The sequence below is a fragment of the Lichenostomus cassidix genome, chromosome 1, assembly GCF_008360975.1.
Source record: "Lichenostomus cassidix isolate B80296 chromosome 1, HeHo_3.0, whole genome shotgun sequence".
NCBI classification, from domain to species: Eukaryota; Metazoa; Chordata; class Aves; order Passeriformes; family Meliphagidae; genus Lichenostomus; species Lichenostomus cassidix.
In genome coordinates this window covers 90,479,375-90,605,803 of record NC_139479.1, presented here as the reverse complement: position 1 = coordinate 90,605,803, position 126,429 = coordinate 90,479,375, and the positions used below count along the sequence as shown (strand labels likewise).

The following is a 126,429-nucleotide window of genomic DNA, read 5'->3' as shown; positions in this document are numbered from 1 at the left end:
AGGCCTACAGAAATTAAACAACTTGCTTAAAACTACCTTGTGACTCTATAGCTCTGCAAAAAGCCAAATAAACCACATCTATGAACATGGAGAATGTCTTAACCATAAGCCCATTTCTTCTCACGCCTTACCAGTCTGTGAACACAAGTGATAAACAGAGTTCTCAAGCACAGACAGAAATTTCTCTAGGAGCTGAGAAAATTCAATCAGGGAAGAAAATCCTGAGGAGATCTATCTCTATGCCTTCAGACACCCCTTGCTTCGTCACTATATCACTATGTGGCAGCTTTACTACCACAGCCTGAGAGATAGAAGAGTTTCAAGTATCAATCTCTTCCTCCACATTTGCAACCCACTGGTTTTGTTGCAGTTTCCACTGCCCTTTAGCCTATAAACACTGTTCTAACAGTAATGAAAAATCTGGTGAGCCAGAGGCCTATAATACAAAAAAAAAAAAAAAAGAAAAAAAAGGAACTATTTAGTCTCTCCTGTCCTCAGTTTTGCCAAACACCAGCATTGATAGCATCCTGTAAAAGACCCTAGATGTATAATTTCTGACTCACCCAGGTCACCACCACTCAGAGGACATTGACACCAGCACCCACCTCACTGCCTGTATTTCCATTTTCATATGTGCCTCTCTTATCATCCATGCTGCTAATCATGTTGCCGTGGGAGAAGGAAGTTGTGGGTTAACTTGACTGCATAAAAACAGCAGTCTTGCGTTATTTTAATGGTAATTCAAGGCTAAGGTCTGAGGATTAATCTCTATAATAAGGACTAAGGTGGAAGGAAGAAAAGAAATGGGTTTAGAGGTTCACTCCAGCAATCATCCATTTTGGTCACTTTCTAGATGATAAGAGCTGTTTCATAATAATCTTTTTTTGTTGTTGTTGGAAATAAAAAGCCCAACAAATAGCTCAGGGGATGCTTACTATTTTAAGGATAAAAGCTAGCTTGTTACAAGCTATTTTTAAAAGTCACTTAAAACCTGACTTCTTTCATTCTGAGGTCTTCTCTAGATTATTTGCAAGAATCATCTTTTGTATAAGAGACTTATATCTTGTTTTAACACAAGCTTTCAACTAAGATTCCTTTTACTGTGCCTGAACATCCAGCGCAAGGATGAGTTCCTATGAAGGATCACCAGCTATGATGGTGGTCTTCAGCTAGGACAGTCTGGTGCTACACTCCTTCTCTCTGTCCCTAACAGGACAAAGCATGGTTTGGTGTCAGGAAGGGGGGAGAGAGGAAGTTTGCAAAAGTTTGCAAAATCCACACGTCCTCTTTGCAAACACCTCTGACAGGAGGGCTGGCAGCTGTGAGGGGTGGAGAGTGCTGGCAGCTGCATCAGGCAAGGCCAGGTGTTCCTGCAAGTGGCAGGCTCTGGCACATTTGTTGTTTCTTATTTCTGCTCACTGAGCTAAATCCCTGAAGGAAATACACTGGTGGGTCTGCACAAATGATCTCCCATTGTCTTCTCTGCAAAGCTGATCATATCCCCTCTTCCTTCTAGGCTTTTTCTCTTCCTGCCTCACACCACATCTCCCTTCATGGTTAGGTGTGCCCCTAGGTTAAGTGGAAAAACAACTCGCTTTTCTACTGTGCTCTCCAATGCTGAAGGAACTGAGCAGGAAAATCAGCTCTGTGGGGAGATTCCTTCTGCCTGGGATTTGAGTGTCCCCTTATTCAGGATGTGTGAAATTAGAGCTCTCCATATACTCCCTCAGGAAAAGCCACGTTTCTCCTTTAACATTTGCTTACCTGTGCCCTGGCTGTTCTAGCGGGATGTGTTTTCTGTGGGGATATGCCAAGTTGTGGAGGATGTTTTTAAACTTCTTTAGCACACTTGTTTTTTCTTTTCCTCTGCTTTCAGAAATGTCACCAGCTCTGCAGTACTGTCAGCAAATTTATTTAGTTTGAATCCTAGTGAGTCTGAACACCTCCAAGGCAAAGGTGGCACGAAGTTATCTTTTTTTCATCACAGGTCGAAAGGGCTTGGCTTGCCTTCATTCTGACACCTCACTGTATAGATCTGTAGTTCAGATTATTTCCTGACTCATGCTGAAGTTATACTGGGTGTAAATTATAGCAGAAAGTACTCAGAAGACTTCAGGCTGGAACCAGTAATATTCTCTCTGTGCTTTACAATTATTTACTCAGCTTAACAGGCTGCTTTCAACATTTCTGGCTAGTGCAGCATCGTTGTAGCTGGCCAACAGGACAGGGACATCTAGAGAGCCCTCTCCTGTGTATCTGGGGTGCCTGCAGCAGAACTGGTGTCTTTTCTGTCAACTAGCAGAGTGAGTTTGTCATCTTTAGAGTAAGCTTTGGCTAAGAAGCCTGGCTCCCTAATCCTGCCCTGCTATATTTAGAGCCTCTTCTGGTGTGCCCACCCAGTGCTGTTCCCCTTGTTTGTTTCCTACCAAACAATGAGACCTGAAAGAATTGCTTGGAAAGGAGCCAAAGCTCTTGCAAACGAAACTGTCAGGCGGCCAAGCTTTGCAAGGGCCCCTTGTAACATACTGTACTGGGAAATGGGAAGTGATTGTGCCTCTTCGCTTCAGCCTTCACCATGGGCTTTTTCCCTGTGCTAGGAGCTCTGTGGTGCAGCCCTGCCCCAGGGACTGTCTTTGAGGAGGTGTCAGAAGACACGGGGGGAATGCCAAGAGGCAACAAATCAGGATGGCAGGGAGCAGAGTAAGATCTGCACTGTGTTCTCCCTCACCCCTAATCCTGTATTCCTGCCAGAGCACATTTTAGCAACAGGTTGTTCCTGGAAAGCTTTTGCTATCTGCCCTGATTGTAGTAGAAGCTGCTCACATGCATATAGGGTTACAGGTGTGGTCAGATGCCCTTCTCCCTCACCCCATTGTTCTTTTCTGTGCTCTTGTGGTGTTTGGCCACCATTCTCTGCAACAGCAGCTCTGTAAGGGGAGAGGAAAAGCAGCCTACTGGTGTGCAGAGCAAGGACCGCATTAAGGTTACTTTTGCTTGTTTTAAATAAATGGAGCCAAAGTAAAACACAACTTGGTAACAAACAAACAAACAAACAAACAAACAAAAAAGCCATACAGGGAGAAGAGAGAATGAAAAGTGGGTTGTTTTAAGCCTGATCCACAGCAGCCTAAATGATGAGAGCCTGGAAATCACAGATTTGCATCCAAAATGGATTTGTTCCATTACCTTAAGTTCCAACTTTGCTGCTTCTTTTGGCCCTCTGAGCCAAAATATCTCTAGCCAGAAAAGGACATGTGTATCCCTGAGGGAGATTCCAGGAACATCTTTCAGTTGGATCAGGTTTGGGTTTTTCTTCAGACCCATAAGAACTAGAGAGGGTTTTTCACAAAAATATTTAAAAAAAAAAAAAAAAAAAAAAAATATGCCAGTCCAGCTGGGTAAGAAAGGTGCTGAGTACCAGAATGATAGTAAAATTTAGGGAAAGAGAAAGATCAGCTAGAAAAGTATCTGCCTAAACCACACAGGCATCTATCTCCTAATCCTGCCTGAGAAGATGTGTATGGATCTCTTGTGAGGAGCAGGGCAGGAGTGCATGCAACCCCAGTGCCAGTGTCATACTCTCCCTCCACTGATCCCCACATACACACAGTTCTCTGGCAAATTGAAGAGATCCTGGGACAAATCCAAGGGTTTGAGTTATAGTTATTTGGCATCTTTTTGTAACAATACCAAGTATTTCCAACTTGAAAATGGAACCAACTTTTAAGAATAGCTTATGAGAATGCATGCTGGCAGGGAAAATGCAGCTGGGGCAAAAATAAGTAGATAATAATATTTTGAGACCATGGGCACACAACACTGATTAATGGCCTTTGTAGAACTGCAGTCTCAGGGAGAAACTGTAGATGAATGGAGGGTACAGGGAACAACTCAAATGCTACAATTCAAATTTTACAGGTCAATCAGTAAAAGGGAGAAATTAATGCAGCAAGGAGAGGCTGCATTTCAGACTGACCCCAAGCAGACAGGGTCTATAGGATACAGCAAGCAAGACCCTACACTGTTGCACTTCAACATATCACAGAAGACAACTTGAGTAACTCAAAGGTCCCTACTAAAACTGAGTCAATTGGGAATGGCCTTTGTCATAGGAGATAAGAGAGTTATTAGAAAACCCAATATATGTTGGGTTTTCTGGGTTTAATGTTACTGTCATACATAGCAATTGTCTTAAAGTCCCAGCTCCTGGTGTCAGGGGGTTTCTTGTAAGACTCAGATTTCAGTATAAACCACTACAAAAAAAGCTACTGCCATCATTAGTGTACAGAGAAATTTTAAAGATGCAAGCCCTAAAAGCTTGGAAAATTTTGGATGTCAAGCTGAGAAACAAAGGCCTGTCTCTATAGCAGCTTGTGATTTAGTGCACACAGGCTGGACAAGAAATCTGTGATCTTGGTTTGTGTTGCAATAGAGAAGGAGGTTATTTCATACTTGCTGTTTACTGTAGAACACAGATCCACTGTGCTCAGTGACTAAAGATCATTTATGGAGCCTTAACAGTCAACAGGAAATTATGTTTGCATTTTGCCAAATCACTTTATCATGATGCCATCTTGAAAAGACTGTTCATCTATTTCAGTGGTTGCTTAGGAGATGTGAGAGGGATTGGTCTGCAGCCACATCCTTTTCTGACTTTCCAAGATAGTCCTGCAGCCCCTTACCCCTAAGAAAGCCCCTGGGCAACTGCTTGAATGGCCAAGGAGATTTTTCCCTTGGGGTCCTTTAGTGACCTGTTTGGCAGCACAATCAGGTGGAGGAAGTCCTGAGCTCCAGCTGAACATGAATCAGAAAAGGTTGCCAGCAGGGTGAATCGGGAGAAGGTGGATAAATGACATCCTCAGAAGCTCAGGGATGGCAATGAAATGGCTGCTGAGGTGGTGCTAATTGTTTGAGGAACCTGCAACAAAAACCTGGGTTTGGTGATTGCAGAATGGGTCCTGTACTGGGAGGAGCCTCTTGCAGAAGCTTCTGTTTAGATGTGAAATGAGTAGAAGCAATGGGAGGACTGCTGGGGGTGGAATCATAGCTGGTTGGGGGGGTTTATTGTGTTTTTAGCTTTTAAATTAAATGGATCTTCCTTTTAGAAAATGAAGCTGTGTGAAAAATTGATGTGACATTTTGACACAGTGCATTAAAGGCCTAATCTCACACTAGTGAAGTGAGGTAAGTCACCAGTGAAAAGACCAAAAGAAATTTGCTGTAGTCCAAAAGCTCCTTTCCCTACAATTTGCTTCCTTTTCTCTGGAAGTTCTGGGAGGTTTTTGTTAAATTTATTCATTATTTATTATTATTTTGATTCAATAACTACTGCTCTTGTCAGCACTACAAAGTTCATAGCAAGTTGGAAAACCGAGGAAGACTAGATTTTCTTCTTTGGTCTCACTGTAAGTGAGGCTTGAAAGGCTGACATCTATTAGCTCTAAATCCTTATAAGACATATGAACCAAAAGGAAACAATTCAATTCACTACCTACAGATACTATGTCCTTTCCTTGCTGAAGCAGTTTTGATCAGCTTCTTTGTGCTGCACAACTACTGGGTAGTTCCATTATCAAATAAAATGTAGAATTAAAATGCTGTCTTTCTGCATCTTAATTGAATTCCAATTCTTATCCAAAAATAGCTTGACAGAAATTTTTAAAAAATAATTATCATGTAAATAAGCAAAGCCATTTGCTATTTTCTAACATAAGTAAATGCAAATTATGGATTTGAATAAATGTGAGCAATTAGATTGTTCTATTTACATGTGAAGAGAGACCAGTCTAGCAAAAAGTTACCAAATTTAGAGGAAGGGCTATATTTAGTTTTAAATCAGGATGTTTTAATTACCAGCTAACAGGAAGCAACCTTTTTAGTTCAGTTTAGTTTTGTTTTCTGGTAATTTTCCTGGAGTTTTAGAATTAACTACAAATATGAAGCATAATTTAAAAAGATTACACCAATCATTCTTTTTTTTACTGATAATTTTAAAGCACACCATCTCAAACAGACATAGTCATGTATCAGTCGTGTGGAAACTACAAATGCTTTTCTAAGATACCCCAGTTTGTGCCAACACACAGTTGTCTCTCTCTTAAACTACCTAGGCTACCCACAAATGAGTTTGAGCTAGATCATCTCTTTTCAGGTTAACCTTTGCAATAAGTAACACAATTTCTCATGGTTTTGCTGGTTTTGTTGATTCTTGATGGCCAGGGAAGAAGTAGATAGCAGTGGAGACCCCCAACACTTAGTATGTGCTTAGCAGCCTCCAAACAAAAGAAAAGAAATTACAAAACATCGCTTTTTCTGTTCACTCTAGGCTAACACTAACTCCTGCTTATTACAGGCATGTGAAACCACACTCAGTACCTGAGGGTTATAAACACCTTTTGAACTCACTTTGAAATGCCACTGCACCTGAGTACAGCTCTTACATCAGGGGTAGTCAGGCGCCGCATTTCCAGAAGACCTTGGAGTGTCTGTCACCCTTTCAGTCCTCCTGCTCTGCCCTTTCCGGGTACAGTGCTTCCCGTACTTCAGCTTCTCGTGCTGTCCTTGGGTTCCCAAAGCCCGTTTGGAGACTGCAGAACAATAGCAATTGCTGAAAATATGAAACGAGAGAAAAGAAAACATCTTGGTAAAACACTCACACACTGGGAGTAGGATATAAAAATAAGATGTGACAGCTCAGCTCTGGGGCCCCGGGATCTATAGGTTGTGGATAAAAAGGGATTTTTTTTCTTCTAGAGTCTTAGCTCTTGTTGTGCTTCTGAAAAATGCCAATAAGGAGACAGATCCTCTTTGTCATCTCTCCAAGGAAGCACATTCCTCCTGTGCCAATACCATCATACCTTCTATTACCGTAAAACTTTCTGGATCGTTCTGCCTCCATTTATTTGGCTCCTAAAGCTCAGTGAATGATTTTGCAATGAGTTGTTTATTCAGCAGATTTCACTTATTTTTCTACTTTTGGGGCATCCCAGAGCAGATTGAAATTTCCTCAGGTTCTTTATTATCTTATGCTCTCTGGCAAGTTTTCTGCAGTTTCTTCCTCTGGTCCGTGGATTGACTGTGAACTTTGGCTAGTTGTGGTTTCAGGAATTTGGGCTAGCTGTAAGGAGTGAGACTGCACAGCCTGAGAAAAAAAAGAGAGCATAGTCACATGCCAATGTTTGATTGCAAAAAGATCATCATTATTACTTTCAGGGGCTGTTAACTTTTACACCTGTATCTTTCACTTAAGGAGGATACTGAAGAGAGAATAATTTAAGTATAGGAGTGCATGCCATCGAAGGGGAATAATTTTTTCATTATATTCAGAGCAGGATATAGATTCAGATATAAAAATTCAGAGAAAGAAATGATGACTGAGAAATTGTATTGTCAAGCTGCCAAAAGTTGGTTCATTTCATTGCTATCCTGGGGCACCCTGGTGTTTTCCATGCCCCATCTCTGCCCATGATAATTTGTTGTTAGGTTGCTGGAGGCAATTCTTTAGGCAAGTGGAGCAGGTAGTGACACAGGGACAAACCCAAAATGATCCTGTTTTTAAATACCATGTGGATATGGGTTGCCATAGCAAGGAAATCCCGTAAAAGGGTGTCCCAGTGTTGGTGTAGTAGGAAGGAGGGCCTTTTGAAGGGAAGTGCTTGTCTTGGCTGGCCTCTGCTGTGGTGTGCTGGCCACACCTTGTTCTAATGAGAGCTTTGGTGTAAAGTGAAGGCATGCTGTGTGCTCCCATCATACTTGAGTTCCTTCCTTTACCTTCCCAAGCAACATGGTTCCTTTGAACAGTCACTGTTCAAGGGCCAGAGCACTTCACAGAAAAAGAAGAAAACAAGGGAGCTCCACCCTTTTACCACAGAAACGTCTCAACCACATCCCAAACCTCTGCTAGCTAGAGATTCCTTCCTTGCATTGAGAAACAGAAAGGGAGCCAGGAGAAGTGGGATGTACAGGGACCCAAAGATATTTTTAAACATGCTGGAGGTCTGATTGCATAGTTTTGGCCTGGTTTTGTTGGCACCAGGCCCTTTCTTTACTGGTTTGGATAGAGCACACTTGCTGAGGAGGCCCTCCTCATGTGTCAAGATGAAATTTTCTGGCTGGAGAGACAGCTTTGGGGACGAGTAACCAGACCCAGCAGCTTTCCTAACCATGCTTGTTCTGCAGCCTGTTTTGTTAAGGAGACTCTCCTCCCAGACCTGCTGCTCTGTGCACTAAAGCAGGACTGCCAAAGAGGACCTGGACACAACATCTTCAGATGTCTTTAGGACAAGACAGCCTTTCCTTCCCACACTTCTTTGGCTCTCCTCAGCCAGAGCCTCCATTCCCCGTGTGGGAAGCAGACAGCCACCATGCAGTGTTGGACAGACCCTCTGTCATTACAGAGCTGTGTCTTGGGGCCTCTTACCAACTTGCCAGCCACAACAGAGGACCACAGGAGGAGGGAATTGAGGAGAAACCGATTAGGGACATGAGCCATGACTAAACTCTGCACACTGAGTGTAAGTGGAAAATGGACAGGGAAAGAATTGTGGCTGTACTGAGGGAGGAAACTTGGGTGCCTTACGCCTTTCAGAGGTGTAAGGCACTTCTGCTAAATGAGGTCAAAACCAGGCAATGAAATCCTCCTGAGTAGGCTGTGGAGGGAGGCTCTGCACCTGGCATTCTTGGTCCCTCTTAATCAGTGGGAGATGATGACAAGGAACTGGAGGCAAGAAAGGCCCAGATACTTCCCCACACACGGCTGATGTCAGCCTGTGTCATGCTGTGGTGATGTGGTATGTTGTGGTGATGTGGGACATCCTCTGACACAACTTGTAGCAAAGCCAAGAAAGTTAAATGCTAAAGAAGAAAAGGCCCGGTGTGTTTATTTTTGGTAGAAACAGGAAGGATGCTGGTGAGGCTAAAAAGAGCCCCAGCCATGTCCTTTCAGAAGCAGACACCTCACAAACTGTATTTCCCAACACATGGTAAAGGCAAGATCTCATCCTTTACATAACAGCTTTCATAGAGAAAGCATGCAGTTAGATGGGAATTTCTTCACCTCCTGCTGAGAAACAACCCTATCTGGGTGGTAAAGAGCTGTCATTTAAACCTGAAGGTGACAAGAAGAAGCACACATCTGAGAAATCAAACCCATGGTAGGTAGGAGTTCAAAGCTGTCCAGAGTAACAGTGCCATAGGCCTTTCCTGAGGAAGGAAACACAGGACTTGTAGTTAACACCCTTCATTAGGAGCTTTGGTGTGCAGCTCATCTGCAAGGGAGCACCTCCATCCTTCCAAATTAAGGAATGGAGGGAATTAGCCAGTTGAAGGAATTACCCCACTCCTGTGGGTTTTTGTTGCATGCTGATCACGACTTTTGTGCTTCTTGTACACGTGCTGCTAGAGCTGCAGTCCTAAGCTAAGGGCTCCTCAGTTTCCTTACTGATTTTGGTTTTAAAGCAACTAAAACTTGGCAAGAGGGAACAAAGGAATAATAAAGCCTCACTTGCTGATAAGTTAACTTATTCCCCCATGGACCTATATTAATTTTTTCTTTCATTAATGGTGCGAGCAGCTAGATTTAATTTTTGAACAAAATCATAGTTAGTAGCCCTTAGTAACACCTGAGCCTGCCTCTCTGGGCAAAGTACCTCTTTAGAAATCCCTGTGTCTGCAGTAACTAAAGCCCCTTAATTCAATCATGTGCCAGCCATTTTCCTGTGAAATAAAATTAAAATCTGCTCTGAGACTGTTGCTGAGAAGGCTGCAGCAGGAGCAGCATGTAGGGCCCTCCATCGCTTGGCACTGGAGGCATTTGTAGGATTGGGGACACAGTTTGACATCTAGTGGCAATGTGTGGTATAATCCTAGAGCTCACACAGGGCGTGCAAGTGTCACAACCCCGCATCAGGCAAGGTAAGGGAGGATCCCCCTTCATCCCAGCGCTGGCTTGTGTGCTGCATGTACAGCCACACACATCAGTGCTCTGCATCTCCTTATCCCGCACTGACTTTTGACTAAGGCAGAAAAACAGCTAAGAGGTAGAGCCAGGTTGTATTTCATCCAGAAAAGAAATGTCTTTTAAGATTTGTGTTTTGATCTCTTTGTTTACAATCCCATAGGTCATTATGCTATAGCAGGAGGGTCTTAACACAAGTAAGGCAACAGAAGATGTGCAAACAGTTAATTCTGAAGTCTGGCAGGAGGCTGAGTTTAAATAAATTTGGGGTATTTCAGCGTCAGGTTTGATTGGTGCCATTAATGATTGCAACCAGGAGAGTCTTGTGAAGCTGCTCTGCTGCTAGGAACTGAATAATGAATGCACTGATAGAACTGTCTCTATTTAAGAAAATGTAGGGAAAAGCAAAATGATTCAGGTGATTTGAGCAGAAGCCCAAAGTAACACTTCTGGGGGGTTACAAAAAGACTGAAATGTTCTTTTTTTTTTTTTTTTCACTTCTCCACATTTCCTACAATCAGAATGGGAAAGTATAATTATCCCTTCAAAAACATGACTTTAACCTAAACTACACTCAAAATCTCATGGGGAAATTGCATGCTGTCAAAAAGTTGGCCAGTTTCTCAGCTTGGACTGCAGGGGTGAGCAGGTCCTTTGAACCTGCAAGATCTGCTTCTTCCCACTGAAAGCAACCTGTGCAGATGAAGGGTGGCCAGGCAGTTTCTCTGTCTGCCTGGAAACATTAGATTAATATGTATACAGGGATTAGTAACAATTTACCAGGGATTAATTTGGCCTGCTGTGTACAGCTGCTGAAACAAAAAGAATAAATGTTAATTAGAAATATATTAAGAGTTCTGAAGCATCTCCTCTCCTCTCCTCTCCTCTCCTCTCCTCTCCTCTCCTCTCCTCTCCTCTCCTCTCCTCTCCTCTCCTCTCCTCTCCTCTCCTCTCCTCTCCTCTCCTCTCCTCTCCTCTCCTCTCCTCTCCTCTCCTCTCCTCTCCTCTCCTCTCCTCTCCTCTCCTCTCCTCTCGTCAAGAGCTCCTCAGGTCAGGAATTATCTCCACCTGCCAGGAGGGTGCCACAAACATTTGTGGCACAAGGCAAACAGGGTAATGTTTCTCCTAGAAACCAGGTACAACTACAGAAAGAGGAGAAAATCTAGCAGCAACAGGAGCTTGGCCAGTGGCACCTCTAGTGTTTTCTAGTTGGTGGTGATCTTGAAAGAAAATTTCGTGGTCAATGATACACTTGTGAATATGTAATGTAATAGAGGTTTAAAGGAAGAGTATCAAACAAGAACAGTGAAAGATTATTCATAATCAAGATAATATTATCAAGGTGAAAGTATAGAGAGTTCTTTTGAAGGGAGGGGTTGAAGAACAGGGAAGAAATGGCCATTACCTTGTAAAAGACCTTGTAGCCTTCTCCTACATGTCCCATCTTTGCAGTCAGTCTGTGTAGCTGCATGTCCTTCTCCAAGCCTGGGAACAGCCAGTGAAATCCCCACTGAGGACTACTGCACATGAGAATAAATGCAGAATAACTCTAAAAATTTTAAGCATTATTTAGAAAGTGTATAAATCTATGGTAAATCATTATGACTACTCCTAAGTTTCCATAAATACAATTTTTTTTTTAAATAACACATTAATATTTTGGAGTGTGGCAACTCAGAAGAACATGGAAAAGCCTGCATAGGAGAAAGCTGAAAAGGTAATGGCCATGTCTTTGGTCTTCCAACACATAACTACTAAATCTTATCATGTTAGTGTGTTCTTGATAATGATATTGATAACCAGTGCTGTTCTTGCTTTGAACAGTATTGTTCCCTTAAACATCTGTTGCATTTTGCTGTGACTGTACATTTTGTTAAAATGGCAGGGCAAGTCTTTTGTGAAATGTATAAAATACTAGTGGGGATGGATGCTGCTGTCCCCAAGGTAAGAATTGTTCTGGTCTTCAAAGCAGGAGGAAGAAATAGGATTTTTGTCTCTCTTTATGGGAGTTCTCCCTTCCCCTTTCTCCTTCGTCATGTCTCCTCTAACAGCTCTACAGTTCCTTCATGTGGGAAGGTGAAATCCTGAATACTCAGGTGAGTGCTGGCTTCTGCTGTCCAGAGAGGGGATCCTGGTCCTGCTGTTTTACACCGCAAATCTCTCAGCCTTAAGGTCATGCTGTATCCCCTACACAATATCAGCTCTGTATTCTCTTGTTCCTCAGCACCTTGCTGTCTATGCTCCTGTTCCTGCACATTAAAACAAACTCCAGTTCATTTGCTGTGGAGAAATGGCTGAAAGAAATCCCATATCTCAGTGTATCAGCGGCTCTGATGCCCTTTTGCAGACGCAACAGAGCAAGGACTTCTGCAATCTGTTTCTGGGTACTGCTCCTATTTATCAGGAATGACTCTTCAGCTCAAAGCTTCCTGTTACTGTCTCAGGTCCCTCTGAGCCCACAGAGGCCACGCAAGGCACAGAGCCAGGGTGGCAGAGTGCACAGCAGCCAGTGACCAGTGCCCACTGTGCTTACAGCAACCAGCAAGAGCCCCAGCATCACCACAACTCAATCCAGGCAGCCAGGACAGACCTGTCTGTGTATTCCTGGGCAACAGTTTCCTTCACAACCCAGCTCTCAGACACATTCTCTGCAGCAGTGCAGCTCAGAAGCAGAGCCCACGCAGAGGTACTGGAGGAGCAGAGCTTTCCCTGCCCTCTGGCAGGTGCCCTCCTTATGCAATGCCTTTGCAGAGCAAGTGCCATTCTTGCACTAGTGGGACCTGTGCCCACCACGTGCCTGGCCATCCTTCCCCTGAGGTACCATCCTGCATCATCTTTAAAGAACTAAACTGCAGCAGCTCCAGGGCTGGAGCTCAAAATATTTTTCCTGACAGATTTTCAAAGGAGATGTCAGGGGAGGATTCTTCTCCCCCAGCTGTGCAATGCCTACGTCAGACCTTGACATCTACAATATCTCTTTTTATGATCAGCCACAGCAAACAGGCACTTGAAGGGCATGGTTCATTTCTTTTTGCTGACTATAAAGGAGGTCCACAATGATGAGCCTAGATGCAAACGTCTGCATTCAATCAAGGGAGGGAGATGAATTCCATCCCAGTGCCCAAAATTTTTGGAAGCTCTAAACATTTAACCCCATTGCTTAACATTCAGAAATTATTCCACATTTTTTAGGCTGAAAGCATTTCTCTCTTTTTTCTGGCAAGCTCAGTCTTTCCCTTCTTGCACACTTCAAAAAAAAAGAAAATCTTGGCATCATCTCAGACTAAAACGGTGGATGCTAGTTAATTGTCTAACAAAATTGATTGATTAATTTTTTATCTATCTATTTATAAAACTCTCTTAACGCTATGAAGGGCTATAGAAATGCCACATTGTCCTCAATAATTAATGAAGTAACATCTGGTGGGCACAAAGATGGATCACTGTCCCACAAATTAAGGTACACTGTGTTAACTTGAATGCTATTTTTAGGTGAGTGCAGCTCATTACAAGCCTTCACAGAACAGTTTTGCCTAAAGAACAGTCCTTACCTCACAGCTTTTATTGTTGCTCTTGCTGCAGCTCAAACAAAATAGTAGCCCAACACTCTGTTCTCATCAGGATTATTATAAATATTCTTCTTCTTTCTCCATTCTGCTCAATTCCTGGAGCCACCCCACCAACTGAGATACCTGGTCTCCTGCCAGTGCTCCATCAAGCAGCTGTCCTGTGAGCCTCTCCAGTATCCTCCCCAAGAGGTAACTTCTGTGAGTGTGTGTGTGTGATGCTAATGAGATGCATGTGGCTTCGTTTGATAAGTTCAGAGAAATGTGTTGTGCATTTGGGTTCCAACCAATCCCTCCTTTTCAAGGCTGCAGGAAGTAAATCAGTCATGTTTTAAATGATCCCACGCTCCAGCTGCTGCAGATTTGGAAATTGTTAATGAATGCTGCTCACAGCGTTATCTGCTTGTGGCCATATGTCTCTGTGGGGAGAAACTTCCATCCTACAGTATTCTGTGCACCTTTCTGCCATACTGGCAGCACTACTGGAAGGCAACCATCACCAGGCTGGAGGGTGACAAACAAATCTTGTTCAGTAGCCAGTGCATTGCAACTGGGCATGAGGGAGAATTTTCTTTTTATGGTTTTGACACAGGCTGCTGGGGCAAATTTTATTTTCCATGCCAGTGTAGAGCAGACCTTAAAAGCCTTGACTCCTAATGATGTGTGGACAGCGTCCTGCTTGGCATTCTAATGCACAAAATTAATCCTTTTTGATGCTGTATTCTGACTTGGAAACTCTCTGATTCCCTTTTCAAGGCTCAGCAACCTTTGTAACAAATGTCCATTACTTCTCCCTGCATTCCAGTGCCAGAACCCTATCCCCCTGTATGTAACTAGTGGGAGGCTTTATCATATTGAATGTAGACTAGTAAAAAAAAAATGGGCTAAAAGGGACCTCAGACATTCATTTTACCCATCTTCTGCCCAAAAGAGAATTACCTACATCTGGGCCATTCCTAGCAGATATATATCTAATGTTACCATGATGGAAACTCACCCATCCAAGACAATCTACTTCAGTGCATCTGTAGCCTTAAATCCCTCTTGCTGCAGTTCATTACATTCCCTTTCCCCAGCACAGATATGGAATAAAAAATCCCATATGTGTTGAAGACTGTGCATCACATCCTCCTCCTCAACCAATGTCATCTTCTCTAGCTTAGGCAGTACTCTCTGTCTTTTCTCACACATCTTGTTTTCTCGGCCACTGACCTTTGTTGGCACCCTCCTCCCAGACTCTGCCCAGTTGATCCACAAACATTTTGAAGTGTGATGCCAGTTGTCAAAATGAGATCATACCAATCACTAGTGCTGAAGGATTACTCCCCAGGCTCTTCGCAGGAGTCTAGCCGTACATCTTAGTATGGTCTTACACATTTTCACAACAGTGTGACATTGATGATTCACAGTCTTTTTTTGATCTGGTGGAAACCCTTCCCACCCACCCTTTTCTCAAACCCCTCTGTACAGGACTGTTACATAGATAGCAACAAACAGTCGCTTTTCAGTATCTAAGGGACTTACTTCTCTTTGAATGTTGCTAATTTTCCCCTGGGAGATACAAAAAATCCATTGTACCTCCCAGATATACCTTAGAGGACGAATCTCCAAATCCTTAAAATTATTACACCAATTTGCAATGCTATTCAAAAATAGGCTTTTCCCCATGTGAGGTCCTTTTAACCTCTACATGAAGCTTTCACCCCATTTTGGTTGGCACCAGCTGAGCCTTGGCCCTCCCTGGCAGCAGGATGGAGCTCACTCCAGCAATGGGAAGGTCAGGAAGGGCTTGGCTGGAACTGCAGCACCCCAAGAGGATGAAAGAGAGTTTTGTCACCTGTCCTGCTGTAGGATGTACTCTTATAGTTTAGAGGGAGGACATTTAGGAGAGCCCTTTGTTAGAAAACCAAGGGCATGGTTAGCATGCATTGCTTCCTCATGCAATGTAGCTGCAACAGTCCCTTTGATATGTCACTGCGAGGAAATTCCAAGGAAAGACCCCTTTAAGTATTGTTCCAAGGGCTTCAGAGCACGTCAACAAAAACAGACAGGGATGATTAAACTACAGACCAGCAGAGGTGAACTTGACACAACCGCTGATGTTTGGGTCAGCCAGTGCCTGTTTTCTGTCCAGAGGATTTTCCTTTCGACAGAGGAGCATCAAGTCACACAGCTTGCTAGGCTGAAACAGAGCTCAAGAGGAGCTCCTCACTGGCCTAGGGGAGGCAGATAACTTCCAAAGGGGCTGCTCCACCATTTTCATGCTGTTAGTGTGCACATGAGCCTGAAGACAAGTGCTGAGGGCAAAGCTGGTAGGAAAAGCTGGCTTGTGGCTCTGTGAGGGTGATGGGACAATGCTCTGCACAAAGCAATGGGTGGGTTGCTCCTCACAGTATCCTGACACCACCAAGAGCTTCCTACCTGCCTGTGGCCCCTTTCCCCTCCTCCTGTGGCTCAGCCAAGCTCTCTGACCTCCACGCTCCCCACCCGGCAGAGAAGGGAACAGCCCTGCAGCAAAGCCGAGGACAAGGCAGAATTGTCAGCCTCTCCTGCCGGTGTCAGGGTCAGGCCAGCTGACAGACAAGCAACCATTTGAGCTCAGGGCTTTGGCAAGTGAAACGAGCAGTGCTGGGATCGATCACACACAGGCCTGTGGGTATTCACCATGGGTTAGAGGTGCTGTCCCCAGAGGATGGTGCTTCACACAGGGGGCATCTCTATCTCAGCCTCTGTAAGAGCTGGAGTTGAGAAGAAGACCTGAACTATCAGGAGAAACTTACGAAAAAGTTAATGCCCTACTATGTTTTTTTTAAAAATCCTCTTTTTTCTTGATAGAAAATCTCTAACTCTTTTAAAATGAAGCTGGTTGCTGATCTAATTCCAAATGCTCTCTGCTTGACTTGAAAGTGATTTCAGCAATGCTTTGATCTACACCCAAAAGCCACTGGGAATAGTACCAACTGCTCAAATAGGCCAAAGCCAAGAAAGGAAAGGATCCCTACACTTCAAAAAAAAAAAAAAAAGCATCCTGGTTCTTAGGGCCTCTACCAGATCCACTCTGCACCCAGGCAAGCTCACAGGCTCTTAGGAATGCTTCTGTTCAAAAACAGCAATACCCTCTGGAAGGTCATGTGCTGTTGGGAGTGATTTCCATCTCTTTCTAGATCACTCTATCCAGCCTTCTAATTACAGCTGCCTGGATTATTTTTACAAATAAATTATCCAACTAATTCAACCCTTTATCCCGCTCATGAATCATTAGCAAACAGACTTCGCTTTTTGTTGCTCTTGGTAATTATTTCATGAGTGGTTCATGCAAATAGACTTCATTCTGTGGGAGGTGTCTGCAGTTTGCTCCCTTTTCCTCTTCAGGCCGTGTAAGTGGCTCCCTTGCTGATGTGCTGTGCTTTACAGCTCTTGAACTACATGTCAGAATGCTTTTAATTGCAAGATTTCTCCTTCCTAATGCAGAAACCCCCCGCCACAGCTGTGTCCCAAACGTACATGTCAGACAGAACCCCACTCAGACCCATCCTCATGAATAAGAAACAAAAGACAGTGGGGGAGGAGTGGAGATGAGCAGCTGTGCAGAATCTGAATAAATATTCACTGATTCGCTTTTCTGCAGCATCTGCTGTCTAAGTCTCCTCCTCATGTGCAAATAAGACATGAAGTGTGTGGAGGGAGAGCTCAGAGACTGTGGTATGCCACATTTTTCTATGGACTGACCCAAAGAAGTTAACGAGTCCCAACCACATTTCTAGACAAAAATAAAAGTCTTTCTGATTATTATAATCCCCACTGCTGCCTCACCTTCACACCTTGTGCTTCAGGCTCCCACAGCCCACCTCCTGGGGGCATGCAGCTTGGCAAATCCAGAGGAGCCAGGGGAATAGCAGGAGTTTCCATGCTAGAGCAGCTCTGTTCATCATCTACCATAGCACGCTCTCCTAAAAAATGATCAGACAGATGTGTTCTAAGATGGAGTAAAATAGCTGATGATATGCCTCATGTTTTCATGTATATTTTGGAAAGAAATGCCTTCCTGGCTGTGATCCACTTAGGCCTTGACAGACGACAATTGACAGCGGTGGTTGTTTTCACCTACTGGGTTGTTGTGAAAATTCTGTTGTTTTGCACGAGCTAAACTTTCCCCCACCCTTGATTTCTGCCTAATATCCCTTGCTGTACTGTGTTGAATCCACAGGTGTTCTGCTGACTGATGTGTATCCTTCGTGCCTGTGTATTACTGCCTGTATCCCAATGCAAAAAGAAAATACTTTCTACTCTTAACCAAAAAAAAAAAAAACACAAAAAACTTGGAATAATGAGTTCACACTTAGCCCTAAGGCAGTTGTTCACAAGATGCTATGAGCCAGCTCCCTGTGGTTCAGTGTTCACGTATTCTGTTTAATGGTGCTCCCCTTCATTTACAACTTTTTATCTGCCGTACCTTGAGGGCACTAACAGACCTGAACTGCCCTGGCTGGCTTACCTCTGCCCATTAGCCCAGAGCTGAGCTTCAATAAATCTCCTGGGTTATGTTGCCTGTGTACCTGTGCTCAGTGCTGTCCTGACTTAATTAATTCTTTTTCTGGAGATATACTGGGTCCACCTTGTAGAAAGCCTTGTTCCCTGGTGGGAACCTGGACTTTACTCATCCCCTTGCCTTGTTTGAGGCTGTCAGTGGACTCTGCCTCAATCTGCACCCTGCCTGGTGATGTGGCACTCTGCCTGATCAATGAGGGCACCACCTGGGCTGGGATCACCTCTGTGATAATAATTTCCCAGGGCTGCTTTATGCCATGAACATTATACTCCAAGGAGTTGTCGTTTATTCACAGTGTTGCACCAGGAGTTCACAGAGTGGAAAAGATGCATACACATCAAAATGCATACACATAAAAATGTGGGAAGCTTCTGACTTTGAAATAATATGACTACCTCAAATCTCTGCCACTCAAGAGTAGCCATAAGTGGTTGCCATTGGCTACCAATGGCTGCCTCTTGTGGACAATCCTGTCCTGCTGCTCTGGAGGAACAATCAAGGTTAAAGCTGTCACCATGGTTGTCCCCCTTATACCCAATCTCATCAGAAGGGGTGAAAAGTTGCTGGAGCCTGTCGTCCCTTTGGAGTATATTCCACTCTCCTGCAGAAGATGGGGGATTTCAGACTCAGCAGTTGTCAGGGTGACATCTTTCAGCAACGATAAACTTGACAAAGAGAGTGAAGGGCACTATTATAGACAATTAACCTGATTTCAGACTATATATAGCCCCTGTATGCATTGCAGACATTCACAAAGAGATTCCTGACATGGTGTAGGGATTTCTATAGCACAGTAGCCTTAAGCTGGAGGTGGGAAAGTGTCTTGAGGAAGCAAGGCAGGAGCATGCTGTGCCAAGTTCATCAGTCCATAAAAAGCTATCACAGGCAGTTATCTGTTTTAAGAGGCTATTTGGCTCTTTCTGCTTTGAGAGAGTTTCGTTTATTATCCTGGTTAGAATGAACTGCTAATATGTTCATCAAAGCCTTGCTTTGCTTTTCTTTTTGTCTGAACAAAAACTGAGTTTTCAAAGGAACAAATGCTCATGAGAAATGCTTGTTCCCTTAGAGATTTTAATTCTTCAGAATAAAAGAATTTGATTGATTCATCTCCAATTTTTTGTTTGTTTAGGCTGAGGAAGGAGTATTAAAACAAACAAACATTTTTGTATTAGAAATTAAATAGGATGAAATTGCTTAATGTGACTGATGAAAGATGGTCCACATGAAATGAAACAGAAATTATGATTCAGTGATCATATCTAAATGAAGCAAAGTTGGGGGTGTGGGAAACTTTGATAAAAATTGAAAGCTATATATTTGTGAGGAGATGTCATGAGTGGAAAACGGGCACCATATTTTGCTAATCCTAATGAAATGTAAATGTGTTTGGGGAAAAAACTGATGGGAGTTTATAGTTACTGTTCATCAATTTTACTCAGAGCTCTGGCTGTGAATTTCACAGCAATGGATTCCCTGTTGATATTCTTTTTCTAGACCTTTGGCTTCACTGAATGCAGAATGTTTTCAAAGTGTTCATTGTGAGGAGTGAAACTAATAGCAAGATTGGAGTCAGCTAAGAAAGCATGACAGACTGAAGAAGCTGTGGCATCAGAGCCCTGATTTGGGACCTTGGAAACAGGATCACAGAGGAATTTAATTCAGATTGAAAGGCAGGACTTCAGGATATCATCTGGTCCAATCCCCTGCTCTAAGCAGGGCCAGCCATGAGATCAGACTGAGTTGCTCAGGGGTTTGTCCATTCTGATCTTGGAAACATACAAGGATGGGGACTGCACTTGACCCATCAAACTAATGGTTAGTGACCTGAACCTTATCATCCTGAGCCATTTAATCTATTTTATGCATCTGTTCATCTGCTCATGTTCCTACCACAGCAGTATCTCTGGTCACAGCAGCAGAGCGTGATGCTGGAAGTGCTGTTCAGAGAGGAGCTGTCTCTTGCCCTGCTGGCTGACCACCACTTCCCTGCTGCCTCACTTCAGGATTTGTGTGCATTCATGATTCAGATAAACATGAGCAAGATCAAATAACAGACTAAGAAGCTCTCCGTGACACTTTAAAATGTGTTCTAGCAAACTCTTAATCCAAATACATTTGCATGGAGCCCTAACTTCCTTAGACATTATTTTTTACATCCCTGTCTGTGAAGCACCTGTGCTGCCTGCTGATAGGTAGGCTGACATCAAACATATTTTGGCTAAAATTCAGAGGCACAACTGTTCTTAATCCCTGAGATACACTCAGAGTTAAAAATTCACTCTTGATACTTGCAAGTCCTACTAATGGCTCAGTGCTGGTTATAAGCACCCAGGAAAGATATTTATGTATAAGAGACCTGCTGGCAAATGTGGTGTCACGAGTAAATAACAAAGTTCTGCAAATTTCTGATGTTCATTTCTGTAGTCATGGCTATAATGGAAACTGAGGTTGCTCTCCAGGACTGGATTAGTTCTACACCAATAATGATAACTTCAGCTGACTTTCAATGCCAAAAATAGAATAAATTACTTGTCGTTACTCACGCTGCTGCCTGTTTTTATTAGGACTAACTCCTGAACCATTTAGTGGACAACACAGTATGGTTGTGCACCGAGAAACTTCAGTATTGGACTCAGGAGAGGACAATAGACAGAAAAGTGGAAGCAAAGTCATCTTACTGCCTGTTTCATTCCACATTCTGTGAGACAGGGCTCCTGGTCAGTGAGGGTGTCTAGAAGACACTCGATGGTAATGACAACTGCTATGCTTTTCATTTATCTCTTGTCAATTGGCTCTAGCAGACAGCCTCAGCATGTAGCCATGCACTCTTTTTATCTGCACTGGCATATGCCAAGATAGATAGAGTCGAAGTGCCTGTATGTCTGCAATCTTCATCCTTAAGTCCTTACAGGAGCAGAAAAACCTCAGAGTCAGCAGGAAGGCTGCCAGTATTCAGTGCAGAGCTGCCTGTGAGTGTGTCCACACCACTGCTTTAGGGACACGAGGAAAATGCTCCTTCTAAAAGTCCCGCTGCACCTCTTAGGGATCCATGAGATGGCTGGGAAGAGCATGCCAGAGGGGGCCAGAAGGAAGCAGTGACTGCTGACTTCCTGAAACTTCTTGATTTTCATTTTCCACAGCATATGGTGCAAAAGAGGGTCTCCTCTTAAAATTATTTTTTTAGGCATGAGAAACTTTGCTAATGCGTTGCATTCCAAGGGATGGCATGTTCATTGGGGAAATTTCAGAACAAAGGCCCTAAAGAAAAAAGGTTTTTATTACCTAGTCTGAGAGCATCTGTACATATTCTGGATTTCAGGAATTCAGTTTAGCTATATATTTTTATGCTATATCATATTTATAACTTTTATGGAAGACCCATATATTTTATATCAAAAAAAGAATACTTTGTTAAAACACTTACAGATGCCTACTGCTAAAATCCACTTACAGGAATGGTTACTGGCAAAGAAAGAAGTCCTTTAACTTTCCCTTCTTTAACATATCTCAGAAAATAAAAGCTATTCACATTTTCAGCTAACTGAATCCCAGTTCTCAGGTACTTTGAAAATGGGCAGTAACACAATAAATACCAACTTTCTTGTAAGTCATACTGAAAGTCAAAAGTTCACCTCTCTGAACAGCCAAGATGGATGTGCATTTTCTGCAGCACAGAGGGTGTCAGATGTGTTACTTTTCCAGGGGGAGGAAGAGATTATACTTGAGATTTTCCATTTTAGTGCATTTGAGAAACATTTTTTATCCATTTACTCCTCTAGCATCAGTAGCAAGAAAGTGTGCGTGAAAGAGATTACTGAAAATATAAAGCCATTCAATAAATCAATAGTGTGCTTTCACGTGGAATACTGTGTTCATTCCTAGTCACCAGCCATCAAGTGGTAGCAGTAGAAATGGAAGTAGCTCAGAGATGGGTGACATGAATGATTACCTGCTTGGGAGGTTGTTGTTAAAAAAAAATTGAGAAGGATGGGATCTCTTAGTTTAAAGAAGATACAAATAAGAACAGTAAGGTTAGGGAAATATATAACAGCAAATGGAAGACCAAAAGTAGGGTTAGCATTTCTTGGGACTCTTCCCATGAAGACAAAAACTGTGAAAATTCCAGGCATGGATCATTTTTGCAAGTGTGTATTATTATAATAACTAGTGTTTAACACAGCATCATTTTAAACTGAGCTTTATAGACAGTCTTAAAGACACAAAGCACCCACTCAGCATCCAGCCTCACATCCTGTGGGACAGCTGTAACCCCTCTTGGTCAGCACAAGCCACGACAGAATGAAGATTCTGCATTCACAAACATAAATTTCATTGAATATTTCTACCAACACATATAGGAGTGCTGTTCTCTTCTTCCTTTTCCTCTGTCAGTTTGGTTTGACCGACATTGGAATGAAGCACAAGTTTACCATAACTTCATTGTTAGGGACAACTAATTTAGGTTCTGTAACATTTAGGGCTCAGTGAGATGATTCCCTTGAATGTATCAATGTGCAGCAGATGAACTTTCTCTGCCACTGTGGCAAGTATTTCTTCTCTTTGTTTATGTGCTTCAAAGTCTTTCATAGCCCTTTGTCTTAGATCCAAGGGAGAGAGGGGCCAAGCCACGTGGGGCTACTGGAGACTTGATCAATTTATAAGAAGCACTGTGGCACAGTCACTTTTGTTAGCAGGGACTGGACTGTATCACCTTGGAGAACTCTTGCATTCCTGTATTCCTAAACCACTGCATATCTAGCAGCAGAATAGTAATGTGTCCATTATGAAAACCTGCAGCATTTTGCTCCATTGCAAGCTAACTTCTGGTCCTACTCGTGGTTCTTCTCACTGCAGGCTGAATATATGACCCATAGGAGAGTTTATCTGCTATTGTTTTTATTCACCATGAATATCTTATTCCCTCAGCAGTCCTGCTGAAAGAAAGAGAGCCGCTAGTGATGGAACAAAAGTGAAGCTACATGCTGGGGGAATTGGTGGCATTTGTGAGATCTAGTTGAAGATGCAAATTTGTCATATTATCTCAGAGTCTGGTAGAATAAATCCTGACACTTCAGACCTGAAGGCATGGAGCACATTTGCACAGGAAGGCTTGGGGTGTAAATCATGCATTGCTCAGAGCTTAGGCAGTAGGAATTGTGGTGCCCATGTCCTAAGCTGGCTCCCTCCAAGGGTGCTCTTTAAGCGCCACCAAGGCATGTTGCAATGCAGTGCCGTGATTTTTTTTCTTTTTTTTTTTTTTGTCTGTAGTCTTCATTGGGATGTCAGGGGGCCAGGAAAGGTAACAGCCTCCTGGCAATATATCCTCATCATTGCGGGGTTTCGCTCCAGAACCCCCTGGCAGCATTGAGGAGCCCTAAGCTGTTGTGACAAAGATGCTTCTCCTCACCCACACTACTGCTAAATATTTTTGCCTGTAGCACTGCTGACAATCCAGCCACAATTAATACTGCTCAGATGGAACTGAGCTCCTCTTCCATTTTATCATTCAGACATAGATGAAAGGCTGAGGAAACAGCTGATTTTCCCCTTCCTGGGATGTATTCTCTTTTAAATGCTTGACTCAGCAGAGAGGTGGCCAAGCATCTCCTGAATGATTTGCATTGCAGGAGGCACCTGGGCATTCCCTCAGCCCAGAGTGACACAAGTGCTGCACTTGGTGACTTGATGCTTGCAGTGTATTGAGTATGGCAGAAAAGAGGTGGATCAGAGGCAGGCAAACTGTAATCTGAGGCAAAGGGACAAGGTACCCATCCTGACCCATGTCCAATGGCAATGTAAACTATGGCTTGCAGCAAGCTGGACAACAATATCCCACATGTTTTTGCATAGAGGCTGTGTTGTGAGCACACACTGGATGCAGATTTTAGAGTAATTGCTGTTTTACATACTGCATTTCCCAGATAAACCACTCATTGCCCTCTTGGGTGTTTACTATTTATTTGTTTATGCTGAACAAGAGCAAGCTGAGGCATATGAGCAAATAACATCTCTGTCTGGTGTTGCACTTAGTGATAAAACATTGGGACTGAGAGTCTAATGATAAGCATGGACATCAAGCAAATTTCCAATAAAGGCATGTGTTTTGCTAGGGAGAGTTGGTTTTCCTTGCTTGGGTTTGTTCCCCATTAGCCGTTGTTGGAGTGTAACCCAAGAGTCTTTCCCTTATAGAGGAGGTGAGGATACTGCCTGAGTAGATGCTTGTCTTGCTCCAGGAAGAGCCAATTCTGGCTCTCTCCCCTTGGCCTGCTCCTGGAGACCCCAAAGCCTGCTACAGTCTGGGAAACCACTTGTCAGTTGGGTCAACTTCTCTTTCCTGGTGATCTCAAGGATTTGAAAGTGATGAGTGAGATCACAGCACATGTGGGATTGGCCGTTTATAAAAAACCAAGAATTTTTTTCAAGGGATTATAATGAAATTTTAATCTATATTATAACTCTATCTATATGTGTATGACTATCAGTATTTCCAGATCTCCTGTCTCACATTTATTATTGATGTTTGATGTCCTCTGCTGCAAAGATTTTTCTCCCATCTGTCTGTCCAGTGCTCAGCAAACAGTCCCTGTAACCCAGGGCCCAGGGAGGCTGCAGATGAGGCATCCTGTTACGATGGACAGTTGCTCATCTGCCTCGGAAGCTCCTGCCTGCATGACTTAAAACACTGCCCTCTGAAAACCCTTGGGAAGAGGGAGAGATGCCACTGATTCCCAACCTATTGCCAAACAACTGAGCATGACATGGCCAGCACCACTGGCCCCATTTCAACAAACCCTGTGATAATCAGCTAGGGGGAGAACAGTTCAGACAAGAAAGAAATTTAGCTGGAAAGCATAGAGAGAAATATTCTGACTTGCCTTATGGCTACTATCTAAGGGACTCCCTCCCTCCAGAGCAGTTGCACAGATCCAGCTGTGTCCTGGACTCTCATCATCTTTGGACCAAAGCACAAGAGGTACCTTTTCCACTAACTCCCACAAAACTCCCTGCAGCTGTAAATATGAGAAACAAAGACATCTTTGCCTTCCTTTATTTAGTATGTCTTGGCATTAAATATCTTATCATGAGCTTACTGAAGACAGACAGACTTGACAGGTGCCAAGTTCCAATGCAGTAATTTTTATGGTTCTTGTAGGCAAAAGAGTAAGCCATCTCAACAGCTAGCCTCTAGCACTGTTATAAAACAAGGATGTTGATACAATCCTGACACCAGATCACACACTCCACACCCTGTGAGACAAGCCACGAGTGCGGGAGTGAGAAACTGACATTGAACTCAGCTCATCACAGGCAAACTGCACTGAGATGGCAGCGAATAGGGGAAGAAATGTTTCAGCTGCTCATGCTGCAGTGCAAAGAGACTCTGTAACAAGAAAAAGAATTAGAAATTCTCATTGATATAATTGGCATTGCTGAAACCTGATGGGACAATTCACACAACTGGAATGTTAAAATCCATGGGTTTAATCGGTTTAGGAATAAGAGAGCAGAAAAAATAAGTGAAGGTGGCAGTCTGCATTAAAGCTGTCATTACTTGATTTAAAGTTATTGATAATCCAGAACCAAAGGATGTTGAATGCATATGGATTAATGTGTTACCTAATAAAACTTAGGAGGCATACAGGTATGGGGATGTTCCAGGGTGCTAAATCAAAGCAGAAAATAAGGTGAGTTCTTCTTTAAGCACCTGTCTCTTCTTCATACCTAATGCAAAAGGGAAAAAAAATGAAAGCACTGTTTTAATCAGCTTTGATTATAAGGATATATGCTGGGGCTGACAGAGTTTAAAGGTTTCTAAAATTACAGATGATAATGACTGTGAGATGATTACATTAAATGTGGGCAAACAGAGGGCAGTTGCAAAGAGCTAATTTCTCAACAGCAGAAGAAAAATACAAGTGAAATTGATGGAGAAAAATTAGGCATGAAAGATGAATCAAAATTGGCAGGTCTTACAGAAAAGTTTGCTAGAAAAAAAGTATGTCTTTTCAATCAACGAAAGGGATGCTTTGCCTTGAGATCTCATCATCCCTATTCAGCTACAAAGTCAAAGCAGCAGTCAGAAACTGGGAAGACATGTACAACAAATGATTTATACTGTATCAGAAAACAGATGACAGTCAATATAAATTAGAAGTCACGAATATAGAAAATTGATAAAGGAAACTAAACATAAGTTGAAAACAAGTACGTGGTACTTGAACTATAAGGAGAAGCTTAAGTGTCTAAGGAACAAAATTAATTCTCTCAATTGCACAGGTTCATGACTAAAGGAGATAATGTTTTATTATATATTGGAAAGAAGGAGACTGACTAAAGCACTTCTTCTGGTCTGTATTTAAAAAAACACAGTGACATTGTAAGAGGATGAAGAAGTGCTTTCCAGTCCATTAGTGTCTTAAGCTATTAAACATCACCTGCTAAGGTTAGATATTTTAATGTTTCCAGATCTGAATGACTTTTACCCAAGAGTCCAAAGGAGATCACTGTGTCACCTATTGATTAGAGTCAGTAATCTACAGTAAACAAATCTTGGCATAGAGGGGAAATCTCAGAAGACTGAGAGAACTCTAATGCTGTGTTAATGTAGCAAAAAAATGCAAGAAGCTTGTTCCAAGTAATGGTAGGTCAGATGGTCAGATGTCCGCTGCTGACAAAGTAATGAGCAGAAATATAATTAATGCCAATCAACGTGGCAAACCTGTTGTGATTTTCTTGGACTCACAAGTTTAGCTGAAGAAGATAAGCACACAGGTTTCTCTTTACTTAGCAGTACATGATATTCTAATTAAAAAACAGACCTGTGATGATTTTACAACATCCATAAAGCACATCATAAATGGGTTAAGAATAAACAGCTGTAAGTCCTTTAAAAAGAGTTGTCGGGAAGAACAGCTTTTCAAATGGGGACAGTGTCTGACACAGCTCCACAATCAGAAATGGGCCTGATGCCTAATGATCTGGAAGTAAATAAAAAATCACAGCCAGTAAAGTTTATAGAGAAATAAAGTTTGGCAGAGTAGTAAATATAAGGGAAAAAGCAGTCATGGACCCTGAATTGCATTCAATAGCAAGTGGATGCTTAGAGACAAAGTGCATTTTGACATGGTTCAATGAAAACCTAAGAAAGAGCCCAAGCTATTCCTGCCACAAGTGTCTTGTGACGCATCGACTCTGAAGAGGATCTAGAGGCAAAGCCAGACAAGCAGTGATCATCTTGTACCACTGTTTGACAAAGAGAGATAATAAGAGCCTTCGATGCAGAAAAAAAATGTTTCTTACTTCTCAGTTGTAGAGAGGTTATTTTATGTTTGCATGAGAGTATTACGCAATCACAGGATATACTGAGTTGAAAGGCACCCACAAGGATCATGGAGTCCAACTCCTGGCCCTGCACAGGATACCCCAAGAGTCACACCATGTTCCTGAGAATGTTGTCCAAACACTTGTTGAACTCTGTCAGGCTTGGTGCTGTGATCACTTCCCTGGGGAGCCTGTTCCAGTGCCCAATCACTCTCTGGGTGAAGAACCTTCTTCTAGTATCCAAACTAAACCTCCCCTGATACAACTTCACTCCATTGCCTCATGTCCTGGTTGCCAGAGAGAATAGATCAGTACCTGTGTCTCCACTTCCCCTCACAAGGAAGCTGTATACTGCAATGAGGTCTCCCCTCATTAATCAGACTAAGTCGAGAATACTACATTCAGCTCTGGCGTCCATCCTTTAAAGGATGCTCAAAAATCAAAGAGAAAAGCAAATAGCAACTAAAATCTTTAGAGGGCTAGAGAAAGTGCCTCACAATGAGAATCTCGGTGTTTAGTTTAGCAAAACCAAGACAGAGAAGTGATTTGATTGCACCTTACAAGTGCCTCCACGGGGGAGAAAATGCCAGCTACTAGAGGGGTTTCTGTAACCTAACAGACAAGAAATAGTGCAGGAATCACTGGCTGGAAGCTGGACTGGAGGCAAATTTGGGCTGGAGGCAAAGCACGAATTTCAACAGAGAGGATGGTCAGCCAGGAAACAGCACTGGCATAAGATGTGGACGTCACATCCCCTGTTCTCCTTGAATCAAGACTAAATGCTTACCTAAAATAAGATGCTTTCATGAAACACAAGTTCTTCCTGCCATTACAGTGGCAATGGAATAAGAATATGAAAGACCTGCAGTGCACAGAAGGTCAGACTGCTTGATCAAACTGTGATTCCTTTTAGCCTGAAACGTGGCAGACCCAGGAACTGCATTTGCGTTCAACTGGTCAAATGAGCCACGCTGTGAAAATCTAATCTCAAAAAAAATAGAAAGGGAGTCCTTTTCTGCAACCTGCAAATGTGTTATTCCCCTCTACTGACCATCCACTGTGGAAGCAGATGGGGACCTTGAAAAATTAAACCTAACACTGTGCTGTTCCTTCATCTGCCTTCTCTACTGTTGCCTTTAGATGTTTGGGTAGCAATCCCTAAAAATCAGCACAACAAAAGCACAAGATTGTCTGTGGCATAGCATTGTGGAGGGTGTTGAACTCCCTCATTTGAATTTCTCTCATTTGGAAGACTTCATTTTGCTAAAACCCTCTGGCATTACTTGCTAGTATTGTGTTGTGCTGTGGCATAGCAGAGAAAGAATTTGTACAAGGCAGGACCACCTAAAGGCAGCTGCAGAGCCAGGACAGATCTTTCATTCACAGGACAAAACAGCACTGATAATATCTCCAAAGCAGTTGAGGGCTGTTTTAGTCATCAAGTCAGACTGGCTGCATAGCCCAGATGATAGGAGAGTAGGAATTGTGCAGATTTATAAGGTACCTCCACCACTGACAGACCATGTGCTGGATATGCTGGTTTCCACTTGCCAGAGGCCACCACTGCACCTCACCTCCTGTCTGAGGTATGAATGCCTGGGTATTGTTTCTCTGCTGCCAGCCCAGGGGCTGCCTCCTGAAGGTCGATCTGGTGAACTTCTCCTTGTGTCTGAGCAAAGGGAAAAGAATGGGAAAAGCCAAAAGGAAAAAAAATTCAACTCCATCTTGCAGCTAATTATTAATCATATGCCGTTTCCCAGAATTTCCCGAATAGTTCCTTGGTCCCCTCAGGACCATGCCTTAGCCTAGTGAATCAGAAACAAGCTTTTCTCCTTCTCTTTCCTTTGCCACATAATTGCCACATATTTTTCCCATTCTCTTGCCTCTTTTCTCCTCCCCATCATCAATACACCTTCATTCCTTTCTTTGATCCTTCTTTCCCCAGCTGCTACTTTCCAATTTTCCCTGTATCTCTTCTTCCATCATCTCTTTTGCTCCATACTGTTTTCTCTCATATTCCTTCTCTCATAGCTCTACCACAGCAATGCCCTGACACAGAAACAGTGATCTGTTTCTATAAGAACAATACAGCTGCAGCCCCAGCCTATTTAATGAAAGCCTTGAGTTTATGGCAGGAACAGCTTTTGAGTCCCTGAGGTAGAGGTAATATTTTGTATTAATATTTGATAACTTATTTAGTATGTTAAATCAGATGCCTGAAATCTCCCAGGAAGAATTGAAGCCAGAGTTCTGTTTAAATGATATAGTGCTAAGCCAGGCTGCTGGACCAGCCCCTCTTGTCTTCCTGCCAGACCTCTCTGAGCTGCCCTGGTTTTAGATGGAGCACAACCTGCTGTCAGTCAGAGAGCCAGAGGAACAGTATTTAGGAATACATCTTATGTTCAGATTCCCTGCAACTGTGTCATCTTCCAACTTTTGTCTTCAGTTACTTCTTGCTCTGGTGGAGTGCCTAACCCCAAATGCTGAGTCAGATCCCACATACCTTGCACCAAGCAAAGAAGATGACTGTGCATTTTTTACTCCCTCTTTCTAACACAGACACACACACATGCAGAGGGACATTCCCTCACTGTCTGCATCCACATATATGTGGCAGGGGGAATTAAAAAAGACCTTACACTTGTTGTCTCAAGATGCATAAAGCCAAAGTGATTTGGGTCCTGTTGAAGATGAAGATTTCCCAGCTTTCCCCTTTAGGCCTCATTCAATTAATGCTTGTACCCCCAAAACACGTGTATGCACCCTTGTCTTTTCTGCAGATGTTTTGGAGTCCTTCATCTTCAGAGCAACCTCATTATTCCAGATCTGCTCCTGCAGCTCCTGGCTGAGCTCTTCTCTGTCCTTTCTGAAACTCTGCATCTCAAGGTGGCATTAGCAATAGCCTATTTCCCTTCCCAACCCTAAACGGGCTTGGTAAAGGTAACTCAGGGCACAATTTGTTCTCTTTGCATTTTTCTGTGCTTGGAGGGAGGGGTGGGGCAGGAGGGAAGGTAGATGCATTCTCAATTTGTCTCTCACCTTCTTCCTGTGAGATGATAGGATGTGAGGAAGTAAGAAACAAGGGGCAGAGGAAGAATATGCCTCTTTTAAGCCCTCACTGTCTTTCTGCCCCAGGAGGCAGGAGAGATTGGGGAAGATCAGTCCTTCATGCCACAGCCATGGCTTGTGTTCAGACAGGCATCAATGCTGCAGGACCTGCAGTCAGACACAAATCATGAGGCTTGGAAAAAGAATGATTTTTCTGGCCTGGAGTTTTGGTCTGAAGAGGTCAGAGCTATAAAAAGCTGTGATCTTTGTGTACCGCTTCTTGAAGATAACATTTCCCTCTACTCTGCCCCGGGGAAGCCCTGGCACAATGGCTCCTCACTGCATGTCTGCTACCCTTCACAGAGGCCCTTTTCAAAGAGCTGTACCTGATTGGCTCCCTTTTTTCAGGATGCAGTAGCTCAGCATGAGAGACACCTCAGCAAATGGGTCAGTGGGAGAAGGGAGGTTACCTGCCTTGCAAATGCCCAGAAGGGCAGTAACAGGAGCAGTGAGGAGAAAAAAAAACAAAAAAAACCCAGCTTTTTTCCTCCCTTCTGGGCTTGGGCAGACTGACAGGCACAATAAAATGTGTGGGTGTCACTTGGCAGGTGTGAATCGTTCAGACAAGCTACAGTACACATCTCTAGTTGTTTTAAACTGTCTTCATGCATCAGACCTCACCGCCCCTTACACAGATTTATTGCCACAACCTTTCATTGAAAGGATTAATGTCACCCAGACCTGGCCGCTTTGGACATTTGCATCAAGGCTGCCAGCCTAGTAGTCAACATTTCCTCCATGGCCCTTTCTTTCCCGAGTCATTTAGGAGAAGATCAATGCAGGAAAGGGGAAATTCTGGCATCCTTCAGGTGAAGCAGTGTCCTGTCAGCATGAGTGACCCTCTGCAGCTCCTCTCTGCTAACGCACAGTGCATTACCTCACTGAGCAGAGAAATCCCACCCAGGGCCTGGGGGCAGGTTTGGGGAGGAAATACAGCCAGAGGTCTGGGCAGGCATCTGGAAAGTCACGCATTCTCTGGTTCAGCTCTGAGGCTGACTCAGTGCCTGACCCCCAGGCAAACCACTCCCTTTGCTGAGCTTGTTTTCCTGTGTGAGTGAGGGCTGATGGTTGGGACCTAGCCAGGGGGAAGATGAGGGGGTCTAAACTTACTACTGCGAGCAAAAAATCATTGCTGGTGTTGAGCAATTAGGCGTGTGTTTGTGTGTAGTGTTTGGCAGATTCTGGTGTGAGATCTGGCTTCATGCAATCACAGGATTATATTTTTCCTGAGGAACGGTGATCAGCTTTATCTCAATAATAAATCAGAATAGCTTTCCAGGTTTTTTAATTTCCTCATGAAAGCAACACAAACATTTTCCCACCCCAGAGCTAGCACTTCCTCCTCTCTCTCTCTCACTGCTGGCTACACAGGAGCCTGTGAGCAATTAGATTTCTTTTATCAGGCTGCCTGCCAGCACGATTAACCCAGCAGCTCCTCGGCAGAACCATTACACATTTTTGGGGAAGCAAAAGCCCTCTGCAACTCTGGACAAACAGTCCTGCCTCCCTTGCTCTGCACAGTGCACACTCCCCATACGCATGGATTACATCCTCCCCTGGATTAACCATTTTTTAAATATGGCTTTTTAGGGCTTTTTTCACCTCAGGATTGTGAAACCAAGTGGCACCTTGCTCTGTGTGTATTCTTGTCTCCCTGTGTATCCTTGTCTCTCTGTGTATTTAAGCAAGCCAGAGGATGCTGGCCCCTCACTGCAACAAGCACAGACCTGAAAGCTCTGCAGAACTGTGTTAGTGCCAGGCAGCCTCTCTACAGTACTGTACCGTGGCTCCCAAGGGCAAATTTTCTTCCTTATATAAAATACACAGTTCTTCATGTCCTTCTTTTGGCTACTGCGACCAGTCCTATTTTGGTCATATACATTTGTGCTATAAATGGTCTCCTAAAGTCAGAGCTTATCAACATTGACTCTCATCTCAGGGCTTCTGTTATTGCATCAAAGGTGCATTGACATTCTTCCATCTAATTTACTTCTCTTATTTTTGGCTCCCTTTTTTTTTTCCCAGCAAATTGGTCAGGGAACATGGTAATAAGCAAAAATTCAAAAATAGACATCTGATAATAATCTTCTACCCCTAAAATTGTCTTGCTTTTTGAAGCTAGTAATTCAGCACTTCCCCTACAACTCCAACTTTAGAAACTACTTGGTTTTGATTTTCCCAGTGTCCTTAAGATACTTTAAGTATCAACTCTCTGAACCAGTCAGTGTATGCTTAGCAGGGAAGGTAAAGAAGAAAGTTGCTGATAGTTATCCCCACTTTGACTATTTAGTTTTTGAACATTGCTGCAGTCAGTTCTGTAAGAGATTATGTTCTTCAGGCTGCCATATCCTCCACTTGGAGCTGTAGAAATAAATCTGTGAGATGCTAGAAGGCTGCCTGTGGCCCCAAGACTCCAGACATTTGTATAATCTTGCAGAGGTGGCAAAGCAGATTTGCATTTGCATCCCTGCTCCAGGGCAATCAGCCATACATGCTGGCAAGGTCTAGTATGGCCACGCATCTTCTGTTTTGCACATCTAGCAGACCACCTCAGTGCAGCAGAGGGTAGCTGGTGCTTCAAGGCAGAAGCTCTAGGGAAGCACCCAGTGCTATGAAGAGACAGCAAAGGCAGTGATTTGGTTCACTGTGGACACCAACAGCTGTGCTGCTTCTTTCCTTCACCCAAGGCTTAGAGGATTGTTTGTGGGAAGCAGCATGTCTTTTTGATATCATGCATTGGCCTGCATTGCCTTTGCCTATGTACAAATATGTTGACAAACTTGCTGAAGCTGTGAGCTCTTCCTGCTAGCTGTCCCTTTGGAGATATATCCTCTGTTCCCTCCACAACTGTGTGCTTCTACCACAAAAAAATAAAAAAGAAAGGTCCTTTTTTTTCCACATCTGAAGTGCAGTTCAGAGCTTCCTGGGATTTCATTCAGGCCAGAGACATAGTAAATCACCTTCAAAGATTCTCCTCAGACTGCTCCATCCCGTAATCTTCACCTCCTCTCTCCCTGCTCAGCCCAAACAGCTCTTGCCATTTTGCCTGTAGTTTATCTTCAGTTGCAGGTAGTAACAATAAAGCTCTTCCTCACTGCCAGCCTGATTAGTTTTATCAGCCAGCCTGACTTGCTTTTTTTTTGTCTGGGATTTTTCCTTACGCTCCTCCGTCTTATCACTAAACTGTGATGGAAGTGTTTGGGGTTTAGCTTTGGACTGGAGTCCAGAAGGCTTTAGGCTGGCTGCCATTCAATACATCAAATGGAGAAGGTCCTGCTGAATCATGTGCAACCTCCCACCGGGCACACAAAATGTAGGACAAAAATCACCTGAGCTCCATTCACCTGCTTACATTTCTTCTTAGAGCCTGATTCATCCTCTTGACTAATTTTTCTGTACAGTGATGATCAAAAGACATTCAAATGGCTTTTCTTGGGGGGAGGAAAGACTGGAAGTAGTCCTCTATTCCATCAGAGTTTCTCAGCCAACTCAGAAATGTTTAACCAAGCTTTGCACAGCTCTTTCTGCTGTAGTGATGTGTAGTGGAGCTCCCTCTGGCCATCAGGTCATATTATCACAGATAATCAGAGCATATCAGTTTCACACAAAGCTCAGCCAGACAAGCAAGACAAGACAGTCTCCAATGTGCCATGAATCTCTCACTCACATCACACATCATTTTGCTTTTAGCGAGACCACCCTGTCACAGCATATGATGTGCAATACCCATCTTCTTAGTGAAAAACGGGTTGTGGCTGTAAAATGTTTTATTGTTAAGGCCTATTTATTATTTTTATACCCATTCTGAATCTGAGCCTCTCAGTATCTATCTTTCTGTGCTTGTTTTAGCTTTTTTCCACTGTCATGCCTCAGAAAACCCTTCCTTCTGCTCACCAGGCAAAAGAGTTTTCCAGACTGCAGCAGGGGAGGAACCAGTGTGCCACAGAACTGACAATCACAAGGTAAGGGAACATGGCTGGGAACCAACAGGGTGCAAGAGGTTTCTCACCCAAAGGGAAGTCACATGAAGGGACTGTGTATAACTACATCCAGCTTTCTCTCTGTCTTTCAGACTGCAGGGAGCAAGGAGGGATCCTGTGGGATCACAGAAGCATGGTAGGATGTTACTCATAACTGGAGGTCACAGATGGTTTTTAGGAAGGACAGGCAGGGGCAGAGAAAACAACATGAGGAGGTTGCATTGGGGCTCCACCACAAACCCCTTGACCATGAGGAGGAGGTAAATGAGGCTTTTTAAAAACAGGTAACAGAAATCTCCTTAGTGCAGGCCTTGATCCTCACAGGGAATATCAACCATCCAGACATCTGCTGGAGGGCAACTGGAAACCCAGGTGTGTCACAGGAACCTCAAAACACTACAGGGATAAAGCAATGCTCTTCCTGCTCTCAAACAGGGTGTAATGGTGGTGAATGTTGTCACAGAAAGTCACTTGGACCACAATAACCACACAATCATTGAGTTTAAGATCTAGGGAATATTTGGGAAGATAAACAGCAGTTAATACTCTGGATTTTCACAGAGCAAACTTTGACTTTTTTAGAGACTTTCTAGGCAGAATCATATGAGAAGCTGCCATGAAGGGCTAAGATAATGAGGGGGGCTGACTGATTCTTAAAACAAAATTATTGAGAGCTTAGGAACAAACAGTCTTGTTCAGCAGGAAGACTGGATATTTCAGCATAAGGCCCATTTGGATAAGCAAGGAACTTCTCCATGAATTAAAATGCAAAAGGAGAGTATACAGGCAGTGAGACAAGGATAGACATCAAAGGAGGACTATAGAAAATTTTTGTGGATCCTTGGGGATGAAATAATGAAGACCAAAGCAAACAAGGAACAGAGCAAGAGAGATTGGAAACCTCAGCAAGAAACGTCCAGATGGGATTCATTTTAAAAAGTCAAGGCTAAAATATTGCTAGCACATACTCAGCAAATAGAAGATATGTGAAATGTTTCTGGTAACAGCATAGGTCCTAGGGAGAGGAAGCACCAATTAAACAGAAGGTTTTAATATAAAAAATGTACTGGAAATGGTCCTTGTTGCTTTGGGCAGCTAAGGAAGATGGGGGGGAAATCTGACTGGCAAGAGTTTACATCAGCTGTTTTCTTGCAGCACTTCTGGCAATTTCTGGAACTGGAGATCAGAGAAAAATTATGAGACCAGTCAGAGGGCTAGAAGGTCAAATTTACAGCAAGTATTACAGAAGTTAAATCTATATCTGTGGGATAATTGATGACCAAAAGCAAACACAGCTATTCATCAATAGCTAAAGGGCAAGGTTGCTAGGGAGGCAGAAGGCAAGCTGGAATAAGTAGGAGCAAAAGAGGATATTTCCAACTCAACATCAGGTAAGTTTTATGGCCAAAGGTACACTAGGTTGTGAAAAAGGTTCCTGCAGACAGAGAAGGAAGCTCTCTCCTTTTCATTTGTATGGAGGCTTCTGTGCTGGGTAGCAGAGAGTGATCTGTGCCAGCAGAGGGTGGGAGGTTTTGGAGTCAGGATGTGAGAGGGACGAGGAGAAAATGGTGTCAAGTCCTAAGAAGGGAACCGCATGACTATGCTTGATTGCCTTGGGCTTCTGCCTGCCATATGCTCTTCTGCCTTCACCTGAACCAAAGCAGCCACCAGGGATTGCTGCAAGGCATCAGGTTTGGGCTCAGAATACAAACCTGATTTCTTGTGACCCTTATTTTTTGGTCTCACTGCAACAGAACTGACTTATGTCTACCTAGAGTGACACAGCAAGAGCTACAAGCATCTCCCATAGACCCATTTCCTCTCTCTACACAAGACTGATAATGAAGTAGCTCAGCTCCTTTGCAGTAAAGTCCAATTCAGTCAGACAAGAGGGACACAGGATCAGGATCACAGGATTTGAATTAAGCAGATGTTGGAAACCAGTGAATAAGGGTGCTGGATATATGGGAGAAGAGAATTCTTCCTCACTGGGGCCATCTGGGGAGGGAAAATCAGAGACCTTATAGACATAGCCCCCAGGAGCTGAGACCTGCACACCAGGTGAACTGTGTGCTGTGTAGGGTAGGGAGAGGCTGCATCATGATTTCCCCAATCCTGCCCCCTCTCCCCACCCTACTGCCGACTAACTTTTTGCATCCTGTCTCCTGGCTCTTCCACGCTGGGCATGCGACTGCAGATTTAACTCTCAACACACACTTCAGAGAGAAATGGCAGCTTTGGACAATTGCAGTCTGTCTAACTGGAGAACTGTTCTGTCCACACAGATGGCAAAAGGGAGGCAATTCCCCCTCTCCCCCGGCCGGCTCACACCTTGCAGTGCTCCAACCAAGTGCTCAGCTGCAAAGAGAGGAATCCCTCACTCGCCCCTGACAGCTGCTGAGCCGCTGGAGGGAAGAGCACTTGGTAATGATATGTGTGCTTTGCTCTGTCAACACGAAGATTTGTCCCCCTGCTACCCTCCCCAACCTCACCCTGCAGCTGGATTCCAGCCAGTGGAAGCCCTTTAGAAAATGGAAATGGATGCGTCTTTCACAGTCATTAGTGGGGATTGTGCTAATGGGATGTCATGACAAATACTGACAGTTAGCTGAGGGCAGCAGCGTTCACTGAGACTCCAAATGAGAGGGCAGCAGATGCTTCAACAAGCTCCAAGTGAGCCCGTGCAGGGGGAGGATGCACTGGGAAGGCAAAGGCAAGCTGGAGGGCGGGCAGGGCTGGTGAGGAGATATCAGAGTTTGCTGCTTCAAGGTCACCAGCCTGAGAGCAGTCCTGGGTGCTGGCAATGCTGCAAAGGCAGAGCAGGAGGGTAAGGGATGCAATTGCTGGGGATTTGGCTTGTTAGGAAGGTGAGGCTCTGAGGGAGCCTCAGGAGAGATGTGTGGGGAGCCCAGGAAGGGCTGCATGGCAGGATCAGGTAAGTGCTACTGGGCACCACTAGCAAGGGTAGTTTCAGGGAAGAGATGAGATGCCCATGTTCAGGGGAGAGGATTACTTGGCTTGCGTTATCATTTGAGCTCGCACGCACACGAAAAAATGAGCTTAGAGCTTCAGTACCTCAGGGAACTGACCAGCATAACTATAGTTAGATAATTATACCATTAAATCTATGCTAATACTACTAAGGCTGGTCATGAATTTTTTAACAAACCAGTGTTTCATAGGAAAATACCAACTGATTTTATCAAAGATGAAACTTTTCTCAAGGACAAGGACACTTCAAATTTAAAAACAAAGATGACAATAGGAGTCAGAACACGCACTTATTGCAGTGAAGTGTTTTCAGGACATTTCTCTCTAAGCAGGATTTCCAAGTAAATGTCCATCCATGAATCAGAGAGTCTAGGGACCTCAAACTGTGGATCGTCCACCCACAGCAGAAACTGATTAGTAGGCTGCTAAAGAGCTCTTCCTGATGTCTCCGATTTATTTTCACTGGTAAAAATCTCAAAATAATCTGATTTTTATTCTGGTGCAGATCAGAAAACAATTTTCACATCCCGAAGTCTGGTAAGGCAGGCGAAACTAGTTCACACTCTGCTCTCAGTATAATTCACCCTCAGGGAGATGCTGTTCTAGAATAAAAGCATTTTCTTACTTTGGAGTAATTACTCTTATTCCAGAACAGATTATGCACATGAGGGAGTTAAAATAACATAGCTAGAGCAATAACTGCTATTCTATTGCCACACGACTCAACTTCCCAGAATATTCAAGCCTTAAAGGATATAAAAGTACATGTATAGCCTTTTTCTTTTTGAGAGCATTAGCACTTCTTAGCACAATGTTGCATATAGAGGCCCTATTGACAAAATCAGTGTTGTCTGACAAAATTAGACTTGCAAAGGCACTTGACAGGTGACCTGTGACTTACTCGAGGAGGTATCATTGACTGTATTGCTTGTGCAGCACAGGTACAAACTCACATGCATGCCCACATACATGGAGCCTTTGCAGTTCATGTTCATTTCACGTCCCTGAGCTGATACTTTTCTGCTTCTGAGATGGAAAGCATAGAAATAGCAAGGAGGCCTTTCATCACAAATGAGACCAAAATAAAGAGTGGGGTACAAGGTGCATGTGGTGTCAGCACATTACATTACATCCACCCATAATTATTCCCCCAATATTTCTCACTGGAAGTAGCTCTGAAGACATCACAATAATGACTATTGGCAGGATTTGTGTGGGCGAGGTGCTGAGAGCCAAGCAAGCCCAAAGTCTGAATTAACGTTTGAATCTCCCACGCAGAGTGTCCTCTGCAGTGCTGAGAGGAGGTCAACAGATGGAGGAGGATGGAGAAGAAGGGACTTCCATATCAGTGCTCATGAGCTCATCCCATTTCTTTGCACATAGAGTCTTTCCACCTGTTTCAGGTTAGGTGGCACTGCTTCTTGTTCTTAAAGACAGCCCATCAGCAGGAGTACAATCCATTGTCCAGAGGCCTGAAAGCTTTCTGAGCCCTCTTATGTCATTGTCATGTCACACTAGTCCAGCACATTTTGCAATACTCTATTTCAGGACGGAAATAGAGTTTCGTGTTGCAAAAATTATTAACTGGCTAAGCATTACAAGCACTCAAAACTGACAGCTTAGAGGTTGAGATGCCTTTAACAAAGAGCCCAGCACAGTGACCTTTCTATTTGCTGGTGTGGCACAAAACAGCAATCACCAAGAGTCTATAGCTCTTCTACAGACACATTTGCAGCCTGTCGTCCTGTTCATGTCCTGGTTTTGCCCATGGACACAGACTTCTCCATTGCTGATTGACACAGAAACAGCCTGTCTTGGCATTCGGCTCAGGCTTGGGGTTTTTTGCTGTTCCACTCAGCCCAGCTGTAATCACCTTGGCCTGAACAGTGCTCAGGAGATTTCCAGAAAGCAAAGAATGTTAAATGCACTGAATCTGTAATGTCCAAGCTATCTCCCAAGCAGAAACCAAAGCAAGATTACACTGGAGCAGTGGCAGCTGTTCTTGTTGAAAGTAAGCCTGCAGGCTTAGAGGAAAAGACATTCCAGAGAAAACTGGAGGCCATGTACTTCTCTGCCTTGGCAAATTCTGCTTTCTCATCAACAGATTCAGGCCTCCTAAGAGGGAAGGCTCTGCCCAGACTTGCAAGGCTGGCATCAGTAGCTGACGTAGTCAGAGGGCCCCATACGCACAAGAAGGCCAGATGAACACACATCTAAGTGTTCACCAGCAAAGACCAGCATGCATCTTTCTGTGAGCCCATAACCTACAGCAGGAGGCAGATTCTGTTCTAGCAGACAATGATCAAAAGCTTCTGTCACATTTATGAGGTGACTTTGCATGCTTGTGTTGGAGGCAGCATGTGGCTGACTCGGAGAGTCCATAGAGATTTGTGGCTGCCTCTCATTTAAAGACCAAAAATCACAACTAGAGCTGTTACCCAGATCAGAACATCACCACATCAAGAGTAATTTCCTATCTGACCTCCACATGTAGGTCTTTCATACAGGACTTCACAGCGGTGACTACATCGAACTGCCAGCATGCTCAGACTTGCATTCAAGCACTAACCCAGCAAGTGGGGGGACAGCAAGTGCAGAAAAGCCCTCCCCAGCCACTAGATGTTGCACGGATGCAGCACTGGGTATTGCAGAGGGCAGTACTGCCCTGACATTTGCCTCCTTCTGTGGCTGGATGGACGCATGGACTCTGCCCTGCTGTGTCCAGTGCTCAGGAGGGAAGGCCACCCTTGGGGCACATAAAACTGACAGCAATTGTGTGTCCCCAGGACAAGCCCATGCTGTGTGAGGCAGGTCCCAGCCTGGGCAGGCAGTGCTATTTGACCCTTGCGCGGACCATTCATTCCCCTCGTACAAAAGAAGGTCTTGTTCAATTTGATGTTGATGAAAGATGTGGAGCAGAGAGAAGCTCGGAAACAGAAGCCACTTTCTCATATAGCCGAGGAGCTGGGTGACAACTGCCCTCTGTTCTCCACCCCCAGCCTCCCTCTGCCTCCCAGAAGGAGCAGACAAAGGATATGTCATGATCGGCTTTTGGAAAAAGAATTTGACATCGCTATTGTTAGGGTGGTTGTGGAAAGCAGGGCCGTTTGCATCCTTCTGGATGTGAGATTAATATTGGCTGTTAGGAATGGCAGGGTAGAGAGATCTGCTGTGGTCAGGGTTGTTGAGAGTCAACATCTCCTCATCGGGGTGTCCATGACAGTGCTTTCAAAACTACTTGTGTATCGATTCACTGTAATGGGATGGAGGATCCATCCGTGCTTTCAACAGATAGCTCACTTAATATTTAGTTTCTTACAAAAGCAGTTACTTACCTTTGTGGAAAAGCCTTATGGAATTTAATGGAGATGAGACTGACAGAATGGCATAGAAATTATTCTTAAAGCTGACAGTTTAACAGAGAGGGCATTCCTTTTTTAAGCCATTCTGTAGAGATCAACCATCAGGATATAGCTCTCTGCTTGACATTAAAGAATGGGTCATAAATCAATTGAAAGGTAAATCATGTTTACCCCGTGCAAAACTTTTCCAGAGGGGCAGGATGCTGAAGTGCCATCTTTGGGGTACACATGAAGCCCCTGTCCAAACAGCTCAGGAGTTTAGGGAGACCAGAAGGGATGGCTGCCTTCAGGTGATGGTTATATATCCTCAAATTTCTCACCTGCTACTGGCATTAGAGAAAATTCAACCTGAATTTGTCACCTGAGCTTGGATTTCTTTAAACTTCTCCATCAGTACAACACTCCTTCTCACCTCCCCACTGCCATCCTGTTCTGCCCCCATCACATGGGAACATTCTCTCCTGCTGGGGTGAGACCAAAGCCTGAGACTCTGGTTCTGCATTTCTTTAGCTGGTGGGCAGGGGGATCTGAGGAAAGGCAGTCACTCCAGCCCTCTCCAGCCTTTCATGGATAGACCCCATCCCTAGGGTACAAGGTACATGCAGAAGCAGGCATTTGCTTCCCCCACACAGAAGGGGTGTGAGGGCTCTGGCCTGCATGCATGGCACATGCTGTGCAACTGGAAGCTGATTCCCAGGTCAAGCTCTAAGCCTCTCTGCAGGAACACTGCCTTACAGGTGGCCAAGGAAGCAGCAGAGAGCACTGAAAGCACCAAGCCAAAGCCCTGTCAGGGGCTGTGAGCAGAGTCCTCACAGCGGCTCCTTGCTGCACCTTTGGAGTTGTGCTGCCGAAAAAACTGCCTTTCAATTGAAGAATAGCAGATGTGTTTACCACACATCAATCTGTCTCTGTCTGGGTCCTTACTCGGCCCCCATCATCATCCTATTCAAGAGTCTGCAAAGTATTTAAAAATAGCATTAACACTAACAATCTCTCTTTCTTTCCTCCCAAGCTTGTAGCAGAAATAGCTTGATTAGTGTACAGTTCTGGTGCTTCAACGGGGAGAGAAATGAAACTGCAGTGCTTTGCAGAGTGGCTTTTCAGCCTTCTTCAGGCAGCAACTGCTGGCTGCTTTGCTGAAGCACAGGTTCTTCAAAGGATGGCAGATTTTAGATCAAGGACTGCTTGTTCTGCCACACATATTCTCAGACAGATTTACAATGAGGAGAGAGAGAGGCCCTGCTGCAGCTTTGGACCTTGGAAGAGATGCACCTGACACCCCTCCCCATCCCCTGCCATCACTGTTTAACCACATCCAGAAGGTTGGCAAGGAAAGGAGGTGGGAAGGGAGTCTGTCCTGGGGCAGAGGTGTGGATTAGGCAGCAGACAGCTCAGCAAATCTCTGAAAATACCATCGAGCTGTAGCCTGACCAGGGAGGGGCTTGGCAGGCAAGACCACTGGTGTCTCATTGCATCCCTCAGATACGGATTTCAGGGGTGACTTTGAGGAAATTACTTGTCTTCTCCAGGGCTTATACTCCCTCTCAGCAGAAAGGGTGCCACCTTCCCAGTGCACAGGGAAGGTTTAACTCCCTTTATTATGTGTGTGCAGTGTTTTGAGATTTGTATTTACAGAGATGCCACTACCTAGCAAAGCTTCACAGGCCATTCCAGGTGCGGGCATGACTCTTGACTGACCTTTTCAGTAGGTTTCCCTCCCAGTTCCACATCCCCTGTGTGCCTTTCTCCAGGGCTGCTGCCAGCTCTTCCTCACCTTTTGTTTGTGAAATACACCATGCCAGCCAGGAACCAGCAACGGCTCTCCTTGCTTCTCCCCTGCCTTGAGGGCACTGAAGAGGCAAGTTCTCAGCACAGCTGCTAACAGAAGGTCCCAACAGCACAGCATCACACACATTCCCACAGCAGAGGACACCGGCAAGGTCCCTGCCACCCTGTAGCCAAATCTCTCATCAAAAGGAAGGGTAGGAAGGGTGGGAAGCGTGAACAACTCTCTCCCCCAGTCCTGTAATGTGCCTCAGACACACTCTGTACCATGCATGTCTTCTAAGAGCTGCAACAGGAGGGGTGAGTCAGGAGAGCAGGGAGCAGCTGCAGCCACTCAGCCCAGATGGAGTAAGACCTCGGGAGGCTCACAATGCTGCGGCACAGCTTCCTCCTTTGCAGCACGAGTCAGTGAATATTTTCCACAGTCTTTCCTCTCCTGTGACTTACTGCTGCAAGATTCAGGGATGTGGTCTGTGGGTCTGCCTCAAGGCTGACACAGCATCAGGCCCCTTAGGGCATGGCAGTGAAAAAGCAAGAAAAGCAAACTGCAGGAATAAATTGCACACAGGTTGCAACAGTAAGCTCTCTCCAGCAGCATCTCTCCCAGGATCTCAAAGCAGTTATCACTTGGGAAGGAGCTTAGCTTAGTGGCAACCTCAGGATGGAGGTTTCATGGAGTTCCCTGTCATGTACTTTCAGTAGAGGAAGCATGGGCAGAGAGAGGGGCAGATGGCCTAGGAAGTTATAGCATGCCAGGGAAGAACTGCCACCCAGAGCACTGCAGTGTGGATTGCTGCATATAACTGTGCTGGACAGAGCTGTGGGGGCAGTGGAAGGAGGAAGGTTTTACCAGGGCAGCAACTCCACTGCCATGTGGCTGGGAACATAGACTGCCCCAGGCACTGCCTTCAGGAGGGATAAAGAAAACTGTAGCACACTGGATATTCCACTGTCCCCTCCAATAAATCTACTGTGGATGCTCTATCCAAGAAAAGTATCTCTGCACAGACCTACCTGCCCCAGAACTGAGTCTCATTTCAGAAGTGTGCAGCTTTTACCAGGAGCCAGCTCTGACTGGGAGATGAGGGAAAGCATCTTCCCATACTGCTGACCTTCAGCCCCCCCAGTCTAACCATAGGACAGACTGACTAAACTGTCGCTCTCTGTGTAGCAGTCAAACAGCCATGTCAGAGGTTGTGGACATAAAAAAGGAGAGCCTGGAGCATGAGTAAGCAAAGCCTGAGTGGTTTGAGCTTCCAGAGTTTCCAGCAGCCTTGCATCTGATCTCCTCCTTATGCTTTTCTACTCCAGAGAGAACCTCAGAAGTCAAAGTCCTTAACCAACCTCTCCTAGAGAGGTCCCAGGGTTAGGGTGCTCACCCATGGATTGCCTGCAGCTCACCCAAGATGCCTGTGGTTAATAATCAGTCCATTATCTCGTCCCCAAACTCTCTCCCCAGCCACAGGAGGATAAAGTCTCTGCCTTATCCCAGGGAATGCTGAAAAACTCAACGCCTTTCAGCTGTGGGCAATCAATTTCTTTGGTGCAGGCTTTCCTAAAATCAAGGTGCTGCAGAGCTGGAACAACCCGGCCAGCTCATTCTTGGAGCATGGTGATGCTTCTGCCCGTAGTGCAAGAGGAATTCAGGCTTCTGCTGAGCCATCTGTGGGGAAGCATCTTGCCATTTCCTGACACCCACATGCTGGCTTCCATCCATGAGCACATCCATGAGAACACTTCTGGGCTGACCGTACAGCCTGGGGACTTCATGCTTCCAACACTGAGGGAGGATGGATGGATGGATGGATGGATGGACGGATGGACGGATGGACAGACATATAGATGGCTTCCTCCCAGCAGCCTGGGATGCCAGGACAGAATAGTGCCAGCCCTCAATACACTTGGGGAATGGCAGCACTTCATGCCCTGCTCTGGCTGGGGGAGAGGTGCAGAAAGACACAGCCAGTGGGTCTGCACAGCCATGAGCATGGCCATAGTCCTGCTGGGTACTGAACACATCCGCCTCGGAATGTTCCCTTGGCAAAGGGAGAAGCAGGTGAGCAAAGGTAATGGCACTGGCCTGCTGCTTTGCCTGTGTTGGGTTTGCCTCTGTGTTCAACTTTTTACATGTCATTTGGGCTGTAAAACGTCACCTGATATCTTTCTTTCCAAGGTGTTTTCAGCAATGCCTGCTCCAGAAGAGAGACCAAGACCTGCCAGCTAACCTGAGAGGACAGACTTCTCTTGTTCTTCTCCAAAAACACTTGCCAGCCAAGGATCTCAAAATATTTTGCCCTGCTTCTTGCATCCCATGGCAGAAACGTTGTTACCTGAAGCCAAATTCGATCAGCAAGTGTCTACCCGAGCCTGGGACTGTGCTACCCTCTGTGCCTCATGGTTTGCTGAAACCTCTTCAGGTGAAACTCCTGGCACATGGCAGTCACAGGCCTCAGAAGGGCAAGGGAGAGATAGATTTGTGCTGTGCAGCCCAGTGCAAGGAGAAGTCTCCTACAGCAGGGCTGAGGTGTGACAGCCCTCACTTCTGCCCTCTGTGCATCCAGCCCCAGCTGGGAGGCTGAAGGAAAAGCTGCTTTTCACACCCCACTTCAAGCAGCGTGGTGACTTTATTATGGCCGAGAGACAGCTCCTAAGGGAGGCAGGCAGGGGAAACTGAAGCGCGCCAGTCTTCTGCTCCCACTTAACCTGCTCCGAGGCAGAGGCCGACAGACAAAGCATTGGCTGTGGCTGTTCATGTGGCAAAAGCAAGGAATGGCCGAGCGGCTGCTGCAGTGGGAAGTGGTTACACCAACATCACCATCATCCCACATCAGGGAAACTGAGGCACGCAGTGGCGATGTGCGTATCAAGAAGCAAGCGGGGGGACTAAATCCCAGAAGCACTTTGGCCGCTGGCTTCAGGCTGTGACCCCTAGGTTGCCTCATCGATAGCCAACCCGCACGGGCTGTAGCCACGGCAGGTGGCTCTTCCTTAGAGCAGCCAGACCGAGAAATCACTCCAGCACCCGGTCAGCAGCAAAGCGAGACCCTCGGGACGGGCAGACAAAATCCCGCCCCTCGCCTTCGGCGGGAAGAGCAGCGGCCGGCCCGGGGCAGGGAACCCTCCTCCCCCTTCGAGGGTGCCCGGCGCCGCTGCGGGCGGCAGGGGCAGCGCTGCGGCCGCGGCCAGCCCCGCTCGCCGTTCCCCCTTCTCCCGGCTCGGGTCTCCTCCTCGCCGCTCCTTCCCCCCTCGCCGGCTCCGCGCTCGCCCCTTCCCCGCTTAAGGTGGCCCCGCGGGATGCGCGGCGCGCAGGAGTCGCTGCGGGCGGCCCTCGGCGCTCCCCCCACCCCCGGCACGGGGTGGCCTTAAATCGGCTCCGCGCCGCGCGTAGCCGCATCGCCGGCGCCGTCTGAAGGCGGGCGCCGCCATCCGCCGGCAGCGCCGACGGGCCGGTCCCGGTGCCGGTCCCGGTGCCGTTCCCAGGGCGCAGGGAGGACACGCCTCCGCCCGGCGGCGGGCGATGCTGCCCCGGCAGCCCCCGGCGCGGTGCCGCCCCGCGCCCGGCACCCCGGCGTCTCCGCCGTGACCATCTCGCCAGGTAAGCGGGAGACCCCGCGCTCGGACACCGGGGCTTTGAGGGTGGGAGCAGCGCCAGGGATACAGCGGTGACCTTGCGGTCCCCGGGCGCTGGGCGCTGGAGAGGTGTCCTGCCCCGTGACCGGCAGCTGCATCCCCGAACTTCATCCCTGCTCAGCGCCCGAACCGATTCTGTGCTTTACGGGGAGCCCCTATCCTTGCATCCCCCCACACCTCGGTCCGGACACCTTCCAGAGGAGCGACATCTCTCTCCCAGGCTGGAATTTTCCAGCTGTGGGGAGATGCCCCCATTCCTGGTGTGCGTCTACCCGGGAATGTCGCCGCCGGGATCTCCGGGCAAGGGTACCCAAACGCGGGTCCGGGCAACGCCGCTGCTCCCGGAGAGGTTTTATTGCGCCTCTTGGTGACAAATACCGGAGAAGACAAACTACAGAAGGGCGACGGGGTTTGTGTGCAGGCACAGGCAGCCTCGCTGGGAACCGACCCCAAGCGGGCGTCCCTGTGAGGGACTCTGGAGAGGTGGATTCGGAGAGGGCAAGAGAAGGAGGTCTGGAGAAGGGTTCTGCCCGTTTCTACCCCTGCCTGGCACACGGGTGTCTACCGAGGGATGCACCTGCTGGTTTTCTGGAGCAGAGTTTGGGGTGGATGTTGCTAGGTGAGTTGGAAAGTACTTTTTTTTCGGCCTCCCGCTCCGGCCGCTCACCCATCCAGCTTCAGGCCAGGGGAAAGGAGGGCGCGGCTCAGCAGCCAGTGCATGACAGAGAGAAACCCCTCAAGGTGCTGCAAATGTGGAGAGAAGCAGCCAGTTCCTAAGTAACTCCTTAGGGAAAGCTGCCAAGGGGCAATTTCTGTGCAGCTGGAGAGAAGGGGTGCTGGAATCAGCAGGGCAGCACCAAGCATCACCGTAGCAGAGCAATAATGACAAGCTATAAATACCTGTCCAACAACTTGAAGTCCACACAGCTCAGCAAGTGACTGGGGGAGAGTGAGTGATGCAGCCTCTGCAGGTGCTTTCAGCTCCTTTTCTAGACCCCGAGGAGGCTTCCTTGAGCAAAGCACGTATGTGGAGAGTGTAGCAGGGTACAGCAGCTTCACACATGAGTTTGATCACCCACTTGTGCTTCGGCTTAAATCTCATCAGGTGCAAAAAGGAAAATAACGATGGGGAGATTCACGCCTTTCACCCCTGGACAGCCAGCAGAAGTGCAAGGCATTGACCTCACTAGCCTCAGAGAGGACTAGGAAGAGTGGCCATATAGCACTTCCACAAGCTGGGAGACAGGTGCACAGAGACAGCAGGATAGGAACCTCACAGAAGGAAGGCCATCATTACTCCAAAATGAGATTCCTCAGTAGCAGATTATGGGGACCTCAGTGTCAGGCAATAGAGAAGGTTACAGGGCAGGAGGAGGCCACTGGCAGAGCTGTGTGTGACAGCCTGTGTCACATCTGTTTGCAGCCCTGCATGCTGCCAATCCCCTTTTCTCCGTGCCCTGCCGCAGGATGTGGGGCCTCAATCACTTTCGGTTGGTGCCTGCTCCGTGGTTTCCTGGAAACTCTGTTGGCAGGCACACCTGGGATACAGACTGTGCGTGAGTGCCAGTGACTGAGCGCAGGCTGTGCCTGCCCAGTGTGAGACCAGGAGCTCCATGGCTATGATTCCTGCCCACCCTGCCTGCCTCCCTCCCTCCCTCCCAGGAGTGACTTTGGTGTTGCTTTCAGGGCACTCCAGTCTGCGTTGAATTAGGGCTCCGCAGAGCAGTTAATGTACAGAGGTAGATGTGCAGCTTACAGGTCGTATTGGGTGTTTCAGGAATCTGATGAGATCAAATTAAAGCTCTTCTTTGGCATTTTCAGTGTAGTGACAATAATAGTAATAATAATAGTAATAATAATAATAATAATAATGGAGAAATTATCTAGGCAAACTGCAATCCCAAAGCAATTCAATCAGCTGATACAGAACACAGCTGAGATGCAGCCACCTTTACAACAAAGGGCCTCAGCCTGCCTTGCAAGACACTTTAACAGCCACAGGATAGAAAGCAAAGCACTTGGGCTGAGGACACTTGCTCCCACGACAAGGGTTTTAATGAGGGAAGTTCCCGCACCTCTGGGCTTTGTTACAGTGTCATATGGGAAGACTGTTGCCTAGGGAGCTGTACAGAGCTATACAGCAGCTAAGTGTACGCAAAAGAGAAAACACTTCCACAATGTACAGCCCTTAAATTCATATTCTTTCCATGGTTTGGGAACAGCTTTGTGCTTAGTGCCTGTGTTCTCTAATGACATCTTCCCTGCAGTGTCCAAGGTTGTACTGGACAGCTCAAGGCTGTGTCTCCTGTGTACCCAGCATCCTTTCTTCTTGCCTATGAAGCATTGGTAAAGGTGCTTTTTGGCAGGGAACTTTCCTCTGCTTCAGCAGCAGGCCAGGAGATGTCCTTAGTGTCCGAGATCAAAGTCGTGCCTAGCAGGCAGCTTGCTGGCAGGAGCCTGGATTGGATTCACTCCAGCCATGCCCCTGGATGGCTTTCCTCCCCTATTTACCATGGTAGTCACCTGCCAGTGGCAGTGCTCTACATGTCCTTGTGTTTCTCAGTGCCTTCATAACTCCAGCCTCAGCCACCCCACTCTCCCAGGGTGTTAGTGCTGCAGGCACAGTCACCTCCTGCTTTTCTCCACTGCCTCGGGAGGCAATGTTCCTGTCCCAGCTTTAAGAAGCCATCCCACAACCCCATCCATCTCCTGGAACTACTTCTAAGGCCTCTTCTTCCTCTCCTTGAGCACTTTCGGTGGTCTTCCCTGTTCACAATATTTGGGAGGAATAAAGATGTGTGCTGCAAGCCTTCATATGTATGCCTACAAGGGATAAGATATTTGATAGGCTTCAAAGATGCCCTTTACTGAGCATGCAAAATTGCTCTGGGAAAGCTCTGCAATTATTCTGCAGGATGTACACAGGAAAGATGATATCTGTCCCCTTCCTCCTTGTATCTAATTGTTCCTAATAAAAGAAGAAGCCTAAAAAGGAGGTAATAAGCCAGACTGGAATCTGGGTCCCACATACCTCCAGGGCCCTGGAGAAGTCTAAAATCACTCTGCCCTTTTTGCTCCTGGCCTTTCTGCCTAATAATAAGCATTATGCTTTTCTGCACCGCTTCCCATCCCGAGATCTCCAAGTACTCCGCATATGTGATTAAGAGCACTCCCTGCCCACATACAGAGCTGTTTGTCAGGATGACTACCCCCACTTTACAAGGGAGACACTGCAGCTCATCGCGTCAGAGCTGAGACAGCCCCAGATCATCTGTCTCACAGGCGAGAGGCCCCTGCGTCTCTGGGAAGCACTTGCTGGGAAGCAGCTCAGCCTAACAGGACTGTGATTTAAAACCTACCAAAACCACAGAAGACTAATAAATACAGGGCATGGACAATACCTGTGGCTGTCAGCACCCTCGTCTTGGGTGCAGGCATGATTGCCTAAGGCCAGTTCTTTGAAAGGGACACTGGTCAGACCCCACTGATTCCTCCAGGCTGGGGTATGTATCCAAACTGCACCTCGACCCAAGGTCAGCACACTTATAAAAACTTGGTCCTTTAATCTTTAATGCTGTTTTAGGCTGTGCAGGCTCATAATTAAGAGCTTGATGTCTCTTCTAGCTTGCTCTCATGTGACATTAGTGCTCCCGAAGGCCTTTCCTTAAAAGCTCGAATTTATCTACTTTGCCAATGTTCCCAAGTGTTCAATCAACTGCCTTGTTGGCTTCCTTCACCACGCAGTGTGGGGGGCTGTCTGACATCTTTCTCCCTGAGATGAAAACATGGCACTCTGCAAATTCCTGAGATTTATAAAATGTGAGCTAAATTTCCTCACGAGACACAGCTTCCCAGGTCTGAGACGCAGAACTGGGATCCACAGCTCCAGCACAGGGACCTTCAGATTTTGTTTGCTGTTCATCCCTACTCTGATCAGGTAATCCTGCTAATGCCTGGTGCACATAGAGAGATTCCTTAAGATGGGTATAGGTAACTCAGAAGACACATGAGGAGGGACATCGGGGTGAAAAACAAAGAAATCAACAACACAGAAGAGGGAGAATGAATGCTTCTCTACAGGGATTTTCTCAGTAGAGAAACTGGACTGTATTCAGGAAAGCATGAAAAGGTAGCAATTTGATGATAAAAGTAAGTATTTCCCCATGCTGTGCCTAGTGTCATAAGAAACTGCTACAAGATGCTGCTGGTGATGAGTGTAGGATTCAGGAAGAGGAGAGATTTTGATGGATAGTAAGTTGTTCATCACTGGGCAGGGCAGTCCACTAGAAATAGATTCAAAGCTTCAGGATTGAGCCTCTCACATCTTCTAGGATTTCTTATACGTTCCAAAACCCACAACACCGATCAATGTAAGAGACAAAGGACAAAAGGATACAGACAGGTTCAAGTGAAGATCACTGCGGCATATTTTAATTTCCAGGCAGAAGCAAAAAATATGTGTTTTCCAGCCTGTGTGCTGACACTTAGCTCTTGTAGGTTTGGGGTTTGTCAGCTGGAGCAGGTTCAGGTTAAGTTCTGCTGAGATTTGAGCCGGTCCAGTAGTGCTTACACTGCCACTTCCTCTGCCCATGTTGTGGATTTTAGCAGACTGCCAGCATACTGGCAACTTTGTGTGGTGCTGGTCTATGAATAACACTGCATTACGAAAGGAAATGGTTTTCTTTGGATGTTACCCCTTGTCAATAAGAGCAAGGGCATTTATTCCCAGTACAGCCAACCTCTAGCCAAGCAAAGTGCTGGGATTACTTGGAGCTGAACAGGGTTAGCAGTCGGGCAATCTCAGCTCTGGATAAAAGATTTCAGAGCAGCAGTGTTGTCTTGTTCTGTAAGTTCACGGTGGGTCTGTGTGTGGGAGTACAGGGCACATGGGAACTGTGATTTGCTAAGCAAAGCAGGATTGCTCCTCAGCAATCCTTGTGTGGGAGAACTCAGAGGAAAAGCCACGGGCCAGGCAGCAGTAACTTGCAGACCCTGCTTCCCTTGAAGTGACGCTCCTCTGGGACATTGCAGGACAGCCTGGTTTCTAAAGACACTGTCCTTAAGGGCAGGGTTTTAGCAAGGTCCTCTGCTCCCAAAAAAAAAAAAAATCTTCCAATGCCTCTTGACAGAAACAGCACAGTTGATCCTTGCCTGGCAGGAGTAGAGGTTGCTGGCTCCTCTTCCCCTTCATGCCCCAGCTGTTAAAGTAGGATAGTTAACATTGACCTTGTCCTGACCCTCCCTCACTCTGAAAGCTAGTAACAGCTGTAAAGGGGTATTTCTCCTATGACCAGGAGATTTAATTTATTATTATGGTTATGTCCATAGCTATGGGTCAAGCAGCAGTGCTGGGCTTCATGAAAGCCCTGACTGTGACCACAGCAAGAGGACTGACGTTCATTGGGGTAATACTGCACAAAGTGCCACTTCAGAGACCAGTGCTGGGTGAGCCTGGGTGGCAGCAAGGGATCTTGTCCTCTCTGCTGTGCTGGGGTGCCTCTCTCACTGGTCCAGCCTATTGTGTTCATTGTGTCTCCCCTCCACTTTCTCCAGCACAAATTGCCAGGGTGATCTTAGCTTTCTCCCTGCTGATACCTCATCCCCTAGATCCTTCTCCCCCGAGGCCCTTCCCCCAGCTCAGATCCACACAAAGGTGAAAAGGAAGGAGGAGACGATGACTTTCCTGTATCTGCCAGCTTCTCTCTCCACCTCTGACGTGAATGAGGCCCTTCATGGTTTTCTCTTGAGCAAACACAGATGCTTTTGTTTTATGGGCTTGTGGGACGGGATGGAATTAATAAATCAGAGCGCCAGTGCTGTGCCGCCACATTCCTGCAATTTTAAGGCAAGATCACACACAAAAAAAGGCTCAAACAAAATAGGCAACCTCTTCAGAGCGAGCTCAGATGATTTGACTGTGCCTCCTGCTTGCTGTCCCACTTGGTCTCCCGCTCCCTCACCCTTGTTCATTCCTCCTCCTCCTTTCTCCTACTTTCGCATTCCCATTAACCTCATTTCGTCTGTTCCCTCTCCTTTCCTCAGGAACCATTTTCAGTCATACCTTAGTTTCTCATCTACACCCATTTTTCTTCCTTCATCTTCCTTTCATTTATGCTTCCCTTACTCTTACTCCACACTAAGGTGTGACCAAGGCTTGTGCAGCCAGGTATGAAGTTCAATGTCCTGCATGTAAGCCAAAGAATCAGGAATGCCTCAGCTTTTTCACTGTGGACCGAAATGTCTGCTCTTACACCTGCTTCCTCCACCCCACTTCAGTTTTTCCTCCCAATAATGTTGCTGCCTGAGAGCTTCAGTGAATGACTCTGGGAATAAAACACAAAGTATTACTGTTCTCCTCTCAGACATGGTATTTAACAGTGTTCCTGCGAGCAAAATTAGATCGTGCCCCAGAACTGGCAGACCCTTTCCTTCCTTGAAGGATAAACAGAAATGCTTTGCCTAAAATTAATTCTTTTGTGCCAAATGACAAGATTTAACATCTGTGCTTGGCTACTACCAGGTGGTAAGGAGCTAGGAGATCTTTTTTTCTCCCCTGTGATTAGCTAACTGTATGTGGGGCTTCAGGAGGACAAAGTGAACCGTGTGGTTAGTACAAACTACCAGCAAGGGGCTGAGACAGTTTTATTCACTGCACTGGTTGTTTTTTTCTGTAATGAGCTTAGGCACTTGAAAGTCATTTCCCCAGAGTGCTTATACATTGTTGTGCTTATCTTACCTGTGGGGGAACTGAGGCACTGAAGCAGGTGAAATGATTTGCCCAGATCCACATACTGACGCATAGCTGAAGCCAGAAAAAGAACCAAGAAATCTTGTTTCACAGTTGACTGCTTTATCCTCTGGCCTCAGAGGAGGCCAGCAAAGACCTTTATCTTGTTTAGATGAGTGGATAGTCATTCCAAGAGGGCGCTGGCGCAAGGGTATCTTTCTGTACTAATACGTGTCTTAATGAGTCCTGTTGCTAAGCGGCTTCAATGATAGACCATGCATCTTCTTCACTAAGCATTGAAATAATTTTTTAATCATTAAAGCTAATACAGAATCCTCAGAAACATCCAAATCTCACAGCAGGGGCTGAAATTAGCAAGCAAACAGAAACCAAATCCTGATTATCCCTGTGCACCTCTACAAAGCCCACAAGCAGTGTCTGCTGAAGTCAAACACGAGCCCAGCTGAGCTGTATCTCAGGGCTAGGCTGGGCAGTCAGAGGCAATCTCTGGCAAATCCTGCTGCTCCACGGTCCACAGCAAGTTTCTTTCCTCCCTCAGACATGTGCCAGCTCCTCATCTCTGTGGAGCAATACGAAAGGAGGTAGGAGTGTTAACCACTGACCCCAGATAGCTGAGGCATCCCCTGGCAGATCTTTAGGAAGGAGAAATTATTTGCATTTTGTCCAGTGTTATTAAGTGGCAGATCTCAGCTTGGCCAACAGTGCTCCTCCAGCATGTTTTTGTTTTCTTTTTGCCCTTGGAACCGCCTTCTCCATCCTACTCCCACAACCTCTTACTCTGTTTTGTACATAATTAGATATTTCAGATATTCTCTCCAATCCAGCCCCCTGCTCTGCCTTAACTCGCATGTCTGCCCTCCAGCATGCGATACCAGCACCTCTTGTACTCTTGCAGCCCACAGGTTTCTCTGTATCTCCTCCAGTAATCCCAGTGTGTTTCCCATTCTGGTTAGCAACTCTCATACTGTTCCCTGTTTTCCTCAAACCTACAGTGCTCAGCAGCATGTCACCAAATTATAACAGGGGCTTTCTTTACAGCAGAAGTGATGTTTCTGACTTTCATGTTAGAATAGGACTCTTGGAGCATTACGGAAAACACAACAAACCTCTTACTACTCGATATGCATCGGCAGCTCCATTACAAGGAAAGTCACAGGACACTGATAAGCATTTTGCTAAGATCATCACTGCTGACCTCTGTGCTAAGAAGACTTTTAGGGGTGAACATACTTTATCCCAAAGGATTCTTTGGGAAAGGATAATTTTAAATTGCTCTTACCACCTCAAATAGCCTTTAAGCATGGAGTTGTCTTCTCTTGTCATCCTCTTGAGAATAAACCCTAGACTGTTCCTGTATCATGACCCCACTTGTCTCCCCACTTGTGCTCCTAGTCATGTTAGCCTGTTAGACAAACTCTGCACACTTCACCCCAACTAGCAGCCCCTTCTGGAGGTGCTGCAAAGGATGCTTGTGGTTCTTCCGTCAACACCAGCTCCTTTACAGTGCTAGAGAAGCTGCCATCTCAGCAAGTTTTATTCATAGTCCATCAAGCTATGCCAAGCCAAGACACACTTGGATTATAGCTCCCTTGTAGTCAAACCAAATCCTGGAACTGTTAAACACTGGTGCAAAATAGTCACTAGGCAAAATTTCTGCTTCTGTATACTCCGTTCCGCACTTACCAGACTGGTAAAAACTGATACTAAGTATTTATTTCCTAACCCAAATATGGGTCCTAATCTGAGCACCAGAACAAACACAAATGGCCCAAAAATTACTTACAGCAGCAGAAGCAAAAATCCAGTTTCTTCCTTCTTCCTCCTCAAGAGGTTTTTGGATGTTTCCTCTGCCTAGGAACTGTTGCTGGCCCTTCAGGGGTATTTTTTTGTGGAGCTGGTAAGGGATGGAGGTAGTTCACATGTGCATGTGTAAAGCTAGATATATCTAGCCTGGCTTGTTGACTTCCACAAACATCATCATATCCAGAGAGAACCTTCCTTCCCCACGCACAAGGAGGGAGCCAGATTCACCCCAGAATAAGGAGACATTCGTTTCCACCTCAGATTTACCGCAGCAGCCCATTCCTGGTTCTAACAAGAAACCACTCTTTGTCTACCCTGATCTTCCAGGCCAACTTGGTCTGCCTTTGAAGCTCCAAGGGCTCTCAAACTGCAGAGAAGGGTTTAAAAAAAAAGCTTAGTTCATCTTTTCTCTCCAACCAGAAGTTATTCTGTCCAAGGCCAACTGGCAATCCATGAATGTGGAAGGAAGGTAGGAAGGACAGCACTGCCCAGCAGCTGTGAGTGCAGAGGTGCAAGAGCTGGAGAGAGGCATCTCCCAGGGCTATCATAATTGTATTTGTGCAAGGATGATACTCCAACCTCAAGAAACAGAGCAGGCAACTCACCAGCTTGGAGGGTAGTATCAATCCCTTTTTGCATGCAGGCCTAGAGCAGCCTGAAGCTCACAATTTCACAGTAAAGCCCATGAGTGCAATACAGCACAAGCCGACCTCCTTCCCAAGGGAAGGTTTATAAACACTACATGCAAAGATGACTTTCAGACCAGGCTGCTTTCATGTGCAATTAAGGAGCATGGCAGAGAGCAATCCCTACACAAGCAAGCCCTATGGCAAGCCCTGTACACTCTAAGAGAGAGAGCAGTTTGTTTCTCATGCTGTGAGCTCGTCTGCCCTCAATCCCCTCACAGCCTTCCCTTCCTTCCCAACAGAACCTTCCATTTTTACAGTGCAAGACATGGAAAAACAGAAACCAAAACCCACATCTTTTCATTCTGGTAGGCTTGGATTGTTGTCAGAAAGAGGCATTTGACTTTTGGTACCCCTCAGCTCCCAAATGCACCCACTGCTTACTTTTTCTACAAAATAAAACTTATTCTGATCATGATGCAGGGTTATCTTCTGGCAGCTACTGCCAGTACCCAGGTTAGATGTTGTTCTTCTGGCATTCCCAGAAGGTGGGAATTGCATATGGGTCTCTTGATCCCCGGTACCTTGGCACCTAATTTGGATATGGCCTGCCTGTAGTCCAGAGTCAACAGCTTCCCTGTTAGGACAGGGAAGGACAGCAGGACAGCCCTAGCAGGACACTGCCCATTAGTTTCCTGCCCTTCCTTCACTCTCTTCTTTCCTTTTTATTTCATGTGTAGAAGGCAGGAAAATAAACACTGTCTGCTGACTCTAATTTTCATTCCAGTGTTTCTTTTAATCAAGCCAAAGCTATACAGATCAACTGTGGCATTTAAGGTACAAATCAAGCAGCAGACTATAACCTATAATGTATATCTATTGCAAAAGACAATTCTCTAGGTGCCAATTTATTTCTCCATTCTACGTTTGTTTCTAAAAGTGTTTGCATGACACTTGGATGCCGCACAGCAAGTGGCAAATATAATGAGTACTGATGATTTATTTGGAGGAAGAAATCAGAATTAACATTTTGGACCATCTCAGCTAGTTACAAAGCAAGCGTATTTCACACAGCTCAGAGAGCTGCAACAGCAAAAATGTCCATCAAAGAGACCAAAGTGGTGTTTCTCCTCTCTCTAATCTCACACAAATAACACCTGCATGATGTGGCATCAGTGCTGTCCAGTGTCCTCTCTGTCTTAATCTATATGGAACAGCCACCCACAAGAACATTCCGCACAAATTTGCTGTTTGTACGGCGCTTTTATTGATCACATAATTCAGCTAGCATTCCCAAATAAAAACTCGGGGGGATTCTTGCCCTTACACTGCACTCGTTCTCTGCCCACAGTTCTTTCCACATAATAACAGATCAGAACTCTGATCCTTCAGGGGGCCAGCATACACATGTAACCATTAAAATGTCAGCATTTCCACAGGTTTTGGGAAGACAGTAGACATGTTTAGCTACACTGGTGTTTTAAATGGCATAACTGCTGCCCCACTCATTTGCACTGTGATTTCAGCCAGAGAGCAGTTTCTCCTTTGCTTTCTTTTGCCCTCCTTAGGAGTAACGGGGAAGTCCAGCAGGGAAGAACATTTTGACATCGCCTTTGAAAGCAAGAGGAAAACAAGCTGTCTAAATCAATCAAGAATGTGCATTAGTGATAGCATGTTCCTCTGGAGGTCTGCATTTGATGTCATATTGACACATAGCTAAGATCAAAGCTTGTCTCTGCATCCTGGCTGCTACCAGAGAAACAGCATTGGCCTTTGGGCCCCATTTCTTTACGAGGAGCTTGTGATCAATGAGATTTTTTTCTCCTCATAACAAGCACCTGTGAAATGTAATTATCCATCAAATAATGCCTAATGCCTTTTTCTCTGAAAAAGTAATTCCTCTCCATCTTTGAAAATATTCTGGAAGGAAATACTATGGGTTTTTCCTTTCTGCTTTTGTAAGAAAGCTGTAAAATGACGGCTCCCACTCCTGCTGAACAGGCATCAGCTGTTAACTCAGTAGGGAAAGCTCTGAATGAAATATACAGAAACTTTGGAACAATCCGCTATTGTTTTTGCTTCCTTAGAATTATTTTGCCTCCTCGGGGAAAAAAAAAAGCTTTCTTTTTTTGTTGGCTAATGGAGATATTGGGCTGATTCATGCTGATACGTTTGGAATTATTATTCTGTAATAGTCATCAGCATCTAAAAAGGACCTCAGTTCTGCCAGAGCTCAGCAGCAGGGAAGAGAAGCTGACGTTTGAATAAGCCCCTGACTTCCCTTTCAAGAGAGGATAACTCCAAGCTTAGAGGTCTCAGGAGAGAGCTAGCTTTCTCAGGAGACATCTGGTACCCCCTGCTTCTCTTCAGGCCTGAGCTGCTAATCTTTCTCCGGGTATTTCTGGCACCTCTGGATTATGGCTCTGCAGTGCAGGGAAATTGTGACGGGGCAGAGGGCTGTGTCCCTCTGAGTCACAGCCCACCCTTGCCAATGCTCAGGGGGCAGGAATGCGGTGACAGGTTGTATGGATCAATCATGAAGGACATTTGGGCCTGGGCTGATTAAAAATAGCTTGGCTTAGACCTCCTTTTTCAGGCTCCGGAAGGCTCCCTGCAAGGACGGACTTTGCAGCCAAGTTCATGGTCTAGTCTGTATTCAAACTGGGTTATCTCCATTCCTGCTGATAGCCCAGATAGTGCCTGGATACCCTTGATCTACCTGGGGATAGCAGGCTGAGCCACGTGCTGTCTCTAAAGTATTGGCTCCCGTGGGACCTAGCCAGCAGATTTAATTAGCTCCACCAAAGTTACTTTTTTGTTTTCTGTTGGGTTTTTTTTTATCTTTTTTTTTTTAACTTGGAAGAAAGCCCTGTAAAAAGCATCACCTTCCTGAAGTCCATGCTCCCACACACAAGCCACATGTCTGGGACAAGGATGCTCTTCAGAAGCAATGTGTCAAACTGTTTGTGGACCAAGCTTTGAGGAATGCTCATCTTGGCTTCACGTGGGCAGTGGAGGGATGGGGGCTGTGCATGGTGTATTCCCAAAGGACAAGCCTGGTTTCTGGGCTGAAGTAAGTGTGCTTCCATATGGTGAAGGGATCAGAGCTGGCAGGAGAGGATGAAGTCTTTCTTTGCATCTGAGGAAAAGGCGCGGGGGCTTGGGAAGGGCTGCTGTTTCATTGGGAGTGACTCACTTCCTGGGGAAGCTGTCCCCACAGGAGCCCGCTCACCAAGGGACAGAGTATTGATGGGGCTGAGCCTTGAAACTACGCAGCTGCTTGTAGTTCTGCTCTTCCTGCCCTGGGGAAGGACCAGGCCATCCTTCCCTGCATTGTTTTATTATTTGTAGTTCCCTGAGTTTTATCTCTCCAGGGGACTCGGTTAATTTTTCTTTGCCCTCTATCCCCATGAGCAGTAGGGGAGTGCTCAACACATTCAGATTGCAGGTGTCACTTGACTGCAGCCACTCACCAGGTCTGCAGCAGAGGGATCACTGAAACAGAAGAGCACTCTTCCACATTGGGATAGAACTGCAGTCTCCTTCTACTGGGCCTGTGCTCCTGGGAGGTCAGGATCCCAGCTGTGGGTTTAGGACAGAGCCTTTCTCTCCCCTGTTCCATCCACCTCTCCTATAAGCACAAGCTGAAAGGGTTAGGGCTGTTCAGCCTGGAGAAGAGAAGGCTCTGGGGAGAGCTTAGAGCACCTTCCAGTACCTTAAAGGGGCTACAAGAGAGCTGTAGAGTGACTTTTTACAAGGGCATGGAGTGATAGGATAAGGGGGAATGGGTTCAAACTGAAAGAGGATAGGTTTAGGTTAAATATTAGGAAGACGTTCTTCACTTTGAGGGTGGTGAGGCACTGGCACAGGTTGCCCAGAGATGCTGTGGATAGCCCATCCCTGGAAGTGTTCAAGACCAGGTTGGAAGAGGCTTTGAGAAACCTGGTCTAGTGGAAGGTGTCCCTGCCCATGGCAGGGGCATTGGAACTAGATGGTCTTTAAGGTCCCTTCCAATCCAAAACAGTCCATGATTCTATGATTAACATTTTCCTTCCTAGAAAAATTGCTTCTTTTTTTTTCCCCTTTGCTTTTCAGTCATACAGCTCCAGCAGAGTTTAGGGGAGAAATGCTACTTATTGAGGAGAAAACCACATCTCCCTTTTCCCCTTCTCTTTCCCACCCCCATAAGAAATACAGCTGGATCTGAACCCTCAGGCGTTGTCCTTTAGATCTAGTCTATCCTTTCTGTCCTACAACAATGCCATTCCCCATTTGGGGGTCAGAGGAGTCTGGCTACTTAGAAATGCCCTGTTTTGGCTGTGTTTGCACAGTAATTAGCCCTGCTTATCCCAGAGCAATAACCCATTCCACCCACTTCTGTGGTTCCTTGAATCCATCCTCCCACTTTATCGTGCACATCTCAAACAGGCAGGCAGCTGCCTGGTGAGGGGAAGTGCTGCAGCATCTTGGCCTGTCTCAATTTTTAGCACTATTGTAGTTTCGGCTGAAGGCTCTGATGGTCCCGAGGGAATGGGGGGAGAGGGGACAGCAGCTTCCTGTGCATTTCAGCAAGGCAGAGACTGAGCCGGTGCTGCTCACCACAAATACCGGCGCTGCCATGAATTATGCATTCCTTGTTTAAAGAGAGGTCGCTCTCATCAATAATTGAAAGCTCCCTGTTCTGCCTTCAGCATCACATCTCCCACACCGGGAGTTAGGGAACTCATGAAATCTGCATGGACTTCCTCAAGGTGGCTAGGGGATGGTGGAGAGAGGCAGCAAAATGTAGGCAAAACAAACCAAAAACCCTGCTGACAGCTTTGGTGTGTCTAATTAGGAGTCATCTGCAGTTACCTGCAGGTTTGCTCCAGCTCTGCCTCTCATGCCCCTCTCTCCTCCCCTCTCCACACCTGTCTCCTCCCAGGGTACACACAGAACAGAAGGCTTGCAAACACAGCTCAAACCAAGATTAGGGAGTATTTCTTGAAACTTTTGGCTCTGTTAGCTGAGAGTAGTTTGCTTTGGGTGCTTGCCTAGAAAATCATTACACTGGATGGTGGGATGTTCCCAAGGGACAGTTTGAACTGTGAAATTTGTCCCTCTGGGAAGGTAAGGATCTTTAGAGCCTGTGTCTCCAATTAGAGCCATACAGTCCTGGGGCTGAGGTTGGTCCAGCATTCAGAGTCTTGTAAGCCTGGCTCAGACAGGGCAGCTGCCCTGAACCAGAGGCTGGAAAATCACCTTTCTTGCAGAGCAAACTTATCGAAAGGTGTGGTTCTCATTCTGGATCAGGGAGGCAGAGGGCAGAAACAAAACCTCAGAAGAGAGCTACCAAAGCCCATGTGATCCTAACCATTTCTGAGTTATTAAAGAGGATGTAAATTGAGCAGCTTTTCAAGAGGGCTGTAGGAAAATCGGAGGCACTGGAACGTGCCTGCCTTATAATCCCCAGTCAGCTGTGTCTCTCCCTAACTTTCACTTTTCTCCCATTCACCCAGCATGTCCTCTCAAACACTCTACAACCCAGGGAAAAAGTCACTGCCTGGGTCATTTTCCAGCCTGAAATCCTTATCCCTCTCTCAACATCTGGGCGGTTGTGCCTGTAACAAATTGTACCCTGTTGGTAATTAGTCAACAACAGATGAAGGGATTGGTCACATGCGATGGTCTGAGCCTCAGCCAGATCTTGCTTCTGTTCAGCATCATTCTGGGCAGCTCAGCTCTTCCCCCCGTGTGCTTCTTTCATTGTCTTCTCCTGAATCCTTTCACAATAATGCACCCTGCATCAGCACAGGAGCTTAAATGGAGACTGAATGGTGTTGTGTCCCAGGAGCTGAGAAATCTGACAAAGCAGCATGAAGCAAGAGTAGTACGAGAAAACATTTTGTCCCTATCATACTCAGCTTTGTGCTCTGTGTGTTTATTTTTTAATGGAGAACAGAAGATTGATGGATGAAATTAAGAAGAGGGATGTGTAATTGGAAAACAGCTCAAGAAGGCTACAGGCAGCATATTGAAGGCATCCATCAAACATTCAGTTAATGTTGTTAAGGGTGTGTAACACAAACAAGGGCTGCAGGAGACACTAGGGGAAAAAAGAAAATATAAAAGAATGGGGAATAGGCAGGACAAGGGAAATAGCAAGGGAGGAGAAGAGCCAGCAAGAGAGTACAATCAATAACATTTGTATTGCAATCACATCCAAAGGCTCCCGTTGGGATCAGTGCCGGACTGTACAAGCACATTAAGAGATAGTCCCTGCCCTCTACAGCTTAAACCCAGGAATTACCAGATGATCGCCAGAGATACGTTTAGATGATCACAAAATTTTCTTCTGATCTAGAATCTCATTTAATAAGATCTCCTCTGAAAGGGGTTAAAGGCAGAAGGAAGGTAGCTGTGTATTCTTGTGCCAAGAATACACACAGCAATGTTTGCTGGCAGGCATGCAATTAATCCGAGCCACTTAGGAGACTTTGTTTTTAATTATAAAAAGTAGGTAAAAATATGTGCAGTAAACCTCTGCAAGCCCCACTGGGACCATCAGCAGGCTACCCAGAGGCACTGATATGTGACTGGATTTTGATGCTGTTTTCAAAAGGATGGACTGATGCTTTAATGGACCACTTTGTGGGAGATATTCCGTGCGGGGTGGACATTAAGAGAATGCAAAGGGCCTTTGTGTGGGTAAGGACAGAAGACAAAGGCTAAAATTATTAGTAAGCCAGGGGATTCCTGTAGTCGTGGAAACAGCGAAGAAAAAGAGACTCTAAAGGACTGAGAAAAGGCAGGTGGGAAATGTAAAGCAACAGAGAACAGCACGCATGATGGATGCAGGGGGAGACAGTGGGGGAGACAAAGTGTCTTGGGGATATCTTTGTATCCCATCCCACCTCCGGGGTTTTTTTGTTCTTTATCTTTTGTGTCCGCAATGTTCGCTCCCCGCCGGCCACACACCGCCCCCCGGCTCGGGCGATATCGCGATAATTGCGAGCCAGCCCGGGATTTCCTGCTGAGGGGGAACAAGGGGAGCTCCGCCCTTGTGTGTGCGCGGGCGATTCGAGCAGCCCGGCAGCACGTGTGCCTGCCAGGTACTGCTGCACGCCGGGGTCGCCTCTTGCTTTTGGGTTTTTTGGTTTTTTTTTTTTTTTTCCTTTCGGCACAGTGACTGGAGCTTTCTGGCTTGCTTCCCTGCCTCTCCAATGTTTGGGAGTCCAGAGCCGGGAATACCCCGTTCCCCGCCGGGGGCCGCGCCCTCTGTGCAGCCCGCAGCCAGGGATTAGCCATCGCCGGTGAGCTATCCAGGGGAGAGATTCCCCGCTCAAACCCCTAGCTTTTTCTGCTACTGCTCCGGGGGGTTTGCTACATTGCAACTCAGCACCCCGTGCCTGCCCGGACACACCGCGGCTCCTGCCACAGCTGCGGAGTTCCTGCCGTCTGTTGCCTGCCGCCCCGGGTGAGCCAGCCCTGCCGCCCCAGCCTGAGGTCCCTGTCTCAGCCCGACCGCCATCACCGCGTGAGGGAGACTCGCCTCAGTCGCGCCACAGCGCCCCCTGCCGGCGCGAGGGAATCATCGCACTGCCCGGCCGGGAGCCAACAGCGCCCCTGCCGGCTGTCAGCGTAACTGCAGCGGAGGGGAGAGTGCCGGGCAGCCCTGACAAGGCTGTCACTGGGTTTTCTGGTTTTGTTTGCTGTTGCTGCCGTTGTTGTTGATTGTTTGCCTTCTTATAAATACTAGTAAAGAACTGTTATGCCTTTTCCCATACCTTTGCCTGAAAGCCCCTTGATTTCAAAGTTATAATAATTCGAAGGGAAGGGGGGTCATATTCTCTGTTCCAAGTGAGGTTTCCACCTTCCTTGGCAGAAGAAGGTCTTTCAAACCAAGACACAAAGGAGCATTTTAAAGAGAAAATAAAGTATTCAAAGAGAGATTTTTTAAATAGGGTTAAAGTCAGCTCCTCTGTGAGGTTCACAAGTTACCTGGGGCTTTATGCAGGGTTAAACTTCTTCAGCCTTGCTTGCTTTGGAAAAGCAATAGAGAGGAGGTGCATGTAGAAATAAATGAGCACAGAGTACCAGGGGAATTGCACACACAGACGGCATCTCCACTTGTTTGCAGTGTTTGGGAAGCATGAGCAGGGCTGGCTGGAAGAAGGAGAAAGAGCTAGAATGGGAATTTGTTAAAAATTCTTCGAACTCTGATCCACTCTCCTTTGTGCTCTCGGTAACACAGCTGCCACCACTGCCTCCTCCTCTTCTTCCCTCCAAAAGCAACCTAAGTTTGCAGCAATAGCAGGTTTGCTGCATAGAGGCTGTGTCTGTATACTATAGGCATTTTATTAAAGGGAAGAAGCACTGGCTGCCTGACTGGTGCAGGGACATTTGTAATTGCAAGCATACTAGAGGAAGCAAGGAGCTGTGATGACCCTGAGCCAGGGCCTGGGTGGACCTAGGTATCTGCTGTTGTTAATAGTAATCCTTGGATTACTTTTGTGGCTCTGTCAGTTCTCACAGCCATGAGTGATGGGAAGCTTTACTCTGTGCTGCTACGCTGGTAAGAGAAAGTGTTTCCTGTAGGGAAAGCAGTCCCTGGTGTGACTAACACCATCCTGCCCTGTGTCCAGCCTGGATCTGTCGCTTACCAAACACCCATGCCTTTGGCACTAAAGCTTGAAGAACACTGTTGTACCTGCCCCAGACCCAGTCATCAAAAAGCAGTGAAGTTAAGCAGAGCCAGCATGTTTGCTGTACAAGGCTCCTGCTCACGTCACCAGAACACTCCTGTGTGCCCCTGGCCACACAGGATCTTTGGTCCACTTCTCTATCAGTTTTTTATAGCTTGAAAATTGTGAAATGCGCAGCATGATGTTTCCTGAGTGAGGAGGTAAGAAACATTAGATATTATCACCATTAATGATTGGCTGGGGCAACAGTCAGTGGAAATGCATTTTCCTAAGCGATTGCTCCAGCAAGGTACCACTGATGTCTTACAAGGAATGAACTTGTGTTGCAGTAATTTCCTTAACAGGGCTTATGAACATCCACTTGCCTGCCAGAGGACTTGCTGAGACATGCTAGTCTGCTGTCAGATTTGGCTGAAATAGGATTGACAGTTATTGGTGGTAGGGCACTGATGAGCCCTGCAATTGTGTAATCCTTGATTTTTCAGGACACTAAGGTAAAATGTCTGAGAAACAATTAAAGACAGATTCTAAGAAGGTCCCAAAGGACAAATTTAGAATAGCATCTCCTAATATCTTCCAGGAGTACCCTGTGGCTGCTGTCACTGCAGAGCACTTTTAGACCAGTTGTCATGGTTCTTCTCACACACCTCTCTGAGGCTGAAGCAAGGCAATCCTTCTGCTCTGGACAGATGAGGAGCTGCTGAACGCAAATCCTGGGCAAGGAGTTGCCTTTGAACAAAATGTGCTTATGTTCATCCCTTTGAGGACCTTGGTTTTAGATGACTGGCCTTTGGTACACCTAAAAATCCCTGGCAGAGCAGGAATTTAGAGCCAACCAATTTGAACCTCCTTTCAATCTTTTGTATCAGTATCAGCATGATGCCATCACTCTCTTCCCTCAAAATGCCTTCAGCCTAGGAGTGCAAGAGCACTGGTAGGGCCTGGTGGGTACTTCAAAGTCTGTGATTTAAACTAAATGCTGCAATGGCCAAACACTGCAAACCAGAACTGGAAAGGGATGTGGGATAATTAAACATTCAGCAGGCATCACCAGCACTGTGGAATGACCAAGGCAGGGATTTCGAGGAACACTCAGTAGGTGATAGCATGCATGCCTGATTGCCTCAGTGCATCTGCTTAAGGAGGATGAATTAACACTGCAGAAGAGTTAAGAGATGCTGGCTATCTAGAGGATATCTGCTGTTTTGTCCAGTTGCATATACAGGCACACAAATCTTGCACACAGTTCTTAAAAATTGTACAAAAGAAGCAAATTAAATGGTTACTACAAAGCTCAGGAATGAACACAACTCCTGAAGAGGGGGCAAGTAGAAGTTCTCTCTAGCTTCAGAATCAGCAACATGAACAACCCTAAGTCAAGGACGGTGGTTTCATCATGGGACAGTGGGATGTTCTTTATAGCAACAGAAATAGCTAAAAGCTATTCAATAGCACCAGAGTTGGCCAAGTTGGATAATGATTTGGACCTGCAATGTAAATGGGGCTCCTTGTAAACTTAGACAACACTTTGCTGGATCAGGGCCAAACATTTATCATGCCTCCCTGCATTTATGGTGACTGATATTCAGAGCCCTTACTCTTTTTCTCTTTTCTGAAAGATAGAGAGATGCCTGGGCATTGGAAGCTCCCTGCAGCATGCTGAGGAGACGTAACCTTCTTACCACGCTCCTGATTGCCTTGCCATGGGCTCTTCTCCTAACCTTGTGGCACCAGTACCCAACCACCCACTACCTCAGCCTGCTGAGAAGTAAGTGCAAAAGTTTTGCTGTCAGTGTTCTGGTGGTTGTGATGATTGCTGGTGTGAACCCTCAGCAGGAGATGCTCTCTCACAGCATGGGTTAAACAAAGACAAGCTCTCCTGAAGGACCCCTTGGGGTTTGCTGACAGCAGGAACATAAACTATTCTTAAGAGCACATTAAACATGCACCTTAGGCTTAGGGGAGAAAACGCAGTTGTGTTAAGCACTGACTCCAGATAGATGTGTCCCTCCCTGGATATGAGGCAGCCTGGCAGTTATTAGTCCTCTGACATCTTCTTTTTCTTCCTCTTTCTTCCTTCCTTCCTTTTGCCCAGAAGAGACAGATGAGAACGTGACCTCTAAAGCTCTCCTTAATGGTACATCTGCACTGAGAGAAGAAGGCTTCCCATCATGCACTCGGCAGCAGCAAAGCTTAGCAGCAACGCCTAAAATCATCCACAATTATGTGTACTCCAGGCCTCCCCCATGGTCAGACACCCTGCCCACCATCTTCGTTATCACCCCTACCTACAGCCGGCCAGTGCAGAAAGCTGAGCTGACCCGGCTGGCCAACACCTTCCTCCACGTGCAGAACCTGCACTGGGTGGTGGTGGAGGACTCTCCGCGGAGGACCAACCTCGTATCCAACCTGCTGGAGAAGGCTGGGCTCAACTTCACCCACCTCAATGTGGAGACACCCAAGAGCCTGAAGCTGGGTGTGACCTGGATTCCATCCCACACCCCAAGAGGGACACTACAGAGGAACCTGGGGCTGCACTGGCTGAGGGACAGCTTCAGCAACACTGCACCACCAGAAGGCGTAGTCTATTTTGCCGATGATGATAACACCTACAGCCTGGAGCTCTTTGAGGAGGTAAGAGATGTAAAAATTATATGGGACAGAAAAGCAGGATAGAGCTGCAGAGTCTCTTAAGCCCAGCTGCACTTGCAAAGACCTTAGTCACTCTGCACACAGTGGCAGCTGGGTATAGGGCAGATGCAAACCTATAGCTATGCAAACGCTGTAGCCACTGCTCTAAGGGGCTGAAAGGGCAAAGAACACATCTGCCATGCTATAGGCTGCAGATGTGAACAGCCACTCACACATCACTGCACCAGCTAAAGTTCCTCTTGCCAGGGACCACAGGACATGCATTTCAGAATTTATACCTCCTCTCAGGGAGAGCTGACCTAATTTAAATAAGTACCAAAGACAAACTTCTGGCAAAGCTTAAATCTGCACTGTTGTAGTGGTGTGATGGGTACGGTATGATAGAAACGTTGTCTGACTTTCTATCCACCTTTACTCCTTGGCTGTCCTTCAGTTCTCCAAGTTCCAGCCACCACAACAGGGCTGTGTCTCTGGGATCACAGAAGCTTGCCCAGACTTCTACTGGAAACCTGGCTTTTGTGAGATGCCAAGCCTATTGTAAACTTGCAAAAATCCAGTAAACTCCTTTGTCACCAATTTAAGCCAAATGGTACTAAGCCATTTGAAGAGCAGAATTATGCAGCAGAACATATTTCCAGTTTTCAGAATCGTTAGGTCTCTGTTAAGGTCATCCTTTCTTACTTCTTTCCAGGTCCTTTCTGACAGTTTTTATAAACCCCCACACTTTTAGGCAGTAGCCATGGATGGAAAATCAAGGCAGGAGGCAGGGGGAGAAATTGCAATAGATGAGGACAAAGATGAATCAGTCAGGGAGCAAGATTACTTGCATAAGTGTGAAGCTGGAGTGAGCGGAGTTGATAATACAGAGCTAGAGGCATAATAGAAGTAGTATTTGGCATTTACAAAAATGATAAAATTCTACCATAACAAAAATGTAAAAGTTCAAATGAGATGAGAAAACCGGAGGTTTTCATTATTCTGAGGGACTGAATATGGGCACAGAAAAGCAGTGAGTTTGGTGTTCAGAGAATAAGGTGCTAAAAATCTGCCTCGTGGCTGTGGAAGCTGTAGCTCTTCAAGCAGCAGCACAGGTGAACAAGAGCTTGTGCTGCCTAGAGCTGTGTGACTGTGTAGGAAGTCAACGGGGGAGGACAGGTGCCAATGAAAGCAGAGGTTGGGGTGCTAATGGGTTGGGACAAACGTGGTGAGGTTCAATTCTCACAGCACTGTCTCTTTTTTTGGCACACAGATGCGCTACACAAGGAGGGTGTCGGTCTGGCCAGTGGCTTTCGTCGGGGGGCTGCGATATGAATCCCCAAAAGTGAGCCCAGCAGGGAAGGTGGTGGGCTGGAAAACCGTCTTTGACCCTAATCGCCCCTTTGCTATTGACATGGCTGGATTTGCTATCAGCATCAAGTTGATTTTGGAGAAGCCTCATGCCAGTTTCAAGCTGGAGGGAGTTAAAGGAGGCTACCAAGAAACCAGTCTGCTGAAGGATCTGGTGACTATGGATGGGCTGGAGCCCAAAGCAGCCAACTGCACAAAGGTGAGTAGGACAAGAAATCTCAAAGATACAGTCTCCTTGCTGGGTCCTGGCTGCTTTTACAGCCTCCTGCCACATTCCTCCACCTTCCACTGTGCCTGCCCTATGCTGGCACACATCAGTGCCAAATGCTGCTGGGACAGACAGATGTGAAGCTCAGAGAGAGCTGAGGAGCAGTGCTATGCATTCTGTGTAATAAAGAGCTTCAGATGTACAATTTGTGCCCAGATTGCTTCTCCAAAATCCAGAATTATTGGCAGAGGGTTGAGTCTGGGATTTTGGTCTAAAATGATGCCTCCTTCTTGTCACTGTTTCATGTGCCCATGAAGTGTCTCCCAGGATCAACCCTTTTGAATCACATGCTTCAAACAGCCATGAGGCTCAGATTTCTGAGGATCCCACCCAATGGATGCAGTACTGCGTTGTTTCCATGGCATTCAGAACGCCTGAACTCTTTGTGATTCTCTCTAGGTGTTGGTCTGGCACACAAGAACTGAGAGGCCCACTCTGGTTAATGAAGGCAAGCGTGGGTTTACAGACCCCAGAGTTGAGGTATAAGCAGAGAGCCAGCTCCAGGGTGTGAGTATCTTTGTCTTTATTGTTTTTAGCAAGGTAAATAATCTGTACCTGTTTCCTTATTTAAGCTATTATTTTCTCAAAAACTGCATATGTGACTGCTCCAGTAATTCACCACACCACCCTTTGGACAAAAAGTAGATTTTCATCTTTACCCATGTATAGTCTGCATTTCTTACTCAGTCAAGTCTCCTTGCTTGAAAAACCATATGGGAGTTTTGCCTGACAGAGAGAAAAGCGGCAGCCAAATCCCCCAGTTTCACTCAGTATTAATGACAAGCCAAATTCCTGGCCCCTGGACTTTTTGATCCACCTCCAAACTCTCTTTGGTGTGGGAGTTGTCCTACAGCATGGAACAAGATCACACTCCTGCAAGCAACCTTTTTGTCCTGGCAGCCCTGCCACCTGTGCTGTGCTTCATGCATCCACCTTCAGCTTTATCCTGCATGAACAGCTGTGGTGTGGGTGCAGCAGGGAAAGGCTGATGGAATGCTCAGAGCACCTCAGAACAGGAACCGGCAAAGCACAACCTACACAGACTCTCAGTTGGAGGTGCTTGGTACCAATGCTACCAGAGCTAGGAATACATCTGCTGCTGAGGAGAAATAGTGAAGGCACTAGGAAGTGCCTTTGCAGTTCACAGAGCCAGGTTCAGCAGCAGGATGGGGGATTATGGCAACCACTGCAGGTGACAGCAGGAATGTATCAGAAATCATTCCTGATGTTCTTAGAAAGAGATTGACAAAGAACAGGCTTCAGAGGAGCTATGACCTCCTCTGGCAGATGCCATGCCCTCTAAACTCAATGGTAGATTCTATCCCAAAACTCCCAAAAGAATAAAAGTATCATCTCAATTTTGGCATACCCAGCTCTTTCTGAAATTGCTCATATCTGTGTCAGGACACAGGATGCTGAATGATTTAGTCCTACTTTGGAAGATATTCCGGGACTGCTTTTAGTTCTGACCCCGATATATACCTAAGCTCAGCTCTAACAGTGGAAATAAAACTGACAGCTTTTATAAAGGCAGTCATGAGTATTTCAACTCCTGCACTGATCTCCTGTGTGCATCACTAGGAGCTGCACTCAGCACTTCCACAGCAACTCATCATCTCTGAGTGACAGCCACACAAATAGTGCAAAGCAATCCTAGTGCCTGCACACCCAGCAGCAGATGGAAGGGACAGGAGTCAGTTACCTAAACATAGACACCTCATGCTACCACAGGGACCTTGGGGTAACCTACCCGGTCCTCCTACAGGACACAAACCCTGTACTATTTCTGACAGCTTTTTATTAATATTTCAGATATCCTAGAAACCCATAAATGATGCCAGATACCTGTACTTAGGCAGCTCCTCTTTTCACCAGTGCTTTTGTGAGATCCACTAGCAGCAACAGGCTCATTTTGCACACTCACCCGTGCTGAGTCTGCAGCAGCCTAAAGCTATGATTGCCCAAACTCAGCTCATAAGGACTCAGAGTCCAGTTAACTGGTCTGAAGGAATCACTTACATTGTAAAGGATGAGCAGGCTTATAAAAACTCAGATAGATTAGACCCTTCTTAGATAGATTAGACACCTCCTACTTGCCAGAAGAGGGGCTGACTGCTCCACTGGAGATGCAGAATGCAGATGTGACGTTTTCACAAATGTGCCATTTATGGATGGGCACTTTTGTCCTCACCTCTCTCCCTGGCCAAACACTCAGCCATCCTCCATAACAAATGCAATGGACCAGCTATGGATTCCCATGAGAATGACTCCCCATGAGTCATTTGTTGTGAGAAAGGAAAGCAACTGGTCTAAAAGATCAAGACACTGCCACTGATTCAGCAGCAGGACTTGCACCTTTATCCAAGCCATCCCCTCCAATGGTTTCAAGCAGATTGTTGGCTGGGTCAGCCTTGCAGATTTTGAAAGATCTTTGCACTTGCATTAGCAGTGAATTTGACCACAATCCCTTTTGCACCACTGTCTGTCATGTGGGGCAGCTGCTCTGATCTGCCAAGTTTGGCAGGTGGCATCTACTGCAAGAGACACATGCAAAGTAAATTTCTTGACAATCAAGGGCAATCAAGCAAAATCGTTAGATTGCCGCTCTTAAAATTTTAAATTGAGATCTCTGCCAAAGGCTACTGTAAGGAGTAGGGAAGTCCTTACTATCAAGGCTGCTGAGCTTCCAAACCTTGATAGACATGATCTAGATAAGCCAGTGCTGAGAAAAAAAAGAGGCAAAATTGTTCCCCTGAGGATCTTCTCTTATTAAACACAATAGGAAGAATGTTTCCATCTTTCCCTCCTGCCAATTAGTCCTCCTTGCAGATAAGATCAAGCCAGCTAAGTCCAACACCTTCCAGAGCCCTCCTTCCATTTAAATCCTGCAGATGTGAGTCAGGCAGACGTTGCTTGGTGTGGGATTTGGTACTCTCCTAATCTCTGGTTGGACCACTTGCATAGCTGCTTGCCACAGAGCAGCCAAAAGCTGTTACAGCATACATCCCTGCCAATTGTATTGAAACACCCTTGAAACACAGTCTTTGGCTTCTGAGAACATGAGATGGAAATTAATTTCACCTCATATTTTATTTTGTTAAAGTCCTGAAAACTATCACGGAAGACTGGCGTTATAAAAACTACCTATTCTTATTGCTAACTTTTATTTACAGGCATCCAAAAGAGAAGAATGTGCTTAGGTTAGCATAGGACTCCTGCTGCCTTGTGAAATTTGGAAACAGAAGGTTCATCTGCATTTCAGAGCTTCCAGACAGACTGAATAGAGATCCTCAGATCTCATCCTCCTACTCTTTCTTTAAAAAAATTATCAAAGAAGTTAAGATAATGACTTTAAGTGCAGACAAAAAAAAATCTGTCAAAAACTTATCTAATTCGTAAATAAAATCTCCCAGCTAAGACTCTAGTGCAGATAGAACAAGCAGCTCTTCAGCTATATCCCAGCCCAAAGCCATGCACAGTGTGGTTGAGGAACCTGTTTACTGATGCCTGCAAGGAGTTTGCCTGAGCCAGAGGATAGCCCTGTTACACTGGATGTTGTATTTACACCTTCTTACCTCACCTTGTGTTTGTTTTGACAGAGGCAGAGGGCTGTGATTGCTCCTGAAGTTCATCAGCAGCCATAGCAGCTGTTGCACCCTGCCTGTCCTGCCCAGCGCTCTGCTCCACTGCTGGAGGATGATAAACACCCTCAAATGTCACCACTCCAAACAGCTCCCACTGCCCAAAGAGGTGGTAATAAGGAGGGACAGAGCTGATGTGGTGTCCTGAGATCCCCCCCACCTGGGAGAGGAGTGCTTCCCTTCCCCACTGGGCCCTGTACTTTTAACCATTCATTAAAACTTATTAGATGTGTTCTCAACTGTGCCAGCACAGAGGCTGAAATCTAGGATGGGTGCAGGTGCCTCCAAATGTCTCTCCTGGCATATTGCAAAACCTGAGCTTCAGTACAGCAGCTGCAAGCTGCAGTAGTTCAAGGACCGGAGTTGTCACTAAAGCACAAACATGGACTTGTTGGCCTGAGGCTGGTGTGCTCTCAAAACAGCTTGAAAGCAAAGCTAGCATGAGAGTCTCTCCCTCTGAGGGATGCACTCAGATATGTACACAGTTCAGCCTTCAGTGTTGGAGAGGAAGCTGTGCTGAAGAACCTCATTTAGGGTTTGGGAGTTCAGAAGGGATCTGGTGCCTATCTCTCAGCGCAGATCTTGAACTGTTCCTGCTTAAGGCTGTTTTGGAAAATGCCATCCAATGAGTCTGTGCATCCCAGGCACAGACCCCTCTGGATGAAGTTCCTCTCCTGCTCAGGGAGACACAGCAGGTACTGTACCTCAAAGGCCATGCCTCTGTGTCTTGCTGCACAGACCAGAAAGCAGGGGCAAAGATGGGTGGACTTGAACATGTTCAAGGCCTGGAAGCCTGCTGCAGCACCATCAGGTGCTTCAGTAGCCTCAAATCGTGTGCATGGACCTGCTTCCTAGACCTCTAGAGAGGGAGACAACTCTTTGAGAGGGAGGTGGGTGAGAAGTGCTCAGAGAAGAACCCTCAGCCTGCACTCATCTGCTGTGAGAACATCAAGGAATGTGGAGACATCATCGGGAAACCTATCTTGAACACAAATGACAACTGAAATAACAAATGTGGCAAGGTTTTCTAGCTGAACTTTGAAAGAAGTGTGTGGTGCTGTGAAGAGAGTCAGTGTCATATGGAAGGGTTTCCCTTTCCCTCCATAAAACAGGAAGACAGCCAGGTGGGAGGCAGCCTACAAAACAGGAGGTGCAAATGAGGACTGAAGGAAAGATGCACTGGATTAAAAGCACAAGTGTTGGCACCATATGTGTGCGTGGGGAGTGGAGTCGCTGTGACTTTTCCAGGAAGATTCCTTGAATGACCCAGAAACCCCTCTGAGCATATCTTTGAAACCTTCTTCACTCAGGCCGTGAGAAACAAGGCCTTAGGCATTCAAAACACATCAAGGATTTCACAGCTGGGAGAAAATTATAAGCAACTGAGTCATCCCTTGCCCAAGAAATCCTGGGCTAGCAGGAAACTTATTTATTTGTTGATTTATTTATACTAGAATTCTTCTCTGCCTATTCCTTGTTTAGTTTTGGTTTTTAGCTTAGGTCACGTGACATATTCATGAAGAAAGAATATTTCCCCCCTTGCCTCAGAACAGTAGAGCTTGGTGTTCACTGAAGAATGTCATATGTTCTGTGCTCCCTGGGGTTTCTTTACAATGGTATCTTAAACTGGCAAAATAATCAGAAACACAGCAAGGGGGGCAGTACAGTGAAGGAAATTACAGTTCCTTTATGCAATAGACGTGGGTGGCACTAAGTTTCTGGCTCCCAAGCAATCACAGTGAGGTAAAAACATGAGCAAAGGACTGCCTCACTCAGCAGGCAGTCCCCATGGGATCTCAGGAAGCCTCCATGAAGGGGGCTCTTTGAAGGGTATCAGAGAGGGAGTTGGTCCATATTTCTTAAGTGGAGAAGGAGCAGCCATGCATGCTGCTATAGGAGGGGGACAAAGTAGGGGAGGGGTAAAGGGGATGAGATGCCTCCTTTCAGAGAGAGAGACATGAGAAATCAAAGAATAGGCGTCAGAGAAATCGAGACTGCATTTAGTGAGGCTAAGGCCAGGGTCTGTCTGGATGAACATACCAGCAGTACAAGGCCACCCTGCCAAGCTGTATCAGCATGAAGAAAATACTAAATGGGCTGAGAAAACAGTGTCTTGTCCAGATCCTAGAAAGGTCCTTACAGAGCAAGGGTCTGGTATACTGGCACTGATAGCATGAAGGAAGCCCAGCATCCACAAAATGCCTTTCACTCTGCATTTGTCAGAGCTTTCTGTCCTGCCCTCTGCAGAAGGTAACAGGGCTTGCACTCCAGTGGGCTTTGTGAACCCATCATGCCACCAGGGAGGTGGGCTCAGTGCTTCTACCCAGCATTAACCCAAGTCCCCTTCTTTGTAGTTTCAATGAAGGAGCAAGAGTGAGGGAATAAAGGAGCTGATTTATGATCCTCCATTTTCTCCTCTGAGATGGGCAAGGTTTCTGCCCGTATGAACAGGAGGAGATGTGGTGATTAATTCTCTGGCCTTTAATCTCATACAGGTCCTACACAGGGTTTAGGCACTGACAGTGAGTGTTTGTAGCAAGGATCTATTCCCATTGCAACAGATCCCACCACACATGTTTTTAGAGAGTTGTTCTCTCTACATGCTTATAAGAAAGCAAAATTACTCTTTCTGTATGTACTATGCTGTCAGTTCAGTCTTGCTCAGAGTCGGCTCTCAAGACCAGCCCTATTGCACCATCTTGCCTCAGCCTGGCCCTGTGGAGCAGACTTTCTGTGACTCAAGAACTACATAGTGCAGAACTGAGACCTTGTATGGACAGCATGAATGTATGCAGCTGATACTCCAGGCTAGCAGACATGTGGACCTGTTCAGCACAAATACTCTTTTCCCTGTAGAGCAGCCTGGGGAAAGCAAGGACTGCTGCTGGCCAAGGTGTATCAGCTAAGGGTGGCTGAGTAACTGGCATCACAAGTTAAGATGATTGTTCATCAGCAGAGCTGGGTGGGAGAGCCCAGGACAGAAGCACCTGTCAGGGTTACAGGCTTCAGGGGAAGTGAGTGCAGTAAGGAGGGAAGCTGCAGATCAAGCCTGAAGTATTTAAACAAGAGAAGGCATCCCAGCGCCTGGTGTTCACTAACATATTAGTACCTGATATTCATGTTCTCTGAGATTCATCCAACTCACAAACCAATGAATATTACTAACCTTTCCCGTTGCAGAAAATACTATTGATGAACAAAAGAGAATGTTGAGAAAGAACTTTTTAATGGTTATTTATTTATATTGAATGGTACTAGAGCATTATTAAATATGATGTGAATAGTAAGATATTGCACTGTCTTGTCTGCAGCCTAAGTGCTTACTCCTTTTCCAGGAAAACACAGAGGAATCTATAATGGAAGAAGTATCCATTTTAGTTGTTCTCATTTCAAGGCTACTCATATCACTCTTCATCTGATCCAAACACTACAAGAGCAAGTCAAGCAAAAACATTTCAGGTCCCTGAGACTGTTGCCTGCATTATGGAGATAAAGGCACTGGATTAGGAGACAGGAGAGTATAGCCTAAACCCCACATGTCTAGCTGTCATTTTGGACATGATGCCCATCCCTGCTGAGACTGCTCTGCAGAGATCCTGCACTCAGGAGTGAGTGGTGGTCAAAACGTAGGGCAGACAGGCAATTCTCCATCCCAAGGGGAAAGGTGCCACAAGCTGTCTTAATGAAATGTCTGTTTGACAGGAGCCTACTGTTGGCTATTCCACAAGCCTGGGAGAAGCTTGGATATCCAGGTCCTGTTTCTAATGTTCTCACTAATTTACTCTACCACTGGTCCAAGGTACATGAGATCAGCTGTCTGGGGTTTTTAACAATGGGGCATCCACCTCCCAGAAACATGGAAGCAGTTTTAAGACTCTTCTGAGGAAGCCTTGCTAAAAATTTAGCATACTAGAATACAAGCCAAACTCGATTCTGTGTAATAAAAAAACCACATTCACAAAGGTGTTGCCAGAAGAACAATGTGAAGTGTAGAAGCCAAGATCCTGAAAAAGGCTTAGAGAGAGCTGCTGTGGCCAAAGTACCTTAAACATCCACCTCACTAGAAAACAGTGTTACGGTTTAAAACCACCTCACTCCCCAAAAATGAGGGACAGCTCTGCTTGTCAAAAGCATCCACTTGTAGAATTAATGCTACCTTCCTCTTCACTAACTGGAAACCCTGGGGACTGGGAGGGCAGTGGGTGAGGCACATTGACCAGCACTGTATGAGCACTCAGCCTGGTATTGCTCTGTTACACCAGCTGTTCCTCCCCTCCTCGGGCCCTGCATTTTCAAGGGAAAGATTCCCAAAGTCACTTTGCTGCACTTTCAACAGGGATCTAGTGCAGCCCCCAGGAGGCAGGGCATGGAGGAGAACGGGAGAGAAAAAGAGCAAGCAAGAATGAATCTTTTTAAATAGAGTGAGGCACTTCTCTCAGTCTCTCATCATGTTCAGGCCTGATTGGAGGTGAAACTGCACTTGGAGGGAGGGAAAGCCCCCTCCCCTGGGACACTCCAGAGGCTCTCACACAAACTTAATTTCAAGCTCTGTTGAAGATGGTGTTTGGTTTGGTTTTGTGGGGTTTTTTCGTATGCATTCAATTTAATTTCCCAGGGAGTTGTGTGAAAATGAGAAAGGCAGACCTTTGACTGTGAAGCCAGCCCAGTGCCTGTTTCTTACAGATCCAGTCTCACATTGTTTTCCTCCATCACTGCCCTCAATAAATCTCTGCACAGAGGTTGCTAAAATGCCCTCCACCTCCCTTCCATGCTTCAGTGGAGACAGTTACATTATTTTTTTTTGCATTTAAGCAATCCAATTCATTTTTAATTCAAAACACACGCTAGTTTCCACAGCCCTGTTTAAAACAGGAGCACTGTGACCTTCAAAAGGCTCAGACCTGCTGGCACCATGAAGTTCTGACCTGTGCTTTTCTCTCCAGTCCCAACTTGCTTGCTGTCTGATGAGGAAAAGCTTGTGGTAGGTTTATGATCCACTCATTTCAGTGCTGATGGTTGAAGGGGAAGGAGAGGAACTGCAGTTGGTTTGGGAGGTTCCTGAGGGAGACATTCCTGGAGATTCAGCTCTCCAAGCCCGAACAGAAAGACGTGCTGGCAGGCTTCTCTGCAGACAGCTGATCTGCCTAGCTGTATTTAGTTTTCCAGTCAGGAGAACAAATATACACACAGGGGAAAATACAGATTGGGGTAGGCTGTTGCCTTTCCATCTGACCTGCTTCTTCTGCCCAAGAACTGGCACAAGGTGGCAATTTTTACAACTAAACCCTGACTGCAAGGAAGTTAGCAGAGCCACTGATGTGGGGCAGCTCTAGTGGGTCCAGCTTCTCCCTTCTCCAAGACAGATGGAGGGAGACATGCTTTGTCCAAATTGTTCCTACATTGAGATTTCCTACTGTAACCCAAGGAAGGATTGCAAGTGAAATGTATAGCATGACTAGCCCTAAAACAATTGCTGTCTGCAACCCCAAATCATTCCATGAAAATCTCGGTTCCTTTCTTTCTTTCATAGCTGATGCAGAGATTAATTCTTTCCTGTCCTTGGCATTGTACTTGCTGGAGCTATCAGCAGAACAGCGAGTGTGGCTTTGTTTTATGGAGGGGAAGGCAAGCAGGGTGGGTTTGCCGTGCTTGTAGAGGGAATGGCACAAGGAGAATGTAAACAGTAGAGACTCATTGTGGTGTACAAAGAAAGCAACCTTTGCAGCAGCAGCAGCATTGGGTGGGTTTCAGTAAAGCAAGACTTTGCCTGGGGAAAAGAAATGTTCTCTACATTTTTTATTTAAAAACCCAATTAAGTTAAAATTAAATGTGAAATGATGACAATTTGCATCCAGGCCTTAAGCAATCCGCTTAAATTGAATAATGGGTTGTTCTCTGCAGGAGAATCACTGAGATCAAGTTTCCCACAGATGTGTCCCATACATCTCAGTCAAAATCTGAAGCAAGAGTACTCCCAGCTCCTCACAGAAGTGCTATCACTCTCTCCCCCCCATCTTTTTCCCATGCCAGCCCATTTGGAAGGCAACCAGCAGCACATGCTTCACAAATCACAGAAAGGATAAGACTGGAAGGGACCACTGGAGATCATGTGGTCCAACCCTCCTGCTCAAGCAGGGTCCCCTACACCACGTTACTCAGGACTGTGTCCAGACAGCTTTTGAATATCTCCAGGGAAAAAGACTCACACTCTGCCTGGGCAGCCTGTCCCAGTGCTCAGTGCTGGTCTGGGCAGCACACATGGGATTGGTGCCTGCCTGGCAGCTATGCCTTGGAGCAGGAGTTCAGGGAGCCTGCTCCTTCTCACAGGTACAGATTTCCTTTTAGCTTTTTAACCTTTAATTTCCCCTGAGTGCAAACACAGCCAATGCCAGCTCTTCTCTGAAGCCTTGTAGGAATTTAGTATCTGTAAAATGTGTTTTCCTCTGCCACATTTAAGCAAAAGCAGGCACATGAGAGCAGGCAGATGACTGACAGCACAATCTAAGCCCATTCTCTTTACAAAATCAGCCAGACAAGAGAGAGGCACAAAAGCTGACATTTTTAGAGTAGCCCCCTCTCACAGGGGCCATGCTGCTCTGGTCCCTTCAGGCACTGGCTGAGGTGCATCCATTTCACAGAATCGCAGAATCAATCAAGTTGGAAAACACCTCTGAGATTATGGAGTCCAACCTATGACCAAACACCACCTTCTCAACCAGACCATGGCACTGAGCGCCACATCCAGTCTTTCCTCATACACCTCCAGGGACGGAGACTCCACAACCTCCCCGGGCAGTCCACTGCAATGTCTAATTTCCCGTTCATCTCTCCCTGACCAGTTTAATAACCGGTTGAAAGTGGGGTGCTGACCGAGGAGACGACACGGGGTGCAGCCCCTCTCCTCCTCCTCCTCTCCCTCCTCGCCCCCATCGGCGACCACTGAGGGAGGGGGAGCGAGGACTACACTTCCCAGAATGCCGCGCGGCAGCACGGCCCGCCCCGGGCCCGCCCCGGCCCGCTCTGCATTCTGGGAGCTGTAGTCTCGGCGGAAGGCAGGCGGGCGGGGGTGGGCGGGTGCTGCGCCTGTGCCACAGCGAGCCCGTGCCGCTGCCCCGGGGCTCTGAGCGGGGTGGCCTCGGACAGCTCGTTCCCTCCTCCAGCCCGCCCGGCACAGCTCGCCCCGGGAAGGGGAGGTCTGGCTCTCGGCGTCCCGATGAAGCCCAGCTAGGAGAGCACGCTGCCGCCTCAGAAAGTTGGAGGAGAAGGAGGGGAGGAGGAGGTCTGCACGGCGATGTAGCCCCGAGCGCGGAACGGCAGCCCGGGGAAGGAAGGCACTTCAGCTCCTCACCGCCCTGACCCCGGAGCATGGGCTAAACACTATGTTCCTCTCCCGTGTGGAAAACCACTGTTTCCTGCTGTTTGTGTTTGTCTTCCAAGCGATATTTATCCTCATCCTCTACCGAGGTGGACCTGCGAACGTGTTGCGCGGGATTTTGGAGCCGCCCGAGGCGGTGGATTACTCGAGGGCGCACGATGTGTACACAAACCTCAGCCTGTTCGGCCGGGCTGCCCGGGAGGACACCCTGCCCTACTGCTCTGCCAGGTCCCCCGTGCTGGGTACGTATGAACCATTCGAACGCCCTGAAAGAGCCTCTTTGGTTTGTCATAACCCTGAACGTGTCGTAAATGTAAGCTGTATCTCTTCGAACTTTGCCACTTTTGAAACTGGTGGTGTGCTTTACACTGACCGAATTTGCTCGTGTTAACCAACTTGTTTTTCTTGGTTATGGGAGGGAAAGTATTTTACTGACCTAAAAATTTCCAGTACTAAGAGTTTGGTTACAAAGATGGCAAGATTGTAGAGCAAGAGGGAAAACAGTGCGTGGTGATAACATCAAGTTAGTAATACTTTTTTTTTTTTTTTGGCAGTCCTGTATAAAATGTCCCAACGATTCAGTAACTGCGTAATATTGCTCTCTGACCATAACTCCTGGGTTCTCTGTCTTGGCCTTATATCACGCCTGTACTTCAATATGAATTGATTGAGTTGACTTGAAGTGTCATTTGTGTGAGGATGTAGCTTGGCACCTCGCTCTTCATGGTGATCTTTTGGCTTATGATTGTTACACATCCTTTAGACATAGAAAGTTCTTTGTTAGACTTTAAAATCTGGTCATAGGTTAATTTGTACTTAAAGCAGGACCAAATTAGAGCTGATCCTAGAAGCAGCATTCATCCAGCTGTTGCACTACTAAAACAGCTGAGAGATTTTAAGTACAAAGTCAAACCTATAAAGCGAGTGTGTTGCTAGTAAAGTGGTGGTGCATCTCAGGCAATAGTGAATCCCTTCGACTCAGCCAGCCATGAATGGATTAAGTTCTGTCAGCATGCACTTTGAGCTGGTTTGGGACCATCACCTTCTTGGAGTACTGTGGAGTAAGTTACTCTTGTCAGGTTTCTCCATACTGCACAGGTTTCTGCATCTTTAAATGTTGTACACAGCTAGCCTTGGACCACCACTCAGTAGTGTCCCTGCTGTTCTAGGAAAGCTGATCATCTCACATGGAGCCAATTAAGAGCAAATGTCTGCCTGTGGTTCACGTGGAAGTTCTGTGGGAAGGCAGTGCTCTTGTGTCATTGCTTACTTAGGTTAGAGAGCTCTGCTGGGACCCTTTGGATGAGCCTGCTTAGACTGCAGTCTTTGTAACAATGCTTGCTCTTTTGAGTTGTTTTCCTCCATCCCTTCTTGCTTGCAATTAAATTAAATTAAATACACACAGTATGTATGATGGAATTGTAGGATAACTTTGGGCGTGTGTTTCAGCATTTTCCTCAGAAATGGCTCTACTAAGTCCTGAAATCCTGATAGCACAGAGTGTTTTTGCACAGGTGCCAGATGTAATGGCCTCAGTGCACTGCAGCCCATCAGTTCTGGGAAGCTACAGTTCCTTGTTCCAGGCTGAATTGTTTTACGTGGAAAAGCACAGCAGAAATGTGAACAAACCTTATTTGTCTCCGCTACTGATGAAAATCCTCTGTTATAAAGAGTCAAATGAGACAGCTTTAGTGTAAAAAAAAAAAAGGAAAAGAACCAAACAGTTCTGCAGCTTGCCTGCAAACCATCAGATAAGCAAAAGTAGTGACATATATGGAGGAGGCAGATGCAGAGTAAAATTACACTAATCTGTGCTCTTAGAGCTGTGAAAATTTTTAAGAACTCTTCTTCTGCCCGTCACTGAGAGTGCTGAGAACAGGGGATTGTCCTGCAGGCAGTACTTCGGAGCTAAAATGCAAACATAATGTTCATAGACAGAAACAAACAGTAAGCTGGCTGGGAGGAAAAAAAAACAACCATGAGGCAAAGTAATTGTGGAAGCTTTGCTGAATTAAAAAAAAATTGAGTTGAGCCTATGAACCATTGTTGAGGTGAAACAAGTACTTTGGAACACTGGTACACATTCATCTTAAGAAAAATGAGCTCTCTGCTACAACTTTTACTCCATGAGAGTTCCCTTTAAATGTAGGAAGTAAATTATTACTTCTGGTATCACTGCATGCCAACCTCTTCTGGGTGTTTTGCTTTTTTTTAAACTGAGAAATGTGCTATTTTGTGAGGGAGTTGTCCTTTGTTTTGTATGTGATGGGTGCATATGAACTGAGATATAAATACTTTATAAATGTCTTGAATAGTTGTTGCCATCGTCTCTCATGAGACTGATGTTTCTTGGAAGCATTATATTGGAGAGAGCAATGCCTTTTAATATTAATTTCATAAACTCTATTAAATGAGATTTCAAATCAATTCTTGAGGACTCAGCTTCCAGTTCAGAGCTGATAATAAGTCACCATGCCCATTCTAAAGCGTGTTAAAGTAACTGGAGGGATGCCAAATGGCTTAAATGGTTTCTGCATCAGGGCTTTTATGAAGTGCAGCACTTTTTCCATTTATATATGTAGTAGATCATTTTGATAACTGTTTGAATGTAAATCAGCTTGCAGCTCATCTGTCTATTTCCTGCCTCCTGACTCTGCAGCACCTTGGTTCTTCCAGGGCTGTGGAGTAAGAATTAAAGCATAATTGCTAATAATCCCTGCCTTAGAGGAGCTAGACTCCTTCTGACTAGTGGTACTTTTTTAACACCTAGAGGTGTCCACTGAAACTTTTGTGACCAGCAACTTGAAAAGCAGTGCAGGTATGCAGTGTCTTCAATAATATTGTGAATAAATTGCTCGAGTTCCCTCAAAGGTTATGTTTCTACACAAATAACCAGTTGCCTGTTTCCTTCTCCTTTGTTTTTAGAAAAATGAAGTGTTTATATGCCAGGGTTGTATTTTAAACATAACAAGAGTAGCTTTTAAATTCAAGAACTGACTTTCTCTCATTGCATGCAAGATGTCTTGTTTCAGTTCATCTTTTCCTCTCACGGGGAAGAAGTTTGATGTCAGAAGACTTGGTTTGGGGTTTTTTTGGTTTGCCTTTTTTTTTTTTAAATTATTATTTCTGTTTTGGTTTAAAGGGAAGTACCTTCCTTCATGCATGGTATGTGCTGAACAAGTTAGTTTGGCCCTCAAGGACTTTAATAGTTGAAAGTTCTGTCAGTACCTCTGCTGTTTATAACTTGCTCATGCCACGGAAGCATTTTTTTCCAAGCCCTTCTTAGAGCAGTTACTGCCTTTCACTCCCATCTGTCATAACCTTTTCATGAGCAGGACCATCTGCTGTATTAGGTAGCTCCTGCTACATTTTCTAATGCTGCCAGTTTCTTCTCTTGGATTTAAGGAGAAGTAAAAAGGTGGCATTGCTAATGCTGAGATTTATTTTCAGGTGCCACTGAGGCAGCCTTGTATTCTATCATTAGAAGCTTATGCTTAAATGAAAGCTGTTGGCATGATTTTTTTTTTCCCCCAAGCAGTGGTAGAATTACACAAAAAAGACTCTGTTAATGCAGTGTGTGGTGCTGCACGATCTGAGTGCAGCATTCACCCATGCTGCTGTTCCTGTTTGCTCATCTTGTGTGAGTTCTGCTTATTCTGATTGGATTTGGTAATTCTAGCTGCAAACTCTAAATATGTGGCAAGGAGTTTGGAAGTCCTGGAGTTACTTTCATAAGGTGGGATAGATATGGTCCAAGTCAACAGATCCCCTGATAGGGGATCTGGTTTTGCCTAGAAAGTAAAGCAATCAGGGAGTGTGCTGTCACTGTTAACAACACAGACAGGGAATTGTGAGTCCTAACTCTGCACACTGAAGTTTCACATTCATTAAACAGCCTCCATGTGATGGTACAGGCACAGAAAGAGTTTAGGAGCCAGGCCATAGAAAAATTGCTTTGATACTTCAGGGTGTTGATTCTGTACCCTGCCTCAGCCGGGATCCTGTTCCTTCTAGTATGTCTAAGATGGGTTTTTCCTCCTTTCCCAGAACCATGCTTTGGCAGTTTTATTTGTCCCCCTTTGATGCAGCCTGCAACTGCTCTGTTCACATTTGGGATTTAATTGGATTAGACTGCATTAGCCTTTTGTTAGTTGGACAGCATGGAGACATGAGAGCCAGAATGTAGCTTGTAGCCAAGGAGTGTAGGGCAGCCAGAGGTTTTGGGGATATAAGTCACACTGATTTTATTTTTTTCCTTCTCTTGGCATATTCTAGATTGAGTTTCTGAGCTGATTTGTTTGAGATATGGAGCCAGGCAGCATGGGAGAACATGATATCTTGAAAAGCCTGGAAAATGCAAAAGTTACACTCCTGAATGCTGTGCTTGGGTATGGAAGGAGAGAACAGGAGTGAAGCTATTCACATTATCTTACTCATGCCCTTATGTTCAAATTAATACCTTGGTTTTTTTCTGGAATTTAAGGATTATTGCTGCAGAATCTTACTCTTCAATACAGAGTCCCAATCGTTTTATAGACAACAAAACCCTGTCTTTGTGGGAGAATAAAAGGGATTAATTCCCTTTATTGTATTTTCCTTAGAACAACTATCTGTAGTTTAAATCCCTGAATATAACACTTTTTTGGCAAGCTCCATTTGTCATCAATTCAGTGGTTAATGGTGCTTTAGTTGAAAGATCTGATAATCAGAAAGTCCATAAATCTAAACAGCAGCATAAACAAGTTGGTAACATTGTTGGGCTGAAACATGGGGGTCTTAAAGGTGGAAAAGGAAACTGTATGCACAAAAGTAGGAAATAACATCATGAAATCTTCACTGTAAATGTGACCTAGATTCATGACCCACGGAATGATTCTCTGAAGAACCACCCTTCTGTTTCAGGTACAAATATGTGACAATGTACTCTGCTTTCCTGCTGAGGGTAATGTAGTGAAAATCAAATTCTCCCGTGTTTTAAATAGTTTGAGGAGGACCGAAAAGTGATATTTAAGTGTCAGCTACTGCAAATCTTGCTGATAAGCAAAAGTCAGGCTTTCTTTGTAAAAACAAACAGAAACCAATGAACAAAACCCATGCAGTGGGATTCACAGTGACCTGGACGTTTGTGACAGCATGAGAAATGGGATCAGCGGCTGTTCAGACTGACATTCAGGAAATGCCATTTGTGTGTTCCTTGAGGAATGAAAGGAGACACTAACCAAGCATTGGGCTGCCCATCAGAAATGTGAGGTTTACCAACTTCCTCATTAGTACCAGAATTCCACTTTGAATCTTATGGCAAATTTAGTCCTTAAGCCTTGTTACTGCTCTAAAAAACCTCCAACCAACCCAAAACCAACCAACCAACCCCCCCAAAACCCAAACCTTCAAAACCAATGAACGGATGTAGCTTTCTTCTGTGTCAGTTAAACAGGATGTGGGCACAGGCAGGCTCAATTTATTTTGTTTTGGTTTGTTTTGTTTTGTTGGTTTTTTGTTTTTGTTAGAATTGTAGCAGAGACTTGGATATATGATGGGCTGGAAGAAGCATATTCTGGACTTACCTGCTCATTTAGTCTTAGAACACACCTGTACCTTTTTCTGCTCAAATGAAAGCTGCTAAAGACCAGGCCTAAATATTTGCTCTCTCTCAGGCTTCATCATCAGAAGGTTTTTGAGAGAATAGTTTATTTCAGTGGTTTAAGAGGGAGTCTGTCTTAAAAAATACTGGAAAACTGATTTAGGTCAGCCATGGCATTAATGACCAGCTTAGGAAAAAAAGAAAATCTTATTTATAGCTATAAAAAAACAACAACAACAACAATCTTGCCTTACAGACTTCTGGTGCAAAAAAATAATTTGCCTTTGGTAGCATGGCCTGCAAAGAATTTTTTAATGTAACTGTGATTTGAAATTGTCAACTTCTAATTATGATGTAGGTGAAAGTTTTTCCCTAGTTCATTTAAGCTTTAGATGTTAATCTTGTTCTGCATCTGTGCCTTATTTTCTTAAAAGCTCACAGTTGTAGGAAACCATTAAGACACACTGATTTCTATATAAATATAAGTCTTATTCTACTTCTGGAAGCTTTTCTCACTCGCCAGGAGGACAGGCATTCAAATAATTGTAGAATTTGCTTATGCATATTGCAGCAAGGATATTTGTGTTAAAATGGTAATTGACACTTCATATTGATTCTTTTTAACTTATGACTTGTCAGTATTTTTCCATCTGAAAAATGGAAAAATTATTGTAAAAATGCAGATTTTCTTTTTTTAATTAGGTAAAAACTCTTTAACATATCCAGTGTGTTTTGTATTTCAAATTGAAATGCTGAGTAGAGAAACAATCACATATAGTTTCTTTTGCTACCCTGTGCCTGTTCCTGAAAATATAGCATCTTTCTCAGTTCTGTTATCTGCTTCTCCCAACATTTTGAAGTACTGCCTGCTTATCCCAGTGTATAAAATGAAATAACATAGCAAATACAGCCATTGTGGCATGTGATTATAACATCAAATTGGACTTGAAATGCTTTTAGAGGTAAAGCAGACATTTCCTAAAGCATTTGTATTCATCCAGGCTTTAAACTGTTTCTCCGCTGACCTGCTGAATATCCACTTGCACATCTCTGCCCTTGAGTCTCTTCTGAAAGAGGCTTAGAGAAATTTTCCAAATGGGTGGCAAAAGCAGATGTGTCTCTTCATCTTGAATAATTTTCAACGCTTTTTCTTTCAGTGAATACATTTATTCAAGGATCTCATCTAAGCAACACAAGACTGTGGTAGGCAGCCAATCCCAGGGAGAAGCAGCTGTGCAGCAGCCCAGTGAGACTTGCTGGCTGTGCCAGGACTCAGGGTGGTAGGTCTGAATAAAGGTGGAGAAACATCAATGATCTTACTTGTTCTTTTTTGTGTCTCTCCTTACAGTGGGTCCATTAACCATCACCTTTAAGGTGCTCCCCAGTGAAAAGATGATCATGAAGAGAAATCCTTTTGTTCAGCCTGGTGGCCACTACAAGCCACCTCACTGCTTTGCCCGCTACAAATCTGCCATCCTTGTGGCCTACAGGAACCAGGAGAAGTACCTTCGTCATCTTCTCTACTACATCCACCCTTTCCTGCAGCGCCAGCAGCTCAGTTACACCATCTACCTCATTCAGCAGGTAAATGCCAGTCAAATGTGCCTGGTGGGAAGCTCAGCTATGCCAGTTAGGGGTTAGGTTCTGAACAATAAATGGGACTCTTCTGATGTGGAAATACTGTTTAATGCATGGGCTGAGAGGTGGTCAGATGTAAGCTGTCCCATCTCCATGGCTGCTAATGATTGAAATATCATACCACTTCTCAAGATCATCATTCTGCTCTTAATTGGTTCTGTTGTGGTTTTGTTTTTCCTGGGGGGATAAATTTGTCACTAAGTGGTTGTGCTAGTTTGAAAGTAAACCAGCAGGAGAAATGAGCCCCCACACAATCAATCACCTTGAGAAGGATTTCAGGTCAGAATTACAATTTAATAGAAAGATTACAGTAAATGTAATACTACAGAAGCGCTGGCTTAAACACACAGAGTCAGAGCACAACCTGGCCCCTGTTGGTCAGGGTGGTGGTTGCAGTCCAATTAAGCAGTGGTTGCAGTGCTGTTGAAGTGATGGTTGCAGTCCTATTGAAAGCAATGGTCGAGTGGAAGGTCTGGTCCTCTTCTGGGTCCCTCGAGCCGTGGTGGTGTCCCAAGTCCCCAGCTCGAGATTATATTCGGTCAGGTTCAGGTGGTACCTCCCCCGGGGTGGAGAGTCTCACAGTGGAATGATGTAGTCCTATAAGTCGTAGGATATTTTTGGAGTCCCTGATCGTTTTTGCCACTATCTGTTCTGCTGGTGCCACTGAGTTCCTGACGGCCCATTAGCAGAGAGGATCCCTTCAGAATGGGTTCGACTGCTGCTTCACCGGAGGGAGTTACCACAGCTGAGTCACTGGTGTGAAGAAAAGGAAACACTGTCCTGCCTCACAGGGTTGCCTTTTTCTTTGTCTCATTTAACTCCCGGCTGAGCCTGAGGGGTGGGGTGTGCACCGGGCAGCTAGTCTGAATGACCCATCATGAACAGTTTGTCAGAAAATGACAGAGGGAAGTAGAATATAGAGTTTGTTTACACCCCACATTAGCACTTTCGTTTTGTAACCCAGGACAGTGGTAACACGTGTTTTCCTCTTTTTGAGAGTTGAATGTAGTTCGTCTGTAGCTTGTCAGTTTGGCTACTGAGCAAAACCTGGAGACTAAATGCTGATGTGAAGTTGGGTGGTTTTAGTCTGTGTCAAATACAAACATGTGGCTTGAGCCTGCTGTGGGGCAGCCTGTGCAGGTCAAACAGTCTTTTGTACCTGCCATGGACTGGTGTTGCAAAAGGTCAGTGGCAAGGAATAAGTTCCGGACTCATCAGTTAAAACCACTGAACAGTTTACTGGGAAGGCAAAGAACCATTTTTTGTTTGACCAAGATCATCTGTTCTCTTTTGTAAGCTTTAATAAACAGTAGTCAGGGCAAAAGTGTTGCTGTGCAGATGTAAACCTGAGGATTGGTTTATGGATCTCTTGAAAGTCAGCCTTCTTCAGGTGCCAGCAGTGCATAGCCCCTGACACAGCAAAGCTGACAATTGTTGGGAATATTGTGAAGAGGATGGGTGATATTTGCAAAGTTGGGAGCATGGAATTTGCAGCCACTATGGATTCACTCAACTGAAAAGGGCTTTTTGACTAAAACAAATTTAAACTGAGTTATCATCTTTGTTGTTTCAGTGAAGAAATGTAGGTTTTCTTTGCCAGGTAGGGACTGGTTCATTTAACCGAGCAAAGCTGCTCAATGTTGGTGTCCGGGAAGCCATGAAGGATGAAGAGTGGGACTGTCTGGTGCTGCATGATGTTGACCTGGTACCTGAGAATGATTATAACCTCTACATTTGTGATGAATACTATCCCAAGCACATGGCCAGTGCCATGGATAAGTTTCAGTATACGTAAGTGCCTCCATTTCCTTTCTGTGTCTTAGTTTTGCAGTAGTGACTTCCCTAGAGAAGGATATTCTTGACCTAAGCATGCAATCTTAAATGTTTCCTTGCCTGTATTACCCTGTTCCACAGTTACCTCAGCTTGGCAAATGAATGGCAGGTTTCTGTTTGACTTTCCTTCAAGAAAAAAGTATAGGGTGGCAATACTGGATCATGTGGAATATGATGTGATAGGATACAGGTACTTTGAACTGATCCAAGATATGAGTTTTGAAACCAGCTTTACTTTGGTGTGCTTTGGGGGAAGCTGGTGGGAAACAATGAGGGGAATGGAACATGATGGGAATTACACTGGGTTTACTGTTTTGGGGTTTGGCATTGTCATGACAGTGTCTGCAAGTATGCAATTAATACATATATGACTTGGATCACGTTATTAGTTGTGGGGGACAGGTATTAGCCTTCAATAGTGATGCTTTGGTTTTTGTTGGTTGGGGGTTTTTTTGGGGGGTGGTGTTTGTTTGCTTGTTTGTTTTCTCTTTTAGTCTGCCCTACAAGTCCTTTTTTGGGGGTGTGTCTGCTCTGACTCCAGAACATTACATGAAGATGAATGGGTTTCCCAACACATACTGGGGCGATGGTGGTGAAAATGATGACATTGCTACAAGGTACCAACACACAGGACAGGCTTAAAATAGATCTGAGCTGGCAAGGGAAGCATAGCAGCACCCTAGGAAAGGAACCAAGGCATTGTTCCTTTATGTGCTTGCAGAATCACTGTAATCCCAAATGGTGTTGGTATTGGGAATGCTTAATGTGGGAAGATGGTCAGAACCTGTGAGTCCAATCACTGTGTGCTGGGAAAACAAAGCTTTTCCATTTCTGGAGAGCAGAATGTTACTTCACATCCTTGTGCCTTCAGTTCCAGGGTTTATAACCACTTGTAGTTGAGAGGTGCCTCCACTGATGTTGACAGCCCCAAGGGAGGGAAGGAATCTGCAAGCTTGACGAATAAGAAGGTACTTAGCTAATTCTCAGACAGTTGGGAATTTAAGTTAAGTGCATTTAGGTTGCTCCAAGTGTTACCTAATCACTGATACCTGGCATTAAGGAACACAAGGAATTCTGTCTTTTGTCTGCAGTGCAGGGTGATGGAGAAGCCTGTGTACCAGTGTGAGTCAGTGACAGCAAGAGTTGATGGTTTTTCTTGTATTTGGTTGCCATGGCAGCAGCATTCTATAGATGAGTTTAGTTCCAGGTGCCTAATGTGAATTCTTCAAGTACAGAATCACGGCTGCAGCATCTCTATTCAGCTCTGGAATTGCACTGTGCACCTTTATGATCCACCACGGAGGCAGCCTCATGGGGAGTGTATAAAACTAAACTGACCATGAAAGCCTTTGTTATTTTTGTCTTGCATAATGTGACAAGTTACACGAGTTTTTTTTTTTCAAAGCAGTATTCATCTGGGGATCGAAAGCCAGATTTTATAACATAGAATTGCTCCTTTGCTTTTCAGAGAAAGCCAACTAAAAGGTTGTTTAGAGAGTCAGTGTTTATGAAAGGAATAGAAGGCCAGGAAAAGAGATCTTTACATCAAGTACTACAATGCTGGGTCTATTCAGCTGTTCTTAGTATAGCTTAGGCATCTAATTTGGTTTTCAGTACCAGGGGTAGAGTCATGCCAGTTATGCATAGGAGTGCAGTTCTTTGAAGAGAATCCTGTAAGGCAAATGAATTATATAGCTCCCAAAATAGCCCTTTCTGGAAGGGAATTAGAGCATATGTTTTCAGAGAAAACTTAGGCTAATGATTAGCAGTGTTTTGGCCCAGAGATACATGGAGGCCATGGACAGTGTCTGTTAATGATTTATTCACATTCTGAAGTCTCAACATGCAGAAGTTAAGAATGAACTGGCTGTTATTAATGACCAGCTGGCATTTGGATTTTAGGAGGTGCTTGAGCACTTCTTACCATGTAGCAAAAAAAATTTTTTTTTTTTTGGTGACATTTCAATGTCCAATTTCAAAAAGTTCTGTGCAAAGATGATTTTATTTTTTCTGGGACACTGCTTATTAAAGCAGAGTTAGTGAAAAAAAACCTGCCAGCTGCTACTTATAATTGGCAAACTGCAGTACTCTGTAATACAAGTCATAGCAAAACTAGGATCTACCTTTTATTAGAAAAAAACACTATTCTAATTGGAAGCACTTCTGTTTTAACAATTTCAATTACAGGAAAGCCTATTAGGCTCTTCTTAACATTAAATTAATGTATTATCTGTTCCATGCTACAGTTTTAGTCTTCTTCTGCAATGCAAGAAACTGTAATAGCAAAGCTGGTTTCGTGTTCTTGCTTTTTTACCTCTTTATGATTGAATGTGCCATAAGCTTATGTTCAGAAAACAAGAAACTTTGTCTGAAACTCCATCTGATATAATAGTACTCTAACACTGTCAATGAAGTGTTATAATCATCTGATATTTCTAGCCTAACAAATATTTTCAGTTCTGTAGCCTTTCAGCTTTATAACATTCCTGCTGTATCAGATCCTGATGGAACGCAGTCAAACGCTGCAAACATGCCAGTTAGATAACCGCAATTGAGCAAACATTCATTCTTACATTCACAGGAATTTTCTGTGCCTAAGGGCTGTCCTGTGATAACAGAGGTTTGGTAGCCCTGGCACTATTAAAGGCACTTTTATTGGCAAAGTAACATAGATGCTATCAGCAATAGGTTGTGGGTTGCTTGAAAGTCACCCAAAATACTGTTTTTAGAAGCTCTGTTCTGGAATTCTGAGGCTTCAGTTCCTCTTTTCTTATCTAACTGTCCTGCAGCTGAGCTTACATATGTTTGTCTGGTGCCTGTATTTATCCCTAATCTTTTATGAACCAGTCTAATGAGGCCATCTGAATAAATGGCACTTCTCAAAGAACAGAGAGGCTTAATCTGGTTTTGAAACGCAGGACTGGCTTCCTTTCAGAAACTGCAAACTGCAAGTTCGAGCTCTTTTTCCTTTTTAAGTTTAGGTGATAGACCTCTAGGCAGCAAAAGCTCTGCTCTTAGGAGGAAGTGGAATAATGCTCATTTGTCAGATTGCAGGGGAAGTGCTCTTGAATGCTGTGTTTCTTGTAGTTCATTCCCTGCTTGCTGTAATCCCCTTGTGCCCTGACAAAGTGCACTGCAGCTGGGAGCCTTCTAGCCCAAGCCTGGCCTAGAGCCCGCTAGAGAAGATCATGTGGCCCTGTGCTGCTTCTGCACTTTGTTTTTATTGCATCAACACTGAAAATCATCTCTGACTATAAGCCTGGAAGTGGCATCTTTATGCCTGAGCATAAACACTTCTTTATGTTGTTTTAAAGGGTCCACTTAGCAGGAATGAAAATAGTCCGGACATCACCTCACCTTGGACGCTACCGAGTGATGGACTACAATGAAGAGACAGAGATACAAGAGCCTTGGAGAAGGTACCTGCTGGGGCTGGGGGCTGCTCTGTGCCTTTGGGCAGGTTGGCTGTTGCTGTCATCTTCTTCAGAACAGGCTCAGCATGCCTCATGGCACTGCTGCTTTTCTCCTTTTGGGAGGCTTACTAAAAGCAACCCCCAGTCAGTTTCAGCTGAATCATTTGGCTTCTGTTTGAAGGGTTTCTCCTGGTTTCCTGCCTTTTCTTCTATTGTGAAGGACACATGCCAGCTAGGAAGCTAACACATCAGACTGAAACATGAAACTATTCAGAAAGTAAAACTTAAAGAAGAAATATTGCAAATAGGGAAATTTTGGTTTGAAGAGGCACTGTGTTTCAGGTTCCCAATTATAAAAGCTTGCTCTTCAGTCTGTGTGGAGTTACAATGTGCCATTAAAATAGTGGAAAGCAGTATTCTAGTTTGAAGACATGAGAAAGGTGCTATGAGAGACTTTATCAAAGACTGTTTTATATAGAAGAGCTGGAGGAGGGTGTTGGGTCAAGTGTGGTGGAGGCTTCTCATACCGACAGTGCAGATTTCTCTTTATCGTCTCAAAATTCAGGTTTCCATAACAACCCTGTCTAAAAACCTACCTACAGCAGCCTATGTGCACCATTGCTGCAAACTTCTGTGTTGCACTCCCAGCTCTCTCTAGGCTGCTGACAGCTCCTTGGCTTTTGGAGACTGTAGCTGCCACCTCACTGGTTCTCTCTCTCTGATCAGGGTCCAGTCTGAATTGTCCTCCTTGTTTGGAATACTCTGTGTGAACTTACTCTGATCTGTGTAGTTTGTATCATGGGAAGAATTGTCTCAGGGCTATTCTGCCCCCTGGAAGACTTCCTCTGCAGCTTCAGCTGCAAATGTCACCTTCTTTCTTCTAACTGCAGGTGTTCTTCTTCTTTCCTCAGGCCTCCTTCCCACCACAACACCAGAAAAACATGGAAAGCTGATGGAATGAATACGTTGCAGTTCAGGCTCCTTTCCAGGACAAAGCATCCTCTTTATACCAAGATCACTGTGGACATTGGATATGTTCCCCCATTTTCTTAAGAGACTGAAAACAAAAGCAGAGTTTGGGTGCAACATGGGCATTCAGCCAATACCTCCCATTTTCATGTGGAGTCTGCCCCACCAGTGATCAACCCTTTTGCCTTTCACTTTTCTTCAGACTGTTTCAGATTTAAAAGACGCTCCAGGAACAGGGATATGATTGATATGATATGATATGATATATGATATGATATGATAGCAACTAAACAGTTTGTGGCTTACTGTAAAAGTTGTCCAAGTAACTGTAAAACTAATTACTGAGCCATGTCTCTGTGACAGTAAGCTGATCCAAGCTTTCTGGAACCTTTGTTCCATAGCTAGGTAGCTCTGTCCTGCTTTGTACTTAAGTGTTAATTGGGATGCAAGCCATTCTGTCAGATTTGCCTCTGATGTGTTGTATTTTGGGAGTGTTGAAGCCAGTCACAGTTCTATAAATATCTTTGGTGAATTTGAGTAAAATAAATTATGTGTTTGGCTTAAGAGTTTTATAAAATATTGAATAAACGTGTAATAAAAGAGAAAGTTGCCTGGAACTAGACAAACACAAGTTTAAATCCCTGATTTTTTTTTCTGACCTGAACCACCGGTGTTTAAGTGTTTTTATGGTAGCTGCAAGTAATGCAGACTGAATGGGACCTGAGGCTGTCACCTACTCTAACCTCCTGCTCAGAGCAGGGAAATTTATCTAGTCCTTCAGCTATCACTCAGACATTAAATATCATTCAAGGCTGAGCTGTATTCAATATAAAATACTTCTGAGAAATTAAATACTAAAGGAAAAACTAAGTCAAACATGTCAACAGTGGAGCTCTGACCATGGCAGGAATGCATTTGTACTTACCTGACTATGAGACTGACACAGTCTGCCCAAACCCTTGCCCTTGCTGTAAACTTTCTTTCTCTGCCAAGTCAGGCTGTAGCACTGCCTGCCAGGTCCAGTTATTTTGAGAGTATGACATGGGGTGTTTTGTCTTGTTACTTGAAGATACAAAAATTCCTTCATCACTGAAAAGCTCCATGTATCCCTCTATACCTACAAACATTTTAAGTTTGAGTCTTCTCTACAGCTGGAGTTATGTGCTAAAAGAAACTCTCCCAAGACTGGCTTCACATCAACATGTAAAGAGTTAAATATAATGTAGTAAGGCAAGTGCTCTAATCAAGATTTCTGCACAAATCCTGCAGCACAGTGGAACAGTTATCCACAGACTTTCACCTGTTTCTTAAGCAAGACTCAGAGATGATAACGGCCTGGGTATGTATAGAAATGCACACACTGCTAACAGTATGGCCCAAAGCATTAAAACGTGGAGAGGAATTTTTCTCCATCCAACACAGCTGGCCACTGCCTTTTCTTCCCGATCTCTGGAGAATAACAGGCATCCAGCTGTGGAATGAGACTTGGATCACTGCCATGGGACACATCAGCAGTCCCTCAGCAGGGGACGCTGTGGTGTGAAGGATGAGAGACGCTCTGGCGTTCAGTGGATTGCATTTATTGACAGATTTGTAACACCTCCTTACCCCTTACCCTTACTGCTCCTCCCTCACACATAAGCAGTTTTCCCTTAGGCTAGAAAAAATTAACTTTTCTCATCAAGTTTGTAGTTTGTAAAGAATTCTTGTGCTTTTAATGAGACCACAAATAAGTTTAGAAATAGTTGCAAAACCAAACTTCTTTCAGGGATTTCATTCAAATCCTTTTACTGGACCTGCCCAAACAAGGACACTTTCAAATGTCCCAGCAAAAAGTGCATAGTAGAACACAAGGACCTGGCCCTTGGGTCAGTCTGTAACTCCAGTCCTCACAAAAGGAAACTCTCAAGCACTCAATGAGATGCTGTGAAGGAACACTTTCTCCTGTGCTACTGAAGGACTCTCCCAAGCAGGTGCTGGAAGTCATCTGCTCCAACAGCAGCCACAAAGGAGATCTGTTGCCATTTCCTACAAGCTGGGAGGTGCTGGCTCCTATGAGACCTTGGGCTGCACACTGAAATCCACCGTGATGTTGATGTACAGAGGGTTGTGTTCCACTGAGAGCAGTTTATAGGAACAGGAATTCAGCCCATCTGTTTTCCATGTTCTAGAGACCTGACGGAGAAGCTTCATCCTGGGGACAAAAAGGAGAAAAACTTTTCACTGACATGCACAGGAGCAGAGTTTTGGGCTCTTTCCCAATACCAGTAAATTTGAAAGCAAAGTAGATAGACTGCCATTGTCAGTCTAGTGGGAATGCAAAGTTCTGTTTCTCGTGTCTTCAGCATGGACAGTCAAATGGGGAGAAAAATCTCTTGGTTCGACCTCTGAAATCATATGCTTAAATCATATCCATGTAACTGTAACTTTGGAAGTTTCTAACACCACCCAGTCAGTTCTAGGAAGATCTCACGTACAGAAAACAGCTGCCAGCTGTGTAGAGTGTTGTCACAGCTGTGTCACCCAGAGCCTCTGGGTACCACAAAATGCCTATTTGGCCTAGAGCAAAGAACTTGGTCCCCAAGTGTGTGGCTCAGCCACAGACCAAGGCAATGTGAGGTTGTTGACCCACCTCTCTCGATTCTCCTCATTACCGTGGTCGCGGTTGTGGAAGATCATCGTGTACCTGGCCACATCAGCAGGTGGCCTCACCACCTTCATCTTCTGCATCTCAACCCTGGAAAAAGCAGTAAGAAGTGCTGTGAAGAAGACAACACCTACAAACCAGCTATTACTGAAAAAAAACCCAACAACTGGAGACTTAATCTCTTGTGGATGCTGTGGAGGCAAATATAAAGAGTTGTAAAAGCTCATCTGCATCTCTTCCATAACCCATTTTGCCAGAGAAATGAGGCTCAGAGTTGCATTTCTGGAGAACAAATCTGGGAGGATGATGGATACACCTTTCTTTTGAACAGAAGCAGGTGGCTACTGCAGTAAAGATCATGTAGAACTAAAGAGAGTACATTTATATCAGTATTGACTGGACTGCTCTGTACAGCTCTGTAGGAAGTATCCACATGTTCTGCAACAAGTTCATCTCAACCCCTGCAATAAAACCCCTATAATTCATAGTTCTCCACTTAAAAAAATTAAAAGGAAAAAAAAGTGCTTATTTTGTTGTTTTCTTTTTTAATAGCTAGCAGACAGCTGCAAGACTTTTATTTGTTCACATGAAGAAAATTTCTTTGAGAACAATACCAGAAACACTGAGCCCCATGCATGGATTTAAGTGTCTGACACCAGTCACTTGATTAGAGCTTTTGACCTTAAACATATCTGTGGAGCACAGTTTTGATAAATGGAAGGAAAGGAAGGAAAGGAAGGAAGGAAGGAGCACAGTTTTGATAAAAGGAAGGGAGGGACGGGAAGGGAAGGGAAGGGAAGGGAAGGGAAGGGAAGGAAGGGAAGGGAAGGGAAGGGAAGGGAAGGGAAGGGAAGGGAAGGGAAGGGAAGGGAAGGGAAGGGAAGGAAGGGAAGGGAAGGGAAGGGAAGGGAAGGGAAGGGAAGGGAAGGGAAGGGAAGGGAAGGGAAGGGAAGGGAAGGGAAGGGAAGGGAAGGAAGAAAGAAAGAAACTTCATGCCAAGGGAATTAAAGAATAGTCCATCTCTTTGCTAGTCACTCAGCAGCTGAAATGAAAACAGGAATAAAAAAAAACCTGAGCCCCTTACAGATTTCTGATGACTTTGTAGCCGTAAATTATCAAACAACTACAAGAAATTATCTGAAGAATCTCTTTGTGATACACACCCGAGGAAGGAGCACAAAAGAGACCATCATATTTGTCCCTGAGGCAGAACAGTAGGATCTGAGAGACCCCCTCCCAGAGTTCTGACGGCTCCGAAGGGATGCTGCCATCTGCCGACTTCCCTCGGGAAGGCTCCAGGATCTCTGCACAACAACCCACCAGACAGCAAGCTTGCCCGTATCTACCCCTACAAACTCGGTCACCAGCCCAGCCCAAGGCCCAGCCAAAAGGAAAGGCACAAGCCAAGCCCAGCTGTAGAGTACACACTGGATCATAATTTGGTTTCCCCACCAAGACCACAAGAGCTGCAAAGTTAGGCAGTGCCACACACAAGCATCGATTTTGTTTCCAACCCCTTGCACACATCACACAGACCCTCGGTAAATCTTGCAGTCCTGCTGCACTGCTGCTTCTCCGCTGCCCATGGGAACATCTGAAAGAACTACCACCCAGGGAATAAGATGGCACCAAGCCACCCCTTACACTATTTAAAAGCCAGCTCCCAGGAGGTCACAGAGAAGTTGGTGTGTCTAGGCAGGAGTAAGAAGGAACAAATAGTTGTGGTTAAGAAGGGACAGAAATCCATGCCTCCAGCAGACCTTTTAGATTTCTTGAGATACAGCTAACCAATCTGCTGAACTGACACTGAGAAACACTTTCATTTGGAAGTTTCTAACTTCTAACACACTTGATCCCCTATATATTTATGTAACATCACCAGGGATATAAATTTTATGTCCCCAAAATGTTTGTTTGCATATTTAAGCAACTGAAAAGGATAAAAAATTTAAAATGACAGAGTATAAGCCAAGTAACAAACTGACAGGCTCTGCTGGCAGAGCCTGGTGGAGTTGTGGGTTATCTGTTGTTTGCTCATGTTTTTTTCTCCATTTACTAATAGCAATGCAGGATTAGAGGTTTCTTCCTAGGCAAAGGGCAAAAGATCAACATAAAAGTTTTGTTGACTTCTTTGTCCCACTAAACCTCTCCAACCAACAGGTTTCTCCTACTTTGACAGGCACAGCTGCAAAACTAGTTTAAAAAAAGCAAAAGGGCATATGCATATATATGCAGCTTTTCTAAAATTCAAGTTATTTGCTATCTTCAGTATAATCAACATCATACAAATACAAATGAAGCCCTGCTTGGAGAAAATCCAGTAGTCAATGAATGCAAACACCCAATCCCACCAAAACACTCCCACATTCTTGCAAAGTGACTCTGGCAAACCACACTCCAGACTTCAATTATAATCAACTTCCCAGAAGAATACAAATGCTGTGTGTCTGAGACAAACCAAACCAACCCAACCAAATAAATTAACCCACATCCAACCAACAGTGTTGTCAGGAAGAGGACCACTGGGCATACCCAACCCTTGTGAGGAGGAAACTGCTCATAGAACTGCATCTTGCACTTCACATCTCCACTGCAATACTGTTTTGAATGAGGGCCCCTGTAGTGTTCTACTTCTGGAGGCTTGCTGTGAAGTTTCACCAGTTTTTATTATTTTTTTAAAAAACTAATTCCTCATTGTTTACCTGATTCGAAGGTCATCATCTTCTCCACCCCAACCCCAGTAGTTGTTAGAGAATCCATTAACTTTGGAAAACTGGTCTCTTGTTAGAGCAGTTACACCTCCAAAATATCCCCGGTATCGTAACCTAGAGGTACAAGAAGAGAGAATGAAGAATTAAACGTCAAATTCTATCAATAATGAAAATATCACCCTCAGACTCCAGATCTAGACTTGTCTTTCACAGAATTAAGGGTGCACAAATCCTCAAAAGCTGGTCCTGTTCTCTTCCTCTTTCCACAAAAAGATGGTGATTTGCTTAAGGCCAGAAAAAATTACCTCTCCAACTGAGAGAACAGAGTCTTATTCACAAGCTTCTCTCTCTTTACACAATCCCCCTTGCCAGCTAAAAAGACACATCAGGGACTGTGATGTATAGAAAAGGAACAAAGGAACAAAGGTATGCACTAATATAAAGGAAGCTTTGCAATAACAACAGCGAGCCACTGACTATCTCAGAGCTGAATCTGAAAAACTTGGAGTGAAATCAGCTCACAGCAAGGGGACATGTGCTACTGGATACTGCAATAACAATTCCAAGGTAAGGTACAGTGCAGGTTACTTAGTAACCCAATGAAATGGAGCTCAGCTCTAAAGGAGATTAATTTCTAACTCTTGCCTTCCTCATCCTGACAACTGCGTCTATTTTAGAAAGGTGTTTACATACCATGTTTATTTATCTTCTTAGGCCATTCTGCTAATTGCTTTTTATGATGCCCTCCTCCGTCTTGGCCTTTAAGGTACTATTACAACACAGCCTCTCCTACCTTGCCCCAGGCCATTCAGAGGTGATGGGCACATGGCTGCAGATTGCATTTTGATTTGTACATGTATGTGAATCTAAATAGATGAACAAATTGCCAGGGCTAGAAAGTACCCATTATGGCATTTTACATGCCAGACAATGTTTATTATTTCTGGTTTACCATGAATGTAATTTAAAAACACCAAAGGAGAAAAAAGAAAAATGCAAGACCCTCAACACAACCTCCTCCAGACTATTTTTCCTGGCTGATTTTTGCTCCTGTCACAGCATCACAGAGGAATTGTGAAGGTTGAAGGGGCCTCCAGTGATCAAGTAATCCAACCCCTCTGCTCAAAGCAGGGTCTGCTAGAGCAACTTGCCAACAAACATGTTCAGTCAGATTCTGAGCATCTCCAAGGATGAAGACTCCACAACCTCTCTGCGCAGCCTGTCCCAGTATTTGACCATTTGCACAGTAAAAAAAGCTTTTTCATATGTTTAAGTGGAATTTCCTGTATTTCAGTTTGTGCCCATTACCTCTTGCCTTTCACAGAGAAGGGTCTGGCTCCACCATCTCTACTCCCTTCCATCAGGTATGTATACACATTTTCAAGATCCCCCTCTGCCTTTTCTCCTCCAGGCTGAGCAGTCCCAGCACTCTCAGCCTCCCTTCACATGTCAGATGCTGCAATCCCTTAATCATCATCTCAGGCTCTCCTCTGGACTTTCTCCAGTATGTCCCAGAAGTGGACACAGCACCCCAGGTATCATCTCCATGGAGCTGAGTAGAAGGGAACAATCACCTCCCTCAACCTGCTGATAACTCTCCCTCCCCAGTGTAGCCTAAGATGCTACTGGCCTTTGTCACAAGGACAGATTGCTGGCCCAGATCCTTTTCTGTAAAGCTGCTTTCCACAGTTGTCCTGCAGCAGCTACTGCTGCATGGAGTTACTTTTCTCCAGATGCAGAACTCTGCATTTTCCTTTGTTGAAGTTTATGTTCCTGCTGGCCACATTCTTCTCCAGCCTGACAAAGGCCCTGATACATAAACCAACCCTGTGAGATTTCTATTTTCTGAAAACCTGCCGAGTGTGCAATCTGCCCCATCTTCCAGGCTAGTGATGACGATACTAACTAGTACCAAGCCCAGTATCCAACTCTGGTGTAAACCACTAGTGACAGGCCTCCAGTTGGACTTTGCTTCATTGATCAGAACCCTTTGAGCCCAGCAGTTCTGACTGAATTCAGCCCATCTCACTGTCCACTTACTAGTCCATACTTCATCACTGTGTCAGTGGGATAATTATGGGAGACAGTGTTGAAAGCCTTCCTAAGACAAACATTATTTACTACTACACCCTCACCCAAGCTAGTCAAATTAGAGGAGGCTATCAAGTTGGAGAGGCCTGACTTGTGAACATATTTTTTCTCTCCCCCTTATCGCCTCTCCTGGAAGAGATAAGCCACGAGGTAGAGGAGGTTCCATCAAGTTTTAATTGCACATTGCTACCTTGAGACTTCTACTGTGAATGTTACAAAAAATGCAGTAAACATATGGAATGGACAGCAAGGAGGTCCCACAAATAGGAACAGCAAGGCAGAGCCCTCCCCAGCTGTGCTTTCAGGCTGCACTGACAGTCACCAACAGGACCACATCCCACTGATACAGCAGCCTGACAGTTTGGGAACTAACTGCCCACTCACACATCCATATACACACCCCAGTGCTTCCTTATTCACCCCATAATTCCCCTACACCACTGGAGATGCAGACACCAAAGGAGCCAGAGCTAGGGTGCATCGGGAAGAGTGGGACCAGCAGGTTGAGGCAGGAGATTCTCCCCTCCTACTCAGCCCTACAGAGGCCACATCTAGAGTGTTGTGTTCAGTTCTGGTCTCCACAGTTCAAGAAAGACAAGGAGCTGCTGGAGAGGGTCCAGCAGAGGCTACAAAGCTCATGAGGGGTCGGGATCATCTCTCATGAGAAGAGGCTGCAGGAGCTGTGCCTGTTTAGTCTGGAGAAGACTGAGAAGGCATTTCATCAATGCAAATAAATTTCTGAAATGTGGTGCCAAGGGAATGGTGCCAGACCCTTGACAGTTTCCAATGACGGGATAAGGAGCAAAGGCCATAAACTAAAACACAAAAAGTTCCACCCCAACATGAGGAAGAACTTCTTTCCATGGAGGGTGGCAGAGCACTGGAACAGGCTGCCTAGGGATGTCATGGACTCTCCCTCTCTGGAGACCTTCCAAACTCACCTGGATGAGTTCCTATGTCACCTGCTCTAGGTGACAGGGGGTTGGACTGGATGATCCCCAGAGGTCCCTTCCAACCCCATCCATTCTGTGATCCTGTAACCAGGATGGTGCTGCCGACTCAACCCTCCTGTGGCAGCACAGAACTGGCAAGACCCAGGCATATCTTGCTCCCAGCTGACATCAAATCATGCAAAAATGCATCTCTGTAACAATGTTAGCCACTCCTTCCCTGAGGACAAGAGAACATCAGCTCCTTCGAATTTTTAAAATTGGACTGAAGAATTATGTACAATGGAAACAGTCAGGAGGAAAAGATGATGTGCTGGTCTCGAGGAAATACCTTAATTAAAAGAGTTTTCCCAACCTTATCTTCAAAGCTTTAATATATAAACCTTCTGTTGAAAAGAATCTGTAACTGAGCTGTAGTTTATGTAACTAAAGATAAGGCACTGGATCTCCAAAAGAACATGGCTGCTAAGATTACTGCACACTGAATCACAACAGAATATATCCTCCTGGAAGAAAAATAATTCTCCCCTCCCCACACTGGGAAACAAACAAAAAAAAACCCTCAAAAAACAAAAGCAAACAAACAAAAAACCCCAAACAACCACAACTACCACAAAGCCCGCCCAAAAACCAAACCAACGAACAAAAAACAACTCCCCCCCCAAAAAAGCCCCCAAGCCAACCAAACAAAAAAAAACTCCCACAAAAGACAAACCAACCCACAATCCTGCCCAGGACACTTTGTGTTAATACAGAACATGTCTGAGTTCAGTTTTCCCTACCTCATCTGAGCAATGTGTCTCAGTATGCTCACCTCAGCTGCAGCAAAACACTGAGGTCACCCAAGGGGGATTTCAGCCTGTGCTATCACCTCAGTTCAAGTATCATCTTGAGCTCTGAATCTGAATTCCTTCAGACATGCCTTGGAAGCTGAGAATTATTATCCCCACTTCATGAATGCGTAAACATACGCAGTGTAACAGAAAAAGTATTACTCAAATTCCAGACACCATTATTCCAGTGGAATACTCTGCAAGGCTCTGCAAGCGCTCCGCAAACCTGTCACAAGCCTAGTACTTACATACTTGTTCCAGTTTTCACTAAATGACTGGAAAGTGAATATTATTCTGTATAAGTATTGGCACATCCCACCTCCTTCTTGTGTATTTAACAAAATAAATGCAGAAGCCAAACAGAGCTTTACTTCAAAGTACTTTGAGATCAGCTTTTGAAAAGCCCCCTTCTAATCAATATTTAGAATGATGTGACATGAAGTGAATCTTGAAAGAAACAACTTCAGTGAAAACAGTTTTAGTCATTAAATTCACCAAGCTCAGGAGCCTTTTCTCTCTGAGGTGGACTGAAACTGACTTTTCACTTCAAACTATTTATATCACACGAGTACTTAGGGGACCCATTTAAAAATCAGAATGATCCTGTGTTATACACTGTTCAGTCAAATAATTAAAGTACAGCCCTATCCCTTGGCAAATTCCCACACTTGAGCTCTCAATATCAGACATTACCTTCAACAGCAGAAGTGGCAAGTTCTGTTATAGTAAGATCACACCTTCAAATCACAGGATCAGCAAACTGTAAGTGCATTTCTAGCTTCGACAGAAGGTCTCTGCACAACCTCTGGCATGTTGCTTTCCTCTCAAAACACCCCTTAACTCAACCCCAGAAATCAGATCAATGACAATGATCCTTTGTACAGGGGACCCCAAGGCTGGCTTCAGAGGTGAAGTGGAAACCTGGTGTCAGGAGGAAGGGTAGATACCAGCATACACCTCCATCAGAAGAGGAACATTATCATTATCATTATCATGGCATTTCCCCATTGGTATTCTTTCCATATTTCAGGTTTCCTACCTGTATCCAGTATTGTTCCTGCCAACTACAAGGTGCTTTGGTTGTGTGTCACACCTATAAATGTTAAAGTCATTTTCTGGTACCAGATCCACATCATGAAAAATGAAACAGTCCCAGTTTGCTTCTTTCAGGGCCTCTAGGTATCCTACATTCAGCAGTTTAGCTCGATTAAATTTGGTCTTGCCAGCCTGTGGAAGAGAATGGAAAGAAACAATTCTGAAGAAGGTGCCACAGCTTTTGAACCAGAGCTGCTCCTGGGCATTTGTTCTGATCACATGGCTGGCAACTGCATCCATGTGGCTTTTCCAGCACCTTGACAGCAGTAACAGCACAAAAATTGCCCTGTAACACTGGGCACAGCACTGGAGAGGCAAACAATGCAAAATGTTTCTCCAGCCTCTATTCACCATGAGCACACACAGCCAGGGCCAGGAAAGCCTGTGGTTAGCTGGGCACCTTCAAGTCTGAATGCTTCATTTTGTGACTTAACTGCCCCTTGTCCTGGAGATTCCACCAGGTTCCACAATAAAAGAGGTATACAGTCTAGAAACTGGTGTTCCATACAACCACATCAGGAAGGCTTATGAAAGTTCTTTTTAAAAAGCAAAAAAAAAAATCAAACCCACACATCAATCCCATGCTAATTAGTCTCTAGACATCAGAGCCCTTGCTGCAAACAATTTACGTTTGTCCCCTCAGCTTGGAGGACAGCAATGCTGAAAGAGTTCCCTGTATTTCCTTAGCTCACACACAGGTGGCAGAGTGGAAAGTGAAAAGCAGGTCTCTTCCTCCTTACCTCCTACCTATAACCTGATTATGCTGCTGCATGGGGCCTGCTCCTAGCAGAGACCTTCATTTGACTTTTACTAGTCTTCATAGCTTGCTTTTGCTATGTTAGTTTGTATTTGCTTTTAAAAAAATCTAATTTTCACCTCTGAGATAGAGGTATAATACACACATACCTGGCAGTTTTGTAAGCTTATCATGTCATCATTCACTTTGGAGCAACACGTGTGCTTTTCTTGCTGTTTTCATTTTTCACCTGGCTGCCCACTGTGCCAGCCTGCAGAAAGCTTTCTGCTCTTGAGGACAAAGTGAGTATTTGCCTCAAGTTCCCACTTGGGAACCACAGGGCCAAGCCCTGTCCTCCCAGTAATAGACAGGACAGTCACTTTTCAGAGCAAGGAACCTGATGTACTTGAAAGAACAATTTTTTTTCAATAGAAACTGCTTGGAATTTTAGCAAATTTTGTAGAAGGTGCCTGGACAGAAAGAGGCTCCAGGGAAAATGAGACATAAGCTGGCCTCCCCTGGCTGAGAGCAGGTAAGCTGTAGGGAAAAGCTGTTGTATACAAAGCATGTTTTGTTGTTCTAAAAAGCAACAGTTTGCTCTAAAGCAGGATTTGTTCACCATCACTAATAACCATCTGCTCCTGCACAAAGAAGATTTATGGGATTTATGACTCCATACCTGCAGTCTGAAACATACAACAGAGTGCCCATTCTGTGAAATTAAGAGATGGATAATCAATTGCATCCATTCCCAGAGAGAAAATTTCCAGTAAAACATTTAGATACAATTCACCCAAAATCTAGGATGTCAAATTTCTGAGTGGGGTTTTTTTGTGTGTGTGTTTTGGATTTTTGTTTGTTTTTCTTAAAATGTCCTATATATGAAAATATTCATCAGATAATCTCCTCCTGATGATGAAAACATAGGTTATTGAGTGAATAGAACAAATCAGATGGCTGGTAAGGTATATGTGGAGAACATCACTTGTACTGAGTATCAAACCCAGCTTAGTTCAGGAGTGGCATCTACCATCTGCTGAATTTCTGTTTTCCTCATGAATGCAAGGCACCAGAGCAGCCAAATGCCAGCTGACACTGCTTTTCAGGAAGGGCACTTTTCCATGTCAGACCATATACTGAAGAAATAGAAAAACTTACTCATCTTTTATCGAGGACAGAATTGTTTCCCTTTGTTTCTATGGAAGAAGAACACTGGCCACAAGATAAACTTCTGTTGGGAAAGAAATTACTCACCCTTTAGGGATTACAAACTCACACTGTTTTCAGCAAGAATTCATGTATGCACAGATTTAGAGAAGCATGACTTTAGAGAAGTTAAAAGTAGCCCATAAAGAAGAAATCTAGAGTAAGCCCTTCAGTGGCTCATAGAAAAAAAAATACAAAAGGCCCATCTAATCTACCTCCAAAGCAGACTGTATATTTTAACAGTTAAATCTGGTTTTCTTTCCTCAAAAGAGACTTAAACTAATGATATCACAAATCAAGAGTGAAAATGGATTTGCCCTAGAAGAGTTTTGTTATACCCATTTTCCAGTCTTTGGGCATGCCTATCTACATGGAAAAGTTATGTGAAAGCTTCCAATCTTCCAAGCACAATGTCTGACAGAATAAGTTCAGACCTGACACTGCTGCTCACATCGGACAAAACTTCCATACTTCTGTATTGCTTTTTGCTAACATGTCAACAGCAGTTCTCCACATATTTCAATACATTAAAAAGATAAACCCATTCTCCCAGTAATTTATTCCTAACCACTGCTTCCTGCTAGAATGAGTCTGTAGATGTATGATTATAGTACATATTAATGCAGAAATAAAAAAGCCCTCAATTTTTCCACTCTACAGGCCACATGATGACTATAAACAATGAAAGAACAATTCACTCCAAGTAAAAATATCCTGCCATGACTTTTGTTGCTGTTCTGCTGAGACATTGAGTAAAAATGTAAGAGTGTAAGCTTTCACCTAGAAAGCACTGCCTCACACTGATTAATTGACTCTAGGCTCTTCAACAGAAGGTAAGAGAAACTGTATTAATTTATCACTTCTTTCTCCTTCTGCCTTAAATGTCTGTTTACAGTCAAAGCAGAACATATAAGTAAACTACAGTAAAAGAAAGCAAACATAATAAGAGATCAAGAAAAAGACATTTTACAAAAGAGAAATGTATAATGCTTTTAGTACATGCAAGTAGAACATAAGCACCTTGGTGAAAGACAATGTGGCACAAGTCTGTTTAGGTTTTAGCCACTGAAACAGCATTGCTAGAAAGAATGCAAATAAAGAAATTAATAAATCTTTCAGGAACCAAGTGCTCTTCCATGATGACTCCTTCCCACCACCCTTGCTGGGCAAATAAAGCAGCTACAAGAAGCAGCTGTCATGTTTAGTTTGAGAAAGCAAAAATCAAACCACACGATACACACAACTTACTAAGCACAAGAGCCCGATGGCAGATAGGGCCTAGAGGCAAAGTGGGGCATTCACAACCCAAACAACTCCAAATGTGAAGACTAAACCAGCCAGCCCAGTTACATGTGTGGGTACTGCAAGAGAAGTGAGTTGCATTAGCAGTGCAAAAGATGCTTACCTTGAATGTTAACTCAGAAACACCAAGTTACTCAAACTGAAAAATGAACATGAGTTAAAGACACTGCCAATACTCCCCAGCCCTGAAACCCAGGGTGCCATCAGCAGTGGCTGCAGGCACTGTTGCATCCCTCAGCAAGCAGAATGGTTCCAAGCAGGCTTGGAGGACTGATGTCAGACAGCAGAGGCAGCAGGAAGCTTCTCCTCAGCCTGCATGGCACAGCCATCACCCCATCCAAAGAGCTCTGCACAGCTGCCTCACCTGGTGAATGACATAGATGCCATAGTCCAGCTGCTGCCTCTGCAGGAAGGGGTGGAGGTGCTGCAGGAGGTACAGCAGATGCTTCTCTCGGTTGCGGTGAGGGATAAGGATTGCCACCTGCTGCAGGGCTGAGCACTCTGCAGGGTGGTACCGACCCTTGGCCACCTGAGGGTTCTCCTTTTGCACTTCTTTTAGTGTAACAGATGGTTTGAAGGAGAGTTTGCTGGCACCTCCTGTAAGAGAAGCACAAGAAGCTTTCCTGAGTCATTTCAGGTTGGAGCTGGTCCAGTCACTTACTGGAGGACTCTGTAACAAGTGTAAGAAACCCAGGTTCAAGCCCCAGTTGGTTTCCCTGCCTTTCCAAGAGAAAAGAAGTACTACAAAGATATTACGCAAGCAGTGGAAAGAGGGTGTCAAGCATTTAGTTGCTTAAACTGATTATGAAGTAGTGACAAAAAAAAATTTAAAAAAATAATCAAGGGAAGTTCCATGCTACTGCAGAGGAATTGGCCAGAAATGACTGCCAGGGCAAAGCAGAGAAGTGGAAAGAGACATAGGACTGTTGCTGTAAGAAGTCATCTCTAAAGCACCAAAACAAGGCATGACAGGCTTAAGGCTATAAATCTGTATGAAAAAATGTACTAAGGCTTTCTGTTGCCAAAGGAAATTGTCATCCCTTCTCTAGCACTGAGCTATGATCCCAGCTCCTCTGGACTCAGCAAGCCCATTAAAAAGTACAATGCAGGCAGCTGTGATGGCTACAGTCACACTTCATTTACTTAATCAAATACGTTTTGAGGTCAGGGCTGAGGGTGTGCAGGTAGACGGAAACTTTTTGCACTACATCAGGGAAGAAGGAAGAATCCAGCTTCCCAAACAAATTCCTAATCAGGTTCACAATAAGGAAGAGAAAGAAGATAATGGCATGATACTGCAAAGCAGGAGCCTGGTGCTGCTTGAAGAGTAGTGAGGTCCTTCAATTGTCAACATGGAGACACAAAAGTATATGTAATAATGAAAAGGCAAAAAACTGAAGAAAGGTGAAAACAGTTGTGGTTGAGAAAAAATAGTTCAATTAAAAAAAAAAGCAAAAGATGGATGCATAAGCAAGGGAAAAAGAAAAACTCCTTCACTAATCCCCAGTGGCAAACAGGTGTTCAGGCATGTCCAGGGAAGCAGGGCTTCAGCACATACAGCAGTTGTTGGGAAGACAAATGCTGCCACCATGAACATCCTTCCTTCCTCCTTTCCCTGAGCTTTTACTGCTGAGCACGATGAATGGCATGGTCACAGGGTATGGAATACCCCTGCAGTCAGCTGGGGTCAGCAGTCCAGGCTGTGTCCACTCCCAACCTCCTGCCCACCCCACCAGATTTTAGGGGACCAAGACAGAGACAAAGCCTCAATAGAGTGCAAACACTGTTCAGAGTAGCCAAGCTACTGGTGCATTAGAAAAGCTTTTTATCCACAAATGCACAGCACAGCAACAGCTGCTCTCCCAGCCTGACCCAGCACAGGCACTCCCTCACCCAGGAGTGCTTCCTGCAACTGGTTGTATTGGTTTCACAGGAAAGGTATCCAGCTGGAAAAGGGTTAGGAAGAAATCCAAGTCAGCAGCACTACAGCAGATTAACTTAGAACAGAGAGGAAAACCCCATCACTTACGCAGGTATGGAGACAGAGCTGGGCAGGGACGCTGAAATGATTTCTCCATGGGAACATCTGCAGTGGATTCGATCTTCTCTTCCTTTTGACTGTCCTCCCTGCTAGTTACCTTCCTGAAAAACTCCACCATGCTCTTAGCTTTAGGAAATTCCTGTCTAGTGTCCACTAAGTAACTAAATGTGGTCCATAGCACCATCAAAAACAAAGTGACAAGCACCAACACTTTGAATTTATAGAAGAGGTGAGAAACATTCAAGGCCATGGCTTTCCCTGATGCACAAACTGCTTCCTCTGCTCTGATGCCGAGGCAGGTCACTGCATATCCAGCAGGGATGAAACCACAGATCCCAGGAAGAACATCACAGTAGGGAAGGAAAGCTGGAGGTAGGGAGGGCTGCCACACTTCCTGCTGTTTTGCAACTCATGGAGCCACAGTATTGTTTGCTCTCCAAATGTCACAAAATACGACTTTAACCTGGACCATAAAAATAGAAAAAAGGAAGGAGAGAATTAGTTTCTACCACTTCCACTGCTACACCTTCACAGACTTCATGAAAACAGGCTATGATAATACATAAAAGGTATGGCAAGTATGAAAAACTGGTCAGCAACCAAGACACTGAGCTTTGGTCTTAGCTCAGCCACAAACCAGCTGTACGATTTTATGCAAATCCTTTCCTGTTTTGTTCTTCTCTCTCAGATGAGAAAGTGCAACTACTACCCCATGTTACGTCTGCATACAGTGCCTGGCAATACACAGGTTTTACTACTTCTGTTCCTACCAAAATTAACAACAGCTGCAAAGCAAGAGATTCTGCTGACTATGACTAAAGCCCCACAAAAGGTTCCGTTTTTCAAAAGTGTTAGGTCTGTGAGGATCCAATTCTTTGTTTCATTTCCTGCCCTCTTTCAAGAGCTCCATTTTCATACAGCCTTTCACTGCCATTATACTATCATTACCACTCTAAAACTTTTGACTGTTACTATCATCTCATAGCAGAGAAAGAAGGAAATTTTAATAAAAGAGAGCTTTGATACACAAAACACACAAGAAAACTGCCACCTCTGAGAAGAACAAGGACTGGGGCTAAGTAAAGCAAAGGCAGTGATTAAAGACAGTGCACATGAAATGGACTAGATCAAAGAGAAGAAACACAAAAACATGGAAAAGGTTATTTTATACCAGCCTCCAAAGCACACATGAGACCCTGGAGAGATATCACAGGCACAAGGAACACAGTAACTCCACATTTCCACTAGTTTAGGCCAGGTGTCTTCTGGATAATTTTGCTGATTCATGGGGATGTACTTGGGAGCCTGACCTAGGGCTAACAAGATGAACTCCCAGGCTTCTCAGGGTCCACTGGGAATGACAAGCTGCTGTCCCTCCTGGCAGGCACTACATGGAGTAGCCAACCTGCTCTCCCCATTCACATGCAACACACATTCACATGCAACAAGGGTTGCTTTAAGGAAGGGACTCAAATAAAAGAAAAAATGTCCACCCTCCCCCATCAGTTTACACCCTGCAAAGGTTGCATACAGGAAATCAGTGATAAGCTCTATGAATCATCTGAGAGCAGTGTGTACCCCATGGGTAACATTAGTCTGTAATCATTAAATCAAAGACATTGTAATTTGCTTATCTAAACTCTACCTGCAGGTTTCTATGGAATAATCTAAATTGCTGCCTTTTATGGCCTCTGAGACACTATGCAGCATTCTTCAGGTGAAGCACTTACCCCAAGAGGTGTAATTTCCTCCAAAGGTCTCACTGCACAAAGTCCATGCACAAGGCAGGAATTCCCGTCTCCATCACCCAATCCAAGTGTGCCCCAGATTAACCTGGGTGAAAAGGACAACATCATAGTTAAGATACTGAACCTGACGTGCAATGAATGACTATCAAAAGGTGTTTATTATATTCACTGCTTCCCACTTTCCCAGAAGTGGACTACAATCTTCAAAAAGAATTAAAACTGTTGCTTACAACTGGTACTCAGATTAGTGCAAATGGGCTGTCCCCCATAAGAAATTCTTTTTTCCACAAATAAAATTTAAAATTAACTATCCATGGAAAAAGACATAAAGAAATATCAGGAGGCTGTCAGCAGCACTAGTCAGAAGAAGCAGCTTCTGAAATATATTTTTGTTGTTGTTCTTAAAATACCAGGAAGAGCGTGCAAGTGTAAAATTGCTAAGGTATTCAGGTATTAAAATTATGGATATAAACTATGAACTTACAGCACCAACCTTATTTCTACTCTCCACTCCTATTCCAAATCTCACACATATGAATTTCCTTTGTCAGCTTTGAATCTTTTGCAAGATTCTGTAAGTAGTTGCTACTAAAAGTTCATGTTACTTGCCTCTGACAAATATTCTGACTATACTACTGTCAGTGTGAATAATTTCCCATAATAACTAAAATCACATCTCCACTGGGTTCTGTGGCAGCAACAGAATTGTGTTCTTGCTTAAATACACTTGAGCATTTCAACAGAGCAGCATAAATATGCACACATGATCACAACCATTAGACACCTTCAGCAATACTCATGCAGAAGGGCAATAATTCATACTTCAGAAACCTGAGTTGGATATTTGTGTTATCTATTAAGAATACAGCATGTATTTCAAAATGCAGAAGCATGAAGGTATTTTGGTATTTTAAATGGAAAAACACGCATGAATCAATTTACCCACCAATTTACTTTACATTGTTACTTCAGAGGTTAAAAGGTTGTTTGCTTGGCTTTTTTTCCCCTGAAACAAGAGAATAGCACGTGCACAGCAAGGCACACCTGATTCTATCAACAGAGGACAAAGAACTGTGGAAAAACTGTACCTTTATGAATGAAGATGACAAATAGAGAAGAGCTGTCACTTTTATGACTCCTGCCACAGACTAAGAACTTGGGAACTTAAGGGGACAATAACTAAGAATAAAAGGACAAGCAAGAAGTTAAGCCTCAATAAGAACCTGCCTGTCAGAGAGACAAAAAGAAACCTTGGTCATTGAAGAATGGTCAAAGAATTTCTTGGTCAAAGAAGCAATGGTCAGAAATCCTCACCTCTGGAGGGTGTTGTGTTACCATTTCACACTAAGGACTCTTCACTTAAAAACATCCTTTTTCAGAAGCAAACCTAAAGTACCTGAGTTGCTAAGTCAAGCAGCTAAGCTAGAGTAAAGATCAGAACTTGGACCTTGTTAAAGCAAAAAAAAAAAACAAACCAAAAACCCTAAAATGTTTGTCTCAGGGCCTGATGCTAAAAAGCCATACCTGGAGAAGTAGTATAAAAGCCAGAGTTATAATACATGCATAAAATCATTATTAAGGGAATAGTCTTAATAAAATACTGACTAGAATAGTCAAGGAAAATCTACTCCAAATTTAATAGTCTTGACAGTAATGACAGAGACACAGAAGACATTCAGTAGCTGAGTCCTTTCAATATCCTGAGCAACCAATTCCCATTCCCCTGAGCAAAGGACCCACATTTCCTTTTGTTCCCTAGGTAGTTAACAAGCTACTTTTTTTGATCTTTGATATCCCTAGATTATGGTTGATACATTCTTTGGGGTGGTGGTGAAAAATGACCACCCTGTCATACATTACAACATTTGCAAACAGTAATTCAATACTAAACAAGTCTTGCTATAAACAATAATATCTCAGAAGCCGGAAACATGCTTCTTTCTTCTGCACTTTGTAACTCAGGGTGACAAACCCTCAGACATGGGTGGGAGAACACTTGTGGTGCAACAAACCTCATAGCTCTGAAACCTGATTCTACTTAGATCTGACCTTCATAAAACAGACCAAAGAAACTTTCATAGAGAACATAAAGAGCAACTTTCTTGTGAAAAAAAATCTCAGCGAACCATAACCAAACTTAGTTTAGAAAGTCACAGCTGGCTAGGAGGGCACAGCCCTTCAGGCCACAAGGTCAAAACCACAGCACCACAGCACCCATTTCAAAATGCATGATAAAAAAAATTAAACAGAACAAAGTCACAGTTACACAAATATGGCATCAGTCAGAATTATAAAATGGATGGAAAAGGTGAAAGGTCTCCATGCACATGTAGATATACTTGTAGCTAGACAGATGCTGTAACACAACTCTGAATAGCTCCCTGATCATACTGAAGCACAAAAATAGTGCACTTTGTGCCTTCCCCAACATCACATCTATACCAACAACTGCAGCTTGTCTGACAACTCCAGTTCTATAGCCTGCTATATGTTTTGAATCCCATGCCAATGTTCCTGGCACTGCTCATAACAGGAGCAGGAACCCATCAGGAACACAGAGCTGTATGGCTCCTCCTTGAACAGGGGGGTTCAGCTCTCATCCTCGAGCCTGATGGCACAACCATGAAGCCCTAACTCCCCCTTCTCCATCCACAAAGTCCAAAATAGTAAGCAAGGTTCCAGCACGGACAAGACTTCTGAAGCAAACTAGGAAGATCAGAACCCTGCCCATATTTATCCAGGGTTTTCCCAGAAGAAATACACATGCATTGGAGTCTGATACATTGTGTAAGCACAGAACAAGCAAGCAACACTCATGCAAGCTGATTCCCCATGTAGGGACTGCAAGGTCAACCTATGCATTTGCCTCCCCACTGAAGCCAGCAGCACTACCAAGTTCAGAAATGCCCAGAAATACTGGACTAAAGGCTGTTCTTTTTCATTGAAGCACAGCTCCTAGGTAGACAAAGAATCAGCAGGAAGACTGAGAACTGGTATCCCTGATCTAGATATTAGTGAAGGAAAGTAACCTTATGAACAAAATTCAGTAACAGGAGTTGATAAAAACTCATTATGTTCCAAACAGTGATTTTTCCTGATACATTTTTAGATAAAAACTGTCATTATGATAATTATGCTAAAGCCCAGATTCACATGATTACTTATCAAGAAAAGTTATGCTTAACAGTATAAATAATCAGTAAGAACATGGTGCCTAAATTTCATTTGTCATATGTTCACATTAAAAACAATTCACCCTGTAGGGAACAACTGCAGGACAGCTCCAAAAAGATATTTTCATCTGATGAAAGGAAAATTAATTGCGAATTTACACAAACCAACTTGCTGACTCTACCTGTTTCACACAGTCAACTAAGGACAGATTTCCCACACAAGATTTTCCAGAAGCCCCTGCAAGCTCCTCAAGCTCATGCACAAATTCCAAAGGCAGCAGAACAGGTTCAGCAGCAACAAGCATTCACTTCAACCTAACTCTAAAAACCGTAATAAGTTCAAGCAGGAAATGAAGCATGAAAGAGTTCCTTGGGACTGCATTTAATCAGCTCTGTACTATGCAGACAACTATTTGTTATTTTATCTAGGCCAAAATCAAAAGCAGCAATGAGTTAGTTCTAGGTGTATCAGGAAGTGCGGCAGTCTTCTTCATGAAATCGGCCAAGAAGGAATTAAATTCTTCACAACTGGCAAGGTAGAAGGATCATTGTACAGCATCAGCTTTTCTATGCAGGACAGTCCACGTCTTCAAGTTTTACAAGAGTCTATACCTGTTTCTTTCACAGGCATTTCCTTCTTTTCAACAGATTCGTTTCTTAGTAGGGCGTTAAGCCAGCAGCTTTTAACACCTCTTTTACGCAACACTTTTACAATCCTATTACCTCTTCCTATTTAAAACCCACCAACTGCACTGAGAAATGGTGCTACTTAAAAAGAAAAACAAACAACAAACAAAATAAATCCAGTCCTCAAACAAACTCCCTTTCCACTTCGCAGAATTTCAAGCCAAATGAAGAAAGCACATTAAACCACTCACTGCTGCTGCCACATCCCTCCTTCCTGTCGAACAGTCACTCCAAGAACTACCGAGAGCACTTCACAAGCAACAGACACTTTTCGTCCAAGAAACTCCACACCATAAAGAGACCTCTGTTACCTCTCGCACACTGCAGGAAACAGTCAGCTCAAATCACAGGATAGGGAAAAAATTTTAAAAAGAAGGAAAAAAAATAAAAAAGAAAAAAAAAGAAAAGCCAACACAGCCCACTTTTCCTCAGGCCAAAGAGGCTCCCTGGTGCTGTCCCACATGCCCCTTCCTCAGCTCATGAACCAGCCTGGGATGGCAGCCAGCCTTTCTCCTTTCCTCCTCACACAGCAGAACCAGCACAGAGGCACTCAGGCATACTGGGACAAGTAACTCCCACAAAAAACCCTTCCATTAGAAACAAAGGCTCAAGCCTTTTCTCCTAAAAGAAAACCACAGTTTCTAGCAGTGCCCTTTTGGCATCTACTCCTTTTGGAAATTTTAAACATTAGAGATGTCATTCTCCTCACACACATCAAGCTGCCCACCCTCTTGTCCGTATCTGTGGACAAGTCCCAGTGCTCCCACTACATTCCTCTCTGTTATCACCTGGACATACCCCACTGGTGACCAGTACCACCACAGACCAAAGCATCTACTTTACCCAACCAGCCTGGCTCACTGACCAGGGTTTTCATGAAAGGCAACTTTCTATTACAAGGTCGTCCCTCACCGGTGCTTTTTTACCACTCTGACCTGCAAAACTCCTCTAGCAACCTTGTAGGAACAGCTGGATGGAAACAGAGGTGTCACTTTGCCATCTCACCCATCAGGGGCTCCCCCAGACTACCAGGGATGCAGCACAGCAATGTCAGCTGTGCTGGCTCAGCTCTGGCAGCAGGAAAAGTTTTCCTGCCAACCATCCCAACCCTCCTCCCAAGCTGCTGTATACATACATATATATATTTATGTGCTGACAAACACATTTCCTTCAGTAGAGTTGCATCTACATTAGAGGAATTTATGAGCACACCTGTCTGGTAAGGTGTGGGATTTTCTTGTGCTTCCAGTTGATACACAGATATCACCCAAAGATATGCAAAGGATGAGACCTGAGCAGACCCATATACAGGGTATATGGGTAAGGTGGATTGTAGTAAAGGATGGGAGAGAAAGTTCAGGTACAGCCTCATGAGGAGTGGTAATCTCTTGCAAGTCAAACAAACCTGTTAGAACTCTTTGTGTAATACATGCATTCCAAGCACGTAGGTATTTCAAGGCTTCCCCAGGAAGTGGCACCTCCTCTGTGCCACAAAGGTCTTTTCTATTATGAGGACTGCACAAGGGTTTCGGGGAAAAGCTTCCTCGTTTCAGACACTCAGTAGAGCAGAAAGAAACCACATGTTTCAACGGGTCAGTCACAAATCCAGACCAGTCTGGATGAGATATCACCATCTCCTCTTTCTCTCTGGTCCAGTCCCCAAACTGTAATTTCTCTGCACCAGCACAAGCTCTCATGAAAACGTAGAGCTAGCTGGATTAGGAGGCAAGCAGTATTTCTAGCAACCTTCTGTAATCCTTTGTCTACACTTCCCACTGAAAAATGTCAGAAAACCTGGTATGACAACCCGCAGAAAAACAGGAGCTCAGCTTTCAGATGACTGGAAATGGTTATTTTAGGAGAATGATAACAGATTCCAGGCAACAACTGGTAACATTCTACAAACTGCCTGGAACTAGACAATTTTAAAGAGGAAATGTATGAGAAACAGACCAAGGTGCATTTGTGGGGCCTGATCACAGTAACAGCCACTGCCAGCTGAAATATTCCAGCTATGTCAAGAATACAAAGAGATACACAGATGTGCTGGCTCCACACTCTTTTCTTACTATTTATTACTTGATAACTGCTTGATACTCAATATAAAAGAACAAAAGTACTGGCAGCTCCAACTCCCTGGATTACAAACTCAAAAAAAGATAAAAGAATACGTAACACACCAGGAAATAACTGTCGTGGTTTAACCCCACCTGGCAACTCAACACCACAAAGCCACTCCTTCACTCCCCACCAACAGTGGGACAGGGGAGAGAATCAGAAGAGCAGAACTGAGAAAACTCACAGCTGAGATAAAAACAGTTTAATAGGACAGAAAAAGAAGAAGAATAATTATTAGAATAACAATGACAATAATAACGATGATTAGAATATACAAAAGACATGATGCAGTTGCTCACCACTTGTTGACTAATGGCCAGCCAGCCCCTGAGCAGCTGTGCATGGCTAGCTTTCCCCCCATTGATACACTGAGCATGATGCCCTTTGGTATGGAATATTCCTTTGGCCAGTTTGGGTCACCTGTTCTGGCTGTGCCCCCTCACAACTTCTTGGGCCACACCAGCCTTCTCACAGGCAGAACATGGGAAACTGAGAAGTCCATGACTTGGGATAAGAATTACTCAGCAACAAACGAAACCTCCGTGTGTTATCTATGTTATTCTCACACTAAATAAAAACCACAGAACTGTACCAGCTACTAGGAAGAAAGTTAACCCTATCCCAGCTGAAACCAGGGAAATAGCCTGGGTATTTTAGCTTACACATCTTACTGTCTCCAGGAGTGTGGGCATCACAGAAGTGATTGCAACAATGTAAATGAGGAAAGGCTTGGCAGGTAAATACAATAAATCCATTTCATACAAAGAGAACATCATAGCAGAAAAGCACTGAAAGGGGACTTCCCATACATTTTTAACTCTGACACACAGGACAGAGAAGAAAATAGGAGTGTCTCATTATCTTACATATCCCTAACAGAGACACCATTGTTCTTCCACTCAACATTACCCCAAACAAGGAGTGCTATTCCTGTGTTCCAGCCTGCTCTGGCTTACAGTCAATAAGATGAACAACTCTCTCCACAGGGAACACATTAGACAAATGCAGCAGTCCCTGAGCACTGGTATGTGTGAAGTCCATTGTCCTCTGAACGTGTGTTCCTGATTTTCCTGCTGCTGGACACTCACCCAGCCACCCTCTCACTTTATTGTCCCTGAACAGAAGAGGGGGAGGTAAAGACTTAGAGATCACTTACCAAATGACAAGGCAGACTCAACTTGGGGAAAATTAATTTACTGTCAAGTAAAAATTGAGTAGGATGGTGAGAGACAAAAAGTACACTTGCCCTCCACTCCCTTCTTCCCAGGCTCAACTTCACTCATTCATTCCCACTTCCTCTACTTCCCAACCCACAACAGTGCAGGGAGACAAGGAATGCAGGTCACAGAACCGTAGAATCATTTAGGTTGGAAAAGACATCTGTGATCATCGAGTCCAACCTTTATCCCAGCACTGCCAAGCCCACCACTAAACCATGCCCCTAAGCACCACATCTACAAGTCTTTGAAATACTTCCAGGAACAGTGACTCAACCACTTCACAGGGCAGCTTGTTCCCAACCTTGACAATCCTTTCCATAAAGAAATGTCTCCCAGTATCCAATCTAAACCTCCCCTGGTGCAATTTGAGGCTATTTGCTCTTGTCCTGTTGCTTGTTACTTTGGACAAGAGACTGACTCTTTCAGGTAGTTGTAGAGAGAGGTAAGGTCCCTTCTGAGTCTCCTTTTCTCCAGGCTAAACAACGCTAGCTCCCTCAGCTGCTCCTCACAGGACTGGGACTCTAGACCTTCCAGCAGCTCCGTTTCCCTTCTCTGGATTTGCTTCAGCACCTCAATGTCTTCTTCGTACAGAGGGACACAGAACTGAACACAGGATTCAAGGTGTGGCCTCACCAGTGCCGAGTACAGGGGGACAACCACTGTCTTGGTCCTGTTGGGCACTTATTGTTGATCGAGGCCAGGATGCCACAGGCTGCAGCTTCCTTCAAGGCATCTCTCCTCCTGCTACAGCGCAGGGCTGACTACTGCACACTCAGGTGAGAGAGTTCTCTGCTGCCTGTACCTCCAGCCACAGCAAATGAGCAGGTGCTACTCCAATACTCCAGTACAGTTTTCACTTTCCTACAGCACAGTGAACTCTGATGTTACACTAGGAAATTCAATCTAACATCTCTAGGCCAAGAAACACATTCATGAATGGCCCCTCTTGTTACACAACTACAGCTGAGCCACTGACCTCACTGTAAGACACAGCACTGTCAGCCTGAGCCCAGCCAAAGCAGCAGAGTGAGGGATACAGCAAACAGTTCTGGCACAGCCCATCGCTCCCTAACTGCCTACCACAGAAATATCTTTTAAAGAAATACAGCACTTTTTGAAAACACCTTCCCATTCAAGATGAGTGGAATATCCTGAAAAACCACATGGTAAAATAGATTTCTGTGCACACAGGAACCTCATGTGTAATGGAATGCTGAGGTCACGACTCAACTCAGCAATATCCTATCCTTTTCTGGCAGCTGCTGCCTTGCTGGGGTGGCATCAGTCAGTACAGATGACAGATATCAGGGGCCTTGACACTTTACAAAAACACTTCAACATATTCCTGGCCAAATTTCTCACTCAATTCTCTCCTGCACAATAAAATAACACCTTAGAAAAGCACTATAGGGCACGTTCTTCTTTTGGCTTCACGACACATTTTTTTAAATGAAAGTGTCAACCACAGATAGCTAAAGCAATACAGAAGTAATATAGATCTGTGACTACTTAATACGTTTATAATTTTCGGTTTACAAGTATCTATGAATACAGATTAAAAAAAACAGAAGAAAACTAATAGAGGTGAACATGTATTATGAAACCATACCTGAACAGAATCCCATTATTTGTTTCTCATGAACGTCCTTCAGCATGTGAACTGCACCAAAGACATTCCAGCTAAAGCTTCCACAGGTATGAACAGATTTTACCTTTTTTGTTATTATTTTTGCAGTCTTATCCCAGTAAGGATTACAAATTGTCAGGGCCTACTGCAAAGACTTCTATCAAAAAGCTGTGCAGATGGCATGACTTCATTAGGCTGTCAAATGTACAGGACTTTTTCCACGTTAAAACACTATTTACACATATGACAGTTTTCAACCAATCTGCAGATGGATTTTTATGGAGTAGAAAAGTTTCAAAGGTACAGTTTAGAGCTCTAACCAAAACCCTTTGGAAGTGGTATGGTCTAGAACAGCATATTGGAATTCAAAACGAGTACAACACTGCAACAAGAAATTTTAATCAAATGCTTGCAGAAGTAATTTGAAAAATATACTCCCAAGACTGAGGAAATTATTAAACCTTTTGTACAAGCAGCTCAGTAAAATTTCAGGCAGAGTGAGACAGCATATGACTCTTACACTCAGTTACTAATATCTTCCCCCATCTCACCAGATCCTGCTAGGGAGTCTGGAGAATTAAGGGAGATGTGATGTGCACTCCTCCTCTCCTACCCTCTCAGGGCTAAAGGGGTCTCTACAACCCTCCCCACCCAAGCAGCAGACAGGCTGTTTCTCTTTCCAGGAAGAAGAGAGAAAGTCAAGTGGGATAATACTTAACTCAGAAGCAGAGCAAGGGAAAGTGGCTCCTTTCCAACCCTTCACTTCTCATTACTGTGCAGCTCTTACCCCTTCCCATCTCACTGGTGAAAAAAATTAGCTGCAAGAGTTCAGAAGTCAGCTACAGACTGAAGACTGAGGGGAAACACCAGATTAGTGCTGCTGATGCCCTACCAACATCAGATCCAAAAACACAGCTATTATTTTTAACTGCATACATTTACAATCACCATTGTATCAGTTTAAAATAATTATCTGCATTATAATACATAAAACTTTATCCCAAAATTCACTGCCTGACAAATAAATATTATCTAGCTGTTGCTCTCAGGACACCAAGATGACCCTGTAAGGCATGTTACTTGTAGGTATGCCAAAGCACTGCAAACAGAAGACAAAATACTTATAAAACACCCTAAATATGTTGAAAACCGTAAAGGAAAAAAGTTACAGAGGCTCTCTCCCGTTGTTTTACAGTATTTCCAAGGTCCCATTTATATGCAGGGCAAAACCCCCAGTCTCTGAAGCAAAAAAAAAAAAACAACCAAAAAACAACAAACAAAAAAAATCCCCAACAAACAACACATCTATCCCAGCTGCAGACCTGCTGGGTGACTTTTGAACTGCACATTTGCCAAAAAAAATGAAGTTTTTTATCAAACTCTTGCACCATTCAACCAGGCTACAGAATCCGCAGGCACATCTCCTTCAAACTAGCAAAACCCAAGTTCACCAAACTCACACAGCTAACTTAGATTTAAGATGACATAATTAAAAAAACCCAAAAATCAAGCACCCCTTAACTTTTATTTTTCCTATATATTATTTAAGAGAAGGATGTGTCAACTCAAACCAGAAAAAAAAAGAAAAATGCAAGTTTTCCAAAGTTGAATTAGCAAATATCTTGCTTGTAACTAAAAAGTATTTGTAAAAATGAAACAGCTGTTACAGAAATGACAAGGAAATACCACAAAAATTAAAAAAAAAAATCAATCATACTAAAAGGAAGTGTTTATCAAGAAAACACATTTACAGTAACAGTATCTTGGATGAAAGGTGATACTTCACACTGTTAAAGAAAGGTTCATGAAACATTATCGAAGTTGAATAGTGAGAGAGAATTAGAAAAACAAAACCCTGAAGCTGTGCTTTTAAGTATTCTAAATTTAATCATAGTGTTTGCAATTAACAACAGAAGATCTACAAAATCATCACTGAGCTGGCAGAGAAAAAGTATTTAGAGAAAGAGCATCTCAAATAGCTACCAACTTTATTGACAAAAAGTGTAAATATTTAAGTACAAGAATGTGAACTGATCCCAAAGTTTATTTCTTTAGGGTTTTTAATGGTAGCTATCTCAAAGACATCAAACTTTCACCTTCCTTTTCTCTAAACCTCTCTGTTGAAAACTGTCTTGTAAACTGACTCAGCTGTCTCCTGGGAACTTCCATAGCTGTTAAATGAAGGGGTAGAAAAATGGTAAATCCACAAGAGATGCTCGTTGTTAACTCTTTGAGAAAAGCAAGCGTTAGTAAGAAACTGACTACACATATTCTCCTTTTTGACTATTCTATCCGAGTACTGTGAAAATATTAAAGTCTGCAAGGTTTCAAATCTTACCAGAGTTCCACTTTAAAAGCATTTATATCATTATTCAGAAATAAAACCTTATTGAATATTATTGCTAGTTGCTCCACTTCTGCTTCCCCTCAATACCTGCAAACACATTTCCATCATCACTTGGGGTACATTTGTCAAATGCAGTTTCCATGACCCTGTGCAAGCTTCCTTTCAAGCCCTCTGATCACTATTCTGACTCCTCCAAAATAACATCTGGAGCGGTGAGTGAAAAAATTCATGTCCTGTCAGTGAGAAAATGTTCGTGAACAGCATCACTTGCCTGTGCTCCGGTTTCCATCAGTCAAACGGAGGAAATAACAGCGGTACTGTATTTACTTTAACACAAAACCATTCAAAAGCTGTAGCTCAAACGCAAAAACACAAATGTAGCTCAGTGCATTACAGATGCCCTCCTGACTTGCAGCCCTCGAGCCCGGTACAGTAAGTACTTCCCTTTGGAACATACTATTTTAATATGCAACTATTGCCAGTTATATCAGTAACACTAACTACGCTGACACGACGTTCCGGCAGACTCACTTGCAGGATCGCAGCCCCAGGTCCCGCCCGTGATGTCCGTGAGGGATTCCCTTCCCTCACGCACAGGGACTCCCTGCAAGTCAGGAGCTGCACAACACGACCCACTTTCGGCCACGTACTACATGTTCCAACTCCGAGGAGGTGCGATTAAACCAAGCCCCGTCGCCCTTTCGCTACCGCTTCCGAACCGAGCCAGCGGCATTTTAACACGCTCGTTACCCCCGCGCTCACTGCCGTGCCCTCCCCCCGCGGTTTACCGCTCGCCCTCAGCGCTGCCAGCTCCTCACCGCGCTCCCTGCTCTGAGCTCGTCCTCACGGCGCCCGCGCCTCGCACCGCTCCCGGGGCCGCAGGGGCACGGCCGCGCTGCCGGCGTGGCTCCCGGGGCCGCAGGGACAGGGACAGTGTCCCGATGCCTCAGGCACAGAGGCACAGCCACGCTCCGGCGCGGCCCCCGGCCCGCCGCCCACCCGCCTCTCGCGCAGGCGCCCTGGCGCCGCACCGCCCCTCCCCTCGCCGTCCCTCACGGCCCCTCGGCGCCGCTCCCGCCGTGGCCGCTGCTGGGCCATCCCGGGAATAGCGGCACGGCGGGCCTCGGGCGCCTGTTTGCTTTGGGCTGCCCGAGCAAACGCGGCAGGCACGGCTCTATCAGCGCGGCTCGCACGGTGCCAGCGCCTCGGCACGGCGCTGCTGCTGGCGGTGGCAGAGCTCTGCCAGCTCTTGCCATTTGCTGAACAGCCTGGGGGTTTTTTTTGGGAGCTCCGAGGGCTTGGGCATCGCAGCATTTGCATGAGCGCTGCTCGTCGGAAGCTGAGCCTCGCTGCCTCTCAGAATGTATCTAGTGGAAGATGTCCCTGCCCTTTAAGGTCCCTTCCGACCCGAGCCATTCCGTGACTCTGCGGCTCGGTGATGTTCAGCTCTTCTTTACAGTGACAATTAGGTGGGGCTCCGCAGGAGTTCCTAGAGGTAAGAACTGAAGGTGGCTGCTTCCAAAACCGGATTGCTCAGGAACGAGGATGGTGTTCCCCTTCCTTAAGTGACATCACAACAGGGCTTTTGGTGTCGAACTTTTGAGAGAGTGCAAAAAAACCTTTCAAGTGTGTGTGCCCACATGCAGATGGCTGAAAGGGTTAATCTGTTACTCGTAAGTTAACATTTGGAAAAAACCCTCAAAATCAAGGTTCTTTCACCTGCAGAACACGTTAGATCACCGTATGGATTAACCAAAGTTCGTATTGCTGGAACTCAACATTGGTTGTTTCTCCATGCAAACCTTTTCAACCTAACCGCCCCTATCTGCCAAAAAGGCCAATTATTTCCAATTATTTGATCAAATAATTAAGCAGTTTCACTGACAATAGCAAAAAACCCTCAAAGTAGAGCAGTAGGGATGACCATGGTACTACCCTGCTCTAGAATGATCCTACATACATCCCTGTTAGGAGCTGGAATATACCACCCAGACCTCATACAGTTGCACCCACAAGGAATCTGCTGTCAAGCTCTATGAAAGCCCTTAAAAAAAAAGCAAAACTCATTTTGTGGAGAGAAATTATTTCTATTCAAAGAAGCAGAGAAAGCTTCTGTTTACAGTGTAAGAAATTAGGTGAAGCAAGACAATGAAACTGTCAGAAATTAGATCTGAGGGAGAATGAAGGAAAGTATAAAATTCCTTCTGTTTGTAAATAGTAAAAGATGTTGATAATCCAAATTTAAAAGAGTTGCAAGTACTTGTCCGGTAATAACTGTATGAGTGACCCCTTTTCTAATGGTATCAGTTGCACCTATTGGTAGTTTAGCTAGGTTTTATGATGTTATGTAATTGTCAAATCCAGATGCTACTTTCTGATTGTAAACAAATCTGCCAGAGTACATCAGTCTCAAATATAGTAAGTTTATGTTAGTGCTGTGTGAATCAGAACTGTAGATACAGAAGACACTCTGCAGAGAGAGTGACAGAGAGTGTCAGTCATTATTTGACCCTTCAATAGTGTACTGGCATTATCCAGCTTGTCAGTCCACACTCACACCACAGATTTAACCAGCTTGTTTCTTAAATCCCAATGCACACAGCAAATTGCTCATCCCACAGGCCAACAAAGAGAAGGAAGCAAACCATGAGACCTGAAATAACTGTGGTGGTGTTCTCACAGGATAGGAAAGGGAGAGATGAGATGGCCAAAGGTATGTGTGAAGATGCTAGAAGTGAACTGTGTTATGCAAAAGATCTGAAAGTGTTGTGTGGAATTTCAGTCATCAGGAACACTGTGCAGCAGGGGTATAAAGGATGGATGGGAAACTTGGGCTATTGCAGTGATCACAGAGGATGTGGGAAATGTTCTGAGAACAGCAATTAACTCTGTTTACAGCCCATGGAATGCTATGTTTGACTGATATAAGCACTTTCTATAAAAGTCTCTGTGTGCTTTCCTCCACAAACATTCTTATCTTGCAAATTTAACATTTGTCTAACTTTGTTTAATCAGGTTTCTTTACTCTGAACTAAATGTTATGCTTGTTCCAAAATATAAAACTTGTGGATCTCTTTGGAACAGTCTTGAGAGGGACTCTGAGTATGAGGTCTCCTTCAGTAATCTATCTTTAATTAAGCAAACCTTGCATTTTCCCCTACCTCAAATATTCAGGTTGTTCTAGGTGTGGCTCTTTAGTTACTTTAATCTGACTTGTAGAATATGACAAGGACTGAACTTAAAATATCCAGAATATCAACCATTGTTGAGCTCTACACCACATGTAAATGCAGTACAAGCTGGATTTTCCCCAATTGTCCCAGTGACTCAAGGTTTTCAAAGCGTAAAATGGTATTTTTTAAATCTTTGAAAAGGAACAAAGGTCGTTAGTCGTGGAAATAATGCCATCCAAGAAATAATTATCTGTAAACTTCGCAGTCAGTGTTTCAGTGGGATGCTCCAGTTTGGAAAAGGACACACAGTGCATGGCATACTGAGCAATATTATTACATTGAGGTGATGAAGAGATCATTTTTTTTTTCCTGTCCGGAAGCAGCAATGATATCAGACAGCAAACCTGATACCTCATCAGTGTACTTACCGCAACATAAAAGGTTTCCCTAAGAAATCAAATCCTTCCCAGCAGGTTGTTAGCGCTACTAAAAAATTACTGAGGAAGCAATCCCAGATGTAGTTTATCTCAATACTGTGCCAGAGAAATGGCAGAATTTCTGAGCAAACAGAATCGGATCACAGGTCATTTGGGCCTGATTGCATTAATGCTGCTATTTGCTGAGCTGCAGTAGATTTTGAAGCCCTGCAGGTTAGTTTCCTACTCACATAGACATCAGTGACTTGAAATAAATTTGTTTATAACACATACTTTTAGAAGATGCTGAGAAGCCCTGTTTTCTTGGACACATATACAAAGTCCACATTGGATGCTCTTCCCTGCAGCATTTGAAAGCAGCTTTTATTTTCATCTCTGTTCTTCAATCTCACAGTTTGAACATGGGGGTTTTTACCTGATAAATTGTTTGGAGGAAAGCTGGTGCCATGAGGCCTTGAAATGTGAATAACAGCATTGGCCCTTTCTTGCATGCAGATATGGTACAGAGAGAGCTTCAAAAGTAATCTCAGCAATTGTTGGACATTCCAGTAATTAGTTCACGTTGAATTTCATGTCACTACAGCTACACTGTTAGTGGTACCCAGCCTCATCTGGACGTGTACACAAGACTGAAGTGATGTCTTTGCTTTATTGAGGTAAGGCTTTGAGTCAAGTAACAGCTGTTTCCCAGGGTAAATTTACAGGACTGTTCCTGTTCAAGAGCACACCTGTTTGTGTCCCAGAGTTTGTAGAGCAATAGTGCTGGAGTGAGAGGATAGAGGGGGTGTTTGATAAAATGAAAAATTTAGGAGTTAGTAAGACGGGAAAAGGATTGGAAACAGGAGGGAGATTGAGTGGCAAAAGGGGGCTATGTTTTTTTAGGGATAGCAGAAAACAGACACGAAGCATAGCAGAAGCAAGAAGTAGGTGAAAAGGGCATTAACCTAATTAACAGAAAGGAAATGAGAGATGGAAGGAACAGATAGGAAAATCAAATATGCTAAGAGCATAGAAAGTTTTATACTGTTAGTGTTTGCTGGGGGCAAACTGGTGTTATGACGCAGTAGGAATATTTTATCGAAGTCCCTACAGCAGTTATACATTTAATCAAAGAAGGGTCTTTTTGAACCTGGGCCTCTGTACTTTGCTGGACTTCTCACATATGTAATCCACTGTTTTATGACAAAGTCCCAAGCAAGGATAAGTTAAAAGACTGGGAGTATTTCACAAAACCTATCAAGTATGGTCTCATTTTTCACAATCTGCTTGAGCTACTCCTTGTTCCTCAGTACCGGTTTCCGTGGCTCAGTCTGGATTGTAGTTTTCTTGCAAATATAAGGAAAGCAAGGACACAAACATTCATGCAGCTGTCTTATGAATTCAGTGATAAAAATAGAGCATGCCGTGGATTGGACACAAAGACCCTGGCAGACAAATGCAAGATATTCCTGAAATGTTATCA

At 44.7% G+C, this 126,429-nt stretch overlaps 3 protein-coding genes across 6 annotated transcripts; 2 read left to right on the top strand and 1 right to left on the bottom strand.

Moving 5' to 3' along the window:
* Positions 1 to 45,633: 45,633 nt before the first annotated feature.
* On the top strand, positions 45,634 to 75,303 carry LOC146445267 (galactosylgalactosylxylosylprotein 3-beta-glucuronosyltransferase 1-like). The gene is made up of 6 exons (XM_085070616.1): positions 45,634 to 46,212; positions 65,728 to 65,876; positions 66,204 to 66,742; positions 68,010 to 68,306; positions 68,775 to 68,882; positions 71,975 to 75,303. Exons 2-5 carry the CDS (start codon positions 65,765 to 65,767, stop codon positions 68,859 to 68,861), a joined length of 1,035 nt encoding a protein of 344 aa, XP_084926742.1. The 5' UTR covers positions 45,634 to 46,212; positions 65,728 to 65,764; the 3' UTR covers positions 68,862 to 68,882; positions 71,975 to 75,303.
* A 3,774-nt stretch (positions 75,304 to 79,077) lies between these two features.
* On the top strand, positions 79,078 to 93,059 carry LOC146445266 (beta-1,4-galactosyltransferase 3-like). Its single transcript, XM_085070601.1, has 6 exons — positions 79,078 to 79,633; positions 86,321 to 86,556; positions 88,211 to 88,401; positions 88,938 to 89,060; positions 91,758 to 91,862; positions 92,768 to 93,059. The coding sequence occupies exons 1-6, from the start codon at positions 79,396 to 79,398 to the stop codon at positions 92,907 to 92,909; spliced, it is 1,035 nt and encodes a 344-aa protein (XP_084926727.1). The 5' UTR covers positions 79,078 to 79,395; the 3' UTR covers positions 92,910 to 93,059.
* Positions 93,060 to 94,389: 1,330 nt separating this feature from the next.
* On the bottom strand, positions 94,390 to 122,374 carry B4GALT4 (beta-1,4-galactosyltransferase 4). 4 transcript variants are annotated; one of them, XM_085070562.1, is made up of 8 exons: positions 122,176 to 122,374; positions 110,168 to 110,270; positions 108,426 to 108,900; positions 106,761 to 106,993; positions 103,097 to 103,284; positions 98,175 to 98,297; positions 95,458 to 95,562; positions 94,390 to 95,019 (listed from the first exon to the last, which is right to left on the bottom strand). In XM_085070562.1, the coding sequence occupies exons 3-8, from the start codon at positions 108,685 to 108,687 to the stop codon at positions 94,878 to 94,880; spliced, it is 1,053 nt and encodes a 350-aa protein (XP_084926688.1). In that variant the 5' UTR covers positions 108,688 to 108,900; positions 110,168 to 110,270; positions 122,176 to 122,374; the 3' UTR covers positions 94,390 to 94,877. The 4 variants fall into 4 exon arrangements, with proteins under 4 accessions (XP_084926688.1, XP_084926704.1, XP_084926697.1 ...); XM_085070578.1 differs by having other exon boundaries at positions 122,205 to 122,374; XM_085070571.1 differs by lacking the exon at positions 122,176 to 122,374 and adding an exon at positions 122,008 to 122,135.
* Between the last annotated feature and the right edge of the window lie 4,055 nt (positions 122,375 to 126,429).

Bases quoted from the DNA above. Each gene is read 5' to 3' on its own strand.
- LOC146445266 (XM_085070601.1), top strand. From the start codon at position 79,396: ATGTTCCTCTCCCGTGTGGAAAACCACTGTTTCCTGCTGTTTGTGTTT. The intron at 79,634-86,320 runs GTACGTATGAAC...CTCTCCTTACAG, and splicing joins TGCCAGGTCCCCCGTGCTGG to TGGGTCCATTAACCATCACC. The intron at 89,061-91,757 runs GTACCAACACAC...GTTGTTTTAAAG, and splicing joins AATGATGACATTGCTACAAG to GGTCCACTTAGCAGGAATGA.
- B4GALT4 (XM_085070562.1), bottom strand. From the start codon at position 108,687: ATGGCCTTGAATGTTTCTCACCTCTTCTATAAATTCAAAGTGTTGGTG. The intron at 106,994-108,425 runs GTAAGTGATGGG...CTTCTCTTACAG, and splicing joins AGCTCTGTCTCCATACCTGC to GAGGTGCCAGCAAACTCTCC. The intron at 98,298-103,096 runs GTAGGAAACCTG...TTGTACCTCTAG, and splicing joins AGGAACAATACTGGATACAG to GTTACGATACCGGGGATATT.
- LOC146445267 (XM_085070616.1), top strand. From the start codon at position 65,765: ATGCTGAGGAGACGTAACCTTCTTACCACGCTCCTGATTGCCTTGCCA. The intron at 66,743-68,009 runs GTAAGAGATGTA...TTTGGCACACAG, and splicing joins GCCTGGAGCTCTTTGAGGAG to ATGCGCTACACAAGGAGGGT. The intron at 68,307-68,774 runs GTGAGTAGGACA...GATTCTCTCTAG, and splicing joins AAGCAGCCAACTGCACAAAG to GTGTTGGTCTGGCACACAAG.